This window comes from Manis javanica, chromosome 2 (genome assembly GCF_040802235.1).
Source record: "Manis javanica isolate MJ-LG chromosome 2, MJ_LKY, whole genome shotgun sequence".
NCBI lineage: Eukaryota > Metazoa > Chordata > Mammalia > Pholidota > Manidae > Manis > Manis javanica.
Genome location: NC_133157.1, coordinates 132,173,265 through 132,317,443, shown reverse-complemented (window position 1 = coordinate 132,317,443; position 144,179 = coordinate 132,173,265). Strand labels below are relative to the sequence as shown.

General features: G+C 46.6%; 2 protein-coding genes and 1 long non-coding RNA gene across 5 annotated transcripts; 2 read left to right on the top strand and 1 right to left on the bottom strand.

Moving 5' to 3' along the window:
* Positions 1-39,086: 39,086 nt before the first annotated feature.
* On the top strand, positions 39,087-87,248 carry PFKP (phosphofructokinase, platelet). The gene is made up of 22 exons (XM_073229477.1): positions 39,087-39,413; positions 50,393-50,466; positions 58,306-58,383; positions 61,766-61,955; positions 63,214-63,379; positions 64,406-64,450; positions 64,592-64,700; positions 67,398-67,493; positions 68,645-68,737; positions 69,304-69,429; positions 70,817-70,881; positions 71,355-71,424; positions 71,591-71,737; positions 72,344-72,414; positions 73,400-73,487; positions 74,004-74,156; positions 80,748-80,912; positions 81,959-82,020; positions 82,360-82,471; positions 83,383-83,482; positions 86,484-86,586; positions 86,873-87,248. Exons 1-22 carry the CDS (start codon positions 39,302-39,304, stop codon positions 87,018-87,020), a joined length of 2,373 nt encoding a protein of 790 aa, XP_073085578.1. The 5' UTR covers positions 39,087-39,301; the 3' UTR covers positions 87,021-87,248.
* A 723-nt stretch (positions 87,249-87,971) lies between these two features.
* On the bottom strand, positions 87,972-116,200 carry PITRM1 (pitrilysin metallopeptidase 1). 3 transcript variants are annotated; one of them, XM_073229474.1, is made up of 28 exons: positions 116,040-116,178; positions 115,291-115,434; positions 113,808-113,916; positions 111,682-111,788; positions 111,217-111,368; positions 110,603-110,717; positions 110,429-110,525; positions 109,072-109,232; positions 106,580-106,706; positions 106,205-106,293; positions 105,327-105,455; positions 104,606-104,719; positions 104,325-104,421; positions 103,634-103,768; positions 102,328-102,466; positions 98,262-98,378; positions 96,927-97,059; positions 95,662-95,782; positions 95,487-95,563; positions 95,095-95,260; positions 94,704-94,804; positions 93,194-93,314; positions 92,462-92,533; positions 91,744-91,856; positions 90,067-90,192; positions 88,973-89,118; positions 88,563-88,665; positions 87,972-88,486 (listed from the first exon to the last, which is right to left on the bottom strand). In XM_073229474.1, exons 2-28 carry the CDS (start codon positions 115,338-115,340, stop codon positions 88,393-88,395), a joined length of 3,111 nt encoding a protein of 1,036 aa, XP_073085575.1. In that variant the 5' UTR covers positions 115,341-115,434; positions 116,040-116,178; the 3' UTR covers positions 87,972-88,392. The 3 variants fall into 3 exon arrangements, with proteins under 3 accessions (XP_073085575.1, XP_073085574.1, XP_073085576.1); XM_073229473.1 differs by lacking the exon at positions 115,291-115,434 and having other exon boundaries at positions 116,040-116,200; XM_073229475.1 differs by lacking the exon at positions 115,291-115,434 and having other exon boundaries at positions 109,072-109,205; positions 116,040-116,195.
* A 123-nt stretch (positions 116,201-116,323) lies between these two features.
* Positions 116,324-119,216, top strand: LOC118967772 (uncharacterized). The gene is made up of 3 exons (XR_005055000.2): positions 116,324-116,378; positions 116,897-117,037; positions 117,212-119,216. It is a non-coding gene; the product is annotated as an uncharacterized lncRNA (long non-coding RNA).
* The last annotated feature ends 24,963 nt before the right edge of the window (positions 119,217-144,179 follow it).

Genomic DNA, 144,179 nt, shown 5'->3' with positions numbered 1-144,179 from the left:
AACTGAGTGCACAGCTGCATTCGAGCAAACTGAGGAACGCACCTGAGCCCCAAGCAGCCACCTTCATCCATGAGGAGGTGGCTCCAGAGGGACCCGCTGTGATGAGCAAGACCCCTGCAGCCCACCTGGGCCCAGGCTGGGGGAAGCCCACAGATGGAAGTACCACCAGAGCAATGCCTGGAGGCCCAGCCCCTCCCGAGGCCATGGGGCTGCATGACCATGGAGGGGCACATAGCACAGCTCTGGTGCAGCTGGATTTGCATTTATAGGAGACTGGTGAGATTATGAAGTTAGTGAAGGCTTCAAAGCCGAAAATGGAGAAACAGAACAAACAAAACACCCAGTCAGCAGGGATGTGAGCTGATCCTCGTCCTTTGCTTTGAGCTCAGCCCCTTGAAAGGTGCCCAGGGACCTTCCTGCCTTAAACCCTCTTCATGCCCACTGCTTCCTCAACAGATCAATACTTAAGTTATCTTTAAAGACTTGAACGCAGAATCCCCTGAGACCTGTAAAATTGCTCAGTCATTGGCAGCTGTCTCATGTGCATCTGGTTCCACAGTGTTTCCTGATTCCTCAGTTTTCAGATGACCACCTTGCATTCAAGTATAGCTCCCAGGAGCACACTTTATTCATTTTTGTTGGTCTCTTGGGGCATGAGCTTACCTGACATCTAGTGAGACCATGAAATTATTTACTATTTGGTTAAACTATGAAATTATGGAGTATCTAATATTTAAATTATGAAATTAGGAATTGCCTAATATTTAGCCAAGTTACATAAAATTACATAAAATACGGAAGGCACCAATTTGGGAGCCAAGTGCCATTTGGTAATAGTTATCGCAAGGGGTCTGGGCCAGTGGAGCAGCCACCTACCGCACGGGGTGCCCTGTGAGGTGGGCTGGCAGGGTGAGAAGGGAACAACCACTGTGCTCTGTTGCCCACACACCCACCTCCATTCTCAGGGCCCCACAGGCTTAAGGGGAGTCAGTGATTATCACCACGCCAGCCTGAGAGTTCCACAACCTTACAGAGAGTCCACATTCAAGAAATAGCCATTTGAATAAATAATGTTAAAGCCCTGACTGCTCTCACTGTGTAATGGACTAAACACAGCTAGAGGACAAAAAGAGGCTGGAGACAGGTTTGTTCTTCACTGATGTGTTTCATGTCCACTGAATTTGTCAAAGCAGCAGGGGTTGCAAAAAATATTGGCTCTAGACCTGGACTAACAGAAAAACTTATGACAGTTTTCCTGGATCCCAGGAGACAGAAACTATGAAATCACCAGCTTTGCAGTTCCACATTCCAGTTACTCACAGTCTCATGATTATGTATAGAGTTGTGGTCGCCATGAAGTCGTAACTGAGGAACATTCTTCCACTAAGAACACAATGCATTTAGCCTAAATATATACCTTACGTCTACATGTTTTTATAATCGAGTCCATTTTCAAATATTTGAGACTCCAGTTGAAAAAAATAAATCAAAGACTCAGGGAGGCATTCAATGAACTTTAAGTTTTGCCCAGTCATCATATAAGTAATAACCCTCTGTTATTTTTAAAATCAATTTGGGAGTGAGGATGAGAGATTTTAATCCTAAGACTTCATTTATTTATTGCTGTGCAATTTCACTGCTTCATCTAATGTCAAGATACAACTCCCAAGACGATGATTGTGTTATGGTTCTTAGGTATGAAATTAAGGGATTTATTTTAATTGATTGCCTTTTCACCAGAAAGGTGTGTGTGGAGTGAAGAATTGTCAGTGGACCTCTGAACAGTCCCCATCCCAAAGGGAATGGGGCACAAGTCCTCCTCAAGGCTCAGTGGCCATGAACCTGTGGAAGCCCTACCTACAGAGGGCAGGTGGGGGGGATTCAGCCTTCATAATCACGTGAGACAGTTCCTTACAATAAATGAATAAATACATAATATATAATAAATATAGGTGTAGATGTCTCCTATTGCTTCTGTCTCTCTGGAGAATGCTAATTTGCTGCCCACCCCATCCTTTACCTCCCCTGACCACCGCCTGCCCCTCTTCGAGGTCTTCCACTTAGAACTCCTCTTGTTTTCTACTCTTAAATGTCCACCTTTTCTATTTTTTCCTCTGTTTTTCCATCTGATATTTGATGTGCACTGTGCTCACCACCCTGTAAAAATTAGCCATGTCACAATAATAAAAAGTATAACCAGTAGTCACAATTAAAAGTAGAATTACCCTGATAATAAAATCTCTACATTATCATTCATTATTGCCAGGGCCTTGAATTGTACCTGAAGCTGGAGAACAGGAAACACTTTATTACAGGTTTTTACAGGAATTATTTCCAAGATGAAATTTGCTTTTTAAATAACAACAAAAAACTGGCTTCATGTGTTTAAATATTTTTAATGTTCTTTTAAAAGGAATTGAAATACAAAAAAGAGTCATATAAGAGGAGCGAGTCATCTGACCTTGCAGTATAATAGCTAACACCCCCAGAGGCCCTCATATTTGTAGATGTCCTATCTTGAGATTGATTTTTCCTATCCAGTTCGCTTTGGGGGAACATAAACCTTTCATGAAAACCTCACATCCTTATGGCTTCATGGTCACAGTGCTCCTGTTCCTCCCATTTTCTCTGCAGGTTCTCACTCTCGTGTGATTTTATTTTTATCCCCTCCTGGGAAGCTTATTTGCACGTTCAAGGGCAAATCCCTTTGTATCAGAAGACATATGGTGAGTTGAACAGGAGGCTAGTCCTCGTGTTCGCAGCAAGAGTCTGAGCACTATTAACGCGAGTTTCTTCAGTGATTAACCAAGATGCACACTGGCAGATGAGTCAGTGCTCACAAGCCCGAGTTCATTTCTTCCCAGACTCCAGATGCTTTCCTCCTGGCCCACCTGTTTCCAGATAATGATTCAAAGGTTCCCTTTAGGTGGATTAAAACATGTGGCTCTTTCTCACTGATGAAGCCACGGTGATGAGCACGCAAAGGAGGGGCCAGGAGGGAGAGGCCGACGCTCCTGGCCTCACTCCGGCCCTCCTTTGGGTTTTGGTAGTCTTCCCTGCTCGGGCTCTGAGCCTCTCCCCTCCGCTGCGGGACAGCCCTCATCACCGGAGACCTGCGCCAGCTCAGCCCCAACCCCTGACCAGCCCCTCAGGCCCGGCCCCACAAAGCCCACCAGGGATCTCCCTGGGCACCCCTCTTTTTAATTTGGCTTGTAGTCCTTTTGGTCCCTGTGTCTGCCACCAGCAATGTCCCCCTCCAGCATTCTCACTTGGCAATTTGATTGGTTTCCACCTCAGAAGGCTGAGCTGTGCTGGCCCTTCCTCCTGGCACAGCCTGGTCATGAAGAGCATAGAGGGGACATTCTGGGAAATGTCACTTCCCATGTGAAATGCCATCCCTGCCCCCTGCTCTGAGCCCTTGATGTCTACCTTGTTTTAACACCTTCCAGACTGACAGGCAAACTCTTAGAGGGAATCTGGTCAAAGCTAATCGGGTACAGGACGCTGGGCAGACTGGCCCTGCTCTGGTGACCCGTATCTGGCCTCACCCTTCTCCATGTGACAATTAATAAGGGACGTAGCTGCAGGGGACCAACAGGGGGAGCCCTCACTCTGCCATTCTGCTTTAGTTACCTCCTCCCAGGTGAGGATGGGTTCCACCTCCTTCAACAGCCCAGCCAATCAATCCTCAGCCAATGAGAAGCCATGACACCGGTACTCCCAGTTCTCTCCAATGGGCTTTTTGCATAGAGCAGCCTCCTCTTCTGCTAGCTATAATAATTAGCGGCCAGGTTCTTTATCCTGGGGCTTGCCATTTGCTTGTCCCGAATTGTAATTGTCTGCTATTCTGGAGTAAACCCGTGTTTGCTGGTGCAATAGCTGACAGCTCACTTTATTGTTGGCACCTGGCTTCAAGGACAGCCCACCTGGCACCCCCTAAACCTCAGTGCCACCTGTGTTGTCCCAGGCCTCTGACCCTGCCAGGCCATCTCAGGAGGTTCCCCACGGCCCCAGGAGATGGCTGGGCCCAGGGAGAGGTGCATCCTTTAAGTCTGCCAGTGGGGATGTAAGAGTTTGGGAATGGTCCTTTTTATAGCTTGCATATTTTATCATATTTTTTTAAACCTATTCTACCTAACAGTAATATTTTTAAAATTCTTCTAAGATTCTAGATATCCTTATGGCAACAGAACAGAATCCAGACATGGACACATGATTCAGGAGGCCTTTCCTGAGTAGCTCAGAGGCCGCTGATTTCCCAGCAGAAATCAGAAGCAGTCTAGGGTGTGTAATCTCATTCTAGAAATTGCATTTAAGGAAACCCTAAGGTTTATTTGAGATCACCACCAGCCCTCTGGCAGGCAAAGCTGGCGGTTTCCACATGAAGTATGCTTGCCACTCCTGAAATGTGTGTGGCCTGTGGTTGGAAATTGGTATCCTCTGGGATCTGCCCTGAAATAGGTTTTCCGTTCCTGAGTTTCACGGGCTATCTTGTGATTCTCCTGATGCTCCTTACACTCGATTCTGATGGACCTGGCGTATTCTCACCTGCCAAATATAGGTTCCTTTGTAGGTTAAGAGTTTTATTATTTAAATCTCTTGAGTAGTTTTACCCTGTTTTCTCTACTCCCTTAAAATAAAAATAGTGGCATGGAATATTCTTCTAGAAGGTTACATTTTTATATGCTTATGAGTTAAGCATTGCCATGTTCGCTGGTTGGACTCAGCCATATAAGCAGTTAGCATAAGGCATATGCTTTACTTGTTGCTGGTTAATCCTATAAGTTTAGTGACATTAAAAACCTACATTATAACAGTTCTTCAATAAAATCAAAAGGTGAACAAAGAAAATACCAGAAAGATACAATATTGAGCCAGAAGGAATCGTTGCATGCACTCCAGTTCTGTTGCAATGTCTTTATATAGACATTCATGACATGCCAGGGCTCCCAGAAGGAAAGCTCCTGTACACACAGCAGCTTATTTTCTGGAAGTCTTGTCATTTCTGCATTGCTACTTATGGGGTCTGGGATATGCCTGAGTCTAAGTGGTGGTTCACTTCATGTTTGCTATTTGTGTTATCTGGCCTTTATCTCCCCAAAAAGCTCCACTGTTGTGAAACCCTGGAGACTGGCAACATCTTCCACCACCCCTCAACAGGAACCCGAGCACCTCAGTGACCAAACGAGGTGGGTGAATGGTGCTGTGCTCCTCTTGGGACTCAGACTGGAATGGTCTTAGAGGGTTCTTAAATTTTTGAATTGGTTGCTGACATTTAAGAACCTAGAGATTTCACATTTAAAAAAATCTTCATTTCTCATGAAAACCAGAAGCAGGATGGCAAATAGTGGGGGCAATATCAGCAGCCCCTTCAAGGGGGCTCCCAGTCAGCACCCAAGCTGCCCTTGAGGACCTGCTGGCCCACAGTTGGCCAGACACTCTGCTCTGCTTCCCAGGACAAACTCCCGGCCTCTGGTCAGCCTCGCAAACCTTCTCTGAATCATCAGTTTCCCATGTTGATTTCAACCCTAACCACAAATTCACAAGTTTTGTTTCTCCTCTTTGTTGATGCTCCTTCTCCTTTCTTGTTTTCATAGACAAAATACTTTTCAAGAGCTCTTTATCCTTTAAAATCAATTCTACTTTTGAACTCTCTGTACTGTAGGCTCATGTGTACCCAACAGGGTATTTCTCCCCACCTGGAGAAATATTCTTCTGTCTATCTCTATTTGCACATCTTCATCTAAACAGCATCTTCAGCATTCACTATTTTGATTCTTGGTCATATAGCCTCACTAATAATTCCCAAAGCACCTCATAATGAAGCATTATCATTGCGTTGGCACGATACCCTGGCACATCTCCCTGGAGATGCCCCAGAGCTCATGCCCCAAATATGGAATTAAGGAATCTTTGCCCTTTGAAGTCCCTCTGGCTGAAACCGTCTGTAGTTCTGTAAACTACTTGCTATTGTATCTGAAGAAGCTTTTGCTATGTGTGGTTGGAAAAATAGACATTTCATTGATTTAATTTAAACTATTTTTTTTTAAATGTGAAAGCTTAAAAGTAATGAAATTTTGGTTTGACCTTAGGTTGCTTTTGAAGCTCTTCAAAGTTTTGAAGTCTTAAAAACAGGAGATTCTGACACATGCTAGGACATGGGTGGACCTTGAGGACACTATGCTTAGGGAAATAAGCCAGACACAAAAGGAAAAATCCTCTGTGATTCCATTCAGATGAGGCCCCTAGAGTGTCACATTCATAGGGACAGAAAGTGGGTGGTAGCTGGTGGATGGTAGGGAGTTGATGTTTATGGGAACAGAGTTTGGTTTGGGAAGATGAGAAGACTCTGGAGATGATGGTGGTGCTGGCTGGACAACAATGTGAATGTACTTACTGTCCCAGAGCTGTGCACGTAAACATGTTCAATATGCTAAATTTAATGTTAGGTGTATTTTACTGCAATTTTTTTTTAATCTGCTTGAATAAAACACCCACATACCATGTTTTAGCTACGTAAACAGCGTTTCCAGAATTCTCAAACTGAGTTCCATGTCAAGCTCCTGGCACAAGAGCACTGGCCACAGGTACTGTGTGCATTCCACAGAGGTGGCCCAGACTTTTTCTGCCAATGAAAGGACTTGACAGCTACTGCCCATCAGTGCATCATTTGACAGATAGAAATTCGACTGAGCCAGTGTTCCCAGGAGGTGTCCAAAGACCCCTAAGTGGGCTATCATGCTGCTTTGACCAGTTTCTCAGCTGTGACAAGGATAATCTCACAAAACACAAGTGAGGCATAGGGTGGGAAAGGCAGAAGTCTCCAAGGCCATGGGCAAGTGTCCCTGGCAGTGGTCAGGTGGAAGGCTCTGCCACACAAACATTCTTGATAGTGGACAGAAGCTTGCAAATCAAAAAATGCTTATATGGTTAGAGCTTGTATTTAAGTGTCTGCTGCTTCCTGCAGCAGTTTTCAAGGGGGTCTTTGGTGCCCCTCACCCCCTCCCAAAGCAGAGACCCTCTGTGCTGGCCCACTCCAGGCAGGGCTTGGTGTCCGAGCCCTCATTGCCCACATGTACTGTCCCCTCACCTGTTTCATTCTCCACAGGTGTAATGATGGGTCTGGAAATGAGTCCCTGCTATTTAATCAGCAAGCTAACTGGCCACGGCTTTCAGGGAATAGGATAGATCAACTACCTAATGTCATGGGCACTGGCACACTGCCCACACTGGGGTCGAGACACAGTGGCACGTGGGCACAGGGTGGCTTCCTGGTATCTCAGCCAGAGCCCCTAGCCCACACTTCCTAGTTGGGATCTGTCAGATAACAGCTCCTCCAAACCCAAATGGTGTGGTCTCCCCATGTCCCATGTCCAACAAGAAGGAAACCCAAATTCGAAATCTTGGCGCCATTGCCATTAAAACTAGTGTTTCTGAGTACAAACAGAGTGAAAATTGCTTTTAAGCCAAGTCAGACCAAATTGACAGTTGGACCAATGGGCAGTAAGTCGGGCCAGTGGCGAAAGCTGTGAGGGTGCAGGCAGGATGGACCAGGCCCGCTGCTGGAAAGGCCACCGCCACACAGGACAGAAGGGGCCAGCCTCTGCATTCATTCTTATCCACTGTCTTATTGGGGCATCATTCCTATACCATACCAAGTGTGCCATTAACTTGAGAATATCCTCCTAACCCCTAAAAGAAACCCCATATCCTGTGGCTGCGACCCTAGGCCCCTCTTCCCTGACTTCCTCCCGAGTCCTAAGCAACCCAGAATCTACCTGCTATCCCTATAGATTTGCCTGTTCTGCACTGCTCTCTTCATAGCCATGGAATGACACAATCACAGTCTTCTGTGATTTCTTTAGCTCAGCATGATGTTTCCAAGGTGCCCATGAAGAGGCATGCCCCAGTGCTTCCTGGTGGCTCGGGTAGGGAAAGACCTGGTGCCCCAGTGCCCTGTGTGCATTCCAGGTACCACCTCCCCTTCTTTCTGCATCCCCACAACCTGTGAGTAGCAGCCACTGGCTGGAAAGCATTGTGCTTCATCGAGAACTCATGGGCAGTGGTCACATTGCCCCCTGGGACAGTGAGAGGGTGTGTCCTTCAGATGCACCTCATAGGTCCAGCGGTGTGCATGCCTCTGTCTTGGGTGGCCCCACAGGCCCAGCCCATCCCTGCCTGCCACTCACTGTGTATCACAGTTGGTCCTTCATGCTGAGCACAGACGCAGGTCCCAGGCTGCAATGGGCCACCTCCTCAGGGCCAGGTTGTCAGACCAGCATAGTGCTGCAGGGCACCGGGACTCCTTCAGGAGGCCTCAACTCTGTGGGTTTGCACATCCCAGAACAGATTGACATACCACAGGTGAAACACTAAGAATTGTATTATTTATCAAACAACAGAAGGAATCCACTTATAGAACCTCATCTCTTATGGTCCCTGGCTTTTGCACCTGAAGTGACTTGAAGCAAAATGATTTTGGGGAGGTCACTGTCTTCCTCAAGCTGCCTGCTATTGAGGGTTACAGGGCAGTGCTCGTGTCAGTGAAAGATGTTAGATAGTGGACATGGATCAGAACCAGCAGTTTAGCCACTGATGGGTCATTTGCGGCATTTCAGTATCTTTGTTTCATTTGTGGTGAACTGTGTGCTCAGAGTGCACGGCTGGCTAGGTGAGGCAGCAGGGCCCTCATGCTCCATGTGGTGGCCTGGCATTGTCCCTTCTCTTAGTGCCCAGTAGAGCCTCCTATGAGGTGGCCGCTGTCATCCTCCCCATGTCCTACAGGCTGAGGGATGCCTTGGAGCCCGAGCCCAGGCAACCGTCTGCAGGGCCTGTGTCCCAGCCACCCGAGGACACCCAGACTCACGATGGGACAAGGATGCACAGGAAGGTGAGTTAGATGGGGCAGCCAGAGGCCTCACTGAGTGGAGGAGAGCTTGCTTCATTTTAGTTTTATCTGAAAGCAAAAAGCATCTAGATTAAAAGCAACTTTATACTTAAGCACACACAAGGAAGTTCAGAACCCAGGTGCCATGGATGGACAGCAAATTCATGTGCTGACACCCGACCCCCAGGTGGTGGCATTAGCAGGCAGGGCTTTGGGAGGTGATGAGGTCATGAGGGGGGAGCCCTGGATGGGATCAGTGCCCTCATAAAGGAGACCCGAGAAGCCCCTCCAACCCCCAAGTGAGGACATAGCAAGGAGATGCATCTGTGAACCAGGAAGCAGTGTCACCAGACATGGGATCTGCCAGTGCCATGACCCTGGGCTCCAGCCTCCAGAGCAGGGAGGGTTCAGGGCCTGTTCTTATAGGCAGCCCATCTGTGGTATCTGTTACAGCCACACAAAGGACTATGACAACAGGTTAATGGGCACAGAATGTGCTTCACAACTTTCTGATTAATTAGAAATGCTTGCATAATTCAGAGAACTAAGTGCTCTCAGGTCTACTTTGATTATTTTCAAAGCACAAACTGTCTCCACATTTATTCACTTGCACCTCTAACTTCTATGCATCTGGCTGATGTTTGAGCCCCTCACTTGTTAACACTGACTACACAACAGGTTTGGGGGGACATCAGGTTGTGCCTGGAGGCCCCCAGGGCCTGTTCACACATCTGTATTCTGGGGAGTGGGGACCCAAGATTTGAGCACAAGAGTGTATGAAAAATAACAGTATGTTTAAAAATTGAAGGCCAAGCAAAAATACTGTCACAGTGGTCCTCAAAGTGGTAGCCAGGTTAGACATGCACCTCTGGGCAGCCCCAGACCACAGGGAGGGAGTGTTGGAGTGGGGAATGGGGGCCAGCCTCCAGGGATGCCCTGCAGTGAAGGCTCCCCCGGGGATAGTGTGCAAGAGATTTGGGGAGCTCAGGACAAGTCTATGGGTACTTTAACAGCAGAGGCCAGACACCAGCTGAGCCCCTGAACACTCTGACTTCCACATAGAGTTCTCTCTTCTTATCAATCATTTCAGCCTCTTCTCCTTCATGTTGGCTGGAATACAGATATAATAGCTAGATCTGCAGCAGTCATTTTGAAGCTGCGAGGTAATCACAGGAATGGAGACTGAATATGGTGGAAAGTAGGGAGGAGGTGGCCAGCCCACTTTAGGGGATACAAGGCAGGCAAGAAGGACTCTTGGATCAGGGTGTACAACTGGGAGGCCCTGATGCCATCCTTCCAAGGCAGACACCCAGGGAAATCACACCCCCAATTGACCAGCAAGACTCCTACCTAGCCCACAGCATCCCCTCTTTCCTTACTGCCACCATGTCTGGGCCCTCTTCTCTCCTATACCCTGTCTCTGTCCTGGGCCTGCTGTGAGATCCTCTCTGCCAGCTTCACTCTGCTACCCAACAAACACCATGTCTCAAAATGAGGCTTGTGGGATCATTTATGCGGGCTCAGCAGTGAAGTTCTACACCTGCCTGCGTTGTCTCCAAGCCCCATAGTGTGGCGTGGACTCCCTTCCAGCTGCCTGTACGCCCTCCCTGCTTTCTCATCTCCCTTTCTGTTTAACCCCTGCACCTTCCACATCTCTCCCCATTGGCCACACTGAATGCCAACTACCCAAATCAGTGCTCTTAATGGAGGCTGACTTGCACAATCCCAAACCACCAAAGGCACAGCAGAGTGGTTATTATCCTGCACTACCGGAAGGACAATGAGGCATTGGAAGATAAGTGACCAGTCAGGGGGAGGGTTGAATATCCAAAACACTTTTGAAGTGAAAAATGTATAGAGTTCTCTTCAATATGACAAAAAAGTCTTCTGGGAAGATGTGAAATTCAGCTCATCAATAAAAATATTTTTAATCATACTAACTGGTGATTGATAATAGGATACAGACAAACCTTATGAATTTGGATATGACCTTCACTCATGGTTATTGAAATGAACAGGTCTTTTCTTTAGAAATGGCAAAATGGTTAAGCCACTTAATCATTAATTCTTTTAAATCAGATGTTAGTCATTAGCTGAATGTTGCACAAAACTGGTCCTCATTATCATCAATTCAGTATAAAGGCAGCCTTCTCTTCTATAGTTTGTAGGAACATACTCAGAGGTATTTATGGAGAGCTGCCATGTAGAGTAAAATATAGACCCATTTTGTGAAATTACATGTGCATGGAACAGTCCAGTAATCTTAAGCAAAGAGGATTTACTATTTGGCCCAACCCACTTGAAGGGAACAGACTTCTGTTCCTAATGAGAGGGCTGCTTCCTAGTTTACATCTTGGAAAGAAGGGAACGATTCATCCAGAGCGGTACGCTTCTGAGGATGAGAGAAATCATGACATCATTTTCCCTGAGAATTTAGCTCATTGTAATAATCGTCAGAGCTGTTAACATGCACTCTTGTGAGCCAGATTCTGTTACTAGTTTCCTACAATCCAGTATCACTTCTGGGTCTTTGTTGCCTTTCCCCGCCTCCCCTGGAACTAGTGGATCTGAATCCGCTGCCTGTCCAGTCCTCTCTCCCCATATCCTGGCCGTCCCGCAGGGACCTTCTCTGTGGAACCTCCCTGGCCTCACGCTTGCTCGGCCATGGTCTTCTGCAGCTCAGTGTCAGCTCAGGCCCTGGTGTGGTTTTTTTTCCTGGTCTCTACAGCAATCCTAGATCCCTTCAGACAGAGATGGGCTAGAGAGCAGAGCTGAGGTTAAGGACACAGCAGGTTCTCAAACCAAAGGAAGGCGTGAAGATACGACCATGGGACATGAGTCTGACTCATGCTCATGAATCTCCACGCTCACCACTTTCTCCACAGCTGAAAAGTGTTAGCAAAGGATTAGGTCTTCAAAGAAGAGTCGCCAAGGGGCAGGCCTCACCTGTAAACATGCAGAGTAGGAGCAGGGATTCAAACCATCAAAGTGACCCCACGAAATCATTGATTCGGTTCTGTACCTTGTAGACAAATACTGAATAATTGATTGGGTGCTCACTTCTGAAGGACCTTTTGGGGCCTATTGGCCCTCTAATGATATTGCAGCCACACTTTGTTCTGGAACTTACATTTGGGCTCTTCTGATCAAATTAATCTGAGATTTGTTTACTACTTAAATGGTGACCTTCTAGGTACTGCGCCAGTTAGGCAGCACTTGCTTTTGTTTTGTTGCAAGTAACAAAATGACTGAGGGAATGTGGCTACAACAAGGACCTGTTTTGTGAAACAGAAAGATCAGAGGCAGGGCCATCACAGACAGGCTTCCGCAGCTCCACAATGTCAGCATTCTCAGTTTCTCTGAATGCTCATGGTCACAAAATGGCAAACATAGCTCCAGACATCACATCCTCAAACAATATCTCCTTCCTTTGGCACAAAAAGAGACAAAGAGTTCCCAAATGTTCTTCTCTTTCTTCATGGAAGAAAATCTTTCCCAGTAGACTTCCCACAGAGATCATGACCAGAATGGGGTTATTTGCCAACGAGGGGAAACATAATTAGCATGGTTGGTTTTGACTAATCATAGCTCAATCCTTGGGACTGGAGTGAGGCTAATTATCTTCAGACACTCCTCCTCAAACTGGAGCAAAAGTAAGGTTCTAACAGGAAGAAGGGCATCACTGAGAGATGGTTTTGGGGTGTTCAGTTAGCAAGTCTGCTGCAGCAGCCCAGTACCAGTACCCATCACCTCCACATCCACCTGGCACATCCAAGTACTGATCTCAACAGTTGAAAGGGGCTGGAAAGGACATGATTCTGCCACCTGAGTCACCTCCCATACCAGGAACCAAGCTCATTGGCCTGGGCACGATTATTTCTGTTAAATATGCCTCAAACCAGAGAAGCTCCACTTGTCTTCTCCCAGCTGGGGATTCAGTGAGAGAAAGATGCATCCAATTTGGGAAGGAAGCTGTGAGGTATTGCATTTTGCAGAGTATGTCTGAATTTCTAAGGAATTGGTGACCTTCTGGGGTCACAGTGGTCCTTGTGCACTTTTCTAGAAGAGTTAATGTTCTGCTCTCTACCTCAGACCACACTCTGCAGAGCAGCCATGCTGGCTATCAGCCATCAGTTTTCCACCGTCCACAGCCAGGACTGGGATTTCCATTTGCTGTGAATCCTTTTTCTGGATTCACATGATGCAGTCTGCAGTTTCCCATTGTCCTCTACCCAGCTGCCAGAGAAAAGGTCCTTCCCAGCACAAGTCAAAGACAAGGGCCTCTGCCCCCCAAGCTCTGGGTTTCAGCTGAAGATCACAAAGCTCTCTTTAGCACAACCCCCAAGAGTGGGCCAAAATGACCAGTTACAGGACTCTGTGTCCCAGCCAGGCTGTTCTCCACAAGGAGTCCCAGATGACTGCACCTGCTTCCAGAGAGGGGGTTTCTGCCCAGGGTGTCTCAACACTGAATGTCACACTAACTTAGGGTCCAGGCCTGATTTGTCACCCTTGTCCCAGAATTGTGCTTCCCAAACATGCAGTAAATCTTTGAAAGAATGATTTTAATGTATCTTCAAAATTAACCCACCCAGAAGTGACTTTGAACGGACACTCAATATTTCATTTAACAAATATTGATTTTACTCTTCCAAGGACCAAGTACCAGGCATATAAGAGTGAAAAGAGAGACTTTATGTATTTTGCTGTCTGGGAACATGTGTGGTCTACATACAGTCCTAAAGCTCATTGTTTAAATCCCTAAGACCATACAGTTGTGCAAATGTCACTAAGTCAGCCAATTATTTTCAGTGACCACAAACAACTTCGATCTAGGATCTTCAAACTTCCTGGAAAGTGTTCCACATAAATATGTGTAATACTGGCAGAGATGATTATCTAACAAGTGGCAAATTGTCTTGTGCAATTTCTGGAGAAATACCACTTGCTTTCAGGAACTGAAAGTGTGATGTTGGCATCATCATCTTAAAAAAAAAATACAGAACAGGACAGAAAGACTAAGATTGAAATAAATAATGCTAATCTCCCTTTTTTTATTGTGGTAAAATATGCATAACACAAAGTTTACCATCTGAACCGTTCTCAAGTGTATAGTTCAAGAGCATTAAGTATATTCACATCGTTGTGTAACCATACCCACCATCATCTCCAGAACTTTCTCATCCTCCCAACCTGAAACTCCATTCCCATTAAACTCTAACTCCATGCCCCCTCCCCAGGCCCTGGTGACCACAGTGCCACTTTCCGCCTCTAGGATTCTGACTCCTCAGAGACCTCATATAGGTTGAATCGCACAGTACTTGTGTTTCGGGCACTGGCTTATTCACTTAGCAGACTCTCCTCAAGGTTATCCATGTTGTTGCATTTGTTAGAATTTCCTTCTTCAAGGCTGAATAATATTCCATATTCTGGATGGACCACATCTTACTTATTCAACTGGGTTGCTTCCAGTTTTTAGCTGTTGTGGATAGTGCTGCTATGAACATGGGTGTTCAGGTATCCATTTCTATTATTTTGGGTATATACCCAGAAGTGGGGTTGCTGGATCATTTGGTAATATTATTTTTAGTTTTTTGAGGAAGCTTCATTCTGTTTTCCATGACAGCTGCACCAATTTGCATTTCCACCAGTGGAGCACAGGGGGCCAGTTTGTGGCCAGTTTCTCCACATCCTCACAACACCTGTTATTTTGGGGGTTGTTTGTGTGTCATATTAGCCATCCTAGTGGAAGTAATAACTCATGTGGTTTTGATTTGCATCTCCTTAATGATTAGTGATGCTGAGCATCTTTTCATGAGTTAATTGGCCATTCATATATATTTGCAGAAATATATTCAGGTCCTTCTCAGGTTTTATTTTATGTTAAGTTAATGATGTCAATCTCAGTGTACACCAAGAACCTAATAACACTCCAAATATTTACTCATAAAAGATTTTTATTTAAAATGTCTCCAAAAAACTCTCAGATGTGAGTTATGAAAACTTACTTGTATCCAGAGAGAATTGTAACCTGAAGCAAGTTCAAATGAAGTAATTCAGCTCTCAGTCCATTTAACACTTAATTCCATGTGGGTGAGGACTTATTAAACAACTTTTCTGTGACCAGAAATGCTCTTTTTCGCGATGAAATCATGACATAGCAACAATGCCATTATCTAGTTGCCTTTCCCAGTCCTCCAGAAGCACATGTTCAAAAACAAAGCCTGGCAGATTTTTCCCTAATTATCCTAATAATGGTGCTTCACTTCAGTCACACTGTACCTCTTAAAAAGCATGCTCAGGCCTCCTCACATGGGCTGTGTTGAGACTGGTTCCATGAGCAGCCGCACAAGCTCACATAGCCCATAAACGGCAGGGTGGATGCTCGAGGCCCCATAGCTAAGTACAGGTTCCATGGTGTTAAGTTGCATCTGAGCAACGTGCTTGGTACTGATTCTTTGCGTGTCATTCCCCCTCTTCCAACCCACTAAAAACCACCCGTCTTATTTTCATAAGTATGTTAAATGTTTGAGAAAAGGCCATTGTATGGGTTCTCCAGGGAAACAGAACCAACAGGATATGTATATATATTTCTTTAATATATAGAAATTTATTTTAAGGGATCGGCTTGTGTGAATGTGGAGGCTTGGCAAATGCCCCACAGGACTGGGGAGGCAGGCTGGCTGGAGACCCAGGGAAGAGTTGCAGCTGGGCCCAAAGGCCATTTGCTGCAGAATCACTTCTTGCTCTGGGGGGAGTCCATCTTTGTCCAGTGCAGGCCTTCAGCTGATTGGATGAGGCCCACCCACCTTAGGGAGGATTGATTACCGCCAATTTAAATGTCAAACTCATTCAAAAAGACCTTCAAAGAAATGTCCAGAATAATGTTTGACCACATATCTGGGCACCATGGCTCAGCCAAGCTGGCACATGAAATGAACTATCTCCACTGCCTAGAGTAGTCCCATGAGAAAAATCACACACAAGGAGGGGAAAATGGAATATAAAAAGAACACACACACACATCCCACAAATACATTGAGCCATTTTCATTTATTCCTTGTACCCATGGCCTCTGATTTTCTTAGCAGAAGTGCATTTGAAAGGAGAGAAAGATGCAGAGTGGGAAACCACCAAACACCATCCTTAAGAGTGTGGCCTAACATGGTTTCCCAGCCCGTGAGCCCCCTTCCCTCCTTTCCTCCAGGGTGATTTTCCATGAACTCTGGAAGGTTGAATTAAAAAGGGAAAGGACACAATGCTGGCCTCATTCCAGGATAGTGAAAGGACTTGGATTCAGCTCCTGGCACTAGAGACGCTGTGTGAGAACAATAGGAATTGGGTGACCCCAGAGTCTGGGCTGGGGGTAGTGCTCTTGGCAATACTAGGCAGGGACCCTCCTCCACCTTTGAACCTGAGGAGTGTTATTGTGATGTGTGAAGGTGGGGAGGGGCAGGCGGGGAAGGGCACGGGGATGGGGGAGGGTGCTCCCGCCACCACACGTGTCACAGCAGGGCTGGCACAGAGGGAAATACATGCCATAACTGGCCTCGTCGTCAGCTGGACAAGCTTGGACTGCATATCCCACTGAAACATTTACTTTTTCAACACTGTAAACGTATTTCTTTCCTTCTCGCATTGGCTGCCCTAAAAGGGGAGGAAAATGAAAACAAAATCCACAACTTAAAGCAAAAGAAAACATGGAAATCTGGTGTAGACAACCATCCTGCAGTCTTGTGTATTCTGTATGCCTCAGCTCTCTGCAAACCTTACTGTGAGTAATGTGCCCCCTGAAGATGTCCACACCCTAATCCCTGGAACCTGTGAAAATGTGATCTAGTGGCATAAAGGATTGTATGAGTGTGATAATACTAGAGATCTTGAGATGGGAGTTAATCCCAGATTATTGGGGTGGTCCAGTCAGTGTGAACACAAGGGTCCTTTGAGAACAAAGGTCAGAGGGGAGGGAAAAGGCTATACTCCTGGCTTTGAGCTAGACAGGCCCATGAGCCAAGGAAAGCAGGTGCTTCTGGAAGCTGGAAAAGAGAGAAAAGCAGGCTCCCCTGGAGCCTCGGGAGGATCCAGCCCCCTGCTGCCTGTTGTAGCCCAGGAAGACCCATGTTGGACTTCTGACCCCCAGAACAGCAGGACACAATTTTTTGTTGTTTTAAACTATAATGTTTGTGGTCATTTGTTTCAGCAGCCGTAGGAAACTAATACGCTCACCGCTAGTAACAAACTGGACCTGCCAATGCCTTCAGTGAGCCTGGTAGGAACCTCTAATAAAGCAGTCAGGGAGCCACTGTGGGCTTCCGGAGGCTGTAGATGGCATCGCGGTGATGCAGGGCCCCTGCAGTATCACAGGGAGTCTGTGGTTTGCTCACATACCTCCTGGAGGTACATTCCCACCTGAGGACATTACCCTGCTGTGGTTGACATCTCCAACTCAAGGGCCAGATCGGAGTTTCTGTGAATAGCTGTGCAACCATGGGGACTGTTACTTACCTTTCTGGGCCATGATTTCTTCTGCAAAATGAGGAAATTAGTATGACCTGTTGTATCAGGTTGTCATGAAAATCGACATGCTAAGTTTGTACTGTGTACCTGCACATGATGGGACCCCAATGGTAGTTAGCTCTTATGATTACTGATATTTACTGATATTCTGGCATTTACAAATATTTCAAGGAAAAGCAATGCTTTATGGGTATTTAGGATTTGCTGTGAGAGTTTAAGAGAATAAATGGATAATCTTACTATTTTCAAAACCATACTACATCCTTATTTGTGATTATATCCTCATATTCTAGTTTTCATTTCTGATAAATAGCACAATTTACACAATAACACATCTGTTATGACTCAACTTCAGTGCAGATACACGTCCTCAAAGAAAGAAACTTCTCAGTCACCCACACATCTCCATGTCACCCTTCCTGGGAAGACAGTTACTGATACAAACAGAGGGCAAAGTTTCATTTCCATCAGGGAAAATTCCTCCTTGCGACAGGCCTGGAAAAGTGGTAAAGGCGTCAGGGCCCAGTTTCCCCACGAGGGCACTGGTCTGGGCTGCAAGAGCAGACTGTGTTCCCCAGAAAGCCTCTGCCAACCAGAGAGTGTCTCCTCTGCTCACTCACATGCAGAGGAAAAGCTCTCACCACTTAAAACCTTTCCCTTGCTTGACTTTAACAACATGAAGACTCCTAATGCTTTGTTATCCTTTCTTTTACTGTGTAATTCTGTCATTTGAATTAGAGTCCTTGACATTTCTCATGCTGTGTTGATTGTTAAACTCCTCAATTTTTATATAAAATTGTGTCTAAAATATTTTTAGATGAAAACCTTTCTTGTTGTTGCTTAAAAAGTACCTTAAAAACATAAGGCCTTACCTGTGGCAACTGGAAGTTATAAAGTCTCTGTAAGTCAGTGGGCAAAGACACATGATAAGCCTGTTGGTTTAAGGGGAACTTAACCCAAAAATTGATTCAACCCAGAAAAGGAAGGCTTTTCAGCACAGGCTGCTCCACGCTATCCTAATACCCTAAGTTGGCACCAAGGAAGTTGGGACAAACTGCTGACTCTGATATTAATCAGGAATCATCTAGTATAAAAGGCTCTATAAAATACTCCTTGAGCCTGGTCCTGGTTCTGTGACTAAAATACCAGTTAGAAAACTTAGATATCTTAGCTAAATAACTTTGCAATGGCAATGATTTCTGATACAGGGAGAAGAAAATAAAAACAGTGAATAAAAGGAGGGCTGAGAACCCAGACAATAGTCCATCTGGTAGACCCAGAGAGGGTTGCACACAGGAGGTGCTCAATAAATGGGTATCGAGTAACTACACAAACAGGAGGAGAGAGAGCAGGTGGGACAGTGTGTGTGCAAAGATCCAGGTGTGCCTGCCTGGGACCCAGGCGGGCCCTCCTGGGGTGGCAAGTGCTGACAAGGCCTGGCCTGCTTGCTGCTTTGCCCTAGACAGAGGTGGTTTGTGAAAGCATTCTGGAAGAAATGCTACAGGCACCCAGTTCTTCCTGGCCTCTGTCTTTGCTCACAGGCTTGCTCTCCCTCCACCACGCCCCTGCCCCACCTCCACCTGCTGTGAGATTCTCCCTCCTTCCCTCACAGACGGACAGCGCCAGCCTCCTGGGGACAGATGGGGCTCTCGGGCTAGCCCCACACTCAGCTGTGATGTTCATTCTACCTCTGCCTCGACTGCCTGTGAAAGCAAGACCCAGATCCTCCCGCTACACCCCTATAGCCAGTGAGGTTCCTAGGGTGCCACAGCCAGGGACGAAATATGCCCAGCCAGGAATAATCGTGAGACAATTCACACAGTATCAGTGGTACTCCAAAGGAGCGCTAGTTTGCTTAGACAGTGTGTGCCCACACGCACACACTCACACTCACTCTACCCAGTTCTGGGAATGCGATCATTTCTTGGCACCAACTTTAAAACCCTTTTATGAAGTTACAGTAATGTGAGATAATAGATTGCTTTGTTTGCTTTCATAATCTATGCCACATTAAAAGTACCTACCTCTGTCATTCCCCAGATTTTGAAAATGTTACTGGTCGATGACATTCAAAAGTCAATAAACCCACTGCTGCAGAGGGTCTGTGGGGGGAGTGAACATCCAGACTCCTGCTTTTGTGCTGTTGTTCATGCACCTCAGCGCAAGCAGTTTTCAAGGTGTGCCTTAAAAGGCAACAAAAATGGGTGTATATGTTTCCCTAAGCCCATCAAGGTGTATACATTACATATGTACAACTTTTTACACATCACTCAGACCTCAACAAAGTGGCTTAAAAACAAACAAGGAAAATACTAACAGAAAAACAAAAGAAATCAAATATCCCAGTGCGGCTGGGTGCTTGAGTGCAGGACTGGAAAAGGAGGTGGAGAAAGCAAATAAATATACACATAACACGTCAAATGGTGACAAGGGCTCTGGTGGACCAGGAGGTCAGGATGGCAGTGGGTGCATTTCATTCACAAAGGGGTCCAAGAGCCTTTTGGGTGAGTTACCCTGGAGGAGCAGGGTCATAAGAGAATGCACACAAATGCCTGCAGGGATACTTAAAATTGGGAGACAGAGAGGAAATGAGATAGAGTATTACACGGTGTGGTGTGAGGGCATGGTACTTGTTGTATGTGACTTAGAAATATAACCAACATGGGAGGTATAAATGAATGATTGCAAAAGAGGGTAAACTTGTGAATTCATTTTCTACCTTCTATAATAAAGCCCCATGTTTCCTCGCACATCCCTCATCCCTTCTGGAAGGATACTTTATAGGGATTTAAGTTGTTTCCTGGGTCAAGTAAGACTTTCAGGAAAGAATTATCTCAAGGTCAAAAAGACACACTTGCTCAACAAAGTACAAGAAGCTGAGGCACAGTTAAGAGTTAAAATTGGAAGTTCCTCTTGATCACTACATAGTTTCAAAAGACCTTGGTTTTAATATTAGAATTTGAGGAACCTGGAGGAGCCAAGAGAGTTGAAATGACCCTGTCACTCTGAGGACTAAGAAAAATAGTAAAGATACAACTCATCAGGCATTTTGGCTCAACACTAAATTCCATTTTCTCACTGTAACCAAAATAGCTAAAGCTGAGAATATGAGCTTTAAATGTCAACATTCTCAAATTAAATAAATAAAATCACCTCAAATTAATAAATAGCAAAATGCCGAATGTCCTTAATGATAATATAATGGAGATTGATCACTCTTTAACCATCATACTGATTGTTCCTATGACTTTGGGAATTTTCTATGTGCATAGTTTTAAATCAAATCATCCAAGGAATCTTTACCCTCCCCCATTATAATATTTAATGGGCCAAATTTTCCTATAAACATGGGAACTTCATGTCCAGAGGGAATACTCAGGTCCAAAAGACATTCTTCGTGACTCAGCATCTTCTTAAAGGTTTATTCAAAGGGCCAGAGTCATAATTAATTCATATCCCTCTAAAGCTAATATTGCCTTCATTAGCTCCAGAGGAACACTCAAGAGTGAGTCACAGTGTTTGGAAAGCAATACAGTGTACTTATATAACAGAACACTCAAGCAGAGGTCATCTTCGCAAAGGCCAAATTCTTTAAGGGGGATTTTAACCTGATGTTTAATGTCTTTGGCACCAGGTTCCTCACTGTCAGGCAAGGTCAACCGCTACATCTGCAGCAGTTCATCTAAGTAGAACTTCATGAAAACAAAAAAAGCAGATGATTCAGTGTACTCAATAAGAATGAGCCATAGAAATGTTAAATAGACTTTCATTTCCTCCCTCCTCCCAGTGAAGGACCAGTGGCCACCTCTGTGGGTGCTGTTCCAGGAACAGTCTCTGCTGGTCAGGACTCCCTGCACCCTGGCCCTCTCTGGGTCCAGCCCTCCTCCATGCTGAGATGTCCACTTTTCCTTTTAAGGTCTTTATTCCAAAGCCTAGTCTTTCCTCATGAGCATGTTCCACATGTGGTCTGGATATCTAGTTGATTAGTGCTAAATTGTGCTTCTCTTCTCTATGTTCTAGAAGATTTTGGACATGACTTACAGGAATTCAGCAACTTAGTGTATTCCTTTTGTTCCCTTTTGGTGTTTGGTGTTTGTTTTCTTCTTTCTGTTATGGCAACAAGGTTGGAGTTTTTGGATCATTTTTACCAGGAATCTATACTTCCTGCTTAGAAGAGGAACTGAAAATAAATCCATTGTTGGAGTAACACTGTGACATATCCCAGTGACAATGCTGGGCTGTACACACACACACACACACACACACATTACACACAGCAGTATTCAAGAACAGCACTGTAGGAGATCGATTCAAGAAGGTGGCATGAGAGGTGAGACAGAGGCTTCCTCCCAAAACTACATATAATATGAAAATATAGCTAATACAACTAATCTTAAAAGAGCAATAGGAGAGAAGGCTGCACCAAACTGCATACACCTGGAAAACAGAGCAGACTTCAGGAAACAGGGTAACATACCAAAGCCTTGATCTGGCAAGACACAAGCCCTTCCCCCATCCCAGCTCACTGGCAGAAGGAAGAGAAATAGAGCAGGAAGCCTAGGACTGCTGAACTCCAAGCCCTGGAGATCTGCTTTGTGAGCACAAACCTATATTGCATGGTGCACTGGAGATTAGTGGTGTTGAAAAGCTAATACAGGTGGAATACTCAAGAGACTGAGATTCCAGCCATTTGTGGAGGACAGGGATCCATATCCAGCTGCACTGGGAAAAAGGAAAAGCAGGCAGTCTGAGAGGCTTCCTAGCAGTGGGAGGGCTGCTGAAGAGGCAGGGTCTGCACAGAGCTTGCTGCGCAGGAGAAAGGATAGATGGAAAAGGTTGTCTGAGCACACTCTGCCCAGCAGGTTGGGAACTTTCAGGAGCTTCAGACACTCCATTCCCCTGGCTTGCTACTCAGCTCCAAGGCCCCTCACTGGGATTCACAGCCTGCTGCACCTTCCTCCTGCCCTGCCGACACAGGCTCACAAACCTGCAATCACTGCCCTGGTGTCAGGCCAGCCAGAGGGAGGCCCCACCTATGGCAGCTACAGGTGCAAAGCACAGAGGCTTAAACCTGTGTGCTTGGCCCACTGGCTCTGACAGTGGAGACAGGCACTGCAGCCAGGAAGTGGAAAACAGCTTTTTCCTCCCCCCAGCCACCAGCGCCACTCCTCTGCGACCCCTGACCTCACTCCAGAGGCTGAGCAGTTCCAGAGACTAGAACTTCTGGGTGCTAGAGGGTGCTGCATAAAAATACAAAACATCAAAGGAACCTGGTTCAGACCAAAATCTCACAAAACCCAGAAAAAGGGCCAAATGAAACTGAATTTACCAATCTTCCTGAAAGAGAGTTCAAAATAAAAAACATAAACATGCTCATGGAGGTACAGAAAAATATTCAAGAATTCAGGAATGAATTTAGGACAGAGATTCAATCATTAAGAAATTCCATATTTGAAATGAAACATACAATGGAGGGATTTAAAAGCAGATTAGATGTAGTAGAAGAGATGGTAAATGGAATAGAAATTAGAGAAGAGGAATACAAAGAGGCTGAAGCACAGAGAGAAAAAATATCTCTAAGAATGAAATAATATTGAGGGAACTGTGTGACCAATCCAAACAGAACAATATTTGCATTATAGGGGTACCAGAAGAAGAAGAGAGAGAAAAAGGGGTAGACACTGTCTTTGAGGAGGTAACTGCTGAAAACAACCCCAATCTGGGGAAGGAGAGAGTCTCTCAGGCCATGGAGGTGCACAGATCTCCCACACAAGGGACCCAAGGAAGACAACAGCAAGACATATAATAATTAAAATGCCAAAGTTCAAAGATAAGGATAGACTTTTAAAGCAGTGAGACAGAGAAAAAAAATCACAAAGGAAAACCCAACAGGCTATCATCAGATTTCTCAAGAGAAACCTTACAGGCCAGAAGGGAGTGACATGATTTATTTAATGCAATGAAACAGAAGGGCCTAGAACCAAGAATACTCTACCCGGCAATGTTATTTAAATTTGAAGGAGGGATTAAACAATTTTCAGATAAGCAAAAGCTGAGAGAATTTACCTCCCACAGACTACCTCTAAAGTGCATTTTGGAGGGACTGCCACAGATGGAAGTATTTCTAAGGCTAAATAGCTATCACCAGTGGAAATAAAACCACAGCAAAGTAGAATAATTAATTACTAAGCAGATGCAAAATCAAATCAACTACCCCCAAAGTCAATCAAGGGATAGACAGAGAGTACAGGATATGATACCTAATATATAAAGAATGGAAGAGGAAGAAAAAAGAATATTCAGGTTGTGTTTGTAATAACATACTAAGTGAGTTAAATTAGACCATTAGATAGTAAGGGAATTACCCTTGAACCTTTGGTAACCACGTGTCTAAAGCCTGCAATGGCAATAAGTACATATCTATCAATAATCACCCTAAATGTAAATTATCTGAATGCACCAATCAAAAGATATAGAGTCACTGAATGGATAAAAAAAACAAGACCCATCTATATGCTGCCTACAAGAGACTCACTTCAAACCCAAAGACATACACAGACTAAAGGGATGGAAAAAGATATTTCATGCAACTAATAGGGAGAAAAAAGGAGGAGTTACAGTACTTGTATTAGACAAAATAGACTTCAAAACAAAGAAAGCAAAAAGAGACAAAGAAGGACATTACATAATGATAAAGGAGTCAGTCCAACAAGAGGATATAACCATTATAAATATATATGCATCCAACACAGGAGCACCTACATATGTGAAACAAATACTAAGAGAATTAAATGGGGAAACAGAATGCAATGCATTCATGTCAGAAGACTTCAACACACCACTCACTCCAAAGGACAGATTAACCAAAAAGAAAATAAGTAAGGAGACAGAGTCACTGAACAATGTATTAGAACAGATGGACCTAACAGACATCTACAGAACACTCCATCCAAAAGCAGCAGGATACACATTCTTCTCAAGTGCACACATGGAACATTGTCAAGAATAGATCATATACTAGGCCACAAAAAGAGCCTCAGCAAATTCAAAAAGATTGAAATTGTACCAACCAGTTTCTCAGATCACAAAGGTATGAAAATAGAAATAAATTACACAAAGAAAACAAAAAAGGCTACAAACGCATGGAGGCTTAATAACATGCTCCTAAATAATCAATGGAGCAATGACCAAATTAAAACAGAGATCAAGCTATATATGGAGACAAATAACAACAATAATTCACCACCACAAAATCTGTGGGACGCAGCAAAGGCCGTGCTAAGCAGGAAGTATATTGTAATACAGGCCTACCTCAGAAAAGAAGAACAATCCCAAATGAACAGTCTAAACTCACAATTAATGAAACTAGAAAAAAAAGAACAAATGAGGCCCAAAGTCAGTAGAAGGAGGGACATGACATAATAAAGATTAGAGCAGAAATAAATAAAATCAAGATGAATAAAACAATAGAAAGAATCAATGAAAGCAGGAGCTGGTTCTTTGAGAAAATAAACAAAATAGATAAACCTCTAGCCAGACTTATCAAGAAAAAAAAGGGAGTCTACATACATAAACAGAATCAGAAATGAGAAAGGAAAAACCACTACGAACACCACAAAAATACAAAAAATTATCAGAGAATACTATGAAAAATTATATGCCAACAAACTGGATAACCTAGAAGAAATGGGCAACTTTCTAGAAAAATACAGCCTTCCAAGGCTGACCCAGGAAGAAACAGAAAATCTGAATAGACCAATTAACAGCAAGGAAATTGAATTGGTAATCAAAAAGCTACTAGGAACAAAACTCCTGGACCAGATGGTTTCACCACTGAATTTTATCAAACATTTAGTGAAGACCTAATACCCATCCTCCTTAAAGTTTTCCAAAAAGTAGAAGAGGAGGGAATACTCCCAAACTCATTCTATGAAGCCAACATCAGTTTAATACTAAAACCAGGCAAAGACACCATAAAAAAAGAAAATTGCAGACCAATATTCCTGATGAACATAGATGCAAAAATACTCAACAAAATATTAGCAAACTAAATTCAAAAATACATCAAAAAGATCATCCATCATGATGAAGTGGGATTCATCCCAGGGATGCAATGATAGTGCAATGTTCGAAAATCCATCAACATCATCCACCAGTTCAACAAAAAGAAGGACAAAAACCACATGATCATCTCCATAGATGCTGAAAAAGCATTCAATAAAATTCAACATCCATTCATGATAAAAACTCTCAACAAAATGGGTATAGAAGGCAAGTACCTCAACATAATAAAGGCCATATCTGACAAACCCACAGTCAACATCATACTTAACAGCAAGAAGCTGAAAGTTTTTCCTTTAAGATCAGGAACAAGACAAGGATGCCCACTCTCCCCACTTTTATTCAACATAGTTCTGGAGGTCCTAGCCAAGGCAATCAGACAACACAAAGAAATAAAAGCCATCCAGATTGGCAAGGAAGAAGTCAAACTGTCCCTGTTTGCAGATGACATGATATTGTACATAAAAAAAAACACCAAAGAATCCACTCCAAAACCAGTAGATCTAATATCTGAATTCAGCAAAGTTGCAGGATACAAAATTAATACACAGAAATCTGTGGCATTTCCATACACTAACAATGAACTAGCAGAGAGAGAAATCAGGAAAATAATTCCATTCACAGTTGTATCAAAAAGAACAAAATACCTAGGAATAAACCTAACCAAGGAAGTGAAAGACCTATACTCTGAAAACTACAAGACACTCATGAGAGAAATTAAGGAAGATACCAATAAATGGAAACACATCCCATCTTCATAGATAGGAAGAATTAATATTGTCAAAATGGCCATCCTGCCTACAGCCATCTACAGATTCAATGCACTCCCTATCAAAATACCAACAGCTGCAATGAACTAAAGAAAATAGTTCTAAAATTCATATGGAACCACAAAAGACCCAGAATAGCCAAAGTAATCCTGAGTAGGAAGAATAAAGCTGGGGGGATTATGCTCCCTGACTTCAAACTCTACTACAAAGCTACAGTAATCAAGACAATTTGGTACTGGCACAAGAACAGACCCATAGGCCAGTGGAACAGACTAGAGAGTTCAGATGTAAACCCAAGCATATATGGTCAGTTAATATATGATAAAGGAGCCACGGATATACAATGGGGAAATGACAGCCTCTTCAACAACTGGTGTTGGCAGAACTGGACAGCTACATGCAAGAGAATGAAACTAGATTATTGTGTAACCCCATACACAAAAGCAAACTCAAAATGGATCAAAGACCTGAATGTAAATCATGAAACCATAAAAACTCTTAGAAGAAAACACAGGCAAAAATCTCTTGAATATAAACATGAGCAACTTTTTCCTGAAAGCATATCCTCAGGCAAGGGAAACAAAATAAAAAATGAACAAATGGAACTACATCATGCTAAAAAGCAAAGGCCACCATCAGCAGAACAAAAAGGCATCCTACAATGTGGGAGAATATATTTGCAAATGACATATCCGACAAGGGGTTAACATCCAAAATATATAAAGAACTCACACACCTCAACATCCAAAAGGCAAATAACCCGATTAACAAATGGGCAGAGGATATGAAGAGAGTTCACCAAAGAAGAAATTCAGATGGCCAACAGACACATGAAAATATTCTCCACATCGCTAATCATCAGGGAAATGAAAATTAAAACCACAATGAGATATCACCTCACACCAGTTAGGATGGCCAACATAGAAAAGACTAGGAACAACAAATGCTGTTGAGGATGCAGAGAAAAGCAAACCCTCCTACACTACTGGTGGGAATGTAAACTAGTTCAACCATTGTGGAAAGCAATATGGAGGTTCCTCAAAAATCTAAAAACAGAAATACCATTTGACTTAGGAATTCCACTCCTAGGAATTTACCCTAAGAATGCAGGAGCCCAGTTTGAAAAAGATATATGCACTCCTATGTTTATCGCAGCACTATTTACAATAGCCAAGAAATGGAGACAACCTAAGTGTCCATCAGTAGATGAATGGATAAAGAAGATGTGGTACATATACACAATGAATTATTATTCAGCCATAAGAAGAAAATAAATCCTACCATTTGCAACAACATGGATGGAGCTAGAGGGTATTATGCTCAGTGAAATAAGCCAGGCGGAGAAAGACAAGTGCCAAATGATTTCACTCATCTGTGGAGCATAAGAACAAAGCAAAAACTGAAGGAACAAAACAGCAGCAGAATCACAGAACCCAAGAATGGACTAACAGTTGCCAAAGGGAAAGAGACTGGGTGGAGTGGGGGTGGGAAAGGAGGGAGAAGGGGAATAAGGGGCATTATGATTAGCACACATAATACAGGAGGGGGCACAGGGAAGGCTCTATAGCACCGAGAAGACAAGTAGTGACTCTATAGCATCTTACTACGCTGATGGACAGTGATTGTAATGGGGTATGTGGTGAGGACTTGATAATGCTGGGAATCTAGTAAACACAGTGTTGCTCATGTAATCATATATTAATGATACCAAAATAAAAAAAATAAAAAATAAAAAGAACAGCACTGTTAAATCAAACTCAATGTCATGTGGGTTAAACACGATCATAAGACGTCTGAAACATGATGGTTATGTTTACATATTGGGACAAGGTGTATAGAGACCCTAAGAAGCATTAGTGCCTTAGAGCTGTAGAAGATGGCTTCACCCCACCCATGGTGGATAGCTACTCGTCTCACCAGAACACCACCATCTGTGCTGGGAAGTCGTCCACTTCAGCAAATGTGAAATTTAAGATTCTGGAGAAAAATGTTGTTCCACATTTACAAGTGAGCAATGCTGAGCATTTATTATATTACATTCGTGGATGTAAGATTTTTCCTTCTAAAAAAAATCAAAGTATTTTGTGTGCATGTATTGTCTCATAAATACTTAAGGGTATGTAAGCATGAACTGTAGTTGTTACGTTTCAGCTTTGATTTGTGCTCCAATCAGAACAGATCATACAGTATCTGTGTTTCCACAGCCCACAGAAAGTATCACATACAGCCTTCTAGCCTGGTTTCCATGCATTTCCCTTTTGAAGAAAGGAATATTTTCTGGAGTGTTTTAAAATGTAGGTTTTATTATTTGGGGAAATGGTGAGGCCCACGGATCTGGAGATGGCTGTCAATGAAATGATAGCTTGCTGCTCACAGCTCCCTGAGGAGGGGCCATGCCAGGTCACACATGCCATGTGGGGAACCACCAGGGTGGCCAGGGGACAGAGGGAGCCAGGGGAAATGGGGCAAGAGCACTTATTGTGGTTTCCACAGAAGGAACAGAGAGACACGGCAGACAGACTGAGGACTGGCTAGGTCGGATCATTTTGGTGGGGTCTGGAGAGCAGGGGCTGACACCAATTATCAGGTACCTGGCCCTGGGAGACAAGAGCACGCAGGAGTGGGTGGGCTGGGCACGCGATGGTTGGTTTGCCTACAAAGGGTGCCCTGGCAAGTCCTACCATCTCTGGGAATTGGCTGTCCCCGGCCGAGCAGTCCCTGCAGGGTCAGTGAGGCCTCAGAGGGCAAAGCTTCCGAATAAAAACATGTTTGATAGGTAAGGAAAAGTGTCTGGATCTGTGCTACAAGGACTGCTCTGGTTCCGAGCCTTGGGGACTGAGTCTTCAAGAAGAAAGGAGAAAATGGGATCGTGGTGAAAGGCGCATGGAAACAACACATGAGGCCATAGCTAGGAAGACTTGGAAGAAAGAAAACACATATAACAATTCAAGATACTACAAGTATTCCTACACTGACCATCTGAGTAGTGTAGTGTAGAATATCCATCTGGATTCAGAACTAGGGTCAATACTTGAGAAGCCACAAATATCAAATACGGGAATAAAAAATAACACTGCCCGTAACTGTTCCCTAAAAATAAAAGAAGTAAAGGTTGGTCATGAATAAAAGATGGCAACCAGATAGCCTCTGTTCAAATATAGAGAACTCTGAGATTAGGGCCTATGTTGGAGGCTTTATTTACCATAATTTAAATTACCGGGAAATGAGTATTCTGGAACCGTCAGCTGGATTCCTGTGGCCTAGTGCCATGGTGCAGGGTGAGCTGGCCTGCATGGGATGGAGGCTGGGAGTGGGCTGGGCTCCTGGTGGGTGGGGGCCTGGCCCTGCTGTCCCACTCCCCACTGCTCCTGGGTGACCGTCTGGAAGTCTGTAGCCTCACCGAGACAGCTTCCTCAGCCATACAGGGTGGGTCCCAAAAGTTCCACTTCGTAAGGCAGTCATGAGGGTCACAGAAGATCATACACTGTGTTACTCAGTGCCCTGTACCCAGCAGGTGTCAGTAAACTTCAGCTCTATTTACAGTTCAATAACAGAATGCTAAACCCCCTAGGAGATTACCTGTGTCTTTTAGGCTATAAATCCATTAAATCTGTCATGTGATAAGATTAGCTAATAGGAAGGGGGACCTGGTCAAGGTGAAAGGGCCACCCCAAAGTCAAGGCGAGAGGCACTACAGGATCTCATAGGGCAGGAAACAGGAGCCTGCATGCAGGCATTTCTCATGTATTCTCACTCAGTGGCTGATCACTGCAGGAGAAACCCTAAATATCCCTAAGAACCAGAACAAGAAGCAAGAAACTGAGAAATGGCACCAAGGGTTATCTGCCTGTGTAAAGATGCATTTTCTAGTTTTTACAGAGAAGCAGAAGCAGTCATGAGGTCAAGAGAATTTTCCACCTCTCTTGGGACTGGGCAACCGTGGTGACCTGGCCTTTTTCATTTTGATTTTCTAAGGATTACCATGTTCACTAACACTATCAGGCACATTTTTTAACATTTAATATCTCCAACTCAGGATACATTCTGGAAACAACCTGAATATCCAGCAGCAAGTGGGTGGATCAACAAACCACATACAAATCATACAATGGGCAACTGCTCAGCAAGAAAAGAGGGAAGCGCTATTGCCCTATATTATAACCTCAGGATCATAACGCTCTGTAGGAGAAGTCAATGAAAAGGGTACATACCATAATATTTCATTTATATAAAATTCTAGAAAATGCACACACTTCTGCAGTAACAGAAAACAGCTCTTTCTGGGGCTGGAGGTTGGTGGGGTGAGGAAAGAGGCCCAGGGCACATTCAGGGGTGACATGTGCTTGAGTTCTTGGTGATAGTCTAAGTGTCATCTGTATGTGTACACACAGGTCAGAACTCAACCATCTTTAGTTTTAAATATGTGCATCAGTTATGTCTCAATAAAGCTGCAAGGAAGAAAAAAAAGGCAAAATGCTAATAAAAGAGCAAACATATTTTGTCCTAGTTAGGCCTCAAAAGCATATGATCAGGTATTACCTTCAGATTTGCAGATAGAATCATCTGAAAATACTCAGCTCAGAAGCAGTTCTATAATCTCAGTGTCCTGAAAGGAGTAAATTCTTAAGAGTCAGTTATTATTTATATTAAATCCATCTTGTGTATGAGAAGTCACATTGTATTGAGTGGGAAAAGCCATGTCCCCTCATGGGAACTGTAAATCCCTTCAAGTGTGGAAGAGAAAATTCCCAGAGAGATACCAAATCTATTCTTTAGGGAAATTATTAATTTTCATCTCATCATTTTATTGAGTGTAACTGACAGAGATATTGGTCAAAGGACACAAACTTTCAGTTCTGAGGCTCTCACCTGCAGCGTGGTGACTGCAGTTAATAATATTGTGCGATGGCTTAGAAGTTGCCAAGAGGACATGTGAAGCGTTCCTCTCATTTTTTGATCCGAAATCAATGTCACTGTTGAGGGCATTACGACTCAAGTCCACAACACACTGGCAGGGCTCTGGGGCCACCATGTGGTGAGGAGGGTCAGCACAGATGTCAGGGGCTTGCAGCCCCTGAGAGAAAGAGGAGGAGGAAGACACCTTAAACCATCAGTTATTGCAGCCTTCAAGGATGGCAGTCTTCTAAGCAGCTTAAGCCATTTCTTAGTCACTGTTACAAACTGATTAAAGTGCTTCTCACACTGCATATGCATAAACTCACCTTGGCAATCATGAAAGGAAGCCTTAGATTCTGCATCTCTAACGTGATCCAGGATGTCCATTCCTGGGGCCCAGACCACACTTTGAGTAGCAAGAGCTCAGAAGGCAGTGGAGAGGGATGGAAACAAATTCCAAAGGGCTGTTTTTAATATCTTAAGATAAACCTAAAGAACAAGATGATATTTTATCACACACACACACACACACACAAAGGTTTCCTGATTGTCATGAAAAATTTTGCTTTCTCTGGCTTGAGGCATCATACAGTTCTGAGCACAGAGACTTAATGCTCTCAGCCAGAACCAGCTGGGTCAGAAGAGGCTGGCCAGCTCTCCAGAAATTAAAGAAATCCCAAGTCTGCTTGGTCAGGGTTTTGCTTTCTCAATATTCCAGCCTTGGTAACATTTACATAAAGCTTATTTATTTAAAATTGCTTTTGTAATATGTATATATTTTCTAAATTCCAACTTCAGCTGGCTAGGAAATAGAGCAAAGACTCCTATAGTTCTCACATCATAAAAATGGAAATGCACGTGCAGCTGAGTTCACGTTTGTGAGAGTGGTTCCTTGCTGAGCAGCCTTGGGGACATGGAGTCCCTATAGAATATTGTGTGAAGAAACCCAGCTCTGGTCCTCAAAAAGCCCATCACTGTATCCAGTAAAGTCCCTTTGAAACCATGCCCTATAGACAAATTGGCATTTCCCCTGTGAACACTGACACCGTGCCCATCCTGCTCTTTGTCCTACAAAATGGATCCTTTGGGGCCTAGGCCTAGCATTCAAGAAAGCACCGAACAGGAAAAGAATGGACAAGGATGGACAGAGGGACAAAGGATGTACCATTTCCCAAATCAGTGCTAGAATCCCTTCCTTTGTTTTCTTGTTTAAAGCAAGCTCCTATTATGAGTTTGATTGGGCTTAAAAGATGAAGAGTTGTGATTGCTGTCAGGAGGCACAGGTTGCAAATCTCTGTCTTGATGCTCATATTCCCCTAAGGGAGACTCAAATGGGCATCACAATACATTATCTATGCTTTTAATTCTTACATTTTTATTTTTTATGTTCATATATTTTTTATTGTAGATGATATGCAATACTATAGTGTTTTCAAATATACAACATGGTGATTCAACAGTTATTTATATTATTAAATGCTCACCCCAACTGGTACAGTTACTGTGAACATAGAACAGTGTTAGAAAACTACTGACCTTGTTCTCTGTGCTTTACTTTCATTACTGTGACTAACTTTTATTATGACTGAGATTTTATGCCTCTTTATCCCCTTCACCTATTTCAGCCACTCACCCCAGCCCCCACTCCATGGTAACCACCAGTCATTTCTCAGTGTCTAAGAGTCTACTGCTGTTTTGTTCATTTTGTTTTTAGATTCCACATAAAAGTGAAATCATATGGTATTTGTCTCTCCACCTGCCTTTTGTCACTGAGCATATCCTCTAGTTCCATCCATGTTGTCCCAAATGACAGGATTCCCTTCTTTTTTATGGCTGAATAATATTCCATCGTGTATATACTACATCTTCTTTATCCATTCACCTACTGATGGAGACTTAAGTTGCTTCCATATCTTGGCTATTGTAAATAATACAGCATTAAACATAAGGGTGCATATATTTTTTCAAATCAGAGTTTTGTTTTCTTCAGGTAAATTCCTAGATGTAGAATTACTGGGTCATATGGTATTTCTGTTTTATTGAGAAACTTCCATACTGCTTTCCATAGTGGCTGCACCAATTTAGTTTCCCACTAACAGTGTAAGAGCATTCCTTTTTCTCTACATCCTTGTCAACCCTTGTTATTTCTTGTCTTTTGGATGGCAGCCATTCTAGCACTGGACTTTCAAATGATTTTTTAACAGCTTTACTGAAATATAATTCACTGAACTATGAATCCCAACAAGAAAGGAATCTTTTTGCCCCAACAATGCTAGAAAGTTTCTAACAAAGCAGGTTCCTCTTACAGAATGCGATGGATTCAGGTATTTTCTGTTCTCCTCATTTCATTAAATAGAACATGCTGGTCACCGGCCATCAAGATGACTTCACCTGCAGGGCTGACGAGTGCTGGCTTGGCAGGACCAGAGTGTCCTGGTGTGGCCACAGGCTTATAGCCCAGGCCTGTCTCACTCTCTCCCCCCTCCCTCCCTGCCTGGCCTGGGGATTCTGCCCAATGAAGTCCCCCACTGCTGTCCAAGGAGTCCGGGGAGGCTCCCAGCTCCACAGCTCCAGGACTTGGCCATACAAGGAAGCCCCGGCCCTCCAGGATGATCTCACTGTGGCCCACAGGGAGGAAGGACAGGGGCAGCGCCTCTCTGTTAGACACACCATGTTCGCTGTGACAGGTCCTCATGTGGAGACCACCCCATGGTCTGTCCTGCCGCAGACCCACTGCTGCCCAGGGGACTGCTGGCAGACAGCCAGGGAAAAATGAGACAGGAGGCCAAGCCCAGCAAAGGGGTGGGAGGCTGGAAGCTCTTGAACAATATCTCTATCCTGGAAAACAGGTTGGCTTGTGGCTAGGAGTCTGGTGTTCACTGAAACAGAATACACATGGAGAGCTTCCTCAGCTTCTCCTGGGAAAGCCTGAAATACAAATGAAGCCTGTTTCGTCTCCTGCAGTGTGTGTGCCCACCTGCATATGTTGACACATGTAGTAAAGAGATCTGGCAGAAGTCAGAGAGCAGAAACAACCCGAATGCAATCTGAGGAATTCATGAGCACTTTCTGGAGGTGCCAATCTCCAGGAAGGTTTCCAGAAGCATGTTTCATGGAAAAAAATCTGAGGACCACTTGCTAAAATTGAAGTCATTTCTGGAATGTCATCAGGACACAGATAACAGGATGCGAAAACAACTTGTAATCATAAGGGAAAGAGCAGGGCCAGAGAGGCAGAGGGTAGCCGCATTCCAGAAAAGCACCTCAGTGTCCATCACACCAGCGTGTCCTAGTGCTTCAGGGGAAGGCTCTGGACAGCCCCAGGCTTATGTGCAAAAGTGATGAATTGTTCTTCCTTCGTTTTCTGTCTCTTTCTCTCCATTTAACACTTTGGCCAAGCTCTCGTAAAGTAATTCAGTGTGCCTGGTACTCACCTGCCCTCTCATCTCTACATCAGTTCCAAATTATTTTGCCCACTTGGGAAATCTCACACTATTCATAAATCTGCACAACCTGTTAACCAAACAACAGGACTTTCCAGAGAAACTGAGAATCTTAGCATATCCTTTCCTTTTTTTTTTTTTTTATCTTGTTTTGGTTCTGGGTGCCAGAGGCTTAAGGTGAATGTGACCCAGGCACTGACAGTCATGTGAATTCTGCTTCAACATCTACACTTCACACTTTACACTTGGATCTAATCCACCTCACTTGAGGTGTGTGCTTTAGTCCTGTGGTTGTCTAAGAAAAAATTGAGAATAAGTTTAAAAAGAAAGTTTCTGAAGTCACAGAGGTCAAAATCTTGCAGCCAAAGCAGAAGAGCATTAGCCAAACAGAACGCACCTCCTGGGCCAGAACCAGGCGGCTGGGCAGATAAGGCTTCTATGTGCAGCTCTGCTGGCTGGCTCTGGGAAAGCAATGTGTTCCAGTTGGAGGCAGAGGCCAAGTGAGGCGGTGACAGCATTCCTCATTCCTCCCCAGTCTCTGGGACCCCCACCCATGGGTGGGGAGTGAGGGCCAGAGTCCACCACATTCTTCATGGGAGAACTGCCGACTCTGTCCCTGCAGAGCAGGTCCCACATCTTCCCCATGAAGGGCTCCACAAGGTGGCCGTGGTGAGAGTGCTGCCTTGGCCCTCAGTAACTTCCATAGTTGGACCACTGATATTCACCTCCTTGTGACCACTTACCTTGTCTCTGGGACAACGTTGTCTTCCTTGCTCAGAGCAATACTTCAGTCTGTGTCCTGTTCTCCTTACAGTCTAAACACCACTGTTTGAGCATCAGCAGTGAGAGGGATAAAGGCAGTCAGATTAACAGATAGGAAATCACTGCTGCAACATAACCACAGAGTCACAGGCCATGACACAGGCCAGTACAGAAGAGGGGACATGCAGAGGCACTCCAGCTAAAGTGCTGGAAGGGGATCTGTCTTTGATTAGCAGGACCAGGTTCAAATCCAGTCCTAATACTGAAATCCTAAGCCTCTTCTGTTACTCAGTCATGCTGTGAATTTGGTGGGGATGTTATTAAAAGTTCATATTTTACTGCTGACAATTTGCCAACTCACAAATGAACAAGAAGAAATGTGCATGGAGAAAAGAGGGAAGCAGACAGACATAACACAGTATTGAGAGGATGGGAAGATGCAGGGCCAGGTGCACTGCAGTTGCAGGGCAGGAGGTAAGCCCTTGGGGCTGCAGGCTTTGTCCCTGCTCATCTCCTATTTGACCAGGGTGCTTCATTTTGTGCTGGAGAACCTCTCCCCTCTGCTGCTGCATGTACATCTCCTCTTTCTGAGACTCCTTAAACAAAAAATACTAAAATAATAAAGAATTAAAATACTATATAGTAAAATGATAAAAATGGAACTTTTTATAAGAAGAAATTGGAATTTCTCATATTGGCATTGAAAGCAGATGACACTGCACCTGTAGACCTCGATATAATGGCAAAAACAGAAAAGAATGAAAGTGACTGTAGTAATAACAGCAACTTTCCACATTGCTCTTCCATGTGTATTATTTTGGGGCTGCAGATTCCCACATTCTGTGTGTTCAATTACTAAGCTGCCTTCTCTCTTTGTACCCACAGGTATTCTGAATGAATCAGGATTTAGCAGGGTGTAGCACATTCGGAGTGTAATGCAGAAACACCTGCACCTTGGCGCTGTTTGAGACCTGGAGGCCTAGGTCTCAAAATGGATTTCTTCCCAAAGTCTTGTGTGATCGTTTCAGTGAGAAGTGATCTCTCCCTTCTCTGAACTCCTCACCATTTTGTGTCTGCTTATTTCCTGACATCACATTCTGACTCAGGATTACTGATTTATGGGACTGATGCCACTCCGGATGTGCTACACCCTACTAAATCCTGATTCATTCAGAATACCTGTGGGTACAAAGAGAGAAGGCAGCTTAGTAATTGAACACACAGAATGTGGGAACCTGCAGCCCCAAAATAATACACATGGAAGAGCAATGTGGAAAGTTGCTGTTATTACTACAGTCACTTTCATTCTTTTCTGTTTTTGCCATTATATTGAGGTCTACAGGTGCAGTGTCATCTGCTTTCAATACCAATATGAGAAATTCCAATTTCTTCTTATAAAAAGTTCCATTTTTATCATTTTACTATATAGTATTTTAATTCTTTATTATTTTAGTATTTTTTGTTTAATTCTAAAGGATTAATTCTACAGGATTGAACCATGTAGATAATTGTGTTTGGACTCCTTTTTTCAAGCTGTGTTGAGACTATCTTGAATGGGGCAGTGGTCAATTCCATTTCAGACTTCCATATGCAATTCTGAATGGCAATAAGGGATTAGGGGATATAAGAGATATAATTCTAGGCCCGAACAGCAATTTTCTCACTTATGTCTGCCAAAAGCCCTTCTCTAATGCAAGAACAAGATAAAACATGGTGAGCTAGACCTCAGCCAGCTTACCCTACCCTTTCCTGCCTTAATGTCCTCTTATTTCACATGAGGAGGGTGGGTTATGTGATCCTAAAAGCTCCTTCCAATCTCTAGAAGTTTGTGGGAGAACAGTTTCCTAAGAGATTAGAAAGTGTCATAAAATATATGTAAAAGGTGTGTGTCAGGTTCAGCTCATAAAACAGAAACTGAAGCTAAGAGTGGCTTAAACATACAAAAATCTATCTTTTCCTTTCACAGAAGCCTGCAGACAGGCAATCCTGAGCTGTGCAGCAGATGCACAAAGTTTCCACAGAACCAAGCTTCTTTTATATGTCCCTCTATCACCTTTATGATGATTGTATTTTCTCTGTCTCCTCATGCTCCACAACCGTGACTTGGATCCTGCCATCACATCTGCATTCCAAGCAGCAGTAAGAGGCAAAAGGCTGTACCTGGTGTTTGACTCTTTTTAAGAAGTCTCTCTGGAGGTTCTCCTCAACAATTCCACTTTTGTTTCCTGGGCCAGAATAGAATCACATGGTCATAGCTGCAAAGAAACCTGTGAAGTCTAGTCAAGTGACCAATCTTCCAACTTTAAATAATAAAATATGTCAATTTTATAAGAAGATAAACAGGTTTGGGCTAAGATAAAATTCAGTGTGCACCAACTGTTTAAAATGTAAGAAGCTCTAAAAAGGGATGATAATTCCAGAGCACAAACCCTGGGCTGGGGCTATGGAAACACCTTGGCATAGAGCCCAGCTTTGCTCTCCAGCCCTGGGAGAGTGAAGGGCACCCACAGGACGTCCTTAAAATGTCAATGTTCTCCTGTTCTGCATCACTGGCCCTGCTCAGGCTCAGTCCATTGAAGCAACTGCTTTCAGACTTTGCAGTTGCTCCCAGCCATATATACCCTGGCAGTGCTCCAAAAACTGGATATCTGTGGTTCTGGTGGAGCAGAGAAAAACTAGGTCTGGGTGATTTCTGGTGACCGTGGGGTTTAGGAATTTCCCATGGATTCTGGCAGAGGACAAAGATCAGACCCCCAGCCTTCCCTGCACCCGTATTTCTCTTTCACCACAAATTTGTGAAGCTCAGAGAGATGAGCTGGTGGATGAGGCAAGCACCCAATCAAAATCTGCCTGACCTGATCTTTTGTCTGGGGCGGCCCCAAAGTGATAGCCTGTTTGTGTCTCTATTACATACCTCTGGGCTAACAGAATAAGCCGTTTCTTATGCTCTTTTTCCTCGTGTGTCCACTTGCTGAGCACCTACTGTGCACTCAGCAGGCTCGGGCGGGGGTAGCCCCACAGAGCTGTACATGGGGTCGTTTAGGAGATGCTTTTCTGGGGTAGCGGTGCCCCAGCACAGTGCTGTGTGCTTGGTGAGATCGCGCCCCCATCCGACTGTGTCCGCAGCAAGTACCTGGCTCAGGGTTGAGCCCTTAAGTCACCGAGGGCATCTGTCACCCAGCGTGCTGGACGTGACTGTTTGGGTTTTGGAGCCTCCAGTGGAGCTAAGAGGGCATCCGGCTGACAGAACAGGAACACGCGGTTTCCTTAGGTGAGAACTGGGGTCTTATCGCCCTTGCCAGCCTTTCCTGCTCCCTCCCCGGATCCACTGGCACCCGGCCTGGAGTATGGGGGCCGCATTCCTTCTCTTCCCCCGTACGGGCCGGTGGGGACAGGGCCTCCCATGCTGGCCTTCAACCTAAGGATCCGCCACACGTGCTTCCCCGAGACCTCAGCCCGGAGTAAAAACCTGGGGGAGCCCGACGTAAAGCTGCGACGCCCGCGGCTCGAAACACTACACTGGGAAGAATCCTGAGCAAAGCGGAGCGTCCGTCTGCGCTGGGCTTCGGGGCCCCCCACCTGCGGCGCTTCCCTCACGTGCTGGCCCCGCCCTCTTAGTGCTCCGCCCCCTGCGGCGCTCTCCCTCCCTCCTGCCGGAGCTGCTCTCCTTCTGCAATGCACCTCCCACCGCCATACACGCCCCCGCGCGCGCGCAAAGCTCGCGCCTCGGCTGCAATTCCCCCCAACCTGAGGTGCCCTCCCTCTTTCCTGGGTCTCGCCCCCGAGCGCCCCTCCCACTGCAATGCGCCCCCACCGGCTGTGCCCCGCCCTGGACCCGCGGCCTGAGTCGGCCTTGGACCGCCCATTGGCGAGCGCCGAGCGCGCGGGGCGGTGGTTCTGAGTCTCGCGCGGGCGGGGCACACTGCTTGCTGAGCGCCAGGCTCAGCGCAGTCCCCGGACTTCTCGCCATGGCCGACGACGTTTCCTCCGACCGCAAGGGCTCCTTTCGAAAGTTCCTGGAGCACCTTTCTGGGGCCGGCAAAGCCATCGGCGTGTTGACCAGCGGCGGGGATGCCCAAGGTGCGCAGCCGCCTCCAGGCCCGCTCAGGCGGCGGAGGAGTGGACGCAGAGGAAGGATGGGGAGGAAGGATAGGGGTACCCGGGAGGAGAGATGGGAACGGGAAACCAGGGGAGAGGGAGGGGCACAAGGGAGGAGGGATGGGGAAAGTGGAAGCAGGGAAAGGGTTGTGGAGAGGGACCCAGGAAGAGAAATGGGGGTAGGAGGTAGAAGGGATGGGGAACCAGGGAGGAGGGGCGTACCTGGGATAAGAGAAGAGCGGAGAAAAGCCCCCGAGCCCAGGCACCGCAGGGGGGCCTCCCCGGGCCGAAGCAGGCCGAAAAGCCTCCGAGCAAGTCGCCGCGGGGCTAAGTTGCGGAGTGGCGGGGCGTGGGGGGGGTGGGTACTAGCAGAGGTGGGTATATGGCGTGGGATCTTGTACTGGGAATATCAATTTTCTGTCTGCATTTTTGTTTTTTGATGGAGACTGGCGATGGGTCGCCCTGGGAGGTAATTCCTCCAGCCGTGGGATGGGCCGGGCGCCCTCCGATCCCCCAAATTTTGTAAAGAATGGCTGGGTCCGCGCGGCACGACCTGCGGCCTCGCGCCCCGCGCGGGTCCCCTGCTGCACTGCAGGGCGCGGCGGGGGCGCGCGGATCCCCTCAGGGCTGCCAGCGACTCGCCACCGCCTCGAATTTCCGCTGGGAGATTTTAAAAACGTTTTTCCGCCGCTCTAACCTCCTTTCCTCTTCCGGCTTGTGACAAAACCGAAAATTGAAACGGGTCGCTGGGCCAGTCCGCCAGCCTACCAGCGTACCTGGACGGGAATGACGGAATCGGTGACTCGGGGACGTCCCCGGCACCGGCGGGGGTCCCCAACAAGGAGGCCGATTTCGGGAGGAGGGGGACCGAGTCCCATGTCCTCACGCTCCTCGAAAGAATGCCTACATTTGAGGGGAGGGGGGCACGGCCACGCCCGGCCCCAGGGCGGCGTGCACGTGGGCGCGCCGGGCTAGCAGACCGTGTGGTATCCCAGCCAGGTGAATCCGGGTGCGGCGAGCTAGCCGTGGGGAAGTAGGTAGGCGCTTACCCAGCGGATGCGACCTTGGAGTCTTAGAGATTCCGCGGACTGGAGACGCCTCCTCGTGCTGGGTTTTGGGTTTTATTTGGCCCTCTGTTGTAGATGTTCACATGTTTGGACGTCGCACCCTGTGGAGGGATGCTTGGGTGGTGCGTCCGGCGTCCCCGCCTGTCGCCCACCCTGCCCGTGACCTTTCCTTCGCCCTTGAGCGAGGCGGGGCCGGGCGGGTGCGGCTTGTTGGGGAGCTCTGGCTGCTGCCCTGACCGCCTCCCCGCCCGCCGCGCGCCTACGTGATGCCCGGCCCGTCGCCGCTCGTGCGCCCTGTGCCCTGGGCATCCGCGCGCGGCGGGCAGGAGGCGCCCAGGTACAGGGAGACCTCCGGGTCCTATGGAAGACGGCGCCTCGGGCGTCAGGCACCGCCCGGTCCCCACAGGCCGGCCTTGGCGTCCTAGGGAAGCAGGCTGTTCCGTTTGGTATCCTAATAAAATGACCCTCGGTATAAACATTACAGAGAAGTAAACTGTGATAGAGCAAAGGCCGAGGTTGGGGAAACAGGGTGAAATGGATGACATCGCCCAGAGTGCTTAAGTAACACCCGAACGGTGCCGAGGACGCTGTGGGCGGAGCATATGGCTTCCCTGGCAATAGCTTCAAACGCATATGCCTCAGGAGACATGGGCAAGCAGAACTTAGGGAAGCCCCTTGAGCCAGTCTTATCCTGGATCTCAGAAAGAAATAAAACGGTGGCACAGGAAGAGGAGCAAGTCTCCTAAACCAGTAGGCTTCAAGATCAGAGTTTCAAGGTTATTTTAGAATTACGGTGCTGTATGTGTTGAAAAATACATTTATTGAGCATTCTTTTCACTCCTTGTCCAAAAGTTTGCTCAACCACCTGGTTGTTGGTGTATAGGGCCGGAAATAATGGTGTAATACACAGACTCAGCATTTTCTCTGTTAGTTATCCTGGCTCTGCGGTTTATAAGCAGTTATAAATAATAGAGGCCAGTAAGTCACACCTCTTTGTCTTTCTGGAAAAGGATTCTTTGAGAACCAAAATTATGTGTAGCTAATGGGAGATGGCTGTTCTCTTCTCAGCTGGTGGCCTGATGCTCTCACGTGTCACTGTGGGGCTGTCCCTGGGATAGCCCACCAAGGTCTGCCTCCTCATGCTCCCCATCCCCACAGAGTGGAGGCCTTTGGTTGGTTTTTCTTGGACTTCGTGCAGAGTGTGATCTCTGGTTTTTATACTTTGTGGTTCCTGATAGGATGTCTGGATGCACTTCTTCCTGAGAAATCTTGCCTTGACATGTTCTCAGAGGGTCTGGTTGGCGGCATCAGGTTTACAGACCATTAGAGCCTTAGATGGCTGGAGATGTTGCCAATGACACCCTGTTCTTTGACCGTTTTATCTTGACTAAATTATATCAGCACTTGATTTTCCCTGAGATAGGAGAATTTTGCTCATAGCTAAAGAGCAAGGAGAACACACTCACATCTTAATCTCAGGGCAGTCTTCTAATGGGATGTGAAATTATGGTAAAATTCCATGTGGACAGGACTCTAGCTGCTATTTAGCAGGCACGTTTTGTATACTTGGAGCATTACAGTTCTCGTCTCAGGGCCTTACTTTGCTCCAAGGGTGTGTATGTCTTCATTTTGGAGGTGAAGAGAAAGACCCACAAAGAGGTAAGTGACTTTATGAGGGTCACAGGGCTCATACGTGACAGTTGGCAGGATTTAAAACAAGTTCTGTAAGATCTCATCCCAGCCCTTCCTGGGGGCCATGCCCCCAAAGCCTTCCTCAGGTGGCTGTAAAGTCTAGTTCCTGTTGCAGGGCAGGCAAAACCCAGCTTGCTTCAGAATTATACAGAGGACTGGAGGGCAGTTTTGTTAGTGGTATAGGTAGTGCCTTTTTACAGCGATAACTCCAGGGTGACTAACTCCATGAAACCCTTGATACCAAGCTGGTGAAGTGCTTTCTCCCCCAGTGGAATTTATATAGTATAATCATAAAGTGGCAAAAGCCCCCTGGGTTTTGTCTGTTGTCACAGGGAATGTCTGCAAATTTAAATTGATTTTCACTTTAACCTCAAATAAGTCCCACGTTGCCTGACAGACAGGCTTACCATGACGAAGTCCCTGCCCCAAGCAAGACTGTGTCACACACCAAAAATGAGTCATGGTCATAGACACAGCCCGTGGGCTTCGGGAGGGCCTGGTGCAGCTGAGAGGCACCTGAGAGCAGCACACTGCCCACAGCAGAGCAAACCCCAGTACGTAACGTAGGCAGAACCCACTTCAACTGAGTCTGTATCAGTCTTCCTAATAATAGCAAAAATAACCAACATTCCATGGACATTTGCTCTATGGCAGGCTCTAGGGCTCCCACGCACTGGCTTCTCACCTTATACAGGAGCCACTGAGCTTTTCAGAGAACTGAGTTCCCCTAAGTGGTGGGGACGGCCAGGCCACACACTGCAGTGGGAATGGGGGCCAAGACGCGAGTGTCCATCCACCCCTGCATGCCTGCCTCTCAGCACATCTGTGGCTCACGACAGGCCCTCGGACTTGCTGAATACCTCCCCCTGAGTCTCCCTAACTAACAAAGTGCAGGCCACTTCCTTTCACAAAAGCCTGTGATTGGGAGTTCTCTCCATCCTCTTTCATCATTAAGTCCTTTCGATGAATAATCTTGTAAGTCCAGGGAAAGGAAATCCCAGGACAAAATACCTCTAAAAACCGGGATCAGTCAAAGGGAGAAATAAAGTTTAAAACCCGTTTATTGTTTACAAACTGCAGTCCAGGGCCGTCTCTCTCTGCTCCAGAAGGAAGCAAACCAGCAAGCAAGCCAGCCCCTGGCCTTAAACTGTCAGGTTCAAACACACCCTCGGTTGCCCAGGTAATTATCCATTGACATGGAGATGAACTTCTCTCCACCCCTCAGGATATGCAAATACACTAAAGCCAGGTGAGATACTCCGGAAATGTTACAATTTTACCCACAAACCTTCACCAATCGAAAGCACTTTTTTATCCCCAGGTAATATCTGGGGATGATTGCTGTTTCAGTATTAGAACTTTAAAACCATGGTTAGAAATGTGCAGTGCCAGCACACTGGGCCAGGCGCTAGGGTAACTCTGCCCTTGAGCACATATTTCGTGAACACCATGTTGGGACCCTGCTTGGTTGGGCCTCTTCTGTGCCCACCTGAAGCTCAGCTGGCATCGGAGCCCATGAGATGTGGAGGGCAGTGCAGAACAGGGGGCATCTGGCTTATCATAGCTCCAGGCCCTGTACTATCCTGGAACTCTGTACACACACATCTGTCTATATGGGATCTTTTCCATTTAAAATGTAATTTAGCAAAAATTATTGGATGTAGGAGGCAATGTGTTAGGAATACAGTGTTAACCCCGTGAGTACCGTGGGGGATTCTGTGCCATTTCTCTGTCTTCTAGGAACACAGTACTGTTGTATGACATGATAACTCTTGGAATCTAGTCATTTGTCATCTTTGAAGAAAAAACACATTTTGCCCCTTGGTTACAGAAAACTAAAAGCATTGATCCAGAGCCTTTCATCAGAGAAGCCCCAGGCTGCTTGAACACCCTGCACCAATCTGGTGGGCTGGCATAGGCAATTGCAGTAAGAAGTGTACAGACAGGGTAGCCCTGTGTTCCAGGCAGACAGGAGGACACAGCTGCTCATTCACCATGGTTGTGATTATGTTGAAAAGGTGTATCTGGATAAAGAACAGATGGCTGTGTGCCCAGAAAACAGCGGAGTCGCTGCTGGATCTACCCTCTTAATACAAGCTTTGTGTATGTGGTGCTGGTCTTATTTGTTATGGAGCATCTGCGCCCTCTCTGTGTCCTCCCGTGACTCTTCATTTCCTGCCTGCAGCACTGAGGACTTAACGTAATTGTGTTTATCAGGAAGAGCAGCATGAAGCACATGGCAGCCCAGTGCCCTGAGAATCAGGAGGCTGATTAAATAGCCGGGTCCCTGGCTCTGCACCATGCTAGCTGGAGCAGGGTCTTCTCAAGCTTTCCATTTGCAAAATGAAGGAAGTCAGCCTCTGTCCCCTCCCTCCTGGTTACTCTCCCCTTCTCCCCAGTGAGTATTTTCAGTCCAGGAGGAGGGTCTGCTGGCCCTGCTGCCCTGAGGGCTCCTAGCTTCCTGCCTGTTCTGCCACCTGAGGCTCTTGCTGAGAGGCAGAGGCCTGAAAGACCCTCCTGGTCCCTCCAGATGTCTGAGGCTCAAGCTGGCCTGTTCTACAGGGAGTCTAAAACCCAGGCATTTCCTTCGATACCAACAATTCCCAGATGTGATGCGGTTTTTGAGTAGAAGGGTTAATTACAATAGGGCCCTATAGAATTTGGTGTAAGCTGTCTGGCCAGAGGTTTCCTTTGATTAGAAATGGCTGGAGGGTGGTGCAGGGTGGCCTCCTTATTGTTCAGCTCTGGCTTCATATTCCTTAGCTTTGTTCCCTTTTGTCCCAGTTCTTGCACCAACTCACGATGGCCCCGAGGTTTGTGGCTGGGCCTTCGACAGGACCCTGGGACCCTTTCTCAGGGAGCTAACACTGTTGTGATCCAGGGCAGATGAACCTGTGTGTCATGGCGCTGCTGAATGCTGAGAAGGAGGCTGGAGCTGGGACAGAAGCTGTTTCATGGAGGGCCTGGGTCCCCTGGTCAAAGAATCACCACTGGACCCCGGGGTCAGGCGGGGGAGCAAGCCAGCTGGAAGCAGCCTGGGGAGGCACCGTGGGGAGCTGGCAGGGGCTGGGAGATAAAGGTCAGGCCCGATGGGTGAGGTCGAGGGGAGGGGCAGCCATGAGGACTTTGGATTTACCTGTGCGAGCATGACAGCCACCTGCCTGCCCTGGGGGCCTCTGCTAAGGGCTGTCTTGTGGAGAAGGGTGGGGGAAGCCCAAGCTCAGGGTCTCATGAGGAGCATGATTGGGCTACAGATGGAGAGTTGCAGGAGTGGACTGGGCACATGGCAGGACACCTGCTGGCGGGGACTGAGGGGCCTGGGGTGATTGGTGGGCGGAGCTTTTGGCTCAGCAGGAAGAGAGGCAGAGTGTGAGGCCAGAGGTGAAAGCAGGTGGGTTGGTAGGATATTCTTTATAGCGCTGCTTGTACTGTGTAACAATGGGAACTGGTCAAGAACCACCAACAGGAAGTTAGCTGGATACCTGGGAAGGAACATCATCGCCTGTGCTGAGCTCTGCCCAGATCCATGTGGTGAGACACCCACTGCACCAATTGCCGCACAGGAAAAGCCAGGCTTGCATGCATAGCCCTGTTATGTACATAGCTTAAAATACCTGGCCACCATGTTGAAGAAAGCAATTAGATTTAAGTGTACATTTTATTCACCCCAGTAGTTCTGCCCATCACCAGCATGAAGGTTACCTGCAGGATATCCTCTTTTCCATCCCCAGCGTTTGCAGTCCCATTGTACCCAGTAGCACATCTGGGGGCAGCGGGCTGAGAGTGGGGCTGCCTCTGCTTGTTTGGCCCTCTGCTGAGTGTTTAGGTTGATGTCTGCATGGCTCACCCTGGTCTCATATCTGCGGGAGAGCTGTGAGGAGCGTGTGGCAGGCAGGCTCCCACGTGGCCCTTGACGAGCTGTCTTCTTTTCCAGACGTCCTCTTGGCTTGCTTCTGTCACCAGTTGCCGCACAGCAAAAGCCAGGCTTGCATGCATAGCCCTGTTGGTTACGTAGTTTAAAATACCTGGCCACCATGTTGAAGAAAGCAATTAAATTTAAGTGTACATTTTATTCCAGCCTCTGCTAAATAGTGCTTCCTGAGGATGCCAGCTCCAGCCCCCTCTCTGCACCCACAGCCCATCCCCAGCCCTGCTCTGTTTCTATTCTCCAGGCTCATCACCTTCCCCACAACACAGACAAGCCCCAGCAGGGCAGGACCATCCCAGTGACTGGTTATAGAGCCCAACAGTGCCCGGCAGAGAGAAGCCCTCATGTGTGCTGCACAGATGGAGAATGTATGCATGCACCAATGGATGGATGAATGAGTGAATGGCCCCTCGCGGATTTATCTCAAGTTTTCCTCTGATTTTAACACAAGACTTGTGGTTTGGACAGTGCAGGATGCAGAGAAGCTCCCAGCTTGGTAATTGATTCACAGGGGAGCCAGCACTGGCACACAGTTCTCCTAAGGAATTTTTTTTCCTCCAATACCTACATTATTAAATGGAGAAGCTTTGTGGAGAAGGTCAGTGGAAAGTGCAAGATAAGGTGTTTATTAGGCTCATGTTCTGACACACTTTTGCTTTGGTATGAAGATGAAAACTACATGCTCAGAGGATTGAGCAAGATGACTTTATTTTGCAGAAAGGATTTAAATGCTGCCTTTAGTAAGGGCATGGTGCAGACCACTGAGAAATATGCAGTCGAATGGCTCAACTCATCAGAAAGGGCTGCCTAAGTAAGGAGATTGGTTATACTCTTCAGGTCACAGTGGAAACAGATGAATGAACCCAGATTATTTTATTAGAATCAATGTATTCCTTGTTTCTTACAAATTACTCAAGCTTGCAGGGTTATCAGAATAGGAAGAAGGTGTTACCATTTAACATCAGGAAAACAAGTCAACCGCCTGTCTTTCTCTAGTTGTCACACATTCCCCTGCAGCTTCTCCCTGGTTTGCTCAAGGTTGATTTTTTTTTTTTTTTTTTTGGTTTCCATAACTGGACTGCCCATTCCCTGAGGAGCAGGGCTTAAATGTTTGCAAACGATGCAGAGGTTTCTTTCCCAATATTACGATTTTTGCGTGGTGGCAGAATTGCGTTTTCCCATGGAAATAAGTAATTATGAAGTTATTTTAAATCCCAGGTCTGGCCATGAAAACAAAACCAGAGATGTGAGTGAGTCCCTGTGTCTGAACTGTTTGTAAAAGCAGCTGTCTGAGTGTCCAGAAAGCTGGAAACTGCCCTGTGTTTCAGGTGGACAGCAGCCACCCAGGGGACCCCTTCTTGACCCTGATCATGTGTGTAGAAGAAGCTTCTGTCTACTTGGTGTTTGTCCTCCAGGGTCCCTCAGAAGGTGCCCAGGCAGCAGTTTGGGTCCATTTGGAGAGCTGAAAACCCAGCAGCTCCCCAGACAATTAACAAGAACTGGGGCCGGGTGGGTAGGTTGTCTCAGGGTCCCCTCTGGTGACTCTAATTCACAGCCACTGCACCAGAGGGAATTGGGCATCCTAGGTTAAAATACAGGGAAGTTCTGCTCCTTAATGTGGTCCCTTGGCTATCAGCTTATCCCTATGAGCCTGACTTTCTTGTCTCCCCAGGGAACCAGGACCAAGTACACAGGCTTCCTATGAGCACTACCCTGCTGCTCGGGCCACTGAGCCCTGATTGCTAGAGTACTGGGAGCAGAGTACCTCCCCCAGGGCCCAGTTAGAATGCCCTGCTCCTAGCTGTGGGAAAGGCCAGCCTCTTTAACTCCATTGCACCAACCTGCAAGCGAATAAAAGCCAGTGAGACTTGTGCATGGTTCTCAGAATGCCTGTCCACCTCCTTGGGGTCCTGGCAGAGGTGCACAGCTCCAGCTGCTCTCCGACCTGGCGGGGCCCTGGCCCCTCCTCCTGGATCCCCTGCTTGGGCCCTGCTGCAGACTGAGGGTGAACCTGTGCTGTGGGTGACAGCTGTTTCCCAGGTGAGCACAGGCCTGTGGGAGGCTGCTGTGCAGGTACTGTGGGGCAAAGCTTACACTTGGGACATGTTCTATCTCAGTGAGGAGTTTCCTGGGGTCACCTCCTGATCATGTCCCACTTGTCACACCTTCATTCCTTACCTTCAGAAGTGAGGGACTGAAGGGCAAGGGCCTGTAAGTGGGGAATTAATGGTGCTTATCACTAGTGGTAAAGTACATTTGACCCTTGAACAACACAGGTTTGAACTGTGTGGGTCTGCTTACAGTCAGATATTTTTCAGTGACTTTAATGGGAAGTTTTTTGGAGATTTGTAACAATTAGAAAAAGTATTTTCTCTTGTCTAGATTACTGTACTGTAAGAGTATAGCACATGATGCACATACCATGGGAAATATGCGCTAATCGACTCTTTATGTCACTGGTAAGGCTTCTGGTCTCTTGAGGCAACTAGAAAAGTTTTGGGGAGTCAGAAGCTATATGTGGATTTTTTACTGCATGGTGAGTCAGCGCTCCTCATCCCTTCCTGGTCAAGGGTCAAGTGCCTTGCTTTGGTTGGAGTGTTTGGAGGTTCCCCCAGGACGGTGGCCATGGAGTAAGTCTTGGAATCGTGGGGTCTTTTGGCAGGGCCCTGCGGGGGCTACATTTATCCTCCTAGTTAGTCTCAGGGTCTCCACTATGCACACCTGACCCCCTCAGGTGCCAGCACTAATGCGATAAAATGCTGCAGGTGTGAGCACCGGGGCCGGCAGTTCTTTCCCTCCAGGAATAAGAGGAGTGGCAAGGAGACACTGGCAGTCCTTCTAGAGGCGCAGAACCCAGGGTGCGGTTGGGAGGGTGAAGGGCAGTTCTGATGCGGGGACCAGGGGACACGACTACAGCTCTTGGGGAGCTGGGGTCCTGCAGCGGGGCTGCATAGTAGAGCAGGCGGTTGGAGGAGGAGCATTGGGTAGGAGGAGCCCTGGTGCACAGGCCCTGGGGAAACAGCAGGAACACGTTTGTGTTGGAGAAAGAGTACATGGATGCTAACGCAGAAGCACCTCAAAGCAAAGAGATGTGCATCTGCAGGCCCGGGATGGCAGTGTACCAGCGTTGTGCAGGTATGGGTTCACATGGCAGCAGAGGTGGGGCTGGAGAAGATACAGGCATCTTGTACTTTATCTGTAACTGCGCTTTTAGGACCTTATTGTTTAAGTAGTTTTAGGTTCACAGCAGAACCAAGTGGAAGGTTCAGAGATTCACATACAGCCCCTGCCTCCCCACATGCCCAGTCTCCCCCACTGTCCATGTCCTGGTGGGGATATCACAATGATGAACCCCTGCACACATTATCACCCAGATCCCACACTTACTTTAGGGTCACTTGAGGTGGTGCACATCCTGTGGGCTTGGACCAATGGATAAGGACCCAGGTCTGTCCTTACAGGACTGCCCAGAGCCACTTCGCTGTGCTACTAGTCCCCTGTGTCACCCTCTTCACCCCTCTCCACCCCTAACCCTTGGCAACTGCTGGTTTTTGTTTTCTCCATGGTTTCGCCTCTTTCAGAACCTGTGATTTTTTTGAACAGGAGGAATGTATTTATAAATTACTCTGTGGTATCAAACAAAAGAGAGCAAGCTGTTATAATCATTCTGGCTGCAGTGTGGGTAATGTTAGAGGGAAACAAGACTGCGGGGGTTCAGGGGAAATGCTGGGAGAAAATGTTAGTTGATGGACAGGCCTTCCCGAGGGGATTGGTAGGGTCCTCTGGGAAACTGGAAAATGTCCTAGAGTTACCCTGAGTCGGTGTTGTTTACAGCATGCTAGGTTAGTTTAACTTTCCCTTTAATAAAACTATATAACTTGTTTTGAATGTAAAGCCATTGAGTACTAGTAGGTGGTGATGAAATCATTTTTCATCTGCTCTAATCACAGACCAGTGGTCCTTTCAGTATTATTTTCTTTGAATTTGGCTCAGCATAAATACACACACACCCTCTGTGGTGTTCGGCCGCTGGATGGCACCGCCCACATGCACACACCTGGTGTGGGGAGCAACAATGCTGCAGGCCCCTGAGAGGATGCCCATCCTTGCATAGACCCTCCGTGAACTGGCCTCCGCTCTGGCCCTCAGCCGCAGGTGTGCGCTATGCCTGCTCCTCACCGGAAGAGCCTTCTGAGAGGTGGCACGGGACCCACGTCACCGGTAGTGTAATGGCCCTGGGCTGGTTGTCACTGCTGTACCCGTTACTTTTGCAGGTATGAATGCTGCTGTCCGCGCTGTCGTGCGCATGGGCATCTACGTGGGGGCCAAGGTGTACTTCATCTACGAGGTCAGTGTTAAGTTGCACCTGCCTTCCCCACCCGGGCACTGTTGAGGGGCCCAGGCCCCACACAAGCCTCTCTGGGCTCACTGAGGCTGCGCCTCCAGGTCTCACTCACGATAGTGAGGTCTGGGCTGGGAATCAGCGGACAAAGAGAATGAGCATGGGTGCAAAAAGCCATTTGGACATCAGCTAACCAGTTTACAGTATAATGTATCTCTTCTAGAATGGATATATTCATTTAATAGAGGCTGAATTTGACCAAACATTAAGATAAATGGTAAAAAGCGGCCACTTAGAGAATGTGCAACTCAAACCCTTCCTGATATATTTCCACATTAACTTCAGAGGGACGGGACAGAACCCCAGCCCCGCCTTGCCCATCATCTCTGCTTTGGAGGCCCTGGCCACTTAGGGGAGTGTTGGGCGGGCAGGCACCAACATTATATGGACCACAATATTTCAGAAGCTATTAGGAGGAAATAATTTATATTTAGTTTTTAACTTCATAAAATATAATAAAGCCTTTATAAGTGGAGGGAATATTTTTTTTAATGGCTTTTTTCCTTCAGAATCAGTATTTTATTCCTATTCCTCCCAGGATTATGTATGTGAAAGACTGGAAGGAAACATTACATTTAAAGTTTATATAGCGCATGTGCTCTGTAGAGTATGTTGTACACTGTTATATTGTGCGTTCTCTGTGTGGTACATACATTTCACAGCTACCCTGCTAAAGGTCTGTATGCTACTCCATCAAATCGGTGTCCTGTCACATACTTGACCCTTTATGGATGGTGCCATTCCCATACCACTGGACTATTTAGGTCATCCTCCGTTGTCCTTCTGTCATAACTCAGCAAGCCCTATTCAAGAGCTTTGCAGTGCTTGTCATTACGGTGGCCCTGCAATGTGGCACTAACTGAGTTAAAGGGTAGGCCCTTATCATGAGTGCCCATGTATTTCCCAAAGTGATACCTGAAACAGGTACCAGCCCACACCCAGCCCCTTGCCCTGTGCAGATGAGGTGGCACCAGATCGCCCCAGGTCCTGCGCGTGGCCCTGACCTGACTCCCAGGAGCTGGCATGGGCTCTGCTGTCTGTCTACTCAGTCATCTTCTCCTTTGCGTAGTGGCTGTTCAGCCTTTGCTCACTGGTCCCAGGAACCATTCATTTATCGTTTGCTGGAAAGATGTTTTTTTTCTGCGCCTGGGTTTACTGATTTAACTGGGGTGCTGCAGGTTTGGGGTTTGCATTTACTGGGGTTGGGCAGTGTTAAAGCGATGGGCCCAGTCACAGTGTTTCCCGAGTTTTGCTGTGTCATGTTCCTCTCGGATCTCTTTCCAGTCAAATTGCCTTTGTGAACGTGTGTCCTGGGCTGAGGCCTGGTGGCTGGCTGCCTGCTCACAAATGTGGAATGAGCTTGTTGGACCCGTGGCCTCTCGCCAGCCCCACTGACTGACTCCCCTCCACTGGAAACAGGCATTGACGTACAGAGTGCCACAAGCCCATCTTCCCTGCCCGGCTGAGTGTGCGTGCATGTGGGCCATTTCCTCTGCTTCTCATTTTATTTCAAGGAGGGGTATGCATCCTGCTTGGAACTTGAGAGAGAACTCACCTTGGCTGATAACAGCCCCTATGACATGAACCTGGTTTTAAAAATCTTTCGGGGTCTCTGAAGGGTGGGTGTGTGAGAGCTGGTGGGTGGCAAGGAGTCCTGGACTGGAACAGATCCCATGTCCTAATAGGGACGTGCAGAGGATTTTGGCACTTCCTCCCTCAGGAAGGCAGTAGAGAGAGTCCTTGTGTGGGATGGTGTTAGGGTGATCCTAATTTTCACAATAACTTGGTTTTGTTTTTCAAACCTCCATTAGTTTATCCAACTGTTTGTTTATAGGCTAGTTTCTAAGCTCACCTAGAGCTTTCGGGGTTGCCAGCTCACCAAAACAGCTAAACACGTCAGGATTAATCATTTAAATGAAGGCTATGGGGCTTTTCCCTGTAGCAGAAAGCTTGTGGGAAGTGTATTGATCGGAAAGCACCAGCATGCCTGCCAGAGACCTGGCACTGGGTGTGTGCTGGCTGCTGCAGGCCACAGTAAATCTGTGGCAGGCCTCTGTGCCATGTGTCTGAGCCCGTGGAGAACCCACTCTTTCCACCCAGTAAGCCAGTTGTGGATGACTTTTTTCCTCTTCAGGCCAGGGTTTTTCCTTAGAAACCTGCTAGTGTTTTCAGCTGCCTGGAGTGGGTGGTGCGAGTATATCCCATGCTTTGTGCATCAGGCTGTCAGGGTGGATTCCTGGGGACCCACGGGCCCTGAACAGGGCGACAGGACTGGCAGGCTGAAAGCAGGGCAAGGGGAGTCCTACCTGTGGTTGCAGAAGCAGCAGGCTGTGCAACTGATTTAATATATAGGTTCAAAAATCATTAGCTGAGGGTTTTTCTTCAGATAGTTTAAAAATACTTGTTCTTACAGCTCTTGAAGCATGACTCACCCTCAAGTCTTCCCCCTTTACAGTTATGCTTCACTGTGGGTCTGCTCATGCCCGGCGCTTGTAAACCAGCAGAGCCCATTTCTGTGTCTCCCGCAGCTTCAAGAAAGGTCTTAGCAGCCCGCCTTGTGTTGTTAGAAACTACACATTCGTCAGGGCATCCTATGGCCAAAAGAACATGGGGCATCACCAGCCCCGAGAACTGGGCCCCGTCTCTGCTCACTCAGGGCCGTCTCTGCTCACTCAGGGCTCCTGCAGTGGCTCCTCTTGAGCTGAGGGCCCTGAGCAGGTCCAGGCTCCCTAAACTGATCAACAAGCTTTGATTTGTCAGCTGATTGATTGGCACCTTTTTCCCTTTCTGATGGGAACTCCCTCGTGGTCACGGGCACGTTAGTTTTCTCCCATATGATGAACCACCTGCTTTCTTGATTTTTGAAGTAAGAAGTATCATGCTTGTGACAAAAAAAATCAAACCAAAAACCTGAAACTTTCATCTTTTCCAATGAAGGCGGTGAGGCCCCTGCTCAGACAGTGGGCTCCCGGATCACGGAGGACATTGCAGGGTGTCTTGGGGTCTGAGCACTGCCTACATTCTTGGGGTGTGTGAGCCTTGATGGATGGGAAGCCACCTGGCAGGACAGTGGGCAGGTTAGAGTCCCTGTTTACTGGGGCGTGTCTGCTTTGTCCTCCCTGACTGCTGTCACCTCCCCCAAAAATTCCATGAAAACTCAGCGAGGTGACCAGCCCACATTGTCTCATTACCCTGAGGTTTTACATGTAACTATTTCTCCATCTTAACTTCCTTAAAGTCAAAGCTACTTAACCACTGAGTGTGATATGAGGGCCAGTAACCATAGCACACTGGGGGTTTACCCTCAGCTCTCCTGCCCACTGAGCCTGCCGTTATCGCCGACTTCCTGGAGCTCACAGGGTCTCTTTGACAGGACAGTGGGGACTGGTGTGTCCTGGTGTGGCCTTGAGCTTTGTGACTTACCTGGAAGCATATGCTGTCAGCTCTGGCCTGGAGAAATCTAATAATGCCAGAGGGGAAATTATGGTGCTGATATGTTTCTGGGCTGCCAGAAGCACACTGGGGTGGGCCACAGACAAACTTGCCACACCCTGACCTACCTTAGGGTGTTAGAGTGGGCAGTCTCGCCAAGGACAAATCCAAAGGCTATTGGGCGGGCCATATCCCTGAGGCCAGGGACTGGAGCAGGGGTGGGTAGCATCCTCAGACAAGAGTTCACCTGCCTCAGCACCCTGGCAGGGTGCAGCAGGCTCTGGGCATGGGTGTGGGTGGGACTGCAGAGTCCTAAGCTCTCCTGTAAGTTTCCTCTGGGCCAAATCAAGCCACATTCCTAAGCTGTGGAAACCACTGGTGTTGAGAGCCTGCCTGCCTCTCCTCACTGCTCCTGGTCTTGCCAGGTGGCATTTACTAGCCAACACTGGAGAGCAGCTTAGAACCGGCTTCTGTGCTTGCTCTCAAGTTCTGTAAGGGGCATGCTTTACTTTATTAAGGAATAAACTAGGAAAACCTTACTTCGGTGGGAAACAGGAACAGGTATTTGCTTGAAAGCAGCAGCCCCCTGGAGAAGTCTCAGTGTCTGTGACGACGGCTGGAAACATCGTGTTTCTCGCAGGTCGGCCTGGCCTCCTGGAGTTGGAGTGTTTGCCACTCAAAGAGGGTGGGGTTGGCTGCAGAAGCCAGGAGGTCGGATTAGGAGAAAACGTCATTAAGCTGAGAAGACCTAAGCGTTCTAAAGGAAAAAGCCAACTTTGCAATAACACAGGACTGTGATTTCCTTCTGGGTCCTTAATTTTTAAAAATACATGTGAGATCTCTTATAAGAAAAAGCCACCCCTTGATGAACTAGCTCTTCCCCTGTTTAGAATAGATTTAACAAATGCCTGCAAATACAGGGCACAATGATCTCTTGGTGTATAGCCCTGTCTCCTAAGTGATGAGTTGGGAGACTATTCATGCTTAATTTGACATTGCTTAAAACAATTTCAAACAAGAAGTTGAATGACTTCAGAGCCTGTGGTTTGTTCTTAGATGTGATCAAATGACTTCATAGAAAAACTTCTGTGGGATGATGGATTTCATCCTGCCAGCTAAGGGTCTCTCAGATTCAGCCTGTGAATTAGGATCATCTAGATAGGTAGTGTTACTTTGGGTCAAAAACTAAATGTGGCCTTCATGGTTTTACGGTTGGTTTTTCCTATGTGAGTCATGTAAGTGGCTCTGAAGGCAAATCCAGTGGAGAATTTTAGAAGATACTTAGGGCTCTGGTTCTGTTGGAATAAATCAACCTTGCAAGGAGACTTAAGTAGAAAAAAACTCATGTGGATGCATAAATTATAGTATATTTGTGTAAAATTAGTTTTCTTAATTCAGTGACATCTTCCTTGTGAGTAAAAGCTTAACATTGCAGTTGGCAGTTGTTTCTCACATGCTCCATGAGCTAAAGACTTTGCAGTTTAAAGAGTGAGTCATTTCCTATGACTGAGCCAGTGTGTGCACTGCCAGGAATGCTTTGAAGGCAGGAATCACAAAATCCTCCTGTCTATTTCTGAATCTCTTTCTTTACCATCAATGCTACACAAAATTATGGAAGTATTTTTGAAGGACATTTTACATTTTGAAATATGTGTTATGGTTTGTAGACAGTCTTCCATGCTCTTACTCGAGAAGCAAAGGGGGGATGTGGAAGTGTTTTTATTAAATTAGTAAATTCTGAGAAATAAAAGTAAGGGCACTTTTTATTCCCAATAAATATTCCTGGCATATATTAGGCATCAAATGGCTGAAGAGCAAACACTTACAAGCAGTGGGGTGGCTGCTGGAGCCCTTTCTCCATTTCTCTCTGTTTACCTACCATGAGGTGTGCAGAAATTGCTCCAGGGCTCCATTTACAGGGATGTCACTGTGTTTTGTCAAAGCCTGTGCCTAGAGCAGTACTCCACCTTCTCTGCAGGGTAATTAGTATTTTCTCTCATCTGCAGAAGTATACTGGATTTGGGTGATAAACTTCATCTCTGAGTCAGGTCCATTTCAGCACAGGTAGCCGAGGAGGATCAGGATCAGGAGCTTGGGCCCAGGCCACAGGCTGCCTGCGTGCTAGTTCCCTGCCTCCCCAGCCTCTGGAAAGTCAGCACTAAGAAGGGTGTGCTTCCATCCGGGCAGCATGACCATACTTCCTGACAGTAGCCTGGGAGTCTGCAGCTGGCAGAGATGATTCGAAAGGGCGATCCTAAGCCAGATTCATTCTGTCTCTTATCTATCATTGTTTAATATCTATCTGTCCATTCATCATCTGTCTGTCAACCTATCTGTTTTTTATATTTTGTTGAAATAAGACCCCTGGGTTCCTTAGGAGGAGGAGGGCTTGGTTTGCAGGGGGCCTGGAGCAGGGATTTGTGCTGGGCAGCCTCTGGCCCTTGCATACCAGGCAGCTTGCGTACCAGGGTATGCCCCTGATAAGCACACCCTGTGCAGAGGGCAGGCCAGATCATTCACATCTGGGTGTATCACCTGCCCCTCCACAAGTGACAGCCACACAGGACCCATACTTTCAATGGAAGAGGCTGAAAGGGGCGCCTGTAAGGGGATGGGGATGAAGACCAAGTGATCCTGAAAGCTGGCTGAAGCCAGCTGGAAGGTTCATTGCCCCTGAGATGATGGGTGGGCAGACCCGGGCCCCTCTTGGCCCAGGTGCTGAGGAAAGTGGGTATGCAAACACCCACCAGCTCTAGGACCCACTCGTACCTTCTGTTTCATCCCATGCTACCTTCCCTTTCCCGTTTGTCACACACAACACTAGACTGTATAAACGTATGTGTACACATGCCTATTACATACACATATAGAATATACATTATATGTGTGTTAAATATTATGTGATTATAATATATATTTTACAATATACATTTGCACATATGTTTGCATATGTTTATATTCTGCACATATTTACATGTGCATGATTTGGTCCTATATGCATGTCATGAATATTTGTATTTGTATATAGCAATTGTTATGCATATATTCACAGATCACACATGTATGCACATATTACATATTTATACCCTTTACACATATGTACAAGTCATGCATATACATATTCATATGTGTTATTATTTGCATATTGCATATGCATATATTTACATGTACTGTGCATGTACATGCCTACACAATCTGCCCATGTTGGCATGTGTTTGCATGTTTGTATATTCATGTATATTATGCACATGTGCATATTCTATTCATATTTGCCCTCATATATGCATGTGCTCCACATTTTGGGTGTATTTATGTATTGTGCATACCATGCATATTTGCATACTTCTGCATATCATGCATATGTTACAAGACTTTTAAATATAGAATACAATATAATATACAGATATATAAATACATATGTATACATGGGTGTATAGTCTAGTGTTGTATGTGTGACAAATAGAGAAAAAAAGTGGAATGAAAAGATGTTGAGCATGTTTTATATAATATGTAAAAATATATGAGTATGTATATTCCATGTGTGTGCATTATATACAACACAAATAGTAACATACATATATGTAATCTAGCATGAGATGTAATGTTTTATTCTATAGGTATATTAGTATATAATGTTACATGTAATATATTTTTGTTGGAAGTTTTATATTTATAAACGCAAGTACACGAGTCAGTTCCCCATAAAAGTGCCAGCACTACTGATTAAATTTTGCACCAGACTCCATACCCAATGCCATTTTATTTTTTAATGTGTTTTAAAAATAAAAGCATTTATTTTTAATGTTTTCCTTGTGCAGGTGCACTTAGAGTGGACAGGTCACTGTCTTTGGGCTTCCAGCAGAAGTGTGTGGTGATCAGTCCCCTGGGCAGAGTAAACATCATTGATGGGAGGTAGGGCAGACGGCTGGCCACACTGCTGTGCATCTCAGCAGCATCTCCCGTGTGTGGAGAGCAGTGCTGATGGCCCCACAAATGGAGGCCCCGACAGGATCGCTTTCATGTCTGCAGGGTGACCAGCATCACTGTTTTCATGTGGGTTTAGGGTAAATATGTCCTTTTTCAGTCTCTTAAGAACCAGTAGTCCCCAGGCCAACACTCCTGTCCACACCATACTCATACTCTGGACCAGTCTGGGTAGAAATTCCCATCATCAGAGGTTGAATTGAAGAGGCTTCTCATGGTTTCCTGCATCGTGCCAGCTCTTGTTTTGCTGTGGGCCTCCCAGTCACTGGACTCCACTATCATTTGTTTCCATTTTGTGTAACTTACGGACCAACTAACATCTTAACACATTTTAGCCCATTTATAGACGCTTTCTTTCCCTTCCCCCAGGGCTACCAGGGCATGGTGGACGGCGGCAACAACATCGTCGAAGCCAACTGGGAAAGCGTCTCGAACATTCTGCAAGTGGTATGTGCTGAGTTTCCAGTAATATTAAAGCAGATGAACCTTTCCCTCCTGGCATTATTTTTATCTACTACTGTGGAAAGAAAACATCTTTAATTTATTATTTAATTACATTTACGAAAATCTTTACATCATGCAAGACTGAGGAATTATCCTTGCAATAGAAAGTTGGTGTGATAGCGAGGTGGCACCTGTGGTGGATTTCGACTTCCTCTAGACCAGATTTAATGTCAAAGCAGCTTTGGTTTGTTGGTGCTGTGTGTTTGCTGGCAAGTCTCCATGCCTGCTGGGTGTTTGCAAGTCACTTGGTCCCCGCCAGAGCCGCCAGGGGCTGTGGACCTAGCAGGAACATAGCATTCTTGTTCTGGCCTAAACCAGACAGAGCTAGCTCCTGTGGTGGGAGCCAGGGTGAGGCACTTAGCACTTCAGGCAAAATCGTGGCTAACTTCTAATTAAAACCTGCCAGAATGGACCTAATAAATTCCTGGAACACTACAGTTTAGTGAAGACTCCAAGTCAGTTGAGAAATAGAACTCATGTGGAAAGAACAGACTTCATGAAAATCTTAGCTGTGGTTTAAGCTTTGAAATATATCTGTTAACCATGACTCAGGTTGAGTATTTTTTTAATAGAAAATGAACAGGTCAATATAATTCCTCTGAAGGTATTAGTGCAACAGAAGAATGAATGAAAGAAATAATATATAACTATAAATGGAATATTATTCAACCATAAAAAAGGTAATTCTGTCACATGGGACAATATGGATGGACCTCGAGGGCATTATGCTAAGTGAATTAAGTCACAGAGAAATGCCATCAAAGCTCTCTGTACACGGAATCTAAAACAGCCGAATTCCTGGAATGAGAGAGCAGAACAGTAGCTGCCAGGGGCTGGGGTGGGGACACAGGGAGGTACTGGTCAAAGGGCACAAGCTTCCAGTCATAAGACAAGTGAGTTTGCGGTCTGACGTACAGCGTGGTGACTTTAGTTAGCAGTGGATAATGCCCTGATACTTGCTGGGAGTGGATCCTGAGTGTTCTCAGTGCACACACCCTGGGAGGTGGCGGAGGTGTTACTGGATGTGATGGTGCTGGTCACTTCACATCACAATGTTAGACATCACGTCATTACCATAAAAATGCTCATGTGTGTAATTCCTCCAGGTGGTAAAGATACCTCGAGACAAGTGCTGGGCAGGGCATAGAAGCCACAGGGCATAAATCTGCAAAGAAGTAAAAAGCTAACCTTCTCAAACAATATGGCTTCTCTCTCACTTACCAACTTTACATCTCCCTGTATGGCCCCGGAAGATGACTGGTTAGCCAGAGATGGGTAAGAGTCCTCAAGGGAGGAACAACCTAAGACAGGCACAGTCGCAGGGGGGCCATCAGGTGAGAAATTGGGGATCAACAGTGGTGAGGCTTAGAACCTCACCCCCGCTGTTTTGAGAGAAATCTGCATCCGTGGATGTTTTAAGGCCCTTGTCTAGCTTGGATTAACACATAGTCTATAGGCACACACCTGATCATCTACAATTGCTCTCTTACAACACTAAACTATGTTTTCTACCTTAATCGTGCATCTACCTACCACTTCAGCATTTTATTAAAAATAGAAATAATAATAATAATAAAGGGAGAAATGTGGGATCCACATATAAATCAAGTATAAAAATCAAATGAATATTCATATCTGACCTGATTGTTTATAATTCATAATGCGTGATCAAAACCGAAAGTTTCTGTGATGAATGCCCTTGTACTGTTCACCATGTAAGAACTTACTCACTATGTAAGAATTCGTTCACCATGTAAGAACTTGTTCGTTATGCTTCAGAAGATTGGAGACTGACGAGAATTAGGCTTGAGATGGATTAATGATTGTGCATTGAGCATTGACCCCCCCTATACAGAATTTTATTGTTGTTAACAACCATTTGATCAATAAATATGAGAGATGCCCTCTCAAAAAAAAAAATGCTCATGTGTATGTATTATATACTTGGAAGTTGCTAAGAAAATAGATGTTGAAAGTTCTCACCTCAGAAAAGGTAATTGTGTGAGAGACAGATTACTAGCTAACTGTACTGAGGTGACCACTTCGCACACATGTATCAAATGCATATGCTGTGCACCTAAGCGTGCATGCTGTTATGTGCAGCTATAGCTCAGGAAAGCTGGGAGTGACAGTGGGGTGTCCCTTTAACATTCACACTTGGCTTTCTGCCCTTGGACCTCTTTGGCATTGCTTCTTATGGAAGGAGGCAGAAGGAAAGTTTGATGACCTTCAGGTCTTAGGGAGAGTGAGGTGCAGGAAACCAGACAGTGTCCTCTGAATCCCAGGCAGCAAACTGATGTGAGAGAAGGCATTTCCATGCTGCCCTGCCATTGGGCAGAAAGACAACAGCACAGGTGTGGCCATGATGTGTGTGCACACTTGTGTGTGCTCGGTGCCTGGATCTCATTCTGAGGACTTATCTGTATTATCTACTGGGTGTCCATGGGTTGCTGACTTAACTGCCAGTCAATAGAAATCACGTGACCCCCCTAATCGCACCTGGGCAAAGCAAAGTCCAGAGAACCTGCTTGTCTTTGCTCTGTGCCTGGCACCTCCGCCCAGGCTCCCCTTTGCCATCCTGTGCTGTCCTCCTTACTGTTGCCATTAACACAGGGTCACTGGTGACGCGCTCAATTATGAATTGAGCAAGTGCTGGAAGGATCCTGTACAAAGTGGAGTTTTATACGTGCATTCACCTTGTATGTAAATGAATCCTGCTTTTCCTAAACACAACTAGGAATCCTTCCTTTTTGAGAAACCAAGTGTGAAAAATAATGACTTGTCTTCCCTGGAAGTTTAGATGATGAACTTAAGTTTTCTTAAGAACAGGTGGGTCAGAGGGATGAAATGCAAAGGTCAGCCCCTTTGAGAGATGGTTTGCCTGCTCGCATGCTCGCGTGCCCTCTCACTGACAGAAGGGGCCTGTTACCTGGGCCACGGGACACGTTGCCCCTCTGGCCATGGCTGATGACCAGCATGGGGCCCGTCCTGGGCTCCTGGGTGCAGGGTCCAGCCCATCCTGCACGGGTCCCTGGGGACTGTGGTCTTGTGGACTCTCTACTCCATGTCCAGCTAGTGGCTGCCATTTGTCCTGGTTTTCATGCGCTGCTGGGTTCCCTGGGTGTGATGCCTGTGTCTTTATCCACTGAATTCCCAGATGGAGCTAAAAATGAGAAAACTACAAACTTTCACAGCTGACTTACTCAAGACACTAAGACAAGGGAGACTCAGCTTTTGAGAGTCACGTACATCAGCATTCACATGAGCTGAGCCGTCAGCCTCCTGTCCATCATGGGACCAACACCCTGGCTTGACTCTTTTCCAGGGAGGGACCATCATCGGCAGTGCTCGTTGCAAAGCCTTCCGCTCTCGGGAAGGCCGCTTGAAAGGTGCTCAGAACTTGGTTCAGCTTGGCATCACCAACCTGTGTGTGATCGGCGGAGATGGAAGCCTCACTGGGGCCAACATCTTCAGAAAGGAATGGAACGGGCTGCTGGAAGAGCTGGCCCGTAATGGTGCGTGTTGGCTGTGGGCTTTCTGCTCCCCCCTCATCTTCTCTTCCCTGCAGGCAGCTTCAGATGCCCACATCTGGCCCATTTACCTGCCACAGAGGCACTGGTGCTGCTGCAGGTGGGCCTTAGCATTCCCACCTGGGGACTTAATCTGTGCCTCAAATAACAGTAACAGTCATGAGAGTGACACTTGGTCCCGCTGTGTTGGGCACCACTCACCTTGTGACACAGTTTCGTTTAGAGCTCAGAACCATCTGAGACACGTTTTGTCTTTATCCCCATTTTACAGATGAGGGATAGGGCCCTGTGGCCATGCAGGTGGACCCAGCTCACTGCCTGGGACACTGGCAGCTGCCCCTCATTTGCATGCTGGACCCCCCCCCCCCTCCAGCTCCCCCAGGGTCTCTGAACTCAAGGTGTTCTTCAGTTTTCATGATGATTTATCTGCTGTTAGGTCACCCTTGACCTTCTTTCGAGCTGTGTAGGAAGAGATTTTCGAGGACCCTATCCTGTGGTTTTTATCTTTTAAAGGTGGTGTTATATCATTCCAGTTTAATGTAAAAGTATGACCAGTGGAAGCAAGTTGCCTGAACTAATAGCAACTTCAGAAAAGGTATAAACCTGAATGAAGCAGTTGCCCCCAGTCTGTAAAGTCAGTCTGATGACTGTTGAGTGGCTGTCGGGTGCAAGCAGTGCACCTTTGTCCACTGTGATCTGGTCTACGGCAGGCTCCGTGGACGTAGACAAGCCCCGAGTCCCAGCCTGGCTGCCCCCCCTTGAGCATTCTGATCCCGTCGAAACCAATCGGGTTGATGGGGTTAAGCAGATACCTGTCAGCTAACTAGCCCCATGGGCCCATATCAGATCAGCATGACCGTCGTACAGCCTTCCTTGGGAAGGTAATTCCGTGGCTACAGCATGTCCTCATCGACCGGCAATTCTCTGGCCGTTGCAGGTGGAGCCAGGCTGTGCCCCTGTGCAGTGTAGGACCCTTGCCTCCCTTGCATTTGTAGTTCCACGCCCTGTCTTAGATGTCGAAGGGCAGCTTCCGTTGCTCCTCATCACTGACACCTTTGTCTGGCTTTTCTTTCCATACACATGGAATTTTGTTGCATAGCGTTCTGAGAAAATGAAACAGTAAATGGAAAGGGGCTTAGCATCCTGGACCTCTGCCACGGTCGGCCTTCCTATATGTGGTGTGTATGGCTGGGAGTGGTGACCACTCCAGTTCTGGAGTGAGTGTGGCTTATTTCCCATGTAGGTGAGATCAACAAGGAGGCGGTGGAGAAGTACTCACACCTCAATGTCGTGGGCATGGTGGGCTCCATTGACAATGACTTCTGTGGCACAGACATGACTATCGGCACGGACTCAGCCCTACACAGGATCATCGAGGTCATCGACGCCATCATGACAACTGCCCAGAGGTGTGGATACCACCGAGGCTCGGGTGGGATCCCCAGATGGGTGTCTCCATGCAAGTGTTGTCCCCTGAGTATTAGAAATCAATGCAAGAAAATTGTTCCTGGCATACCTTTCATTTTCAGCTTTAAGAGGTCTTCTCCCCCAACTCTGATTGTAAAAGAAAAATATGATATTGGAGAGAAATTAGAAAAAAGGAGACAAAGTGCTCATTATCTAAAGTTGTGCCCTCAGGTCTCCTGCAGGAATAGCAGAGAGTAAGCTGGACTTGGCCACGGGCCTGTTCGGGTGTGGGTGAGCTTGACCTCACTGTTGTTTCCCCAGCCTGCAGGCCTGCACAGTGCAGACAAAGCCATGGCATCTTCCCAGCTGTGCAGACTCAGGGCAGAGTCATTACTCAGGCCTCTCTGTGGCCCTCGAGTTTCTGAAGCCCTTTTCACGAAAACTGTGGAAAGAGTAAATGGAACCTGTCTCCCATTTTATGGGTGAGGAGCTGGAGACGGGAATGCCAAGGTGACTATCCCAGTCAGGTACCTGGAAAACCAGGGCCCCTGGGACACATGCCATCTCCATGTTCCCAGACTGCCCTTAGAATTTTCTGGTGACCAGAGTCACTGGGAACCGACCAAGCTGACCTTCTGTCCGTGTGCACTGCGGGATATTCCAGCCCATGGCTTAGGAGAGAAATAGCTGATTTTGCCAATAGAGCCATGTTTGTGGAAAGAGCATAGCCGAGTGTCCCAGAGTGGAAGTCTGTCCAGGGACACGCAAATGTGCTGTGAAAGTGTAACTGAAACGTGTGCTCAGTGCTGAATCCCCTTTGCCCACACGGTTTGAAATGCCATCAGGATAGTATTTGATGTTGTAGAAAATGGCCCTGTTCTGGAAGCTTAGGTGCCTGACCCACTATGCAGCCTTTTGTCTAGCGTGACTGTGACATCACGGCACTTTGCTTTTCTTCGGCTTCCACTGGTGGTCTTTTGCCTGCTCCTATTGGTGGTAAGGAGGTGTTTCCTTTCTCTCTTTTCCAGCCACCAGAGGACCTTTGTTCTCGAGGTTATGGGGAGACACTGCGGGTACGTACATGTAAACTGATAAGATGGAGGGGACCCTGGGCATGGCTGCCTGGAGAAGCCTGCACTACAGTGGAACGCTCCCAGGAAGGGCAGCTCCTGACGACCTGCCTGGCCTTAAGAAATCCTCGCTGTTTCCTGTAGGTACCTCGCCCTGGTGAGTGCCTTGGCCTGTGGGGCAGACTGGGTGTTCCTCCCAGAGTCTCCACCGGAGGAAGGATGGCAGGAAAACATGTGTGTCAAGCTGTCAGAGGTAATTTTACTCTTTCCCTGACCTGTGTGTGCTGCTCTGACCACAGTCCGTGACAGCTTTAGGATTTTCAGTTTGGACAGTTTTAAACAGGTGAAAACTTTCTGATTCCCAAGTTACTTCAGGCTTGTTCTGTAGGATCCACACATACTGGCTATTGCTGTGACTGTCCACTGCCCAGTGTTGCAAAGTAGTGTACCATAGACTCTCCTGAAGTGTTTGTTTTTCATGCAAAGCAGCAGTTACAGGTTTCAGCAGAGGAGGCACCATGAGACCATGGTGACCATGGTGATTTAAAGAGATCAGGGTAGGGGAGAAATCCATTTCCAGCTCTGTGTTCATCTAACAGTGTGAACAGATTTTGCCTCCAGTCTGAATCCCCCACAGCATAACAACGCTCTGTGACATCTTTCAGCCATGCTGTCCCCACCAGCTGGGCTTGCTGTCAGGCTGGAGCTTTCACTCCTTACGTGGGCACAGGCTTTCCCCTCCTCTGCGCTCTGGCGTGTTCGTGTCCCACACTGGATTACTAGAGTAGGCACAGTACCCTCTTGAAGGGCCTCTGATTAAGGCAGTCGAGGTCTCATTCAAACGGAGTGAGCTTCCAGGACAGAACTCCCAATGCCTGGTGAATTTCCTTCATTGTCATAAATTCCTATCACTAGCTGCAGGTGGGTAACAAAAGCATGTGGCATAGGCCAGATATAGTGGGATTCCATGCCCACACGTGCAGGGACACATGTGCAGTAAGACACTGTTATCACCTGCAGGGTATAGATTTGAAGAAAGGACTTCGGCCTACCAAATAAGCTAGCTGACCTAAACTCTTACTGTCATTCTGCTGTGCCTTTGTGGGAAGAATCATGCCTCTTTTGGAGGTTGGAGCTTTTAGCTGCAATAGGGCAGTGAATGTGGGACAAATATCACCACTAAAGTAATAAACATATTTCTTGGTTCTGACCTGGGGATGGGAGTCATCTTCCACCAGCAGCTGGCCATGTGGAGCGGGGTGCCTCCCATTAGACTGGTACTTCTGTGCAGCACCAAGGCTTCCATGCAACTCCCACCCCCTGGGATGCTGCTTCAGCTCCCCCCACCAGGGTGTGCCCAAGCCTGCTAGCCCCCTTCCTTCACCCCGTCGTCGCTGTCTCAGCCGAGGTCTGATGGCAGCCCCGGGACATGGACGTGCGGCCTGGTCGGAAGGTCAGCAGTAGGGTGAAGGGCTGACACAGTTATTGTTTTGGGCACTGATTCTCAGATTCGTCCACTGTTTCTCTAACTGTGGTCTTACCTGTAAACTTCCAGGGTCGGGCTTCATAAGCAGTGCTCAGTCAGACCAGAGGAAGGATATCGGAGCCCCCCATCAGCACTGGCAAAGTTAGGGACTGCACTGGTAGAGTTAGGGCTGACAGTTGAAATTCGTGTGGGAGCCCTCCATATCATTACATCTGTAATTAATGTTTGTTGCTCATTAATGTAGCACTCTTAAGAATTTTTCTATCTTGCTGGGTAAATTGGCCTGGGAAGCAGGCACAGAGCACTGCCCAGAATGACAGGTAGTTTGGTACAGAATCAGAAATGCCTCTCCGTGTATCTTGGCTCTGCCGCCCTTAGGGTGACTTTGGGTGAGTGACCTTGCCTCCTGTGTCCTGAGTTCCTCTCCATAATAGGGCTCTGAGGGTTCAGGGAAGGAATGAGCCAAGCCAGGGGAACCAGGAGACGGCCCACGAACAAAACAGGCGAGGGTGGCTTGTCTGCCCAGGTGGTGTGTGGGCAGCTCCATTGTTTTTAACCGCTCGGGAATATTATATGTTGCGGATGAAGCACAGCTACTCAGCCAATCCCACATTCATGGACATGTCATTTCTTCCTCTTCTGTTCTTTCAAATGATGATCAAGTAATTTACACCTTTCAGGAGATATTTCTGACCAGTAAGTTCTGAGTACAGCACATTTAACACCTGTGGCAATACCCCCACCAAACAGCCTCAGGATTGGTGACGCCCGGCTTGGAGTGGGGGGACCCTGTGGGAACACCCCCAGGTGGTGCCCTGTGGGCCACGGCAACCTCAGGCACTGCCCACCCTGGGCTCCTGGCCCTGCATGGCTCACCCAGCACTGGAGGGTCTGTCATGTGGGGTCTTTGGAGAACAGGTTTGCTGAGAGCGATTTCAGGGTGTGGTTAGCTGGCTGCCTGGGTCAGAACAGGGCCAGCCTGGCTCTCCTGGCTCTGTCCAGTTTTTTGTGCCCCTTCCTGCTGCCAAGCTGAAGGCAGTGTCATCTGGCACAACAGTGGGGAATGTGGCCTTTACCTAGGGGCAGGGTGGGGCAAGTCCCTGGAGGTGGCAGGAAGCTCTGACCCCTGGAGGAGGCTGGAGCTGGTTTGGTTCACCTTAGAGACTCCCCGGATGCTCCCGTCCTTGGGTCTCCCCACCCTCTGTGGGCAAAGGTCCGATGGCAGAGGAGCACTGCCAGTGTGGGGGCTGACATCTGCTCGGTTGGCTGCGGCGCTCGCTGTGCGTCTCAGGCCCTCCCTGCCCCCGGCCCAGCAGCCCTCCCCTTCCCACATCCCGAGGAGGCAGCACTGTGAGATGGGGCCAACATTACCACCTGGACAGAGGCCTGTTCATTTGGCAAACTACCCTGGTTTTGTGGCTAATGGGCCAGGAATTTGAGGCGTTTCATGATCTGTCTCCTTAGAACCGTGCCCGGAAAAAAAGACTGAACATCATCATTGTGGCTGAAGGAGCAATCGACACCCAAAATAGACCTATTACATCTGAGCAAATCAAGGAGGTGAGTGTGTCCGACCCTTTACCTCCCCTCGTCTACCTGGACACAGGTGAACTTGACTGGCTTGGGAACATCACATTGTTATTGGGAAGATATTTTTTGTTCTTCCTGATACCTAAAAACATTTTCACAGTACCTCATAACTTAATGGCATGAGAGTCAAGGGCTCCTCACTGGGGAGAGCTGGTGTTCACTGCGGGGCCTGCTCCCTGCGGCCCGGCTCCTACAGAGGAGCGAGAAGTGGGCAGGGCGGGATTGGCGGGGGCCAGCACCCTGAAAGTAGGAGGGCCAGCCCTGGTGGTGGAGCCTGGGGCTCAGAGAAATGTGCCTGCTGCGTGGAGCATCAGCTGCATCTGGTGAGGAAAGGTGCATCGTTGGACTTCAGTCACAGCCTTTCCCAACCCTGCAGAGGGCCCCCAGCAGCCTCCCTGTCCCAGGGCTTGGTCCATGGGTGATGGGACCGGACACCAGGCCCCCAGCCAGGCAGGTGACTGGGCACATTCCTGACAAAATTCTGGGGAGCCAGGCACTGAGGCAGGCAGATCAGGGTGGAGGGCTCGCCCTGTTGATCCCTGGGCCAGCTGTGCGCCCAGTATTCACTCACTGGAACACATCCACGACAGCTGTCATGATTTACAAGTATCAGGACAGAGGAAGATTTTCTTCCTGCTTAACCAAAGTTGGATCAGGAAGAGGGCCGTGGAACTCATAAAAAAACCCCATGACTTTTGAAGAGTCAGTGAAGCCTGGGGATGACAGGTGGCCTGTGTTCATATGCACCCAGCCTGAGGGCATGTCCTGCTTTTCTCATACAGCTACAGAAATTTAAGGTGATTCGGGGAAATGTTTACGTTTTTATAAAGTACTAAGGCTTTAAGTACAAGCTATGGAAACAGTATTTTTTTAAAAAAATCATGTTTCTTACTCATTTGCAAGGTAGAAGAGACAAAAATTATTACTTAATAAAACATTCTTCTTAAGAAACAAAAGTCCAGCTTGCCAGTAAACAACATTCTTTCAGGAAGAGACATTTAGAACCTAGAATATTTCTTCCGTGTATATCTGAAGAAAGTGTAGGGAGCCCTTTTCCCAGCTCCCATTCCATGTCCTCATAGTGTCCTGTTCTGTGTCTTGATGGAGGTATTTCCCTGCAGCTTGTGGTCACGCAGCTGGGGTATGACACACGGGTGACCATCCTTGGACATGTGCAGAGGGGTGGGACCCCGTCAGCCTTCGATAGGATTTTGGTGAGTGAGGGTGGGCGCTGTCGGCATCTTTGCCAGGAAAGGGGTGTTTCCATGCTTTGGGGGGACCCCACGTACTAGGAGGACTGGCCGTCCATTGAGTCGCCCTCCCAGTGAGAAGCCTCTGCCAGGGGCAGGCTGGCTTGACCTGAGAGGCTGGCAGCTGAGGTCTAACTGGGAGACTTGCTAGCCTGCCACAGTCTCAGGGCCCCAGCCCCACAGGTGCTGGGAACCCCATCCCACACGGGAAGCTGAGGGTGACGGGGTCTCCAGGAATGTAACACCTGGAAGGTGGAAAAGGTGGTGTTCTGGGTGTAGACAGAGACAGACCTGGGCAGTGGAGTCCAGCTCCTGGCTGCTAACCCCCTAAGCAGCATCCAGGCAGGGCGTGCAGGGGAAGGTCAGAGCTGGGCTGGATGTAAGTGGAAGGGCTGCGCCTCGTTTGGGAGAGCAGGTGGGGAGCTGGGCAAGTTTAGGGCAGGACTTGCCCATCCTGGGTGGGGCAGGGCCCCTGCTTGTGGACACCCCTGCTGGGAGGGCTGCCTTTACCGTTCTGATGTTGTTCCCAGGCCAGTCGCATGGGGGTGGAGGCCGTCGTCGCCCTTCTCCAGGCCACCCCAGAGACCCCGGCCTGTGTTGTGTCACTAAATGGGAACCAAGCCGTGCGCCTGCCCCTGGTGGAGTGTGTGCAAATGGTGAGCCCCAGGCTAGTGCCTGGTTCTTTTGTCTGCAGCTGATGAGATGAACACGAAGTTAGTGGACCTTTCCTGGGACACAAGGAGCTGCCTGTGGGAGAGGCTGCAGGCTCTGACACGGAGTCTGACTTCTGTTCTTAATTCTAAGTTAACATCTCTGTGGCATGTAGTGGGACCTCCCCTAACAATGGGTCTAGTCTAGGTGGGGAGTATGCTTGGAGGATCTGTGTGTATCCTTAACAAGTCACAGAGGACGTGCAGGAAATGGCTCAGTGAGGGACCTAGGGCCTCTTGGGGTGAGGTGGAGCATGGCCCTCCTGTGCTTGAGGATGCCCAGATCTGTGATGTGACACCATGATGGCCAATCCAGTGAGTGACGTTCTGATGCGCATCTGCCACCTCCTGGCCCAGAGTGTACACCAGAGGACTTGGTAAAATGGTCACACTTTTCCAGGCAGTTACTGCATTAGAAATCATTATTTTTTTATTTCCCAAAGCCTACCCATGACTGTCACGTTTTTTGGCCTTTCCAGCAGCTCTGAGCTGTATGTATATACTCCATAGACAGAAGAGACCAAGATAAAGGACCCCGTCACCCTTAGGAAGACATTTCCAGAACCTGTGGGAGGGAATAAGGCTTGTGTGTGTGTGTGTATATGTGTGTGTTCTTGCATGTGTGTATATGTGTATGAGTGTGTTTGTGCAGGTGTGTATACATTTGTGTATGTGCACGTTTGCATGTGTATACATGTGTGCATGTACATTGCATTACATGTGTGTATACATGTGTCTATACATGTGTGTGCTTGCATTTGTATACATGTGCATGTTTGGCTGTATATATGTGTGTGTACTTGTATATGTGTGCATGTGTGTCTATGTGTGTATGTGCGTGTGAGTGCCTGCCACCTGCTGGGCATTTTACTTAGGGTGTATAACCACAGATGGAGTTGGAGGGAATGGTGTTGCTTCAGCTGCTCAAGAGAGGAGTGATACGGGGTCACGGTCGCTTACCAGGCTCCATAGCTGAGGTCGCTTACCAGGCTCCATAGCTGAGGGCAGAGACCTTAGCACAGTGCCCCAGCCACCCTCCGCCTATGATCCCAGACCTCAAACCGAAGGCCCATTCAGTCCTTCAGCCCTAGAGAGAAGCCCTTACGGTTTGCTTTGTCCTCACTGGAATCAAATGGGGTGTCCCCCTGAATCTCGTCTGAGAGACTTCCTTCCACCTGGCTTTGCTCTCATGCAGTGAAGCCCCTAGACCTTCAGGACCCCTGCCCAGGCATTCCCCTGCAGCCTGCAGCTGGGCAGTACCTCACCCCGGGGTGTACCCCTCGCCACATGCTGTACTGGCTCTGACATGGTCCTTCCTCCCATTTCTTTGAAGACCCAGGATGTGCAGAAAGCCATGGATGAGAGGAGGTTTAAGGAGGCCGTGCGACTCCGTGGAAGGTGACTTCCAGGGCCTGTTTATGGGGCTGCCCTTGGGCTGATGGCTCAGCAGGTGCTCAGAGGCTGTGCATCTTCTCCCTGGTCTACAGGGACACCTACAAAGGCTTACCAGGTGCCCTTCCTTCTGTGACAGGGCCCTGTGACTGGGGTAAAGGGGGAGCATTGTTTATTTTTGGCAGGACAGGGGTTGTTCAGAGCCAGTGGGGTTGAGGTAGAAAGTGACATGTGGCTGGTATTTTGAGAAGGAACCATGAGGCATAGGAAGTCCTTACAGAGCACCTGTCCTACAAAACTGGACAGCACTGGCCACCTGGCTTTGTGGGTGTGGGGCAGTGCCAGCCTGTCATTGCCCTGGGGGCCCAGGGACCCTCTCCTGCAGGCCCTCTCCCCCTCCCTGCTCCCTGGGCCTTTTCCCCCTCCCTGTACCACGCCCAGTAGCCCAGTCCTGGGCCCAGCACCACCTTTTTCCCCAGGAGCTTTGAGGGCAACCTGAACACCTATAAGCGCCTCGCCATCAAGCTGCCAGATGATCAGATCCCAAAGGTAGGTGACTCTGCTTATCAGCTCCAGGAGGTCCTGTGACCCTTCCCCTGGCCTGCTGCTGGTACCCAAGCTGCTGTGGGTGTCTGAGCTTCTGGGACCAGCACCCCGGGAGACTGCCCTGGATGGGCGAGGGTGCCAGCAGGTCACCCTGTGGCCCCTCTTGCAGAGCAACTGCAACGTGGGCATCATCAATGTGGGCGCGCCAGCCGCCGGGATGAATGCAGCTGTGCGCTCAGCTGTGCGGGTGGGCATCGCAGATGGACACAAGATGTTCGCCATCTACGACGGCTTCGAGGGCTTCGCCAAGGGTCAGGTGGGTCCCTCCTGCTGAGGCTTGACATCTAGGGCTGTGCCACACGGTAACCACAGCAACTGCTCTCTGGCCTTCAGCAGAAGGGGCTGAGTCGTGGTGGAGGTGCAGGGCACCAGGCGGTACTGGGAAGCACTCACCTGAACGAAAGCTTCAGTGGGAAAGTTGGCCCCTTCCAGTGCTGTCATGAGCCTGTTCCCATGGGATTGGCATATTAAACCATTTATATCTCAGAGTGATCTGAGCCATATGTCCATTTCCTTACAAGAAAACTGGGGCACAGAGACATTAGCTTGACCAAGGTCACAGGGCATAGTCTTTGCCACCAGGGCTGAGCCGAGCATGCCCTCCTCCGTGTGTTTACTCCCCCGATTAGTGTTCACTGTGGCAGAAAGCAGACAGAGCTCGTGCCTCAGTGGAGTTCTAGGGAGGGAGCCGTGCAGCTCCCCCCAACCTGGGGAGCCTGTGGCTGTTCTAAGACCATCGTCTCAGCAGTCGCCATGTAAGTGACTCCCTGACACTTTCACACCGAGATGTGCAGCCTGGAGGCAGACATCCAAATCCCCTTACGTGTCACCTCAGCCATTCCTTTTTGTGTCTGCACATTAGATAAAACAAATCAGCTGGGCCGATGTTGGAGGTTGGACCGGCCAAGGAGGCTCCATTCTTGGGACAAAACGGTAATTTCCCAGGCTTGATTCCAACCTGCCCTTAGGAGGAAGGGGAAGCCACGTTCCGTAAAAGTGGCCAGTGCAGATGGTAGCTGCTCCTCTCCTGGAGATCTGGCCGAGGAAGCTGGTGCTGGCTCATGTCCCAGGTCCTCCCTGCACGGGTCCGTTGAGATGTGCCCTTGCAGAGACTAGCGGAAACTGGGACCTGCCTCCCCCACCCGCTCCTCCTTCCCCTGGTTGGAAGAGCCCAGCAGGGCCTGGCTAGTTCCCAGAACAGCTCGCTGCCCCCTCCTACCGAGCCCTCACGTTGGCGGTGTCCTGGCCAGTGAAGCGCTGCTCAGAAGCAGGCACCATCGTCACCTGGGCCACACTGGCATGGCTCTGCGGTGAGCCAGGGGGCTGGTTGGCAGCTTTACCCTGGATGCTGGGAGGGGCCTCGAGGTCCATGTCACCTGCACTTGTTTGCTTGGCCCACCCAGGCCCAAGTGCTTTTGCTGTACGACTTACAAATCTACAAAAGTATAAACACTTTACTTCCCCGAGTCAGCACAGAAGAAAGATTAGGGGCAGTGTTGGGTGGCTGGCCACCTGTCATTTGCCCAATTGTACATGTTGGCCACATGGTTCAAAATGTGATAAAACAGGGAGAGAACAGCCAGTGTGAGTGGATGTCACGTTAAGTGCGATTAGACTGGATCAGTGTACATACAGGACTTGAAAACCAGAAGCTTCCATTCACACAATACTGTGAATATCCGCAAGCTTTAATGAGGCCATGGGGGTTCTTCTGAAGTCAAGGTATTGGATAGCTGAAAGACCTCTTCCAGTTTTCTCCCAAATATGCTGTCGTTCTGACTCCCAGCACCAGCACGCGGGTCCGGGCCCTGCTGTCCTTGGGGCCGGTCTCCTCTTGCTGCCCTCAGGGTCTGGCTTGGCAGAGGAGGCATTTTGGCGCTGCGTGGGGTCTGACCTGTCTCTGTTTGAACTGTGCCAGCACGCTGCCAGGGAAGTACCTGCAGGAAATCGCTGCGCAGATGAGAGCCCACAGCCTCAACGCACTGCTCATCATCGGCGGGTTTGAGGTATGTGTGGGCCCTGGTCTCCCGTTGGCCCCTACGGCTGTGGGTGACCCATGCTGGCTCCCATCAACTGAGGCACCATTTGCAGGCCTCCAGGCCCGTTGCCACAGGTAACTGTGCTGCAGAGAATAACAGGTGGAGGATGTGGCAGGAGCCTCGCCCTGCACCTATGATGCCACTTTCTCGGGAAGCAAAAGATGACTTCTTAGCTGGGGTTCATCTGTTCAGTGAGGTCTGATGTATCTCAAGTCTGTAGGTGATTATGTGGTCATATAATTTTTTTTTAAATCACATATTGACTGTAGACCTTAATTTTTTATATTCCACTAGTCTCAGTCCTCTGATGACCTTCCAATGCAAGAACTTCAAGTAGACTCTTGCCCATAAGAGTATCTCACTTCTACATAGTGTTGTCCCGTTGGTCCTTTTGTTCCTGGCAAGTGGCTGGCCCTCTCTGTGTCCCTTGGAAGCCCCTGTGCACCCCCTCTGCCCCCATAACTGCACACACTTGTCCAACAGGCCTACCTGGGGCTGCTGGAACTCTCCAAGGCCCGGGAGAAGCAAGAGGAGTTGTGTGTCCCCATGGTTATGGTTCCCGCCACGGTGTCCAACAACGTGCCGGGGTCCGATTTCAGCATTGGCGCCGATACCGCTCTGAACACTATCACTGACGTAAGTCTGTGTGGCCAACAAAGCAGGTAACGCAGATGCTACTCCAGAGGGCACCTGGCCCACTTTTATCTGCTAGTGTACTAGAGACCAGAGGGAGACCCGGGTTGGTTTGCTTGTTCATATTCAGAAAGTCTGACAGTCTCTGACCCAGCTCCCAGAGCTCTTCACCGCCTCATCTGCTGTGGGCTGCCAGGGTGACATGTCACTGCTGAAGCTCCTGAAGGGACAGCATCTGTAGCTCAGGTTGCTGTCGGCCACAGCGTTCTCTGATTTGGGCAGTCATTAAAATTAGTGTTTTGTTTTGTTTTGTTTTTGGCTGAGCCAAATTTACCTGAAGACCATGACACCTTACTCTAAGTAAACCCTGGGTCCTGTGACCCTGCTTTGGTGTTTGAGGGCAAGGCCTCGGCTAGTGCTTTGTGACTGAATCTGCCTTGCATATTCCCTATGCTTTTGACTGTGGCCATCAGCATCATCGTCCCCTTTGTAAATTGAGGATAAGTTACATCTGAAATAGTATTGATGCTGTTATAGGTTTTCTTTTGCCATAAAGCAATAACAATACGTAGAAAATGTCTTTATTATCATGATTGTTAATCACACATGAGAAATCACGTGGGAGTTTGGAGGTCAGTATCTAACATAGAATGCATTTCTCTTTTGAAAATTAGGGCTCTAACATTTTTTCAATGAATTTTCAAGTTTTACTTTCCATGTGAGATGCAGGTCTCATGACTGTTTTCTAAGATTCTTTTCCTATGCCTGTGGCATCAAGTGGTTTCTAGTGCTGGCAGATAAAAGAAATGCTTTTACAGTAAAATTGCAACAGTAAGCAATGCTTAGCCCTCGTTTCTTACCTTTCCAAGCTGCTTAATCTCTCCGCAATTCCTTTACTACCTGCCCTGCCCAGTGTCCCCATCCTGGAGCGCCCTTCCCTGCTCCACTAACCTCTGCCAGGCCGTGGCTGCTGCTGTCCTGGTGACTGTCGCCCCTGCTTTTGCTGCTCTGGGACTGATCCAGCTCCTGATTGATCTTCGGCTGTGAGTTGAAAGCCACTGTCTGTCTCCAAATGAACTTCATCACTTTCTTACTGCTCTTTCCCTGCCTTGGCTGGATTTGGAATCTGCTTACACTGAGCTTGCTATAGAAGCAACTAGAAGTTCATTTTTCCTGTTACTGATTAGACACTCTCCTGGATGGGTGGGTTTGAAAGTTGCCGTCTGCAGGGTCTGGTCAAAGCGGGTGTTGGTCTCCTTATGGTATTTGATTAGTACTTCCAGGCACGAAGATGAGAATCCCCTATTTTATAATTCTAAGCTTCTCTGCTACCAGAATTTTTTTTCCTAGATTAAAAGTTTAGTACATGTTTGCTGAACATTTGAAAGCCATAATATATAAGGAAGACTGTAAATTATCTATCCCACTTACCTTAGAGGTACTTTGAGGTTTATTATATAGTCTTTTACATTTGCTTTTTCATTTGAGCTTCTGAGAGCCAGGTTAATCAGATGTAAAGTAGTTTTTCGTTTGCCCAGTGCCAGGCTGCTCTTAGAGGGGTAGACGTGAGCTCTGAGGCTCTGAGCAGCAGGTGATCTTGGTGGCTCCATGGTCCTGGTCCTGGATTGTGGTTGGTGGCCAGCAGGGTGGTCAGGGTGATTTGAGAGTGTGACATCTGCTCTGGGCCCACTCAGTGTGTCCTGTAATCCTGAAGCTGTCCAGATGAAGTACAGGTGTGGCATGTTTAAATGGCATGTGGAAATGTCTTCTAAAGCCAAACTGAAATGGAATCTTTTAGGAGGTTTGGCTGGGCTGGGAAGTAGCAGGCAGGACACGTGCTGGGGGGCATCTGGTGCGATGAGGCATGGGCGCCCCGTGTCCTTCCCAGTCTACTCTGTAGGATCCCAGGAGAGCTGGGATCTGAGGACCAGAGCGAGTTTGGCTGCCCGCGGGCCTGGAGCATGGGGGCCACATCCTCGGTATCTTGGCCACTGCCTGGCTCCTTTTGTTCAGAGGGCTGGGTGAGTCTCACCTGGTGATGGTTCTGCTCCGGGGAGATCTGTAGTGTCTAGGGATGCTGGGCATTGGGTGCCACTGGCATCTAATGGGGTGGCCCAGGTGCTGCTGATCCTCCAATGTCAGGATGGCCACACAACAGGGAGGCCCCAGCCCAGAGCATCCACAGTGCCGGGCTGGCAGCCCTGAGATGGTCTGCTGTCACCTGTCATTTTCTTCAGCCATTTAATCATTGTCCCCACCCTCATCCCCTCCTTGCCAACATTCATGCATCCCTTACAGAGGCATCACTGGAAAGTCCTCAGCATTTATTTTTTATTTATTTATATTTTTTTTATTAAGGTATGATTGATACACACTCTTATGAAGGTTTCACATGAAAAAACAATGTGGTTACATTTACCCATATTATCAAGTCTCCACCCATAACCCAATGCAGTCACTGTCCATCAATGTGACAAGTTGCCAGAGATCCACTATGTCCCTTCTCTGTGATACACTGTTCTCCCCGTGATCCCCCACACCAGGTATACTAAACATAATACCCCTCAGTCCCCTTCTCCCTCCCTTCCCACCCACCCTCCCACACCCCTCCCCTTTGGTAACCACTAGTTCCTTCTTGGAATCTTTGAGTCTGCTACCATTTTGTTCCTTCAGTTTTGCTTCATTGTTACACTCCACAAATGAGGGAAATCATTTGGCAGTTGTCTGTATCTACCTGGCTTATTTCATTGAGCATAATGTCCTCCAGTTCCATCCATGTTGTTGCAAATGGTAGGATTTGTTTCTTTCTTATGGCTGAATAGTATTCCATTGTGTATATGTACCACATCTTCTTTATCCATTCATCTACAGATGGACACTTAGGTTGCTTCCATATCTTGGCTATTGTAAAAAGTGCTGCGATAAACATAGGGTTGCATATGTCTTTTTGAATCTGAGAAGTTGTGTTCTTTGGGTATATTCCAAGGAGAAGTCCTCAGCATTTATTGCATTACAGAGGTTATAGGGTCTCCAGGCAGAGTGAGTCTGGTGCCTCTGAGCAGGCTTTTGGGAAGTGGTCCTGTTGTACTGAGGGCTTCCTGGTAGGCCGCTCTTCACGCTTATATCTGGCAGCTATTTTATTCTGGTCAGAACCACACTGAAGAGGGCCAGGCACCACACTGCCTCTGAATGCTTTTTCATTTGTGGCCACAGCCCTGCTGGCACCTTGAATTCTGTTAGAGAAACAGGATGCCTGGCTTATTGCCTCACTCCACCTGTTCTTCTCCCGGTGTGGCCAGTCAGAAGCACAGAGCTTGGCCAGGCTGCTGGGTTCAGGGGTGCTTCAAGGCAGGCCCCGGCCAGCTGCGGTGCATGGAAGCAGAGCATGGGACCCCATGGAGAGCCTGGGAGTTACACAGCTGCCAGCAGATGGGGAGGCGCTGACGCCCTCCTGGCACCTCAGGGGCCCATGGCACCAGGCACAGCCTTTCTAATGCTGCAGCTCTCAGCGTTCCTGCTGGAGCATCATGGGGGACAGTGGGCCTCTCCTAACAGTGGTATCGCAGGCTCACACTGTGAGCTCGGCTGGCAGGCATCCTGGGGGCTCCGAGGTAGCTCTGAGGTGGACTGGGCCCTAAAGGCAGGATCTGCATGGGTGGGCTGCAGTGAGTGGCCCCACCATCCTGCCAGCTGCCCTGGACTAAGGCAGCAGGCCCACCACCCTCATGTCCCAGGCCACTGCCCTGAACCCGGCCTGCGCACAGGCCCTCTTTGGTGCCCTCCTCCTGCACAGCATCCGCTTACCGCTGATGGTTATCAGCACACCTGGTTGGGACCCATGGGTTGGGGATGTGGATGAGGGGCCTGTGCCTGCTAACGTGCTGTCTGGCACTGAGGCAGTTGATCCCCACCTCTGCCAGCACATGGGGACAGCTTGTTCTTGTGATCTCAGAGCCAAAGAGCTTCACCTGGGAATCTATTCCAAAGCCTGGCTCCTGTGGGCTGCTCTGAGGATGGCCCCGAGAGGGCGGTGGGGCGGTGCCCTGGCAGAGCAGAGGCACCCGGCAGGCACCTGAGTTCTGGCTGCAAGCCTCCCTCCAGTTTGCCAGGTGTGGTGCCTGCATAGGGATACAGGCCATTGGATGGGTCCTAGTGGGCAAGGCCCTGTGCCCCACTTAGTAGGGAAAGTCATCACCAAACTAGCATCCCTCACCTGCTCTGAGACGCCAACAGAGTGGCTCTTTGTTCCCACTGACACCAGGCCATCCCCGTGCTTTGCTGCCCACCTGCTCATGGCCCACTGTGCGCTGGCAGGGAACCCTCCCTGCAGGCCTGCCCAGTCAGAGTCCCTCCCCATCCCTCAACCAGGGCTAACCTGGCGCCCCCAGGCCTGCTGACCCTGGGCTCCGCATAGTTGGAGCTCACCATCCTGCACATCAGGCTAACTGGATGCCCCTAGGCACGTTAACCAACACAAAAAGCTGGCAGGGCCACTGGCCCTAGGCCTGTCGCCTTCCCCACTGTGTCCTACCTGGTGATGTGGGTCAGGTGGCAGGCCACCTACTGACTAACAGCACTGCTGCTCCAGGCTTTTGAGGGCTTGTTCATATTCGCTGAGGCGCGCAACACCTACCAGGAGTTTTGTGTCCCCATTTGCATCCTGCCTGCCACCATTAGCAACAACATCTCAGGCACGGAGCTGAGCATGGGCTCAGACACTGTCCTGAGCATGATTGTGGAGGTAAGAGCCGCTGGGCCCTGCCAGCCTGCCCGCACTCAGAATGAGGACTATGTGCCTCTCCCTTGTGGATGGTCAGATCTTACTTTCTGCACTGCACAACAGGCCATCTGTCCCCGCTATAGGCTGTACTCCCTCTGCGAACTCTGGTGGAGCGTGTTTGCAGGGCTTGGGGAGAGTGGGGGCTCAGGGGAGGAGCATTGCTGGTCAGTACCATGCCGGCAAGAAGCCAGAGACACGCCGCTGCCAGCTGGGGTGGGAGGGAACGTCCCAGAAGGGAGCCGGGCTATCTATACCTGGGACACGTGTTCCTCCCTGCAACCCAGAAGCCTGCGCAGCTGAATCCTGTTGCTCAGGGGCTCCCAGCAACTGCTCTACCATGAGGGTCCTGTAGCCACCTGGGCCAACCTGTCTGACCTGTGTAGTTGTTCGGGGTGATGCTTGACTTATGATGGCCCCAGTGGCCTGCTGCCGTGGGCCTGGAGGAAGGGCAAGGAGGCTGCATGGCACATGCCATGCTCCATCCCACTGCTGGGACCTGGCCCATGTGCAGAGCACTCACTGCCAGGCAGGTGTTCCCCTGGCACAGCACCCCAGGCCCCACGAGATGGCAGCATGGGGCCAGGCTGGTTGTGGTGGGCTTTCCTGGCTGTGGCTGCCCTGGGCTACCCGGCTCATCCCTCGCTGCATTTGCTGCTGGAGGGTGGGCTTGTTCTTCCTGAGCTGCCTGAGACCTCCCTGGGGCTCAGTCCCAGGTCAGAGGCTCCAAGGGCCCTGCACTCGCCCTCAGGGTGTCTGGTTCTGTGCATGTTAAGTACAAGGCAGGCTGCGCAATTAGCTGAACCCCAGTGGAGGGCACTATCTGATCTGCAGATTAGACATTTTCCCCAGGAAAGGACATATGCCAGGCCAGGCATAGGGAGGCAGACAGAGGCCCATGTTAGTGTCCTTTACCATTGTGACAAATCACTGCTAACTTGGGGCCTTGGAAGACACACGCCTAGTCTGTCCTGGAGGCCACAGGTCTGAGATCAGCTTCGTTGGTGGCAGTTGTGGTTGGCAGGCCCACCCTCCCTCTTGGTCTCCAGCTCCTGGAGCCGCCCTCCGTGCATGTGCTGCCTGGTGCCTTCCTCATTTCAAAGCCCCTGTGGGCAGCATCTTGCTCTGGTGCTATGTGGCCTCTGTCATTGGATCAAAGCCCCTCTCCCTCTTACAAGGATGCTCTGATGACATTTTGGCTCTGCCAGGTGATCAAGGGCAATATACCTTCTCAAGAGCCTAGATTAAAGTACCACATAAGTGACGTTGGCAGGTCCTAGGCATTAGGCCTGTAATGTCGGTGGGGGCCACCCAGGCCCCTGCCCCAGTGCTATATGTGTGGAGGCCATGCTGAGATGGGACTGGCACTTCCTGGGAGCAGGACAGCCAGGAGTGGAGGCCAGAAGCATAGGTGGGCCTACAGGGCCTGGTCAGGCTGAGTGTGCTGGGGCAGAACCTGGGCAGGGGCAGGGCTGGGCCCAGAGGGCGTTCGTCAGCCTGGACCGGGGCTGGGAGTGGGTAGGTTGGGTTTCTTGTTCTCTTCAAGCTTGGGTCCCACAGGGGGCCAGTGGCAGCCGGCTCCCAAGAGACCCACTGAGGGGTGAGCAGGGGTTCCTGATGCAATGGGACATTTAGGATAGACTGAGGATGACCAACACCCAGGTACTTTTCAGAAGAAAACAAACTCCTGCTGGTGAGCCATGGACAGTAGGGGCTGCAGCAGGCAGGCTGAGCTGCCCACCTGCCCACCCTGCAGAGGTAGGCTCTCGGCCCTCTGCTGGCCCTGCCTGGGAATGACCCCTGTTCTCTCTGACCAGACATGCGACCGCATCAAGCAGTCAGCCAGCGGGACCAAGCGCCGTGTGTTCATCATCGAGACCATGGGGGGCTATTGTGGCTACCTGGCCAACATGGGGGGGCTCGCCGCTGGAGCTGATGCTGCCTACATCTTTGAAGAGCCCTTTGACATCAGAGACCTGCAGGTATGTGGGCCTGGGGGGCATCTCGCCCTAGAGCTCGCTCAGAGCTGCCACCTGTCTCACTACCCAGTGGCGGGGCACCAACAAAGTGCCAGGCCCATGCACATCTGGGGACCCCCTCTCCCCCGGGCCTATGCATTTGCTAGACAGGGTACCCTCTATCCATGGAGCATGGACATAGGCCAGCGCCTCATTCCCCTCCACATGCTGGTCCATCCTGCCTCTTAAACTAGCATCTGCCAAGTGGCTGGTGGTTTCCGTAGGCAGGCAGCGGCCATGCAGGGAGGATGTGTCCGTGTTCGTGGGATCTGGCACTCAGGCAGCTGCCAGGCCTGTCAGCCCAGGCTTGAGATGCCCGCAGTCTGCCCCAGAGCAACGCCAGTCCATGAGCATGCTGTGCCACCAGCTGGTCACTCTAGCAGGGACACAGCAAAGCGGATGTGGACTGGCTGTCTCAGGCAGGCATTGCTGATTACCAACAGCATGGGGCTGGCCTTCTGCCGGTTCTGGGAGAGGCTTCTGGTAATAGGTTTACCTTTGGGCAGCCACAGATCCAGGCAGTCTGTGCATCCTTCTCATGTAGCATCTCCCTTGCCAAAACCTGGGCACAGAGTCCTCTGGAAGCTCCACTGGGCCTGCAGTGCCCATTAGGCAACTCCAGACATGCAACTACAGATGTGTGGGGTCAGGTGACAGTTGTCTGCCTGATAGAAGCATCTGGAAGGTGAGGGACGCAGTGGGTATGTACAGCTCAGGCCAGTGCAGCTGGTGAGCCAGCGCCGAGACCTACTTATTTTGGAAAGCGTTTCTCGAGGAAGCTAGAAGTCCCACTGAACCCACCCAATAAGGAAGCTGTTGGCCCTAAGGTCATAACACGGTGCAGATGACCCATGGGTGCAACAGGTGTGTCACCCGCATTGCACTGTCCTGGCTGGTGTATCCCCTACTGGGGCATAGGGTGAGGACACTACTGTGACTTGCAGCAGTCAGCACCTGGCACACAGTAGGCGCTAGGTAAGTGTTGAATGGCTAACAGAGCACTCTCCTAGGCCAACGTGGAGCACCTGACAGAAAAGATGAAGACCACCATCCAGAGGGGGCTTGTGCTCAGGTACGGGGAGCTCTCATCTCAGGAGCCTATCTGGGTATGAAACCTGAGGGTCCTTCTTTGCTGTGGACTCTGACACTGAATCGGTACAGCAGGGTGACTGGCCACCTGTCAGAAACCTGCAGGCATTCAACTGAAGGGCTCAGCCAAACAATTTGTTCTTGCTTGGCAGTTTATTTTTTTTAAAAAGGAATCTCCAAACTATTACTTTAGCTAAGTCTTTAATTATTCCTTTAATTAATGGCATTTATTTGTAAAGCTGAGGGGCATGTGGCTGGGTTGGAGGGCTCCCCAAGCCAGAGCCACACCCATCCTGCAGCCCTGAGCCCACCTCTGTTTCAGGAATGAGAGCTGCAACGAGAACTATACCACTGACTTCATCTACCAGCTCTACTCAGAGGAGGGCCGAGGGGTGTTCGACTGCCGGAAGAATGTGCTGGGCCACATGCAACAGGTAAGGCCAGAGGCCCGCAGAGGGATGATGCACTGCCCTGTGGTGAGCCTCGGGGCAGCACGCCTTACCTTAGCCGTTTTGGAAATGCTAATCCATATGGATATTCCGAGACAATTAAAAACATCCAAACTGTGTTATGGTTCCACTTAAGTCATACCAAATATCACCAGCTTCAGAAATTCTTTGTTGGTTGTGGTATTTGGATAATTGGGTGTTGGAAAGCTGCCAACTTTCACATCATTAGTGACACCAGTTAATTGGAATAACTAACTCAAATTAAGCACTTCATTCACTGTTGGGCTTTAATAACTTTAATTGGAGTATGAAGCAAATAATGTTATTTGCACAGAATCAGGATTTGATTTTCAAGTGTGCCGGATGGGGGAACTGGAGGAGAGGGTGTGGAGTAAATGGCTGAGCTCCTGACTGCGCCTAGTCCTTGTCCCCACCTCTCCATCCTTGTATCTAGGAAACCTTTAAATGGGCCCCATTAATTCATTTAAAAGGGTCCTGAATCTCCTGAAATTATGTAATAAATGGTAGGCATGTGCATATACTTGTGAAAGCAAGCCCACAGTTGATCAGATTATTAAAGGGAACTGTGCCCCCTCCCCATCCCAAAATAAGGTTAAGAAGTACTTATAGACATCCTAAGGTAATGAAGAGGTTATAGCTGACTAGTCTGGTTGGTGAAAAGCCTCATCTTACAGGGAAAGCACCACAAGGCTTGCCCAACAGGCTGAGCTCTGCCCGCAGGAGTTAGAGGGCTTTGTTTTTTGTTTGGTCCCAACTCTATACAAATTTGAGCCTCTTAAAAATGTGTGAATTTTATCAGTCATTTAAATTTCTATTGATTTAAAACAGCCAGTAAGGGACTAGTTAACGTGTCATGTGACTCTAACTGCCAACAGGGTGGGGCGCCTTCTCCGTTTGATAGAAACTTTGGAACCAAAATATCTGCCAAAGCCATGGAGTGGATCAGCAAGAAGCTGAAGCAATCTCAGGGGAAAGGTACCAGCAGTGGGAGCAGCGGGGGCGTGGCAGGGAAGCCTGGCTCCTCCACTATGGAGACTTAGCCGGGTTGCGCGGGGCAAAATTGTTATACTAGACTCTGGTGTGGTGGCAGTTTATGACTTTCAAGGTTATAATTAGGTGTAAATGCAATTGACAAAATGAAAAGCTTTATTTACTCCTGCTTTTTAGCAATGGGAGGCATTCAAGTAATTTAGTAACATTCTTGTTTTAATGAACAGCAAATAGCTGTGCACACCTTGGGCTCCATAAGCAAGATCCTCAGATGTGTTTCTTCCTTCTTTCTTTCTTTGGCTCCATGGGACACTGTGAACTGGCCTAAGATTCACTCAGGACTTCAGGGCTGGGAGTACCTGCGTCCCTGCCTCCCAAGCCCAGTGTGTCTTCCTGTCTTGGCTGCTCCCTCTGCCAGAAGCAACCTTAGGACTCAGATAATCATTCCCTTGTTTCTTCTATGACCTCTTAGAAGAATTTTGCCTATTTTTCTATTGGCTAGTTATATTTATCTGATGATTTGTTTTTATATCATTTTATAGCTCTTGGAAGTGTTTTAATATTATTTTACAGGAACTTTTCACACTTTATATTCTATAGGAACTTTGTATTTTATATCCTTTCACATGTGGCAGTATCTGTCTCCCTTCTGTGACATCCCTAATCATTTCTGCTGAGTGTCTTTCAGTGAGGCACTCTTAATTTTAATGTAGTAAATTTACTAACCTTTTCCTTTATGGTTTGAGCTTTTATTACTAAAATACTCTCCTTTTACATTTAGTTCTTTGATTCACCAGAATTAATAGGAATTTTAAAGTCTAGTTTCATTGGTATTCTTCCATTCTGCAGTATAATCTCCATCATAATCTATAAATTTGGGGATATTCCTGGGTTATTTGGTTCATTTCTTGGCATTCAGTTACAGAGCCTTGACAATGTCCCAGTTTTATGAACAATTAGTGACAATTTGGTAGGACAAGTCCTTCTAGTTGGGCTACCTTCCAGCTTTGGCAATTCTTGGTCTTCTGTGCTGTCAAAGAAATAGATTGTCAAGGTCCACTCAGAATGGTTGGATTTTAGTCAGTAAAGCATTTGGAGGAAGAATTGGCATTTTTAATACTGCATTTTTAGTTCATGGACATTGTATCCCTTCCCATATATTTAGACCTTTCAGTATCTTATTAAACAGTGCTTTAACATAAAAACCCTGCATCTTTTGGTAAGTTTATTCTTGATCTCTTGATTTTAAAAAGAATTTATCATTATAAATGATATTAAATTTTTCATCTATTGCTGTAATAGGTATTATTTGTGTAAAATACAATTTTGCAATCAGCAACTTCCTACACACTCTTCATTCTAGTAATTATAGATGCATTTTGTGTTTTCATCTCTTCACATCACCATCTGCATATGACCTTTATACTTTCCCTTGGTACTTTTTGTGGGTGTTCTACTGCAGAAAAATCCTGAATAAATGCAGTGATGGCAGAACTGCTATCCTGGGCTCGACTCTAATGGAAATAGGGAATGCTTTCAGTGTCTCATGACGAAGAATTCTCAGAAATTTCCTTGTCATTAAGTCTTTGACAAGCCTTGGATCCCTGATGCTCTGTGACCCATCACCTTCATTTTCAATCACAAAAGGATTATTACAGGCTCTCCTCTATCTAAAGGGGGCTCCTATCAAACCCTTCTGTAAACTGAAATGGTGTAAAGGGAAGAAGCAATTACTATTAACTTACATGGGAAAAATTCTAAGTGTTCCCAGACCTGAAGCAAATCACCTTAGGCTTTCCAGTACCACAGGGCCCGTCTTGCTAAAGAATGCACTGTCAGTCAAGGCAGTGCCCAGACAGAACTGAAGAACGCTGATTGTTTTTCTCAGAAAAGCAAAAATCCTCTTGAGGTTTCTTAGTTAGTGAGAAGAAATTGGAACGCAGGTCTTTGTGAGAGTTAAGTGGCCTAATTAGCTCACTCCTCTGGATGGCCAGGCAACCCGTGTGCTCTGATGCTCCATGACTGGTATTTCACGGTCTGTGCTTCCTCCCTACCCGACTCGCCTAGCCTCGCCCCAAGTCCCCCACTTGTCCAGGGGTGAGCTTGTTCTAGTTTCTCAAAGTCAGAAACCATTTGTGAGCTGGGGGTTTTGCATTCCTCTCTGGATATAGGACTCCCCCATTGTGGCCTGCAGCCCCTCTGCAAGAATGGCTGTTTATAGACCTCCTCCCCCTGAAGTTACATTTTTCTCTGAATTTCCAATTTATCTACACTTCCAAACAGCACACAGGACAGCTGTCATTGCTTCCTACAGCCCGCTGGACTCCAGAGGGCTGTCAGGCGAGCTGACACCTGCACGTCCCCCACTTTCTTGACCAATCATACCACATTGGTGTTTTTTTCAGCTTTAGTGCTAGTGTTTGACTCACAAAATGGTGACATAAATAGCTTCCACTAAATTTTGTTCTTCAAATAACTGACTTTTGCTTTCATTCTTTTGTTATCTACATTAATTTCTGCTTTTATCTTTTTTCCAATTCGGGACTATTTTACCAGCTCCTGGAAGAATGCTTATCCAACTTCTAGCCTTCACAGTAGATGCTCCTGAGCAAAAGGCTCTTGCTAATATTTAACTGAAGTCTGTCTTACTGCAATTTAAGCCAATTTTACTATTCCAGTATTTAGAAAATGTAAACTTAAAACTCATTCAAGAAAGTTCCTCACTCTGTGGGGTGCATGGCTGCTGAGTGCTAGTGAGTGGCCAATTTGGAATGAGGGGGAAGGGCCCCACCATGGTGACTCAAGGAGCCTGCTCTTCCTGGTCTTAAAGGGGACTGACTCATTGGGCCTAGGAGACCCAGAGAAAGCAGACACTGGCCAACAACTGGGGCTGTGGGGCACCAGGTGAGATTCTGCCCCTCATCTGCCATGGATCTGCCTATTCAACATGACCGATGACTCATTCTTACATCTTTTTCTATATTAGGAAAAAGGTTTATGACTGACGATTCCATTTGTGTGCTGGGAATAAGCAAAAGAAACATTCTTTTCCAACCTGTGGCAGAGCTGACGAAGCAGACAGACTTCGAGTAAGTACCTGCGCACAACAGCTCAGCCTTAGGCTGGCAGAGGGAGGGAAGGGCAGGGTGAAGGCCTGCGGCCATGGTCACTGAGGAACTCATCATCCCAAGTCACTGCATTTCAGTATTTTAAGGAAGCCAAGTTAGAAAAACCACAAGACTGATGCTGGGTATAATGGTTTCATCTGGCCCATGAAAACTGCTTTGGCATCTAAACTAAGGCAACCACCCAGACCCCTGCACGACCCCCAGGCTGCTGTAGCATCTGGGGTGTTCACTGCCCTTCTGCTTGCAGGCACAGAATTCCCAAAGAGCAGTGGTGGCTGAAGCTGCGGCCCCTCATGAAGATCCTGGCCAAGTACAAGGCCAGCTACGAGGTCTCCGACTCGAGCCAGCTGGAGCACGTGCACCTCCAGGGCCAAGAAGAGCCTGCTGCCATCTAGACCCTGGCCCGCACCGCCAGCCAGCGATGCCCCGCCTTCCTATTTACTGCTGTTTTGTCACATTTAAGTTATTCATGAGCACTTTATGTGAGAGTATTGTTGCCCTTAATACCTAGTCCCAGGGCACCGACCTGTGTCCTCAGGATCCCAAGAGTCCAGCAAGAGTCTGCTGTCTCCCTCTTTAAAACGTGTGCATCCAGTGGATTAAACATTTAGCTAAAACTCCAACCAGTTTCTTTTCTGAGGCAGGCATTTAAACCTCAGGACCTGTGGGCGGCTAGTTATTGGCAAGTATTGGCAAAATATTTTTATAGGGAAAGCTACGCCACATACAAGCAAAGCCATCTAGGAGAAAAAACAATGCTTTGACACCAGGCAAACATGTAATGTGGCACCATGGAGAAGGCTCGGGACCAGGACCACGGCAGGGTGGCTGAGTCCTGCTGCTGCACGGGTTCCCTCAGGAGTGACAGGTGTAGGGTTAGACACATGTGTGCCTGGAGGGCAAGGTAGCTTGTGCTCTTGATTTCAATCATAGCTCCTCACTGATGCCACCAGGGTGTTCCTGCAGACCAGGCAAGTCATAGCCCTGGCAGGACCTGTGTCAGAACCTTCTGGGTGATGCCATGGCAGTCATTCCAGAGGGACGAGGACAACCCTGCTTCATTCACTGAGAACTGAGATGTGTCATTCGGTGTCTGAAGTGAAAAGAGAATCTGTGACTTTCCTCTAAATTCTGCCTTCAAGCCTGAGATAAGAAAGGACTAGCCTATAACCCGTAGAGGGGGAGAAGGGGCCATAGAGAGCAGGGGACCATGACTTCTGTCTAGGAGCTGAGATCAGGTGGCACAGGCAGGCCCCGGTGCCAGCAAGGCTCACCCGCCCAACACATGAAGTCCCCGCAGCCCTTGGTGTCACTGCACTTCTTTGTAAGTCAAGGCTTGTCAGATGCTTGTGTATTCATTTCACTCATTTTTTAATGAAGCTACTTTAGCAAAACATCATTTAAAATAATAACTAAAGCATAATTTAGAGTTGCCCTTTAAGGTTTTTAAATGTTCAAAGGTTAATGAGGTAATGTAAACATTCATATATGATACGAAGTCTTAAAATCATCATCTGTTCACCTCTGGCATTTCACTCATGATCACATTAATTTCTTCACAATCACTCTACCTCCTTCTGGAAGACTTAAAGACTTTTGGATTGACTTGTCAGGCAATACCTTTAGCAAAATTTTAAGAATGATACAGGATCATGATTTTTGGGAAAAACTTATCTGACATTTCAAACTGAATTCAGCTCAGGCTTATTTTTTAAGTCACACATGCCTGCAGGTTTAGCTGTGTTCCCAGGCAGACAGAATTCCTTGTTATCTTATGATCCAAGATGGGTCCTTAGCAATTTTCACATTCTCTGGTCCAAGTAGAGCCAACCCGTGTGTGCTCTTCCCAATGCCAAGGTACCTGGAAGGCAGGCAGGGGTCAGGGCTGTTCCCACGTGAGGAACCCTAGGGTCACAGAGACCTCTCTCTGTACTTACTTGTTGCTCACGTCGATGAGACTGTCCCTGTGGACAGCGAAGAGCTGTGCCCTGTGTGCCTGCTTCATCTCATCAGAGAGGCCATACAGGAAGTGGTCCAGTCCTGGAAGTGAGCACAGTCACTTGGGGCAGAGGGAGCAGTGCACGGCAGCCACCTCACAGTTTGCTGCAAGGTCATACCGCTGACCCTCCCATGGAGTGCCCCACCTTAGGGCCAAGGACAAAGTCTCTCTAAGGGCCACATCGAAATGGCCTCCTCCCTGGGGCACTGATTGACCCCTGGGGCCTGAGGTCACCCACGCTCCTGATGATACTCCAGCCTCCACAAGGGGCAGGTGCTGAGCAGCACCAACTGTGCTCTTGCTGTCCGGAGACACCACTTCCTGCGGTGTATGGTATAATTTACATACCTTTGTCTGAAGGGGCCACAGGAGCATCTACAGCAGAGAACACAGAAAGCTTTGCTTCATCTACGTCCTGCTGCAAGAATCTCCCTGACTTGGCCCATTCAGCAGCCTTCACAAAAGACTGCAACGTTTCTGTTGAATGTGGATCCCTAGGAAACCCAAAGGGTTAGACAGCCACAAGTTTACCAACAAAGATAAGTGACAATCATAGCCTTAATCCATCGCTCAACATTTTCTGGTCATTAATGGCTCAACTTTAAGGCTTAATCCAAACAGCCCAGGGACAAAAGTCAAATCCTGTGGCAATTTAACTCTGGCCACACAGCCCATCCAACATACCCTCCTTTCCCCTGGAGACGGGTCTGTCTGCCCGACCTCATCACCACATTATGAAACACACCCACTGTGAGTTCCCTAGGAGAGGAAGGCAGGTGATGGAGGTATGGGGATAAATGGCAGTAACAGGAAACCTGTGTGGAAGAACTCAGGAAGACAGCACAAACATGAGATGCTCCCAGAATCAGCTACTTGCCCCTCGACACTGCGAGAACCCCGCAGCCCCGTATCCCATAGAGATGCAGTCCTACAGCGTCTGGCAGCAGACGTTATGGGCAGCCCGTTTGCTTTCCTGTCCTCGCCATGCACACACACACCCAGAAAGTGTTACAGGGTTTGGGCAGATGTGTGTCAGAGCAGCAGCTAACAGTCCATCCTTTCCATAAAAACTAGAATATGGGTCTGCAGGCAGCAGAGCACCCAGAAAATGAAGAATTACTTTAAAGAAAAGGGCAAGTGTGGCCCATGCATGAAGAATTGAGAAGCCGAGCCCAAGGCCCACATGGGGCCCAGAAAGCACTCAGGTTACGTCTTACTCAAACCCTGGAGTTTGGAGTCTGGTGATCTGAGTGTTTACTTAAGGCAAAATGTGTCCCAGTCCCCTCAAAGGATAAGGTGTGGTTAAGTGCTAGAGTGAGAAAAGGAACCATCCTCCTTTTCTGCATGTTCACTCCACTCTATGGACTAGTAACAGCACTCAGCTGATGAGCAGGTTATGGGCAGGTGCTGCCTCCACAGGCATGCTTGCAGGGGGGGCTCACCTGTACGAGTAAAGTGTGAATATTCCATCACGGCTGAGTTTAGCCCCTCCACCATAAGCACCACCTTTTTCTCGAATTTCCGTGTGCAAGAATTTAGCAGTCATCAAATGTGCAAGGATCTTAAGACTGAAATGAATGATTCAAAATGTATGTTAAAAACCATACAGCTGACAGGGAAGTATTGTATATAACCCCAAAAGATGGCAAGTGCATAATTATACAGTCTCTCCTCAATGAATAAGAACCACAGAAACTAGGAGAAAAACGTGAGTCAGACAAACTTTCCAACAGTGTTGAGGATTGGAGGGGAGGGGGCTACAACACTCCTGCAAACTCCCAGCCCTTCTTGCTCAGCATGTTACAGTACATTTACAGCATTTAAAATCTGGCTATCTTTATGGTGCAGGCAAATGCAGGAATTACTTGCTTAACGCTCCTCACCAGTGAGCCCACACACAGGAGACTCAAGATTCCTATAGGTGTCCCCGAGAAAGCACACACCAACTGGGAATGTCTATCAGTGATCCATGTTTCCACTGACTTCCATTATGAATGCTAGCAGTTCATGCTCTAGAAGAAAACACGATGGTTCTGGAAAGCTCTTCACAATAGTGGGGCCCTCTGTCCACAAAGAGGCATGGGCTTGGTCTCCCTCCCGTCTCTTCTAAAACAGGTGAGGAGGTGAATCCGGGCACAGGTGGATGAAGGAATGAACAGGAGGGGTTCTCAAAGACGGTGCTGGGGGAGCCCCCCACCCAGGGGGCTCAGGAACACCAGGGCAGCAGTGCCAGACCTGTCAATGGCTCTGCAGGGTTGCATAGAGATTGGAGATTTACATCATGCATGCATTTTTCTTTAAAACTTCTCTATATATAAGGAGCACACTGACTGTTGGAAAACAAAATTCCAAAAAAATGGGGAAAAAACCTGTCATCCCACTGCGTAGGGGTGTTCTACACTACAGGTGCACATTTCGCTGTGCTGTGCAGACACTGCCTTTGTACCAAGCGCAGGTTTGGCAGCCCTGCGTTTAGCATATCTGGTGCCATTTTTCAACAGCACCTGCTCAGTCCACATCTGTGCTACATTCTGATCATTCTCACACTATTTCAGACTTTATTAGATTGGTTATGGTGAGCATGTAATCAATAATTACTGCTCACTTCAAGCTCAGATGATGGTCAGCATTTTCCAGCCATACATAAAGTGTTTTAAAGTTATGCCCATTGCTTTTAAGACAGAATACAGCTGCACACTTGACAGAGTGCAATACAGTGGAAACAATACTCCACATGCACTGGAAACCAAACAGTTCCCTTATTGCAACAGCCACTACACTGCGGTGGTCCAGAACGGAACCTGCGGTGCCTCCCACATGCACTGAATATTAATAGAAATAGAGTATTTTCTATTCAATAGTAGAAATACCTATCACTATTATTGATGGCCTGGCACACAAAGCATATTTCCTGTAAGGAAGGAAGGAAAAAAACTGGCAAATTATCTGCACGATACCATCATTACATTTTCTGGATAGAAATTTTCTCTTGAACCTGCAAGCAGCCACGTTGCAGTCTGGGCTTCCACGTGCCCACCGCAGACAGTCCTCCAGCTCCCAGCCTCTCAGTGCAGACGTTCCCGCCCTCTCCTCAGAACCACTGTTCCCCAACCTTGTACCTGGCATGATCCAGGTCTGTGTAAGGGGCAGTTCTAACACATTCGCCAACAAAGTTCACAGGGAAGGGAAGCAGGAAGTGCGTCTTCATCTGGCAGGGCTTGAAGGTGGGATCCTGTGGGGCAAAGCACAGCTGCTACCACGACTGCCCACGTGCAGCTGCTCATGCACCTGCAACTCGCTCCCGTGGCATTGCCAGATATTCTCACTTAGGAACTAAGCACTGCCAATGATGTCATTTCACACTTGTCACTTTATAACTAAAACAATACAAGGCCTTAAAAATGCAGCTATCCAGTTAGAGGCATCTCCTCTAATGCCATTCGCTTCAGTAAATGACTGCGTAACCTCATCTTTCATTTTTCTCCAGAACCACTAAATTACCATACCCTGTGATAAACCAAGCCAAATGCCATCACGACCAAAGCTAAGTAAGCACAAGGGCCAGAATGCCCCACTCAAGGGCACTGAACACTTGTCCAGCAGTTGGTTAAGTTAAAATAGAGGCAACTTGCATGGACAGGGCCACATGGAGGAATGCATCTTTACAAGCATGAGGACATGTTGCACTCCGGGCATAAGAGGAGAAGGCCAATGACCACATCCCCGAAGGGCTGAGGCACTGAGCACCATCCAGGCCAACCCCCAGGAAGCATGCAGGACTGCCCGGACATGCTGGTATGACTCATTCTGGACTTCCAATTAACTGCATTAACTTACTGTGACGAGCCTCCTTGTGAACTGGGAGCCACCAAAGGATGCACTCCCACTGGATCCATGAGGTACAAGCTTCTGGAAATAAAATGTTTCCAAGAGAAATGAGAAGAACCCCAGGTTCCCTTGAAATTAATAAGAGAGTACCTATAACATACGTTAGGGCACATGTGCTTCAGTGTTTTAACCATCTTGAGGATTTTCAGATAGTCCAGGAGTAGAAACACCACCTTCACATGGTCTCTACTCCCAGGGGACCACAGACACTGACAGGTTGGCCAAGCCTTATAAGACAAGGGACCATGAACATAACAGAGAAGACAGAAGTAATCCCTCTGCAAAGACAGTCCACCCTTGGTGGCGAGACCTCTTTACTGATCCTGTGAGCTAGATTAAAACCCCCTTTGTAAGTTAATCAAGTTGATTAGCATTTTCTAGAGAAATGTCCCCATCACTGAGTCATGAAAAGCTTCACCAGCAGCAGTGAGGCTTCATCGGGCCACTGCTTCTAGATGTCCCTACACTAGCATATCCCCAAACCATGTTTTTCCCTATTAGGATGCTATTGGCTGCAAGGCTCCAGTGACAATAAGGGGACCCAGGATCAAGGCCAAACTACAGGGTTTGAGTACACTTCCGAAGCAGAACAGCACCAGGTAGTGTGCTCGGCCTGCCCACACAGGACCCACACCCGCCCGGACACCCCGTGAGCTGATGTAATGTGAGCGGCTGCCTCACCTCCACCACGTTTGGGCACATGGGCTTCTGATCGCTTTTGCTCTGACCAAGGCTTCTAATGAACTTCTCCACCGCTTTTTCTGCCTGAGACATCTGCTGAGGGGTAGCATTCACTGAACATCTGTTAAAAATTATATGCATGTAGAAAAACCATTAATATAACACAAATACTGTTTGGCATTTTGCATAAATAACACAAAAATAAAAACTGTAATTTTGTATAAAATGATGCTCAAAAATGTTAAAAGGCAGTAGCCAAATATGGAAATAAGGCAGCGACAGTACTTCCTGATGGTGCTTTCGAGTTTCAAAGAGGCTTTCTTTCCACATATTCAGTATGTTGCAGCTAATAGCCATCAAGATGCAAAGAAAGCATTTCTGACTCTAAATTAGTTTTCCTCTGAAGGAGCAAGGAGAATTCAGAGTATTAAGATTTGCCAGCAATGGTCTTCAGTCTTACATTATCATGAAAACTTAAGTTATTGTCCAGAAAAGAAAATTTGAAAATGAACTGGTCATTAACGTAAAAAATTTTAAGTTGCCAAAGAATTACCATGATCTCAAAAAATACCTATCTCTTCAAAATTCTACAGAATCACAAGTAATCCTATCACATGAAAATTAACTTGAACTACACACTGCATTGGCAGAGTGCACCTTCTTCCCTTTTGGTCTCACACCCTGATTTGTTTGAGTTAAATCAGCAGTAGTAGCCATTGTATTAATGCTGACTGTATTCCAGCACTGGACAATTAGTTCGCATGTAGGCTTTCATTCCTTGACATGATTCTGCAGGTAGAGGTTTGCAGAGAAGGAAATAGAAGGTCCAAGCAGTTAAGCTGCTCTAGACACAGTGGGTGTAGGAGCTGGTGGGCACCGACCTCAGGGCCCCCTCCTGCCACCCACCCATGGTCTGGGAGAATCTGAACTGACAGGGAGGTGCTGACCTTTACACAGAACCACAAGCTACTCTGAATCCATGTCACTGACAGAGACATGCTGAAAAGGCACCAGTTCATGCTCACAAACATGAGGGCTTAGGCCAAATGTCTGTGTGTGACAATGTCAAATGTTTTCCTCAAACTGTTTTGTAATTATTCTTACAAGAAACTTTTTATTTTCACTTTTGTTTGTGTAAGACAGCCCTTACTGGGTGACAGCCCTTCCCGGGCCTCACTGATGGCTCCTTTATAGAACCTGTGTTTATTTTTGGAAGCCACATAAACATCTGCAGTAATCCTATTGTGCAGTGCCCAGATTAAATAAGCTGCTTTCACCTACCACAACATTTATGAAACTTAAAATACTCTTTTTTCCTATAAGGTATGATTTCTTAATATTAGAACATCTGAAGTCCAAAATCAGCTCTGTAACCTACAGCAAACATCTTTCTCACCTGGAGATAAGGTTACCTAACTATGACTTCAAGTGAAGAACATCTAAAAACTACATTTAATCAAATGGAATGAATCATAAGATCTTCATTTAGACACAAATCATGAGCTCCTACCTCATATTATCACAGTTTAGCAAATGTTTCTTGATGCACGGGAGCTTTCTCAGGACAGGTCTGATGTCTGCCATCTCTGCAACCCTCTTCATCAACCTCACCTAAGCCAAAGGAACCAGCACATAGATGCACCCGGGGCAGAGTGGGGCCCAGACAGCCCTCCAGCTAGAAACCAGACATCTTCATGTGGAACTCCAATCCCATGCTTGTGTGTGGGACACACCTGACCCACTTGGGGATAGGGGTGGAAAGAGGAAGGTGAGTCAAAAAATGTTTTCCCAATGCAATCTGGTCAATTATAGAGTTAGCCTTTCTGAGATACAAACAATTTGCTGCCAACTCAGGAAGACCTGGCCAGCCCAGAATAACAACTGTCCCTCAAGCAGGTCACCTGATCCATCCCACTGAAGGTCTCCTGTAGGTCCCCTGCGGGGGTCAGGGTCCTACTGGCTCTGATGGATGCGTAGAGATGTCCCGAGTCGGGGACTCCGTTGGACAGCTCCTGAGCAGTCATCTTCACTAACACTCTGAAGTGTTCTTCCTCTTCAAGGTGTGGGCTGTGGGCAAGAGACAACCCTGTACCCACTTTGCTATCATGGAAAATAGCAATAAGTTTTCAGACAGCATAAACATCCTCAGAAAGTATATAAGTCCATAGGAATTACAAGTAAAATTAGGCTTAGAAATTAACAACCCACAAAGGAGTAAACCCCAAAATCTTTAGAATACTTCAGACTCAGGCCTCTAAATCATCCCCAGATGGGCATCTTTACAAATAGTTACTTGTTAAATATTTCACTCCACAGATGCATCATGTCTGGTAAGTTTCTATCAAGGCAAAAAGATGAAAAAAGCACACCCTAAATTAAGAAAAAAGAGATGAATTAATTGTGATGTAATTTAAAAGGAAAAAAAGATGGGGGAAACCCCAGTGCAGTTGTGATGTGGAAGCAGCTACCTGCTCGTAGGTGTCCAGGTGGGTGTGGTCAGGGAGCACATGGGGGGAGGCCGTCATCCCTCCGGTCTTCAGCTCCACCTGCTGGGCTTGCTCCCTGTAGTCCAGAGCACCGCAGCCCAGCCTGTTGGCCGCAGACAGTTCTTGAGTCACCATGCAGTGCCATCCCACAACCACAGAGCCATGCAGCTCCCTCCCACGTCACAGCACCCCCTGTGCATGAGCGCCCCACCTCTCACGGAAGGTGCCTCTCCGTTGGGAGCTGCCCTTGGGCTGGCCCCCAGGCTGCAGGCAGCTGCTGTACTACACTGAACTGCAAAGCTGAGCAGTGCTAGTCCACATCTTACAGATGCTCCCTACTCTCTCCTTCACCCAAAACATTCTGAGACTCCCTCTGCTCAAACATGGGAGTCAAACATGTCACAGCACCCTCTGCTCAAAAACTGGTGTCAGAGGAAAGCTGGAGAAAAGCCTCTCAGGGCTTCTCACATAAGCTGAAGTCATCTCAGTGCTGACGAAGCTTTTGGAAGCAGCATTCACACTGATCCTAATGTGGTGAGGAATAGTCTCTGACAAGCGGTGACTGGGACACTTTCCCTGAAACTGCTGTGCCACAGAGGGCATGCAGCAGAAGTGACAAGGAAAGGGCAGAGAACTGGGAAAAGGTCACAGGTGTTCTTCCTGGGGTCTGACACAGGGCACCTGTCCTCTGGCTCTGGCAACCTGAAGGTGCAGTGTTTGGAGCCCCTCCATTTCCCAGAACATGGCAGAGGAAGCCTCCAGCTCGGCACCTCAGCAGAGAAGAGGGACACGCGCTGGTGTGCATCTGTGTCTCTGGGGACAGTGATGATTACTAATTTCGCTCAGTGGAGGGGGCACACAACTCGGCTTCAAAGGTGAACCCAGGGTCTCTGAGTCAGTCAGATTTAACTGCTTCTATTTTACAGTGAGAAACAATCATCTTTCTCAGTGTTCAACTGGGCTATTGAGGTGGATGTATCCAAGTATTACCTTACACTCTAGGTTCATAAATATTCTCATAAACTATATTTTAGTAAGAAAGATGATCCTAAGAAAAATTCTCAAAAATATATTGTACGTTTTACTTATACACTGTACCAACACTACAGGTTTTGAAAAATGACTCCATGACAAGGGATTACCGATGTGATCAAAGAATATCAACACACATGCAGGAGTGCCCACTGATAAAATATACAGCACATGCCACTTTACGTCAGCATGCATCCCCGCCCCCAGCCCCATACTTGGTGAGGACGCTGCAGAAGAGCGGCACGTAGGGCTGGAGCTCCTCAGGGAGGGTGTGGAGGCCCGCAAAGGCACGGAAGTACACCACGCCATTGGTGGGCTGGGCACAGTACAGAACCGGCACGTCTCCAGCTACATGGACAAGGGCATTATTGTTTTCAAATTTTTACCAATAAATTCGAATCACATAATCACTCTGGCTATGATTTTTCAAGGTTGGAGGTTTAAAATTATTAGCAAAGAAATACTATTTGTTTGAAATAATTGACCAATTGTCCCACTGTGCTCTCATCATGGGAAAAACTGGAAGCCTTTGACATTACAGTAATTGCTCTGTTCCACAGTTTGGGCTCTGACCGCCTGGCAGGCAAGCTAGGCCCCCTCTCTCCACGGCTCCTGTCTTTGTAGCATGAACTCATTTCACCCACCCCAAAAGCCCCTCACCCACCACCCCAAACCCTGGTGGCCAGGCTCCTGGTGCCCCATAGCCTCTGTGGCCCCAAATTCCTCAGATATATGTCCTGTGTGCTACTTCACTGCTAGTGCCCTGAACTTGGGCAGAGGGCCCAAGGCACCCCTGTCCTAATGCTCTTCATTAGACGTAAACTCCATAGTAGACCTCAACGATGGGGACTAAAGAGTAGCAGGAAACAAACCCCACCTTCCAGAAGTCTCATCCTGGAGAAAAAAACTGCATGTACATACACATGTGCACATGCTGGAAGCTAGGCATGGCAAACACGCTGAATAAGCCCTGTTGGAGCAGAAGGTGGGCAAGAGGCACTGAGAGCCGTCAAAGGGAAGCTTGGCTCCAGGCTGAAATCCTGCTGGTGCTAAGCACTGTCAGCACCCCTGGGACAGGCTGGTGCTGCCACACCCACCCACATGGAAGAAGGTCAACACTGACAGGCACTGTCACACCAGAGGGAGACGGTGACCTGGGGAGAAGTGCTGGCAGCCTGCAGCTCTTGTCCTAAGTGCCCTACAGCACCGGGTTCTGCGAGACCGACACTTCAATAGCCAAAAGCCAGGAGCTGGATAATCAGCATGGGCCAGAACCTGCCTCCCATGAAAGCTGTGCTTTCCCCAGCCCAGCAATCTGGCCCAACACCTGACATGCCTGCCAGAAGGAAAGCAAGCGGAGGCTCCTCCAAGACAGAGACAGACAGAGGTCCAAGGTCTGGATAGGGGAGGCCAACGACAGGCAGGAAGAGCTGGATGGGGCTGGTGTTCAGGTGGTGCCTGAGAACTGTACGTGGCCCTGCTTCTCCGGCCACTGAAGTGACCCCTCAACCCCCGACCAGCCAGGATCCCCAGAGACAGCTTACACTGACCTGTCAGGGCCACTGCCAATTCTGTGACCGGGAGGGTGGGCTCGATATCTGACACCTTCAGTGTGGGCAGACAAGAGGCATCCTGAGATTTGCTTTGCTGAGTCAGTAATTCCAAACCTACAAGGACATTTAGGATGGTGACTGGCAGGTCCCATGTAACACTGCCAGCTGCCCTGGGTCCTGAGACAAACAGCCTCCTTGGCACTGCGCTGCCCTAGCCCTTTCTTCATGATTTAAAAGAATCATTTTGCAGGGGATGGAACTTTGCTCAAGCCGATTCCCCTGCCAAACTGTATACTAGACAGGCTGAACTTCAGAGGTTTCAAACCATTTCTCATTGGACTGAAATTTGTAACTTTTGTACTTGTTTATTCTCATTTCATTTTCATTAATCTCGGCAAAATGCTTGTGTGATCACATAAATGTCATGGGTATGAAAATGCATTTTCTGGGCCTTCTCTTCCTTGACCTGATGAGCCAGGAGGCTCAGAAGAACTGAATGCACATGTGTGTGAAGATACCATGCTTTAAAAGTTCCATCAACAAATACACAAGGGTGCCATTTCACCATGAGCACATCTGATGAGCTGGCCTGGCTTCTGTGTCTGACTCTCTGAAGTCTGTCTCCTGACCCTGAGAGCCAGCAGCCATCCAGCTGACCCTCAGAGGCAGACCCCAGCTCGCTCCCCTGCACCAAGGCACAGGCTCCCACGGCATCACCATCACACATCTGGATTTTTGAGCACCCCCTTACCTGGTCATTACCTGACCCCAGACCCTCAGATGTGTTCTTATCCTGAAAAAGCCACCTCTTGCTCTTTGCCTGTCTGGCCTAGCAATATCTCAAATGCCCACCCCTTTGTCCTCCAGGATGCACCACCACCACCCTGCTGCCCCTCAGGATGAGCTCACCACTACAGTGCACAAACCTCTAGCATTTCTTGTCCTTCCACGATTGTTCCTCCTGTGGCAGCAGCTACAGTCCTTCACACTTATTATGTCACACAGACACCCAATTGGGAGATTCAAGTTTTTAAAAACTTAGACAATTTCTTCTTTCCACCTTCTCACTGCTGTTTACCTACAGATTGGACTTAACTTACACAAAAGCCCACACTCACATCCAGCCAGATAGCCACTAAGTGTACTGGCAGTGTGTCTCACCTGACGTGACTCCACAGTAGTCTGTCAATGAAACCCACTTCCGTAACAGGGGCCTCCATGCAGCCACATGCAGGCAGGGGCTGCAGCACACTGGTTTTCTTAGAACAGAGCACACGTCCACGGCCAGTCCAGGACTCTAATAACTCACAGAATGTGTACTCTGTTACTTAGGCATGGAATGAGCTTCCATTCTTCAAAGAGTTTTAACTCAAAACTTGAGACGGTGGGACTACATAAAACTGAAGAGCTTCTGCACTACAAAGCAAACCAACAAAACGAAGAGGCAACAACCTACAGAATAGAAGAAAATCCTTGCAAATCATGTATCCAGTAAGAGGCTAACAGCAAACTATATAGAACTCATGCAACTGAATAGCAAGAAACAATCTGATTACCACATGGGCAAAAGACCTGAATAGACACTTTCCCAAAACAGACATACAATAGCCAGCAGGCACATGAGAAGATGCTCCACATCACTAATCATCAGGGAAATGCAGATCAAAACCACAATGAGCTGTCACCTCACACCAGTCAGAAAGGCCACTATCCAAAAGACTAGAAATAACAAGTGTTGGCAAGAATGTGGGGAAAGGGAACCTTTGTGCACTGTTGATGGGAATGTAAACATAGTGCAGCCACTAAGGAAACTTAATAGAACTTCCTCTAAAAATTAAAATAGCATATGATTCCACTTCTGGGCATTTACCTGAAGAAAACAAAATCACTAGCACCCCTATGTTCAATGCAGCATTACTTACAATAACCAAGATATGGAAGCAACAAGCATCTCTTGATGGATGAATGGATAAAAGATGATGTAATGCATGTACACACACCCACACACAGAGGAATATTACTCAGCCGTAAAAAAGAAAGAAATTGGGCCATTCACAACAACACAGATGGACCTCCAGGGCATTATACTAAGTGAAATAAGAGAAATGCAAATACCGTATGATCTCATTTATATGTTGAAATTGAAAAACAAAAACAAAAACCCAAGCTCATAGACATGGACAACAGTTTGGTAGATGCCAGGCGCAGAGGTAGGAAAACTGAGTGAAGGAGGTCAAAAGGCACAAACTTGAATTATAAATTAAGTAAGCCCTGGGGCTGTGATAAACAGCATGGTTACTATAGTTAATGCTCTTGTGAATTTGAAATTTGCTAAGAGATCTTACACATATTCACCACAAGAAAAAAAATATCACTGTGTGGTGACAGATATAGACTAATCTAGAACTAGACTACTGTTGTGGTCATCTCACCACATATGCAAATAGTGATTCATTCTGTTGCACACCTGACAGCCATGTCGTAAGTCATTTATATCCAAATTAAAAAAATGTAGGCAGAACTTGTCAATTGGCCCTCACAAAACCAAAGTTTGTGGTTACTATATTAATCACAATGAGCACATTAAATTTATGGGAGAGCTTAAAATAGCCCTGAGTCTAAACAAGAATTCAGATAAGGAGTAACAGATAACATGATGGTGTGACTTTATTGCCTTGACTAGATTAAGTCACCTCAAGCTTAGTCCGGCCAGAATGTAATCACTTACTTTGCACCTAAAGTCAAACTCATCTCCTGACAAACCTGGTAATTCTTCACAGGATCCCAGTCAACTGGATAAATATCCATGTGCTGTACATATACTTTAAAAGACTTTATTAACATATAGTTTCTTATGATAAAGTTCACAACTTGAAAGATAAAATTCTATATGCTCCAACAAATGCATCAGGTGCTATAACCACTGTGTCATGGTGCAGAACCTTCCATCACCCAACAGGTGCCTCCTGGCTCCCTCACACCTGGCCTCCCCTGCCTTCTGTCACAGAGGCTTGCCACTTCCAGGCTTTCATATAAGTGACCCCTGAGCTGGCATTCTTTTGCGTGGCTGACCTCTGCATGGTGCTTCTGCAATTTGTCGGTACCCAGTGTACCAGTCATGTTTCTCTCCAGAGCTGTGCAGCATTTCACTGTGTGGATATACCATGTTGATGGCCATGGGCACTCTCAGCTTTTGTGTGGATGTATGCTTTCATTTCTTTGGGCAAATACTCAGGAGCAGGACACTGGGTTTCACAGTCAATGTGTGTTTAAGCACTCCAAGAAACTATAAACCATTTGTTCTATCTCCACCCATGCCTGCTCCACAGGGACCTGAGTGGTGCTCCCTGCCTTCATCCCTCACCAAGACCAGACACTTCTGAACTCACATCTTACAGTCTACACTGCTCATCTGGCAATTATATATTGCAACACAACATACATTTATTTTAGTGGTATATTATAGCCCTTGGTCCATAAAAAGTATTTATAAAATTTGTAAAATGAATACACCTTGTAAAGCTACAGTAGCCACCCCTTTCCCATGGAGGATATGTTCCAAGACCCCCAATGGGTTCTTGAAACCATAGGTAATACCAAACCCTATATATGTTTTCCTATATACTTTGATAAAGTTTAACTTATAAATTGGGCACATCAAGGGATTAATGACAATAACATAAACTAGAACAATTATAACAATATATTGTAATAAAAGCGATGTGAACATGGTGTGTGATGCAGTATTAGGCTGCCAGAGATCTGGTGACACCGAGGAGGAGGAGCACCTGCTTCTGAACCTCTGCACACGAGGATAACTGAACCCCATGGAGGAGGGGACTACTGCACCTCTTTACAAGTATGCCTGCCTTTCCTTATGCTCAGGATGAAGTCCTGAGAACAGGGTCAATCCTATAGGGTTAAACCCAACGCATCCAACACAGAACTTCATAGGTGCCCCATAACCATCGGCTGGTTGAACTAATACTTGCCTCCAACTACCTGCTCACTGAGCAGTTCCCTGGGGTGGGGTCGGGGTGGGATCCAAATACAAACACCTGACCTTTTTCATAGATCTGCTTCTTGTCCTTTGGGGAAAGACAGCTGACCTTCTGCTTCAGTTTTTCTGTTTCCATTTGTGCTTGTTTTTCAGAATACTTGTCATCTGGCTTCATTGATAAAGTCAATTTATGCTGATTCTTCTGCAACACAGCAACAAAAGGGCCAAGTTGAAACTGGTTTATTAAAGCCCAACATGCTGACCCAGCCTCCCTTCGCCAGTGGCTCTTGGCCCTATAGTCCTTTTCTCATTTTAAATGATGACAATAGAACACACCTCAAAGGACTATCTTGCAGAATGTGTACGAGCCCTATAAAATTCTCACAACCATGCCTGCTCTGAAATTCATTTAGGCTGTTGCTGTTACGTTTAGGATGATTATTATTGTGGCTCCTATATGTTAACCGTAAATGTATCAACATTCAAATCTTTACACAAGGAAACTGTTGCATGTTTTAGTATTATAATCTTTGACTTTAGTCTAAATAGAAGATAACAAAGAATAAAATAATTTAATTTTTATCTCATCTTCATTATACCATTAACTTCACAAAGGCTGGTACGAAACTCTCCGTTTAGTATTTTGTAAATTATGAGGACAAAATAGGTGTTGACCTAATGGAAAAGTGTTAGGTGATTTAATGTGCTTCCCTTATTTCAACACCACACACCCACAGCCCTTCGCCCCCCACCCTTACTTGTACAGAGGTGGGAGAGGTCAGGCACAACTGAAACTTTATGCAAAGTGACCTACAGTGGCAGAGATGCAGGTCAAGAGGCCAAACCACCTTCCGCAACCAAAAATGGTGCTCACACACCAGAGTCACCCTGCATTATAGACCAGTCTGACCCCGTGGTAAGGCCTTAACAGGCTCTACCACATTCATGACCATCCACCAGGGAAACCACACCACACACCAATGACTGGATATGAATGCAAACAAATGAGAGGGCATCAAAAGAATCCTTCATAAAAGTAACCACAACATGCATATATTTACTATTTTTGTATTATATAATATTTCTACTAATAAAAATATATACAGATTTTATTAATGCATATATGTATATATATTCATATAGAAAATATAAAAGTACATATGCATATAAAAAACTCAACTTGCATCAGAATCTGGAAAATAGAATTTGTTAACATTTGCATATAAGTTGTCATTGAAAATTAAGAAATTATGTCACCTATTGATTAACTGAAATTGACTTACATAATATAAATTACGTTCCTAATATTCCTTTCATTTTTATAAAAATCAGTTCAAAATTAAGGACATAAATTCTTTAATTTTCTTACCTTAAAATACTGCTTTACTTTTTCTTGCAAAAACTTTGGGTTTTCCTTGAGGCATTGCCTGAATTGAGCCACCTGATTTCCCAGCTTCAGGAGTTCCACAGGGTCTCCATCATGATTCCAGCAGGAAGCTATGTACTGGAACAGAGAATTTAATCCACAATGCACATTACACTACAAACTCCACATCAGCTCAGTAAATATCAAAGTATGACATTTTAAGATCTCAGTTTCTATATTTAGAAATACCTAATGGCTGTTAATAACAAAAATTAAGTCGTTCTTTGCTTAGAAGAAACACTAATGTCATTTTAAATCTGTTTTTTCTAATTAAAAAAAGCACAGGTTTAAAAATTATATTTGGAAAATATAATCCCCAACAGATCAAAGTTATCATAAATACTTAACAATTTAAAGTACTGAGTAAATCTTTTATATAAATGTACATAAGCTTATCAAAAAGCCTAACTAGCTAATAAAAAGACAATATATTATAAAACTAAATTGAAAGCGAAATTCTCTCAGATCCAAAACAGTGTAATTTCCAAGGTTTAAACGAAAGGTACTCTGTGTATTCAGACTCTATTTTCAGGGCTGTCAAGAATGATAACAGAAGTCAAAAACAAAAACCCAAAAAACAAAACAAACAAAAGCAAAGCACCACCAGAAAAGTGTTGGTTGGAGAATTACGCACAGACATCAGGGTGAGTCCAAAGCTGACAGACTGATGCTTCATCTGTAGTTCAATTTTATGAAGTAAAGCCTCGATCCGATCATCTTCAAACCCTTTCCTAAAGCAGTATTAAGAAGTGAGATGTTGAAAAGATGTTTTTGCAACAAGGTAGCAGAGACAGTATTTCAGTAAGGAAAAGTGAACCAGTGCAAGTCTGTGAGAAAAGAACCCAACAATGGAGGTGGCCAGCTCCCAGCCCGGTGAAGGGTTCAGGAACCAAGCACCGCAAATGCCACACGCACTGGATCACGGCATCGACTGTCCTGTCGATTATGTCGCATACAGTCTGAATGTCTTCCTCCACAATCCCTTGCAGGCCAACGCTGAAGAAGGCCTCCCTCGTATAGCCATTATATCTAGAATGCAAATATAAATAACACATCAGAATCCAGACAACCTTTGTCATTCCCTTATAAGGCTTTAAAGATAAAATACTGGAGAGAATAGAGCTAAGAACTTTGAACTCCCAAAGTCTCCATGAAAAAGCCAATTTAAGCTATGTCCTCAGATATAAATGGTCATATTTTCATTCATGTCCTTTTAACATTTGTAAAAATCAATTCAATTTCAACTTTAGAGTTACGGCAAAATTAAATCTGAAAGAGAACTGCTGAGATACACAACTTTATTATTTCAAAAAAATTTAATGACCTTTTAAAATAGATAATAGTATGCTGTTCTGAGATCTTGGAAGAGCATCTTTTTTTTCTTTTATGTGGGCCAAATGTCACCTGCAGGCAACCGAAATAGCTTGTCCTGGAACTACGATCTAATGTGGTTCTGGGCTTGGGGCAAAAGGGGCCATCCAGTGACTGTGGGGTGTTGAGCATCCTATGTCCCTGATGCCACCCACCAGAGGACAGTAATCCCTCCCCAATTGTGACAACCAAAAATGCATCCAGATGTTGTCAAATGTCACAACTGTCCCCAATTGTAAAGTACAGATCTGATAACAAAACCTACCCAACATCGGGAGAAAAGTCTGTGCCGAGTCCTGATTCAATTAAAGCTTTGTAGAAGGGGGAGTTGGGCCCGCCGATCAAGAGTGAAGACAGAAGGTTTAACGTGAAGGCTTCAAATATATCTGTGATGCTTCATTTAAAGGGGGTAGAGAAAGAGGAAGAACTGGGGGCATCCATGATGATAAAAATGATTACTAAACTGACATTTATTTCCAAAGAACCTAAAGTTCTACTAGAAATCTTTCATTTCAATTTAAGTTTTATGGACAAGAGTGTACCTATTTCTTTGGTTTGCAAAGCTCTTACATGCTGGGGTTTCACTGGGCCCCAAGCCAGCCAGAATGCTGACACACTGCTCACCAAGTGCTATTAGGTGACAGTGTGCTGAGCACTCCGATCTGTTATAGCAACCAGAATGGCAGTACCACACCTAGACTGACAGTGAGGATGGGGCCACCAAGGGCAGGCCATGCCATGGAGTGCCAGAACTCCCCACTGCCCACCTGTGCCCTTTGCACTAGATCTCTGAAATTACAGAGTTCTGCATGTCAGACGTTTTTCTGAGGCCAGTGTCCAGTGCTGTCCTCACATTCAAAGGCATTAGTGACCTCCCACACCCCCCAGCACCAAATCTTAACAACTGCTGTTCTGAACCAGCCTTTTCTCTGCAGGAAAAAAACCTTAAAGAGCAGGCATGAAATAAGCTCCTTTGCTTCTGGATGACTGCCAAAAGCAATCTCCCAAACCTACCCCTAGGGTTGTTAACACATCCCCCCACAGCTAGCACCTGTTGCACTCCTGAATCCTCACCACCCATCCACTTCTACCCGCAGAAGGATTCACCTCTGATGCCACTAGCCTTCTACAAGGGCTACTTACTCTGGTAAGAGGAAGCTGACTCCAACAGTGACTTGTTTGGGAGAACCCGAGGCCAATGAATCCGGGCCACACGTTATCTGGAATTCCCTCTGTGAAACAATGCAATGCTTTCAAGTAGGCTTGGAATGTGAATGAATGAGACTAAATTAGTATAGGCAGTCTGAATGTAAAAAATGGTTTAAGAGGTGCTTTTCACTAAACTAACTTTCTTTTCAAACAACCATTATTTAGGCTTGGGAAGCTTTTACACACACAACAGCAGAACTTTCAACATTTTAAAGTCCTATTATTAGAACACAATTCAACTCTTCACCTCCATGTATTTAACAGGTGTGATAAGAACACTGTTCATCTGGACTCCGGATGGCCACTTACTGGCTTATCCCAAGGCTTCTGAGATGGCACTGTGGTACTTGGCTCAATTTTCTGAAATTTACTCAATGCTTCTTCGTGAATCTGTTTCAGATGCTGTTCTAACGGAAAATTACCATAAGTGAAGAACCTGAAATTTGAGAGGATTTTATTAGTCTAAAAGATTAGAAATCACATGGAAAGAACAGAGGGTATGCACATATAGCAACTGATAACTATTTCTGTACTGAAATTTTTTCCCCAGTCTATCTACAAACATGAAGCAAACACTTTGCTCTTCTAATAGATGGTTCAAACACAATACAAATCATGGATTAATTAAATGTAAATTGACAAAATTGATTTTATTTCAAATTTACTATAAAAGTGTTATAAAAACCAAGTTAGTTATGTTAAAATACTTGATCTTATCTATAACAATACAATAATTGATCTAAAACTGACAAACTAAAGAATTTCACAGAGTTCAATCTTAGGCTATGAATTTCAGAGTTCATATTCTAGAGACAACACATTTATTCATTCAGTGGTAAAAGGGGTTACAATGACCAAGTTGATTGTTTTCTTTAATGGGATGCTGTCTAAGCTTCAGTTAGACTCATAGAATCAGAGAGCAGACTGGTAGTTGCCACGTAGGTATGAGGTGGGGGAAATGGGTGAAGGTGGTCAAAGGTACAAACCAGTTAAGTCTGGGGATCTCCTATACATCATGGTGACTATAATTATCAATACTGTATTGTGTATTTGACATTTGCTAAGAGAACAGATCTCAAAAGTTCTTGTCACAAGAAAAAAAATTAACTATGTGGTAACGGATGTTAACTAGACTTATTGTAGTAACCATATCAAAATATATGCATATTTCAAACCACTATGTTGTATATCTAATGTAATACAATGTTATATGTCATTTATATCCCAATAGAACAGATTTGGGGAACTAGAATCTTAAAGATCCTTTAAAATTTTCCACTCAAAGGTTTAGAGAGTGATAATCCAATAGCAATGAGCACCCCTTGCCTCCACCCAGACACTGTCTCTGAATGCCTGTCTCCACTGACACAGGATTCCTGGAGAAGTGGCTAGTTACAGAGCTAGCCCAGGGTGAGCTAGCCCACGGAGCGAAGGGCAGAAATCAATGAGGTTACTGAAGACTACAGAAACTGTCAGACAGACAAGGTGAGCTTAAAGAACTCTCTAGAGCCATAATCAGGACAATTTGGGCATAAAAATAATTAAACAAATGAATGCCATTTGATCGCCCGACCTGAAATATATACATATACAAAAACCTTTATGTGACATTATGACAGTATTAAAAAATAAATCAAACCAAACAAGGCTTTTAAAAAAAGCTTTTCTGTCATTATTGGAGGAGCAACTGCCACCATCTCCCTGTAAAATTGGACAGCCAGAAAAAGCAGCACCCGTGCCCCATCAGAGCCACACTGCAGGGCAGTCCAACTGCCTACGGGGAATGCTCTGCTTACAGAAAGCTAATCAATAACGTAAACAAAACCACAAAATTCTTCAGAGAACTTTGTAATCTCCACTAAGGGAACTGCTCCAGGGAACAATCAATGAACATGTGAGCTAGGCTGAGGAAGAACTTAATATTCACAAGGTGCCACTGGTTGCCTGGGTCTATAGGAAGTAAAACAGAGCTATACAATGTATGTGGGCCTCATCTGGAGCAAACAAACATTTTGGGGACTGCTTGAAAATCTGAATTTGGAGTAAGCAGATGATTTTTAAGCAAGTGTTTTTTATTTTGTTAAATGTGAAAATGTATTATGTAAGAAAATATCCTTATATTTAAGGGTTACAAATTCAAGCATTAGGGATAAACCACAATAATTCTATACTTTCCTTTAAAATATGCTGTCAAAGGATATATCTATGTGGCAAGTGTATTGTGTCCATTACTGTATTCTCTATACTTTTCTGTATGCACAAAAATTCTCACGACTAAGATTTAAAATTTTTACAAGATTTTTAAAATAATCTTACAACTATGATTTTACATCAGCATTTATTTGTAAACAAGAGTACTACTGTTTTATTCTTAGCAATATCTGAAATGATCAATTTATCAAGAAACCAAGTATCAAGGGTTTAGTAACCGTGCCCGCCACTTCTGGAGCAATGCTATAACCCAGAGGCTCAAAGCCTGGCGGGTGCCCATCAGCCAGCCCTTTGGGGAGGGGATGTCCCAAGACCCCTGACGCCACAGTCTCAGAAAGGCAGGGGCAGGGGCAGCAGCAGCTGTGGGCCCAGGCTGCCCCCACAAGGCAGTAGAGTCCTCTTCATTTAGAAGGCACATCTTTGCAAATGAGAGAGACCACCCATTCAGTGATGAATCTTGTGTAAATTTACATATTTGCTAAGCAAACATTTCTTTGCCCAATGTGAGAAGCCACAAGTGTTAGCTTAAGACAGTGCAAATGAGCCACTTCTTGCTGACCCTGGCAGTTACCGTCTAAAAGGGGCCTTACAGGGCATTGCTGGGGTGGTAGTGTATGGTATGGAACTGTTTCAGCTGCTCCCATGTGAGGTCGGGGATGCACAGTGGATCGCCACCAGAGACCACAGAGTACGTGTGCTCAGGAAACAGTCGGTTCTGGAGATGCTGTGAGAATATTCTCTCATTATCTGCCTTCAAATTTGAAAAATATATTTGTAGGTATAACACACACGTTATTTCATTACAATACAGCAAACTTAGCCTATCTGGGAGCATATGCTTTTAATGCAGCACAGCTACTGTCTAAAGTAGTCGATTCACTCTCAACTCTGCTCGGGACCCAGAGACCAGCCCACTGGGAGGAGGAGGAGGGAAACCCCCTCTGCAGGGAGCACTGGGTGACCCACACTTGCACAGTGAAGGTGCAGGAAAGGCAGGGCTCCAGGAAGGGTTGCCAGGGTCCCTCTGCCCATGAGCTGGGTAGGAGGCGGGGTCCCATGAGTTTCCAGAGGGAAAGTCATCACCCTAACTTGATTTTCCAGGAAGTGCTGGATAAAATGAAGCCCAAAGCCAGTGGTAAAAGAGAAAGAAAGAGCCACCAGCTGCAGGAGGTCGCAGGCAGCACAGCCGAACAGCATCGCTCATCTGGGAAGGACCACTGTGGACTGGCTGGGAGACAGGGGCCCAGGACCACTCTTCTGAAGCTGCCTGATCTCAAGCTCCTTCACACACCCCAGAATTAATGAGGTTCCCCAAAGAACTTTTGTTTATGTAGGTTTCCCAACTATGTAGTCAGGTGTGTCTATGTAATTTTTCTATATTAGAAATTAAAGCTGAGACATTTAAAAAGTTACTTATTCACTCGTTCATTTATCATCACACGTTAACATACACATATTTTTTGAAAAATACTTTTCATAACAGAACATACTGAGAAGAGCAGCACTGTTTTGCATATTTTCCAATCCTTCTAAGTCTGGCTTAAAAGAAGACACCAGCACACTAATTCTGCTCCTGCACCCCATCAACTGAGGTGTCACACAGCGTGAGATGCAGTCTCCAGGACCCACGACTGTGCGCTTGGGCAAGAAAACATGAGAAAGGCAGCAACTCAGCACTGCTATGTTTACCTCACAGATCATATACCAGGGTCCCAGACCAGTTTGAGAACTGCTAGTCTACAAGACCGGGTTTTACAATGATAAGAGCCTGCCCTCCTATGGTCCTGTGGTTTCTGCTCACAGCATTGTCCCCCAGCTAATTCCAGGAGTTCCATGCGGTGAGTATATTAAGGACAACAGAATGTCCACTATCTTCCAACCTATTTATAGTCCAATATTTTACACATTAAGGTAATCTTATCACAATACAGAAAAGGAAAAACTCACAAATACTCCTTTCATCTCATTAAAGACAACTCCTTTAAAGATCAAGGGTGTCTGGGGGTCACTCGGAGTCTCATGTTCCAGTCGCCATCCTTCCTGCCTAGATAATGATAAATAATTACATCATGACAGTGACTCTAACGCTGAAGTCTGAATCCATTAATTCATCATGCATACCAGAAATCTAGTTCCCGCAGGCATGGAAAAAAGGCTGCATCCAAATACACGGACAGGAGATTCTGGAAGTCCTTGGGATTTTGTGTGGAAAACGGGTACAGAGTATAATCACTAGCTGGACACAAACAAAAGGAAGATTATAAAACACAACAGATTCCAACAAGAATGTTCTACCTCAAGGCCCGCCTTCCCCCAGCTGCCAAAGGCACAGAGGCAGCCCCCACCCCATCCCTGCCACCGGCACCCACTGGATGTGCTCCTTCTTAATGGCTTTGCCCACACCATCAGCCTATTCATGGCCTTACTTCCCAAAAATAAACCCAAACACCATGACTGGCATTAACATAATGCTACAGAGGTGCATTTTATAGCAATATCCCCAAAACTGTTTTGACCTTTCCAGAAAAACTTTTTCCTAAAACTCTAGTTTTTATAATCTGACCATGACATGGCTTTCCTTAAGGATTAGGTCTTTAACTTTGCTCGGCCACACTTGAGAATGGCAAACCCATTCTAATTTACAGGGTGCCAACTACCTCCTCTACCTTAGAAACTGAGTCCCCGTGGGCAGGTGGTGCAGACCCCCCCAGCAGGCCGTCAGGGTGCCATCTCACCTGTGAAGGCGTTCATAAACGTTGACAGCGACCTGTTTAACATTTTGAAGAAAGGATCCCTACATGGGTATTTCTGAGAGCCGCACAGGACCGTGTGCTCCAGGATGTGTGGGACACCAGTGCTGTCCCTAGGAGTGGTGCGAAACTGCACACTGCAGGAGACATGGGAAAGGTCAGGCTCGCCTCTGTCCAGGAGTTCCCGACCAGGCCATCACCTCAGCTACTGGAAAGTGTGTTAGCATCCCAACCTTTCACAAAAATGGCCTCTGCCTCTAATGTATAAAATCACTCAGACTGTGAAATTTTACTGTGTGTAGCCAAGGACATAAATTCACAGAATCTTTTCCTTCTATTTCTGGGATGCTATCAATGAAAGTATCAGTGAGCTATCATTCTAAACAGCTTAACATATGGCAGACGACCTAAGTAGAAACAGTCAAGGTGTTCTAATGATGCACCACACACCTGAACAGGTTATTTGTGTCTTCTCTGGCCAGGTGTAAGTATCTTGCTCCTGTGCCGTCATGGCTAAGCTTCACTGCAGTTAGGGACAGTTCCGGGACAGATGTTACCTTAATAAGCAGGGAAAACATGAGCAGCTAAATGTAGATGAAAAGGCATTCAGAACGACCACTGAACTACTCCATGGTACCTGGCTTGTCTGCCTTAACAGAAACCCTGGGAAACCCTGGCCCCATTAGTGCTGGAGGCATGGCAGAAACCACCCTGCCCAAACCCCAAATCATACAGCTGATGACGGTGCATTCCTTTTCTTTTAAAGGTTTACTATCTCCTAGACATTTCCTAAACAGTTCCTGAGGGAGTTATCCTCACCCCCATTTAGAGATGAAAAAATTGACAAAGCAATAGGTGGTATGTGATCTCAAAGTGGGATCCAGCCCCACCTATCAGTGCAGGCTGCCCCAGAGAGGTATCCGAGCACCTGGATGGCCTGCTGGTTCTTCCTTCTATACCCATCATTTCCAGGTGCACCCCGAAGGCCCTGCCGGGGGTAAATACTGGAACAGATCTTAGCTTGGGACACTGACAGGTCCCTGGCTGTAAACTGTGCATCATCCTGTTTATGGAGAGTTCTGGGGAGTCCCAGTGGTGAGTGGGCTATCACCAGCTCCTTGCTCCATGTGGGAGGGTCACCCTCAATGAAGAACCCTCCTCATGTCGAGGGTGGTCATCTCCCCACCGAGCAAGTCATTCACCTAAGTCTGCACCTTGGGACCAAAGACACAGCATACATCAAACAGAGCAGGATCCTCTCTCCTTCAGTGGCAACAACAGTCCATTGCAGAAACCATACCGCTTCCAGAGGCTGGGAAAATGGCATATCTATGCTTACCAACTGGCTCCTGGCAGGGCAGAGACTAGTACGCAGGTGTCCTGAGCCTGTCCAGGGGCCTTGCAAACACAAAGACTGTGCTCACAGCAGCCTGCAAGGGCTTGCATAACTGCAGCTACCAAATGAGTGATACCTCAGGGCTCACTGTGACTTGTCTAAGAGATGGTCAACATTTAAGATCAGTAGATACATGAACTGTCAGCCTCCTTACAGCTTTCATGGCAAATGTTTCTCAAACAAGGACGATAGCTTACCATTAAGTTTCTACAAAACTTGAAAAATACAAGAAAAGAACTTTGAATATGGTCCTCATTACCTGTAACTTATAAATCCCAACTTCTCTGCATGAATTTGACAGACTGTACAAATATTGTCACCCACTGTCTTGAGCCCCTTGCTCAGACAAATGGAGTTGACTTACGGCTGAGGACCCTGCCTTGAACTGCCATCAACAGCCTTGCTCACGGCCAGCCCACAGCCAGGATGCTTTCCTAGCTCCACGGGCCACCCCTGCTCTGCCACCCAGCAGAGCGCCTGCTCCTCCCACCTTCCTCTTCCTCTGGGCACTGCCACTGCTACCGTCGACATGTTCACCCTGGGGTTACAGCTGCCCGTGTCCTGCTGACTGTGAGCTGCCTGCTTTTGTATTTGTTAGCACGAAACCCACGGCCAGTTGGTTATGTGAAGTACATATTTTTCAAATGCACTGAAGAAAAAACAATGTGAAAGTTTAAGCAAAACGAAGCCAGAGCCAAATGAAATCGATTTTAACAGAAACTTAAGAAAATATAGGACCACAATCTCTCCTCTATAATTCTGAAAGTGAGATGGCCTAAAAATAAGTTTTTTGCATAGTTTAGAAGAAACACTTGATGGTAAAACTTGACCTGAATAGATGTGGGGCCCCCCTTTCATTTTAAGTCTAAGAAATTAGCAAGTCTAGTGTCACACTCGGGGTGAACAGTCAAGTGCCTAGATGCAGGAACATTAATGAGTGTGGCTTACTTTCTAAAATCTGAAAAGACATTCAGTGGCTTCAGGGAAGGATTGGGAATCTACTTATATAATAATCAGGAAATTGCTTCATTTGCAAACTCTGCTCAGTTGAAGGCCAACTGTGGAAAAGGACTGAGTTGGCCTGGGGACAGAGAAGACAACTCCTCCATCTTTGCAGCAGGACCTCCCACGCTCTGTTACAAGTGCCACACACAGCACAGCCAGAAGGGCCCATGCTCACCTGGCTGATGGTGAAGCCATGGATCTTCTGCCCAACCTCATGCTGCAGCGCCCTGTCAGCGGCTGTGGTGCTCTTCCACCTCCAGGCTTTCGCCTTAGTGCTGCTACATCTAAGGAGAGTAACCAAACTCAGAGGACTTGGCAGGAATGGGCTAACATACTCCACCAACAGGAGGGAAACACTGCCATGTGACACAGATTATTAAAGAGAACTTAACCTTGCATCTTCCAGACAGATTCCAGAAAACTAATTTCTGGAATTTTTAGTAAAGCTTTCAATTTTAATGATATTTTATCTCAACTCAGCTAAAGATTCATAACATCAACTGATAACTAAATGCTGAAAACTTTTTATATATGTTCATAAATAACTGTAATACAATTATGCCCCAATTTCCCTTAACTGGACAAAAAGCAACTCTCATGTCAAAACGGCTTCTTCCATCAGAGTGCCACAAGAAACACAAACCATGATAAAGTCCCATTACATACCTGCTGAGCTGGCCCAAATTTACGAGTCTGTTATTCCCAGGAACTCACACACTGCTGCTTGGTGTGCAATGACGTGGATTGGCATTATTTGCATTAGTAATTCATTCACCTGTCGGACTTGTCCTCATCCATGAGCACACACATGCACCAGTCTTCGCAGTATTCCTAAGAGCCACAAATTCCTCCAACCCCCCATGTCCATTAACAGAGGACGTACAAACCATGGACTAATCAATAAAATAAGCTTAGCCATAAGAATGGACTGTAGCCATGGCTAACAAAGATGTGGGTCATATAATGCTGAACCAAAAAGGGCACGGTATTATTCTGAAGCGGTATTATTAGGACAGGTAACATGTTATTGTGGGAAAATACCTAGATGGTAAAAATACAAAGAAAAGCAAGGAAATAATTTCTGTGAACCAGGAAAGAGATTACATCTAAGAGGGAGAGTTTTGACCAATTTGAGGTAATCTTAAATTGGGAATGGTGAAAACTTATTTTTAAACCATTTTTCTTTCAACCATATTGTTTCATGCAATATTCTACAGTAAGATTCTATCTCACAGGGGATTAGGGGCGATATAATTAGCACACACAATATAGGTAGATCACGGGGAAGGTAGTACAGGATGGAGAAGACAAGTAATGACCCTATAGCATCTTACTACACTGATGAACAGGGATTGCAATGGGGTTGGGGGGATTTGATAATATGGGTGAATGTTGAAACCACAGTGTTGCTCATGTGAAACCTTCTTAAGATCGTGTATCAATAATTTAAAAAAATGAATCTCACAAAAATATCTTTTAAAAAAGATATACACAAACAAAAACACTGACTTATAATCAATACCAAGCAATCTTATGGAGATATGTTATATTCAACCAACATCTTCCTTATTGATTTCTCAATTTCTATAATTAAGGGATGGAGACATTCAAGAAGTTACTTGTCATCAAGAACACTATTACAACAACAAAATGCTTACACTGAAAGCATACGAGAGGACCAGGCCACAGGACCAATACCAGACTCCATGTGTGAATAACATTCCTACTGCCACACACAGACTCCAAGGGCACTCCAACAACTGGGCCAACAGAGCTGAACTTCACTCAGAGCAGACAAGGTTCTGTGAATTTGCGGGAAAGGAAACAGCCCCTTTTTTTAAAATAAGTAAACTGTTAACATTATTTTACACTCACAGGGCGTGACACTCATTCATGGTTGGAAACAAAACGTGTTCTTTTTCCATAAGCCTTGTCATTAAAAAATCTCCATTCCTGGGTCTAGGATCTCTTAACAGAGCAGCTAACAGTGCTGCTCCACTTGGGGGCCGGCCTCCTCGAGTCCACCAAGGAACCACACGGAACACCCGTGTGGAAACCCACATCCACTACTACCACCCTCACTTCAAAACCCAAACGACCGTGCACAGGGCCGTCTTCGCTGGCAGGCCAGCTCTGAGGCCATGCCCCAGCCTTGCCCAGCAAACAGGCCCAGCATGGGGTGCAGAGGCTGCGCTGGGAGGTAGCTCAGCCACCCCCAGGGGCCAAAGGAGCCTTCAACCCAGGCCCGTAAGGTTCCCGGTGCTGGGCTACGGCCCCCGGTGTCCGGGAGTCACCAGACGTGGGCTGGTGGGGTCCGGGAGCCTCCAAACGGCCGGCAGGTCCATCCGGGACCCTGACGCCTCCCATCCCCGCCCGCGGCCCGCCACCGCCCTTCCTGCTGGCTCACCGGTCTCTCAGCAGCCGCAAGACTTGCGGACGCTGCCCACCGCAGCGCCACATGGCGTCTCACCAAAACCTAGCCGGCGAGATTCCACTTATTCCCACGCACGGCGCGGGCCGAGACGAACGGGCCGCGGCTCCCATAGGTTAGTGGGCCGGAGGACGCCCTCTCCGATAGGCTGCAAAGGAAAAGGGCGGGTCCTCGATGGCCCAGGGAGGCTGCAGGCGCGCGGGTGGGCGGGGTGATGGTGGGACGGGTCGCCGCGAGGGGCGGAACACAGGAACTGCGGGGCAGGGCTGAGTGCAGAGCCCGGGACTTACGCTGGGTGGGCCGTGCGCAGGATAGGTGAGATGAGGGGCGGGGCTGCGCAGCGAGGGGCGGGGCTGAGCAGTTGTGGGACCGGGCTTCGCAAACGAGGATGGGGATTGCTTAGCTGGGGAGAGGGGCTGCGCGAGTGTGGGGCGGAGACTACGAGCTGGTGGACTGCGCAGTGGTGGGTGGGGACAGCTCAGATGAGAAGCGGGACTGCGCAGTAGTGGGGATGGGGCTGCGTAGGTGAAGTGCGGGAGCTAAGCAGGTGAGGGGCGGGGCTTGCGCTGTACGAGAAGGGGCTACAGGCTGGGGGCGTACCCACGCTGGGCCAGGTGAGCGGCTGTCCTGCGGCCCGGCGCGCTCTGGGGCCCGGTGTGGACCGTGCGTGTCTACGTGCTCACAGGGCCTCTGGGGGTTCGGGCAACGAAGGGAGAGTAAAGGACGCTGCGGTCCCATGGCTGGCTTACGTCGTGGACAGGGCCCTAGGACGGACAAGATAGTTTCCAGACAGGGGCCCCTGATGCCACCCTCTTTACGATCGGTCCCACCAGAATGCTGCCTCCAGAACCGCAGGGGCGCATTGGCTCAATGCTTTCCACACCCGCGCTCTGTCTGGGAAGTCAGCCTGCCTGATTCCTGCATCCGCAGTACCCGGAGCCCGCCGGACGCATTCATCCAACCGGCTTCAGCAGGTGGGAGGGCATTCGGGCTTAACCACACCTGGGCGCTGCGTGGGAGGAGTTGAAAAGAGGCAGGACCTCTGAGATGTCTCTTGGTGCTCATCTCCCCCCTTCCCTCCTCTCCCTCATTCCTTCCGCCTGGCCAACGAATGCAAATGGATCAAATCTCCCTGCCCCTTTTTCCAGGCTCTAAAGGATGCCAAATAATGACAGATGCCATAGTTCTGAACAAACGCTTGGACAGGAATGCAGAGGGCAATACTGCCATGAAGAGCCACCAAGAGTCTTGTCGGGGTCCGGGGGTTGCCTCTGAGGTTTTGGGGCAACGCAAAGAGCAAAGAAGGCAACAGGAGTCGTGGAAGGTGCTCAAAGAGGCCACTTTATTCTGCACAAAGCTACACTTCTTATACTGCTATACTGCTAATTCATGGTTAGATAAGTGTTTTAAGATGTGCATGCATGTGGCCTTTGTGGCCAGCATCTAGCCTTCAGGGCCCTTATCTAGCTCCTTTCCCATGGGTACAACAGTTTTCTCAAGGCCAGACATATCTGGGGTGAAGCAGTGGGCAGCTGTCCTCATAGAACAGTAGGGGAAGGGGGACTTTCCTACAAGTCTACAGCACAGGGCAGCAAATTCTGCAGTTAGCCAAGTACCTCTATTCAGAGGAGAAACCAGCTGAACCAGGACAAACAGGTGTGGTGCACAGTTGGGTATCATTAACCCTACTGAGGGTGTGCAGGAAGCCAAGGCCCCATGGGGATTTAGTATTTTGTGGGGATTTAGTATTTTAATAATATATTGATATTTGAAAAATATGTGCTATATAAAATCTATGTAGAGAAAATGAAAGTTCCTATGGCCAGGATTCTCACGTGACCTTGGTCAGCTAGTTCACTACACACGTGTGGACAATACCTTATTATTGACTATATAAAGAGCTCTGCCCAGTGCACTGGGCTGTACAGCCGCTGGAAAGTAGGGGCTGCAGTGATGGCAGTGTCTAGGACACACAGAAACCACCTTGCTGCATGCAGACTTAGCCTGAGGCGGACAGGATTCTAGTGCTTGACCTGCCACTGTGAGAATAAAGCCGGGTATAAACCCCTTCACCCCAAGAATGTTCCATGGCCATTTTTCAATCAAGAGTGAACTAGTTGGGGCTGAAACCCATTGTCAAGACAATCCTGTAATTGACACTTACTAGTATGTTCCCAGAGAATCCAACCCCACTGAAGGCTGACCTATCGAAGCCTGCTAAGAATATATAGATAGTTATTTTGAGCAGTACACAACATAATTCTAACACTCATGTGTAATCACAGTTTATATTAACAAAAACCATTTCAATGCAATATCCTACATTGGCAAAAACGTTACAATGAAACTCATTGTGTTAGTAAGATTAACAAGTAAGCATACATCAGAATAGATTGTGATTGGTACTTAGAAAGTTAGTCAAGTGGCTAGTGGAGTGTTATGGGTTGAATTGTGTCTCCCCAGAAAGATATGTTGGAGTTCTAACTTCCAGTACTTCAGAATGTGACCTCATTTGGAAGTAGGTTACTTACAGTGGTAAACAAAATGAGGTCATTAGGTTGAGCCTCTGTGGAGAAAGTGAAGGTTCCTATGGCCAGGATTCTCACCTGGCCCAAATCAGCTTGCTCAGTACACATGTGCTGCCAATACATTGTTACTATCTAAAGAGCTCTGCCCAGTACTCTGGGCTGCTGCATGAATGCAGGGCTGCATGGCTGCAGGAGACCAGAGAGTGGTAGCAGCACTGAGGACAGAGACTGAGACTGCAGAGGTGGGCAGAGAGGCCCAGAGAGGCCATGCAGACTTACTCTGAGTAAACAGGATTCTAGTGATTGACCTGCACCATGGGAATAAATTTGAGTATAAACACTTTCACCATAAGAACTTTCCATTGTCATTTTTTTCAGTCTCATCGAATTCACAGCAAGCTTGCCAGCCCCGAACAAGTTCACTATGGATTTGATGTGACTAAAGAAATTGATAGCAAAACATTCTTAAGGGTGAAAGGGTTTATTACCCGGCTTGTTCTCCAGAGGAAGGTCGAGCACTAGCATCTCTGCCTCCGCCCTGAGCGCTGGGCCCAGCTCTCTATATAGCACAATAATAGCTTATTGCCTAAAGGTGTGGAAGCGGTAGCCTAGCAACAGGCCAGTTAAATCATAAGGGGGTCTAAGTTCAGTGAGGATCCTGGCCATAGGAACCCCAACCTCCCCACACTTCACCCCTCCAGGATTCTCACCTTACAGTCTACACTCTTTCAGTCTTCCGCAAAGGTCTGTGTGCGAGAAAGCTGGAACACCGTAGCTGGATTCCACAATAGCAACAGAGGATAACAAGAACTTAGAGATAATAAAAATTAAGATACAGCAAGATTTTAATACAGGTAACAAAAATTATAATAATCCTCAAGCCAGAGGAGGTTCCTAATAAGAAAATTTACAATAATCCTCAAGCCAGAGTAAGTTCCCAATCCATAAAGACTTTAGGGGCAATAAGACACATGCTTTAATGCCACCAACATAGGCAAATCTTGTCCATCAGGTAGGATGCATGCAAGAGAGTGATCCTGTGATAGGACTGTAGCAGAAAGGGGGTCCCTTCCACATCTAGTATACCATAATTTTACTCCTTTCCCATGGGGGTTCCTGAAGGGTCTATATATAGTGCTACTGGAGGTGCATGCACTGGGCACAATGATTAAACAAAACTCCCCGGTAACATTCTCCTACCTTCTGGATGTTCAGCATATACTACTGTGACCTTTGGGGGCCACTCTTGTTATTATTCCAGGAATACACAGGAGGCCAGCATCCAGGCCTTGTCCCCAAAGTGCCAGGAGAGCCAGCCATCATTGGTCCATGTATTGAAAGGTCCAAGGCCACATCCACTTAATGGAGTCTCCGGGGTTCAGTGCAGTTAGTGCTGGCAGCATGATGTTATGCTGGTGGCCAATCCTTGGCTTCAGTGATTCTTCCTTGGATTGTACTTGAAATTCTATAGGGGAGGCAGCCATATGTGTTAACATTTCTATGGTGCTCAGGGCTCCCTTTCGGGGTCTCTCTGCTACTAATTGTTCAAAAGCAAGTTCTTCCTGGTTTTCACTACTATATGTCACTGGCTCAACAAGCTTTGGAGTTCTTCAAACAAGGGGCTACTAGAGAGGGCACTACACAACTGTATGTAAGAACCCCACATTGCTAATGTGGGTGTTTATGCTATACCACTCCTTGGGGATCTTTCAGCTGATGGGTCTTTATTTTTCTTTACAACCACTGGGCGTGCTTTCACTACGAGAGTTGCCAGTGCCTCCAGCATCACTCCTTCATCCCTCTCCAGCTCCTCCATTTCTGGGGCTGATGCCATTTTTCTCTCCCCTCCTCTGAGCGCCTCCTCTGCTTCAACCTTTACCTTTTCTTCTGTGCCTTGCAGCAATGCTACCTCAGTCTTCAGAAGTCTCTTGCATTCACCTCAATGGTTCACATCTGATGTTCTCCTGACACCTCTGCCTGTGCTTCCCTTTGGATTTCATCTTTTTCCTTGATGGCCTCTTCCTCCTTCAGAACACCTGTCAGCACTGCAGGCTCTTCTCCAGTGGCACCTTGCTGTCAGTGCTCTCATGCTTCCTCCTCTCGTATCAATGCAATCTCTTTCTTCAGGTAATCTGCAGAAGTTTGAAGCTCGCTTTCTCTTGCCAACTCCTCTCGCATAAAGGACATTTCCCTCCTCAGAGAATCCATGGAAGTTTGAAGCTCGCTCTCCAGTGCCACCATTTCTTGGCTCTCTTCTGTAGACCTTTTTAGTACTGTGGGATGCAGCCAAGCCACAGTACCCACTGCCTCACGGTGTCTTGCCAATGGGTTTTTCAGCCCCGGGAAAGTTCGCTATTGATTCAATGTGACCAAAGAAATAGACAGCGAGTGTTTTTTTGGGTGAAAGGCTTTATTACCCTGCTTGCTCTCCTGGTGGTAGGTCAAGCACTAGTGTCTCTGCCTCGACCCAAGGCACTGGGCCGGGCTGTCTATGTAGCACAATAATAGCTTATTGTCTAAAGGTGTGGATGCGGTAGCCTAGCAACAAGCCAGTTACATCATAAGGGGGTCTAAGTTCAGTGAGGATCCTGGCCATAGGAACCACAACCTCCTGACTCTCCACCCCTCCAGAATTCTCGCCTCACAATCTACACGCTTTCAATCTTCCGCAATGGTCCCTGTACGAGAATGCTGGAGGACTGTAGCCAGATTCCACGATAGCAACAGAAGATAACAACAACTTAGAGATAATAAAAATGAAGATACAGCAAGATTTTGATACAGGTAATAAATTGTATAATAATCCTCAAGCCAGAGGAGGTTCCTAATAATAAAAGTTACAATTCTCCTAAACCCAGAGGATGTTCCAAATCCACAAAGACTAGCGGCGATAAGACACATGTTCTAATGCCACCAACATATGCAAATATTGTCCATCAGGTAGGATACATGCAAGAGAGTGGTCCTGTGAGAGGACTAGCAGGAAGGTGGTCCCTTCCAGGTCTTGTATACCATACTTTTACTTCTTTCCTCATGGTGGTTCAAGAAGGGTCTATAAACAGTGCTACTGGAGGTGCATGCACTGCCCATAATGATAAAACAAAACTGCCTGGTAAGAGGCTCCTACCTTGTGGCCATTCAGGATATACTACTGTGACCTTTGGGGAACTCTCTGCTGTTATTCCAGGAATAGACAGGAGGCCAGCTTCCAGGCCTTGTGCCCAAGGTGCCAGGAGAGCCAGCCATCGTTGGTCCATGTGTTCAAATGTCCAAGGCCATGCCACTCGATGGAGTCTCCGGGGTTCAGTGCAGTTGGTGCTGGCAGCAAGATGTTATTCTGGTGGCCAAACCTCGGCTTCAGTGATTCTTCCTTGGTTTGTACTTGCAGTTGCATAGGGGAGGCAGCCGTATGTGTTAACATGTCTATTCGGCTCAGGGCTCCCTTTTGGGATATCTCTGCAAGTTCTTCCTCCTTTTCACTAGTACATGTCACTGGCCCCAACATGCATTGGAGTTCTTCAATCAAGGGACTACTAGAGAGCACACTACATGGCTGTAGGTAAGCACCCCAATTGGCTAGTGTGGGTGTTTGTGCCACAGCAGCCCTTGGGGATCTTTCAGCTTCTGGGTCTTTATTTTACTTTAGAACCACAGGGCATCCTTTCACTACATAGGCGCAATTTTCTCTGGCATCACCCATTCATCCTTCTCCAGATCTTCAATTTCTGGGGCTGATGACAACTTTCCCTACTCTCCCATGAGTTCCTCCTCTGCTACAAACTTACCTTTTCCATTGTGCACTGCAACAATGCTACATCAGTCCTCAGAAGTCTCTTGCCTTCACCTCAATGGTTCGCAGCTGACGTTCTCCTGCTACCTATGCCTGTGCTTCCCTTAGGATTTCATATTTTTCCTTGATGGCCACTGCCTCCTTAGAACACCTGGCAGCACTGCCGGCTCCTATTCACTGGCACCTTGCTGTCAGCGCTCTCGTGCTTCCTCCTCTTGTATCAATGCGATCTTTCTTCAGGGAATCCACAGATGTTTGCAGCTCACGTTCTTGTGCCACCTCCTCTCACATCAAGGCTGTTCCCTTCTTAGGGAATCCAGAGAAGTTTGCAGCTCACTATATCCTGCCACCGTTTCTTGGGTTTCTTCTGTAGACCTTTTTAGTACTGTGGGATGCAGCCAAGCCACAGTCCCCGCTGCCTCATGGTGTCTTGCCAATGGGTCTTTCAGCCCCACGAAAGTTTGCTATCGATTCATTGGGACCAAAGAAATTGACAGTGAGCATTCTTTTGGGTGAAAAGCTTTACTACCCTGCTTGCTCTCCTGGTTGTAGGTCGAGCACTAGCGTCTCTGCCTCTGCCCAGAGCACTGGGCTGAGCTCTCTATATAGCACAGTAATAGCTTATTAACTAAAGGTATGGAAGTGGTAGCCTAGCAACAGGCCAGTTACATCATTATAAGGGGTTCAGTGAGACTCCTAGCAATAGGAACCCCAGCCTCCCAACTCTCCAGCCCTCCAGGACTCTTGCCTTACAATCTATGTACTCTCAATCTTCTGCAGTGGTCCCTGTGCGAGACAGCTGGAGCACTGTAACAGGATTCCACAATAGCAACAGAAGATAACAACATAGAGATAATAAAAATTAAAATAGACCAAGGTTTTGATACATGTAACAAAAATTAAAATAATCCTCAGGCCACAGGAGGTTCCTTATAACAAAAGTTACAATAATCCTCAAGCCAGAGGAAGTTCCCAATCCACAAAGAGTAGTGGCGATGAGACACATGTTGTAATGCTACCAACATATGCAAATCTTGTCCATCAGGTAGGATGCATGCAAGAGAGTGGTCCTGTGATAGGACTGTAGCAGGAAGGGGGTCCCTTCCAGGTCTAGTATACCATACTTTTACTGCTTCCCCCATGGGGTTTCCTGAATGGTCTATACATATTGCTACTGGAGGTGCATGCACTTTCCATAATGATAAAACAAAACTCCCTGGTAAGATGCTCCTATATTCTGGCCATTCAGGATATACTACTGAGACCTTTGGTGGCCACTCTGCTGTTATTCCAGGAATAGACAGGAGGCCAGCTTCCAGGTCTTGTCCCTAAGGCGCCAGGTGATCGAGCCATTGTTGGTCCATATGTCGAAAGGTCCAAGGCCACGTCCACTCAATGGAGTCTCCGGGGTTTAGTGCAGTTGGTGCTGGCAGCAAGATATTATTCTGGAGGCCGAACCTCAGCTTCAGTGATTCTTCCTTGATTTGTACTTACAGTTTGATAGGCGAGGCAGCCATATATGTTGACATGTCTACGGTGCTCAGGGCTCCCTTTCGGGGTCTCTCTGCTACTAATGGTTCAAAAGCATGTTCTTCCTTCTTTTCACTAGTATATGTCACTGGCCCCATCATCTGCTGGATGTCTTCAATCAAGGGACTACTAGACAGGGCACTATGTGGCTGTAGATAAGCACCCCACTTGGCTAGTGTGGGTGTTTGTGCCACACCAATCAGTGGGGAGTTGTCAGCTCCTGTGTCTTTATTTTTCTTTAGAACCGCTGGACCAGGTTTCAATACAGAAGCCCCAGTAACTCTGGCTTCACCCCTTCATCCTTCTCTTGCTGCTTCATTTCTGGGGCTGATGGCACCTTTCTCTCCCCTCCCCCGAGTGCCTCCTCTGCTGCCAACTTTACCTTTTCTACTGTGCACCGCAGCAATGTTACCTCAGTTTTCCGAAGTCTCTTGCCTTCACCTCAGTGGTTCCCAGCTGATGTTCTCCTGCCACCTCTGCCTGTGCTTCCCTCAGGATTTCATCTTTTTCCTTGATGGCCTCTGCCTTCTTCAGAACACCTGGCAGTGCTGTCTGCTCCACTTCAATGGCACCTTGCTGCCTCCTCTCTTGTCAATGCCATCTCTTTCTTCAGGGAATCCATATAAGTTTGCAGCTCGCCTTCTCGTGCCTCCATTACTTGGGTCTCTCCAGTAGACCTTTTTAGTACTCTGAGATGCAGCCAAGCCACAGTACCCACTGCCTCACGGTGTGTTGCCAATGGTTTTTTCAGTCCTGGGCAAGTTCACTATCAATTCAGTGTGACCAAAGAAATTGAGAGCAAGCGTTTTTTTGGGTGAAAGGCTTTAATACCTGCTTGCTCTCCTGGTGGTAGGTCAAGCACCAGTGTCTCTGCCTCCACCCACAGCACTGAGCCAAGCTCTCTATATAGCACAATAATAGTGTATTGTCTAAACGTGTGGAAGCGTTAGCCTAGCAACAGGCCAGTTACATCATAAGGGGGTCTAAGTTCTGTGAGCATCCTGGCCATAGGAACCCCAACCTCCCCACACTCCACCCCTCCGGGATTCTCGCCTTACAATCTACACGCTTTCAATCTTCCGAAATGGTCCCTGTGTGAGAAAGCTGGAGGACTGTAGCCAGATTCCAAAATAGCAACAGAATATAACAACAACATAGAGATAATAAAAATTAAGATACAGCAAGATTTTGATACAGGTAACAAAACCTATAATAAACCTCAAGACAGAGGAGGTTCCTAATAACAAAAGTTACAATTATCTTCAAGCCAGAGGAAGTTCCCAATCCACAAAGACTGCAGGATTGATAAGACACATGTTTTAATGCCACCAACAGAGGCAAATCTTGCCCATCAGGTAGGATGCATTCAAGAGGGTGGTCCTGTGATAGAACTGTAGCAGAGAGGGGGACCTTCCAGGTCTAGTATACCATACTTTTAATTCTTTCCTCATGGGTGTTCCTGAAGGGTCCATATATAACACTACTGGAGGTACATGCACTGGGCATAACTGTAACACAAAACTCCCGGGTAAGATGCTCCTACATTTTGGCCATATACTACTGTGATGTTTGGCAGCCACTCTGTTGTTATTCCAGGAATACACAGGAGGCCAGCTTCCAGGCCTTGCCCCAAGGTGCCAGGAGAGCCAGCCATCGTTGGTCCATGTGTCGAAAGGTCCAAGGCCACATCCACTCAATGGAGTCTCCGGGGTTCAGTAGAGTTGGTGCTGGCAGCAAGATGTTATCCTGGAGGCCGAACCTCAGCTTCAGTGATTCTTCCTTTGTACTTGCAGATGGATAGGCGAGGCAGCCATATGTGTTAACATGTCTATGGAACTCAGGGCTCCCTTTTGGGGTCTCTCTGCTACTAATGGTTCAAAAGCAAGTTCTTCCTGCTTTTCACTAGAATATGTCACTGGCCCCAACTTGTGTTGGAGGTCTTCACTTAAGGGACTACTAGAGAGGGGACTACACAGCTGTAGATAAGCACCACACTTGGCTAGAGTGGGTGTTTGTGCTACACCACGCCTTGGGGTTCTTTCAGCTGCTGGGTCTTTATTTTTCTTTACAACCACTGGGTGTGCTTTCAATACAGAGATGCTAGTGCTTCCGGAATCACCTCCTCATCCTTCTCCTGCTCCTTCATTTCTGGGGCTGATGCTACCTTTCTCACCCCTCCCCAAGTTTCTCCTATGCTACAAACTTTAGCTTTTCTACAGTGCACTGCAGCAATGTTACTAAAGTCTTCAGAAGCTCTCTTACCTTCACCTCAATGGTTCGCAGCTGATGTTCTCCTGCCACTTCTGCCTGTGCTTCCCTCAGGATTTCATCTTTTTCCTTGATGGCCTCTGCCTCCTTCAGACCACCTGACAGTGCTGCCTGCTCCTCTTAATGGCACTTGCTGCTGTCACTCTCATGATGCCTCCTCTCTTGTCAATGTCACCTCTTTATTCAGGGAATAAACAGAAGTATGCAGCTCGCATTCTCATGCCACCTCCTCTCGCATCAATGCCATTTCCCTCCTCAGGGAATCCAGAGAAGTTTGCATCTCACGCTCTCCTGCCACCATTTCTTGGGTCTCTTCTGTAGACCTTTTTAGTACTGTGAGATGCAGCAAAGCCACAGTCGCTGCAGCCTCACGGTGTCCTGCCAATGAGGCTTTCAGCCCCAGGAAAGTTCACTATCGAGTCAATGTGACCAAAAAAATTGACAGAGAGTATTTTTTTGGGTGAAAGGCTTTATTACCCTGCTTGCTCTCCTGGTGGTACATCGAGCACTAGCATCTCTGCCTCCACATGGAACACTGGGACGAGCTGTCTATATAGCAGAATAATAGCTTACTGCCTAAAGATGTGGAAGTGGCAGCCTAGCAACAGGCTAGTTACATCAGAAGGGGGTCTAAGTTCAGTGAGGATCCTGGCCATAGGAACCCCAACCTCCCCACACTCCACCCCTCCGGGATTCTCGCCTTACAATCTACACGCTTTCAATCTTCTGCAATCATCCCTGTGCAAGAAAGCTGGAGGACTGTAGCCAGATTCCAAACTAGCAACAGAATATAACAACAATTTAGAGATATTAAATAATAACATATAGGAAGATTTTGAATCAGTTAACAAAAATTATAATAATCATCAAGGCAGAGGAGGTTCCTAACAACAAAAGTTACAATAATCCTCAAGCCAGAGGACGTTCCCGATCCACACAAACTTAAGGAGCGATAAGACACATGTTTTAATGCCATCAACATAGGCAAATCTTGTTCATCAGGTAGGATACGTGCAAGAGAGTGGTCCTGTGATAGGACTGTAGCAGACAGGGGGTCCCTTCCAGGTCTAATATACCATACTTTTAATTCTTTCCCCCTGGGGGATCCTGAAGGATCTCTATATAGTGCTACTGGAGGTGCATGCACTGGGCATAATGATAACACAAAACTCCCTGGTAAGATGCTCCTACCTTTTATCCATTCAGCATATACTACTGTGATGTTTGGCAGCCACTCTGTTGTTATTCCAGAAATACACAGGAGGCCAGCTTCTAGGCCTTGTCCCCAAGGTGCCAGGAGAGCCAGCCATCGTTGGTCCATGTGTCGAAAGGTCCAAGGCCACATCCACTCAATGGAGTCTCCGGGGTTCAGTAGAGTTGGTGCTGGCAGCAAGATGTTATCCTGGAGGCCGAACCTCAGCTTCAGTGATTCTTCCTTTGTACTTGCAGATGGATAGGCGAGGCAGCCATATGTGTTAACATGTCTATGGAACTCAGGGCTCCCTTTTGGGGTCTCTCTGCTACTAATGGTTCAAAAGCAAGTTCTTCCTGCTTTTCACTAGAATATGTCACTGGCCCCAACTTGTGTTGGAGTTCTTCAATCAAGGGACTACTAGAGAGCACACTACATGGTTGTAGGTAAGCACCCCACTTGGCTAGTGTGGATGCTTGTGCCACACCACGCCTTGGGGTTCTTTCAGCTGCTGGGTCTTTATTTTTCATTACAACCACTGGGTGTGTGCTTTCAATACAGAGATGCCAGTCCTTCTGGCATCGTCCCTTCATCCTTCTCCTGCTCCTCCATTTCTGGGGCTGATGCCACCTTTCTCTCTCCTCCCCTGAGTGCCACCTTTCCTACAAACTTTAGCTTTTCTACAGTGCACTGCAGCAATGTTACTAAAGTCTTCAGAAGCTCTCTTGCCTTCACCTCAATGGTTCGCAGCTGATGTTCTCCTGCCACCTCTGCCTGTGCTTCCCTCAGGATTTCATCTTTTTCCTTGATGGCCTCTGCCTTCTTCAGAACACCTGGCAGTGCTGTCTGCTCCACTTCAATGGCACCTTGCTGCCTCCTCTCTTGTCAATGCCATCTCTTTCTTCAGGGAACCCACAGAAGTTTGCAGCTTGCATTCTCCTGCCACCTCCTGTCTTCTCAATGCCATTTCCCTCCACAGGGAATCCAGAGAACTTTGCAGCTCACGCTCTCCTCCCGCCATTTCTTGGGTCTCATCTGTAGACCTTTTTAGTACTGTGAGATGCAGCCAAGTCACAGTTCCTTCTGCCTCACGCTGTCTTGCCTATGAGTTTTTCAGCCCAGGAAAGTTCGCTATACATTCAATGTGACCAAAGAAATTGACAATGAATACTTTTTGGTTGAAAGTCTTTATTACCCTGCTTGCTCTCCTGGTGGTAGGTCAAGCACTAGCATCTCTGCCTCCACCCAGTGCACTGGGCCAGGCTGTCTATGTAGCACAATAATAGCTTACTGACTAAAGGTGTGGAAGTGGTAGCATAGCAACAGGTCTGTTACATCATAAGGGGGTCTAAGTTCAGTAAGTATACTGGCCATAGGAAACTCAACCTCCCCACACTCCAACCCTCCAGGAATCTCGACTTACAACCAACATGCTTTCAATCTTTGGCAATGGACCCTGTGTGAGAAACCTGGGGGACTGTAGCCAGATTCCAAAATAGCAATGTAAGATAACAACAACTTAGAGATAATAAATAATAAGATATAGGAAGATTTTGATACAGTTAACAAAAATTATAATAATCCTCAAGCCAGAGGAGTTTCCCGATCCACAGAGACTTTAGGAGCAATAACACACATGTTTTAATGCCATCAACATAGGCAAATCTTGTCCATCTGGTAGGATACATGCAAGAGAGTGGTCCTGTGATAGAACTGTAGCAGAGAGGGGGTCCCTTCCAGGTCTACTATACCATACTTTCGATTCTTTCCCCATGGGGGATCCTGAAGGGTCCATATATAGTGCTACTGGAGGCACATGCACTGGGCATAATGATAACACAAAACTCCCCAGTAAGATGCTCCTACCTTTTATCCATTCAGCATATACTACTCTGACATTTGGCAGCCACTCTGTTGTTATTCCAGGAATACACAGGAGGCCAGCTTCCAGGCCTTGTCCCCAAGGTGCCAGGAGAGCCAGCCATCATTGGTCCATGTGTTGAAAGGTCCAAGGCCACGTCATCTCAATGGAATCTCTGGGGATCAGTAGAGCTTTTCCTGGCAGCAAGATGTTATTCTGGAAGCCGAACCTCGGCTTCAGTGATTCTTCCTTGGTTTGTACTTGCAGTTGGATAGGCGAGGCAGCCATATGTGTTAACACGTCTACGGAACTCAGGGCCCCCTTTTGGGGTCTCTCTGCTACTAATGGTTCAGCAAGTTCTTCCTGCTTTTCACTAGAATATGTTACTGGCCCCAATGTGTGTTGGAGTTCTTCACTCAAGGGAGTACTTGGGAGGGCACTACGTGGCTGTAGTTCAGCACGCCACTTGCCTAGTGTGGGTATTTGTTCCACACCCCTCCTCGGGGATGTTTCAGCTCCTGGGACTTTATTTTTCTGTACAACCACAGGGCATGATTTAAATAGAGAGGCGCCATTGCCTCCGTCATCATCCATTCATCCTTCTCCTGCTCCTCCATTTCTGGGGCTGATGCCACCTTTCTCTCCCCTCCTCTGAGTGCCTCCTCTGCTTCAACCTTTACCTTTTCTTCTGTGCACTGCAGCAATGTTACTGCAGTCTTCAGAAATCTCTTGCATTCACCTCAATGGTTCACAGCTGATGTTCACTGCCTGTGCTTCCCTTAGGATTTCATCTTTTCCTTGATGGCCTCTGCCTCCTTCAGAACACCTGGCAGTGCTGCCCGCTCCTCTTCAATGGCACCTTACTACCGTCACTCTCGTGCTGCCTCCTCTCTTGTCAATGCTATCTCTTTCTTCGGGGAATCCAGAGAAGTTTGCATCTCTTGCTCTCCTGATACCATTTTTGGGCATCTTTATAGACCTTTTAAGTACTGTGAGATGCAGCAAAGCCACAGTACCCACAGCCTCATGGTGTTTTGCCAATGAGTTTTTTCAGCCCCGGGAAAGTTCACTATCCATTCAATGTGACCAAAGAAATTTACAGCAAGTAGTTTTTCAGGTGAAAGGCTTTATTACCATGCTTGCTCTCTCGGTGGTCCATCGAGCACTAGCATCTCTGCCTCCACCCAGTGCACTGGGCCAAGCTGTCTATATAGCACAATAATAGCTTACGGAATAAAGATGTGGAAGTGGCTACCTAGCAACAGATCAGTTACATCATAAGGGGGTCTAAATTCAGTGAGGATCCTGGCCATAGGAACCTCAACCTCCCCACACTCTAGCCCTCCAGGATTCTCGCCTTAAAATCTATACACTTTCAGTCTTCTGCAATGGTCCCAGTGCGAGAATGCTGGAGGACTGTAGCCAGATTCCAAAATAGCAACAGAAAATAACAACAATTTAGAGATAATAAATAATAAGATATAGGAAGATTTTGATACAAATACCAAAAATTATAATAACCCTCAAGCTCGAGGAGGTTCCTAACAACAAAAGTTACAGTAATCCTCAAGCCAGAGGATGTTCCCAATCCAGAGACTTTAGGAGCAATAAGACACATGTTTTAATGCCATCAAGATAGGCAAATCTTGTCCATCTGGTAGGATACATGCAAGAGAGTGGTCCTGTGAAAAAAGTATAGCAGAGAGGGGGTCCCTTCCAGGTCTAGTATACCATACTTTTAAATTCTTTCTCCATTGTGGTTCCTGAAGTGTCCATATATAGTGCTACTGGAGGTGCCATGTACTGGGCATAATGATTACACAAAACTCCCTGGTAAGATGCTCCTACCTTTTGGCTGTTCAGCATATACTACTGTGATGTTTGGCAGCGACTCTGTTGTTATTCCAGGAATACACAGGAGGCCAGCCTCCAGGCCTTGTCCCCAAGGTGCCTGGAGAGCCAGCCATCATTGGTGCATGTGTTGAAAGGTCCAAGGCCACGTCATCTCAATGGAATCTCTGGGGATCAATAGAGCTTTTCCTGGCAACAAGATGTTATTCTGGAAGCCAAACCTTGGCTTCAGTGATTCTTCCTTGGTTTGTACTTGCAGTTAAATAGGCAAGGCAGCCATATGTGTTAACGTGTCTATGGAACTCAGGGCTCCCTTTTGGGGTCTCTCTGCTACTAATGGTTCAGAAGCAAGTTCTTCCTGCTTTTCACTAGGATATGTCACTGGCCCCAACTTGTTTTGGAGTTTTTCACTCAAGGGACTACTAGAGAGGGGACTACATGGTGTAGTTCAGCACACCACTTGGCTAGTGTGGGTGTTTTTATGCCACACCACTCCTTGGGGATCTTTCAGCTATTGGGTCTTTATTTTTCTTTACAACCACTGGGCCTGCTTTCAATACAGAGGTGCCAGTGCTTCCGGCACCACCCCTTTATCCTTCTCCTGATCCTTCATTTCTGGGGCTGATGCCACCTTTCTCTCCCCTCCCCCGAGTGCCTCCTCTGCTACAAACTTTACCTTTTCTACTGTGCCTTGCAGCAATGCTACCTTAGTCTTCAGAAGCTCTCTTGCCTTCTCTTCAATGGTTCGCAGCTGATGTTCTTGTGCCACCTCTGTCTGTGCCTCCTCAGGAGTTCATCTTTTTCCTTGATGGCCTCTGCCTCCTTCAGAACACCTGGCAGTGCTGCCCACTCCTCTTCAATGGCACCTTGATTCTGGTACTCTCTTGCTTCCTCCTCTCGAATCAATGCCATCTCTTTCTTCAGGAAATTCAGACATTCTCAGCTCGTGTTCTCCTGCCACCTCCTCTCACATCAAAGACATTTCCCTCCTCAGGGAATCCACAGAAGTTTACAGCTCCCATTTCTCCTGCTGCCATTTCTTGGGTCTCTTCTCTAGACATTTTTTATACTGTGAGAAGCAGCAGCCAAGCCACAGTCCCTGCTGCCTCACTGTGTCTTGCCGATGGGTTTCAGCCCCAGGCACGTTCACTGTGGATTCAGCGTGACAAAAGATATTGACCACAAACATTCTTTGGTGTGAAAGGGTTTATTATCCGGCTTGTTCTCCAGGTGGTACTGCGAGCACTAGCGTCTCTGCCTCCGCCCAGAACACTGGGCGGAGCTCTCTGTATAGCATGGTAATAGCTTATTGTCTAAGTGTGTGGAAGTGGTATCCTAGCAACTGGCCAGTTACATCATAAGGGTTTAAGTTCAGTGAGGATCCTGGCCATAGGAACTCCAACTTACCCACAACAGCCTCTAATCCAATATGACTCATGTCCTTATGAAAGGAGAAATGTGTGCACACTGACACAATACAGAGAAAGGGGCCATGTGAAGATGTTAGCAGAGGTCACAGTGATGCCTCTACAAGTGAAAGAGCACCAAGGACTGCCAGCCAAGCCCAGAAGCCAGGTGAGAGGGAGGAGCTGATGCTCCATCACAGCCTCAGAACAAAGTCCTCTGCCTGCCAACACCTTGATCTCAGACTTCTGGCCTCCAGAACAAAGAGACAGTGGACTTCTGTTTCTCTAAGCCACCGAGTTTGTGGTACTTTGTTACAGAAGTCCTAGAAAATGAATCCAGAGAAGTTAATGTCCTTTATCCTCCAGAAGAAAAATATAAAGTATTTAACTGAATATGTTGTTTTCCAGGATTACATGTCATTGACATAATGTGTGCTTTCAGAAATCCTTTATTTCTGAATCCATCATAAACCACAAGTGATGATTGTTGGCAATGCAAAATAAAGGATTAGCTCAGTGCATCCAAATTTAGGATTATAGAAACACAAAGAATGTCAACAAACAGTGCTAACAATGTGGAATAAGGGGAAAAATCCCCATACTGGAATCTAGGCTCCAATCCTAGTGCTCATTCATTTTTTTCACTCAACAATTATCTATTATGTGTCACCTATTTGCCAAACACTGAACTTTGTCACCAATGAGTCTGAATAAAGCATCTCATCTTTCTGTTGAGTTTGTAGGAATGGGCTCACCTGTAAAAAGAAGAGGCAGACTTCCTGTTTACTTGCTACCCATAGTTTGATTTTCATGAATCTCAGTTCTGATATAAGTCACAATATTGACTTCAGCCTTCAGTTTTATTTTCTGAATATTTAAAATGACCCACTAAGAAATTCAAACTAATTTGACAGATTTTGATTCCACTTACACCGTCAGGTATGTTCTCTGATATCAACCTTTGATGGAGATCAACTCTTCCCTTGAATTTAACTTTGAGTGTTTTCAGTAGCTGCTTTAGAAAACCTAAGATGTTGAGATTCCTCTTGGCTAATGCTTTTAATAATAACTTTTAAAAACTTTATAAATTTATATGTACATATATAAAAAAAAAGCCCAGGGTTCATTGTAATTAAAGAAAAGGTACATTAAAACAAGAATGGGATATTATTTTTGTCTATAGATGTATGGCTTGAGAAAACTTAAGGCTAGTGAGGTTATGGAGATAAGTATTTTCATGATCTGCATGCTACGTGGTACTAAATATATATTTTACTTTTTGGACAGCACTTTGGCATTACCTATAAAAATTTTAACTGCATGTACTCTTTCAGCAGAAATTTCACTTAGTGAAAATTGTCCTACAGCTATATTCTTACAAGAACACAATCATGTAGTATAATGAAGATCTCCCCTGCAGCATTTATTTTTATTTTTATTTTTTTGAAGAACATTATGTTTACTAGGCTCTCCCCTACCCCAAGTCCCTGCCACAAATCCCATTACAGTCACTGTCCATCAGCATAGCAAGATGCTGTAGAATCACTACTTGTCTTCTCTGTGTTGCAAAGCCCTCCCCTTTCCCCCATCTCCCACATTATACATGCTAATCATAATACCCCCTTTCTTCTTCCCCACCCTTATCCCTCCCTACCTTCCCATTCTCCCCAGTCTCTTTCCCTTTGGTAACTGTTAGTCCATTCTTGGGTTCTGTGATTCTGCTGCTGATTTGTTCCTTCAGTTTTTCTTTTGTTCTTATACTCCACAGATGAGTGAAATCATTTGGTATTTGTCTTTCTCCGCCTGGCTTATTTCACTGAGCATAATACCCTCTAGCTCCATCCATGTTGTTGCAAATGGTAGGATTTGTTTTCTTCTTATGGCTGAATAATATTCCATTGTGTATATGTACCACATCTTCTTTATCCATTCATCTACTGATGGACACTTAGGTTGCTTCCATTTCTTGGCTATTGTAAATAGTGCTGCGATACACATAGGGGTGCATCTGTCTTTTTCAAACTGGCGTGCTGCATCTTTAGGGTAAATTCCTAGAAGTGGAATTCCTGGGTCAAATGGTATTTCTATTTTGAGCATTCTGAGGAACCTCCATACTGCTTTCCACAATGGTTCAACTAATTTACATTCCTACCAGCAGTGCAGGAGGATTCCCCTTTCTCCACAACCTCGCCAACATTTGTTGTTATTTGTCTTTTGGATGGTGGCCATCCTTACTGGTGTGAGGTGATATCTCATTGTAGTTTTAATTTGCATTTCTCTGATGACTAGCAATGTGGAGCATCTTTTCATGTGTCTGTTGGCCATCTGAATTTCTTCTTTGGAGAACTGTCTGTTCAGCTCCTCTGCACATTTTTTAATTGGATTATTTTCTTTTTGTTTGTTGAGGAGCATGAGCTCTTTATGTATTTTGTATGTTAAACCTTTATTGGATCTGTCATTTACGAAAATATTCTCCCATACTGTAGGTTACCTTTTTGTTCTATTGATGGTGTCCTTTGCTGTACAGAAGCTTTTCAGCTTGAAATAGTCCCACTTGTTCATTTTTGCTTTTGTTTTCCTTGCCCAGGGAGATATATTCATGAAGTAGTCGCTAATGTTCACATCAAAGAGATTTTTGCCTATGTTTTTTTCTAAGAGTTTTATGGTTTCATGATTTGCATTCAAGTCTTTGATCCATTCTGAATTTACTTTTATGTATGGGGTTACACAGTGATCCAGTTTCATTCTCTTACATGTAGCTGTCCAGTTCTGCCAGCACCATCTGTTGAAGAGACTGTCATTTCCCCATTGTATGTCCATGGCTCCTTTATCGAATATTAATTGACCATATATGTTTGGGTTAATGTCTGGAGTCTCTAATCTGTTCCACTGGTCTGTGGCTCTGTTCTTGTGCCAGTACCAAATTGTCTGGATTACTATGGCTTTGTAGTAGAGCTTGAAGTTGTGGAGTGAGATCCCCGCCACTTTATTCCTCTTTCTCAGGATTGCTTTGGCTATCGGGGTCTTTGGTGTTTCCATATGAATTTTTGAACTCTTTGTTCCAGTTCGTTGAAGAATGTTGTTGGTAATTTGATAGGGATTGCATCAAATCTGTATATTGCTTTGGGCAGGATGGCCATTTTGACAATATTAATTCTTCCTAGCCAAGAGCATGGGATGAGTTACCATTTGTTAGTGTCCTCTTTAACTTCTCTTAAGAGTGTCTTATAGTTTTCAGGGTATAGGTCTTTCACTTCTTTGGTTAGGTTTATTCCTAGGTATTTTATTCTTTTTGATGCTATTGTGAATGGAATTGTTTTCCTGATTTCTCTTTCTATTAGCTCATTGTTAGTGTATAGGAAAGCCACAGATTTCTGTGTGTTAATTTTGTATCCTGAAACTTTGCTGTATCAGTTCTAGTAGTTTTGGAGTGGAGTCTTCAGGGTTTCTTATGTATAATATCATGTCATCCGCAAATAGTGACAGCTTAACTTCTTCTTTACCAATCCGGATTCCTTGCATTTCTTGTTTTTTCTAATTGCCATGGCTAGGACCTCCAGTACTATGTTAAATAACAGTGGGGAGAATGGGCATCCCTGTCTTGTTCCCGATCTCAGAGAAAAAGCTTTCAGCTTCTTGCTGTTAAGTATGATGTTGGCTGTGGGTTTATCATATATGACCTTTATTATGTTGAGGAACTTGCCCTCTATACCCATTTTGCTGAGAGTTTTTTATCATGAATGGATGTTGAATTTTGTCGAATGCTTTTTCAGCATCTATGGAGATGATCATGTGGTTTTTGTCTTTCTTTTTGTTGATGTGGTGGATGATGTTGATGGATTTTCAAATGTTGTACCATCCTTGCATCCCTGGGATGAATCCCACTTGGTGGTGGTGTATGATCCTTTTGATGTATTTTTGAATTCGGTTTGCTAATATTTTATTGAGTATTTTTGCATCTATGTTCATCAGGGATATTGGTCTGTAATTTTCTTTTTTGGTGGGTTCATTGCCTGGTTTTGGTATTAGGGTGATGTTGGCTTCATAGAATGAGTTTGGGAGTATTCCCTCCTCTTCTATTTTTTGGAAAACTTTAAGGAGAATGAGTATTATATCTTCTCTGTATAACTGATAAAATTCCAAGGTAAATCCGTCTGGCCTGGGGTTTTTTTTCTTGGGTAGTTTTTTGATTATCGCTTCAATTTCTTTGCTGGTAATTGGTTTGTTTAGATTTTGTGTTTCTTCCTTAGTCAGTCTTGGAAGGTTGTATTTTTCTAGGAAGTTGTCCATTTCTTCTAGGTTTTCCAACTTCTTAGCATATAGGTTTTCATAATAGTCTCTAATAATTCTTTGTATTTCTGTTGGGTCCGTCATGATGTTTCCTTTCCCATTTCTGATTCTGTTGATGTGTGTTGATTCTCTTTTTCTCTTAATAAGTGTGGCTAGAGGCTTATCTATTTTGTTTATTTTCTCAAAGAATCAGCTCTTGGTTTCATTGATTTTTTTCTGTTGTTTTATTCTTCTCCGTTTTGTTTATTTCCTCTCTGATCTTTATTATGTCCCTCCTTCTGCTGACTTTAGGCCTCATTTGTTCTTCTTTTTCCAATTTTGATAACTGTGATGTTAGATTATTCATTTGGGTTTGTTCTTCCTTCTTTAAATATGCCTGGATTGCTATATACTTTCCTCTTAAGACTGCTTTCGCTGCGTCCCACAGAAGTTGGAGTTTGTGTTGTTGTTGTCATTTATTTCCATATATTGCTGGATCTCCATTTTAATTTGGTCGTTGATCCATTTACTATTTAGAAGCGTGTTGTTATGCCTCCATGTGTTTGTGAGCCTTTTTGCTTTCTTGGTACAATTTATTTCTAGTTTTATACCTTTGTGGTCTGAAAAGTTGGTTGGTAGGATTTCAATTTTTTTGAATTTACTGAGGCTCTTTTTGTGGCCTAGTATGTGGTCTATTCTGGAGTATGTTCCATGTGCACTTGAGAAGAATGTGTATCCTGTTGCTTTTGGGTGTAGAGTTCTATAGATGTCTATTAGGTCCATGTGTTCTAGCGTGTTGTTCAGTGCCTCTGTGTCCTTACTTATTTTCTGTCTGTTGGATCTGTCCTTTGGAGTGAATGGTGTGTTGATGTCTCCTAAAATGAATGCATTGCAGTCTATTTCCTCCTTTAGTTCTGTTAGTATTTGTTTCACATATGCTGGTGCTCCTGTGTTGGGTGCATATATATTTAGAATGGTTATATCCTCTTGTTGGACTGAGCCCTTTATCATTATGTAATGTCCTTCTTTATCTCTTGTTACTTTCTTTGTTTTGAAGTCTATTTTGTCTGGTACTAGTACTGCAACACCTGCTTTTTTCTCCCTATTGTTTGCATGAAATATCTTTTTTCATCCCTTGACTTTTAGTTTGTGCATATCTTTGGATTTGATATGAGTCTCTTGTAAGCAGCATATAGATGGGTCTTGTTTTTTTGTCCAGTCAGTGACTCTATATCTTTTGATTGGTGCATTCAGTCCATTTACATTTAGGGTGATTATCGATAGGCATGTACTTATTGCCATTTCAGGCTTTAGATTCGTGGTTACCAAAGGTTCCAGGTTACTTTCCTTACTATCTAAGAGTCAAACTTACCTCACTTAGTATGCTGTTATAAACACAATCTAAAGGTTATTTTCTATTTCTCCTCCTTTTTCTTCCTCCTTCATTCTTTATATATTAGGTATCAGATTCTATACTTTTTCTCTATCCCTTGATTGGCTTTGGGGATAGTCAATTTAATTTTGCATTTGCCTTGCAATCAGCTGCTCCACCCTCCCTACCATGATTTTACTTCCTTTGGTGACAGCTATCCAACCCTAGAAACACTTCCATCTATAGCAGTCCCTCCAAAATAGACTGCAGAGATGGTTTGTGGGAGGTAAACTGTCTCAGCTTTTGCTTATCTGGAAATTGTTTAATCCCTCCTTCTCCTTCAAATTTAAATGATAATCTCACCAGATAAAGTAATCTTGCTTCCAGACCTTTCTGCTTCATGGCATTAAATACATCATGCCACTCCCTTCTAGCCTGTAAGGTTTCTGCTGAGGAGTCTGTTGTTAGTCTGATGGGCTTTCCTTTGTATGTGATCCTATTTCTGCCTCTGGCTGCTTTTAACAGTCTGTCCTTATCCTTGATCTTTCCCATTTTAATTACTATGTGTCTTGGTGTTGTCTTCCTTGGGTCCCTGTGTAGGGGGATCTATGGATCTCCATGGCCTGAGAGACTATCTCCTTCCCCAGATAGGGGAAGTTTTCAGCAATTATTTCTTCAAAGACACTTTCTATCCCTTTTTTCTCTCTTCTTCTTCTGGTATCCCTATAATGCGAATATTGTTCCACTTGGATTGGTCATATAGTTCTCTCAATATTCTTTCATTTTTAGAGATCCTCTTTCTCTCTGTGTCTCAGCTTCTTTGTATTCCTCTTTTGTAGTTTCTATTTCATTTATTGTCTCCTCCACCATATCCAACCTGCTTTTAATACCCTCCATTGTGTTCTTTAATGATTGAATCTCTGATCTGAATTCATTCCTGAGTTCTTGGATGTCTTTCCATACCTCCATTAGGATGTTGATTATTTTTATTTTGAACTCCCTTTCAGGAAGAGTCATGAGGTCCATATCATTTAAATCTTTCTCTGGAGTTGTATTAACAGTTTTACTCTGGACAAGGTTCCTTTGGTGTTTCATGTTTGTATATGGCGCCCTATAGTGTCCAGAGGCTCTATTCTGGAGCTGCTGAGCCCCAGAAGCAATGTCAGGGGTGGCAGGGGAGTGGTACTGGGGGTAGGAAAGAGCTGTTCCCCCTTCTCCTGGCTCCTGTGCCTGTCTCCACTGCCTGAGCCAGTGGGCTGGTCACACAGGTATAAGTTTTTGTCCCAGAGCAGCCAGATACGGATCCCTGCTTTCCACAAGCAGCCGGAATCCCAGTCTCCCCAGGAACTCTGCCTGTGTTAACTTTCCAACCCGGTAGTCATGCGAGTCTCATGAAAGCACCATGAAATGTAGGTTTGTGCTCCCAGTGCAGATCTCCAGAGCTAGGTATTCAGCAGTCCCAAGCCTTCCACTCCCTCCCTGCTCCATTTGTCTTCCTCCCGCTGGTGAGCTGGGGTGTGGGAGGGGCACCAGTCCTGTGGAACCACAGCTCTTGTACTTTACCCAGTTCACTGAGGACTGCTCTTTTCTCCAGGTGTGTGCAGTCTGACGCCATCCTCTTTCCTGTTGCTCTCTCAGGATTAGTTGCACCTATTAAATTTTCTAATTGTATCCAGTTTTAGGAGGAAGCCTCTGTCTCTCCTCTCACGCTGCCATCTTTAATCCTCTGCCCTGCAGCATTTTTGACTACAGCAAATATTGAACAACCTGAAAGTCAACCCAAAGGAGTTTGGTTAAATAAAATATAACACATTCATATAATTAAATACTAGGCAGGTAGTAAAAATTGTCATATACATCATTTTTGATCATATATACATATATATTACAAATGACTAAGCAAAAAGAAGAAAAAAGATAGATGGAAGCTGAAGCCCTTAGTTGAATGAGAAAAGTACATTCCGATTTGAGTGGAGTGAGGCAAAAGGAGATTCTATTATGAACCTAACATAACACTTTAATGAAAGACATTTCAAAGACCTAAATAAATGGCAAGTCACTCTATGTCCATAGATAGGAAAGTCAGCATAACAAAAATGTCATTTCTCTCCCCAAAACACATCACAATTCCAGCAAAAATGCCAACAGTTTAGGAGTACAAAGTGATCCTAAAATACAGCTGGAGAAAGATTCAAGAACAGGCAAAGCAATTTTGAAGAAGGACAATATGGGGAACTCATTTTAGCAGAAATCAAGCCTAATTATTAAAGAGTTTTAGATGTATTAAGTCTATAAAGCTATTGTAAATAAGGCAGTATATTAATATTAGCAGAGAAAGGCAAAGATGTTAAAGTAATATAAACAAAGCCAGGAATAGATATCTAGAAGTAGGTACTGGAGAAGAGATTCAATAAATCCTATAACTTGTATGGGAAAAATATTGAATCGCTACTTTGAATCACTCTGCACGTACCCCAAGGTCATGGTGATATCACATTTCTTCTAAGGACTTGGAAGTTTTCCTTTTTTTACTTATGCTTTTCATGCATATGGTTTGAGTTTTACTTCTGCTTCCTATAATAGAAAACCCCTCGTGATTACACTGACCTCAGAATAAATCCTTAGGTTGGACCCTCTACTTATGATGCAGTTTTAGGGCTGGAGCTGAGGCAGAGAAAGGACCCCCCCACCACACACAGTCCTAAGAATGTATTTGCTGATGCCTGGAATACTTTGGCAGGAGAAAGACTTGTGTTTTAAACTGACCATTCAGTTAAATTCACACTGGATGAATTATTACTTTTTGAATAATGTTGTAAGGAAAAATCATTGAAAGGGAAAAGAGCAACCATCTGAGAGTACGGGAAAGGGGCATCATAACTAGGTGGAAATGATAAAATGAAGAGGTGAAAATACAACCTGGAAACTTCCAAAGACAACCTTTATTTTCTTTAAATATTTCTTTTCTAATTCTATTCATTTTGTATGTTTCAGAAATTCTTAACAGTAACTCAAATGCTACTGTTCCCATGTAAATGACTGGGTAACTTGTATAACCAACAGTTCACTCAGTTACATCCCAGAACTATGCAGTTCCAGGCTGTGTTGGAACTTTTATTGACTTTGTGGTCATGGTTTACACCCTTCATGTGACAAGTCATTTCCTTGCAACACTTTATAATACTTTTGTAATTGGTTTCTAAGGTAGGAATGCAATATATTCAAAATCACTCTTCTGTGGGAATAATATTGAATTCCTAGGATAGGCTATATATTTTGCTGCTGCTAAATTGTGGATAACGTTTAGAAATTAACTCTTACGGCAGAGATTAAGATTTGGTCCCCACGTTTATGGAGTCCTTGGTCTGGCATAAGTGACAGAGAAGTAGATGGATGTAGCTCCAGGCAGGGGAGGGGTTTCAACCCAAGGCAAGTTCCCTATGGATTTGGTGAGACCGTATAGCAACAATGGAATGTTGTGGGTAAAAAGGGGCTCATACCAAGCTTTATTTTCAGGGCAGTCACCCGGTGTGTACAAGCAGCAAGCCTGTCTCCGTCACTGTCCCAGTTCCAGCCTCTGCTCCCCAAGCACTGCCTCTGTTCATGGCTCCGTCTCCACCCCCTCTTGCTCTCTTCTCTAAACTCCCTCCTCTATTAGCACGGGCCTTTCCTCCTCCCCGCTCCTTAGGGCTCTGCTCTCCTGCTTCTTCCCTCTGCTCCTAGCACCCTCTCTGCTCCTAGCAGCGGGCAGAATGGTGGTAAATAGCTTATTGCCGACGGGTATGCAAGCATGTGCCTGTGCAGTAGGCTAAGGTTTACTTCATCACACATACACAATGGGAGAGATTAGGATCAGGTGAGAATTCTGCTCAGGGACTTTCCATTTTTTCATTCAATGGAAAATCAGTGAAGTGTGGTCTAGTGCAATGCTCTCTGGAAGGGCAGAGATGGAGATTCCATCAGAAGATGATGGCTGTGAGGAAAGTTGAAGTTCCTATAGTCAGGATCCTCACCTGAACCTAAATACTTGATGATGTAATTAGCTTACTGCTAGGCTACTACTTCCACAACCTTAGGCAGTAAGTATTACTGACTGAGTCACTATTTAAAGAGCTCTGCCCAGTGCTGCTGGCGGAGGCAGAGACAAGGAGAATTAGGGACCTGCAGACATAATTCTAGTGCTTGAACTATTGCCAGAAGAACAAAGCCTGGTAATAAATCCTTTTATGCCAAGAACATTCCATTGTCATTCCTCAATCTAACTAAATCCATAGTGAACTTGCGGGGGACTGAAACCCATTGGCAAGACAATGGCTCACGGCAGACTTCCTGGAGAAGGAGACAAATGAACTTTCCCAAACTGGTGAACTGATAACAGTGTAGTGTTTACATTCATTTCCTACTGATGCCATCACAAATTATCACACATTTCAGGCCTTAAAACAACACAAGCTATCTCTCTGTTGACCAAGAAAAGAAGAATTGAAAAACAAACGCATTTATTTGAGGTGCCATGTATTTGATTGCCAGTCAGGGAGCATAGATTTGGATGTCAACCTAAACAGCATCCTGTTGAGAAGGAAAAAGTGGGGATTTTTACTGAAAAAGGGAGGAAGAACAAGGCTTTACATCAATCACTTACTATGAGTTTGGACTGGAGGCAAAGTCTCTGTGCAGGCTGCTGGTTGGCCAGGGACCTCTCACTAGCTTATCAGAAGTATGGTTTTCCTTGTTCTCAGGAAGTCCTGTCCCAGCAAAGAGCATCCTTTTTGACTGGTTGGCAAGATGAGCACCGTCTCATGCCTTTAGCCAGACAGAGTCCAAAACACAACATGGACTCATTGCTGACATCTCTTCCCACATGCCTCTTTCTGTTCTGGGGCCAGAGTCCCACGTGGCATTGTCCTGCCAATGGGTTTCAGCCCCAGGCAGGTTCACTATGGATTCAATGTGACCAAAGAAATGACAGTAGAACATTCTTGGGGTGGAAGGGTTTATACCCAACTTTATTTCCACGGTGGCAGGTCAATCACTAGAATCCTGTCCACTCAGAGTGAGTCTGCATGCAGCAAGCTGGTCTCTGCCTCTGGGTCCCTGTCTTGCCAATGGGTTTCAGCCCTGGGCAAGTTCTCTATGGATTCAGTGTGACCAAAGAAATTGACAGCAAAATGTTCTTGGGGTGAAAGGGTTATACCCAAGTTTATTTCCAGGTGGCAGGTCAGTCACTAAATTCCCATTCACTCAGAGCAAGTCTGCAGGCAGCAAGTCGGTCTCTGCTTCTGGGCCCCTCTGTCCTCACAGCCGTCCTCTGGGCCTCTCTGCACAGTCATCCCACACAGCCATCCTCTGGGCCTCCGTCCTCGGTGCTGCCACCACTCCAGCCTCTGCTCTCCTGGAGCCTTGCAGCCCTGCCATCATGTTGTGCCCAGAGCACTGGGTGGAGCTCTTTATATAGAGTCAAATTGCCCACAGGTGTGCATGAGCTAGTCCACCAGGGCCAGGTGAGATTCCTGGCCACAGGAACCTTCACTTTATCCACAGGCATCCTGGGCTAAAATCAAGCAGTCAGCAAGTGTGCTTTAAGGCTAGAGGCTCTAAGGAGAATTTGTTTTCTGGCTTTTTCAAGTTTCAAGAAGCTGTCCACGTTTCTTGACTCCTGGCCCCTTCCTCTATCTTCCAAAAAAGCAATGGCTGTTATAGGCTTTCTCATGCACTATTTCTCTGGTTTCGATGCTTCTGCCTCCAGCTTCCCTTTAGGGCCCTTGCAATTACCCTGGGTCCACCAGATAATTCTTATTTAAGGTCATCTGATTAGAAGCCTAATTCCACCTGCTACTCCTCCTTGCCAACTGTCACAACCTACTACAAATTCCAGGCATTTGGGTGCTGATATATTTGGAGGCCTTTATGCTGTCTACCACAATGTTAAAAAGAAAAACAACAAAACATTCTTGTATTATGAAACATAGGAAGAGTATTTAAAAATGGAAAATTTATTTGTTAAAATTAACATTTTACTAATCTGTTGTTGATACGTGTAGAGCAAGTG

Bases quoted from the DNA above. Each gene is read 5' to 3' on its own strand.
- PFKP (XM_073229477.1), top strand. From the start codon at position 39,302: ATGGCCGACGACGTTTCCTCCGACCGCAAGGGCTCCTTTCGAAAGTTC. The intron at 61,956-63,213 runs GTGCGTGTTGGC...TTTCCCATGTAG, and splicing joins GGAAGAGCTGGCCCGTAATG to GTGAGATCAACAAGGAGGCG. The intron at 73,488-74,003 runs GTATGTGTGGGC...CTTGTCCAACAG, and splicing joins TCATCATCGGCGGGTTTGAG to GCCTACCTGGGGCTGCTGGA.
- PITRM1 (XM_073229473.1), bottom strand. From the start codon at position 116,092: ATGTGGCGCTGCGGTGGGCAGCGTCCGCAAGTCTTGCGGCTGCTGAGA. The intron at 106,707-109,071 runs GTAAGGCCCCTT...CTCAAATTTCAG, and splicing joins TACCACCCCAGCAATGCCCT to GTTCTTCACTTATGGTAATT. The intron at 95,261-95,486 runs GTAACTATTTGT...TCTTGCCCACAG, and splicing joins TGGAGTGAAATATTTAACAA to CCCACACCTTGAAGAGGAAG.